The 144,179-nt window shown below is 40.0% G+C and overlaps 1 protein-coding gene across 7 annotated transcripts; it reads right to left on the bottom strand.

Moving 5' to 3' along the window:
• Window positions 1-32,480: 32,480 nt before the first annotated feature.
• Window positions 32,481-111,601, bottom strand: YDJC (YdjC chitooligosaccharide deacetylase homolog). 7 transcript variants are annotated; one of them, XM_053701951.1, is made up of 6 exons: window positions 111,511-111,601; window positions 70,915-71,096; window positions 69,449-69,608; window positions 57,589-57,691; window positions 33,855-34,032; window positions 32,481-32,969 (listed from the first exon to the last, which is right to left on the bottom strand). In XM_053701951.1, the coding sequence occupies exons 2-6, from the start codon at window positions 71,079-71,081 to the stop codon at window positions 32,633-32,635; spliced, it is 945 nt and encodes a 314-aa protein (XP_053557926.1). In that variant the 5' UTR covers window positions 71,082-71,096; window positions 111,511-111,601; the 3' UTR covers window positions 32,481-32,632. The 7 variants fall into 7 exon arrangements, with proteins under 7 accessions (XP_053557926.1, XP_053557920.1, XP_053557921.1 ...); XM_053701945.1 differs by lacking the exon at window positions 111,511-111,601 and adding an exon at window positions 82,402-82,516; XM_053701946.1 differs by lacking the exon at window positions 111,511-111,601 and adding an exon at window positions 82,402-82,516 and having other exon boundaries at window positions 57,589-57,688.
• Window positions 111,602-144,179: the final 32,578 nt, after the last annotated feature.

The raw sequence follows: 144,179 nt of genomic DNA, 5'->3' as shown, positions 1-144,179 counted from the left end.
AGGGGAGAGAGAGAGACTGAGGGGAGAGAGAGACAGAGGGGAGAGAGAGACAGAGGGGAGAGAGAGAGAGAGAGACAGAGGGGAGAGAGAGACACTGAGGGGAGAGAGAGAGAGACAGAGGGGAGAGAGAGAGACAGGGGGAGAGAGAGAGACAGAGGGGAGAGAGAGAGAGACAGAGGGGAGAGAGAGAGACAGGGGGAGAGAGAGAGACAGAGGGAAGAGAGAGAGACAGAGGTGAGAGGGAGAGACAGAGGGGAGAGGGAGAGAGACAGAGGGGAGAGAGACAGAGGGGAGAGAGAGACAGAGGGGAGAGAGAGAGAGACAGAGGGGAGAGACAGAGAGACAGAGGGGGGGGAGAGAGAGAGAGAGAGAGAGAGAGAGACAGAGGGGAGAGAGAGAGACAGAGGGGAGAGAGAGAGACAGAGGGAAGAGAGAGAGGGGAGAGAGAGAGAGAGAGACAGAGGGGAGAGAGAAAGACAGACAGAGGGGAGAGAGAGAGACAGACAGAGAGGAGAGAGACAGACAGAGGGGAGAGAGACAGACAGAGGGGAGAGAGACAGACAGAGGGGAGAGAGACATACAGAGGGGAGAGAGAGAGACAGAGGGGAGAGAGAGAGACAGAGGGGAGAGAGAGACAGAGGGGAGAGAGACAGGGGAGGGGGAAAGAGACAGGGGAGGGGGGGAGAGACAGGGGAGGGGGAGAGAGAGACAGGGGAGGGGGGGAGAGACAGGGGAAGAGAGGAGAGAGAGACAGGGGAGGGTGGAGAGACACAAGGGAGGGGGGAGAGACAGAGGGGAGAGAGACACAGGGGAGGGGGGAGAGAGTCACAGGGGAGGGGAGGAGTGAGACAAGGGAGGGGGGGAGAGACAGAGGGGAGACACAGGGGAGGGGGAGAGAGACACAGGGGAGGGGGGGAGAGAGACACAGGGGGGAGAGAGACACAGGGGAGGGGGGGAGAGACACAGGGGAGAGGGTGGGAGAGACACAGGAGAGGGGGGAGAGACACAGGGGAGGGGGGGAGAGACACAGGGGAGGGGGGGGGAGAGACACAGGGGAGGGGGGAGAGACACGGGAGGGGGGGAGAGACATAGGGGAGGGGGAGAGAGAGACAGGAGGGAGAGACACAGGGGAGGGGGGGTGGGGAGAGACACAGGGGTGGAGGGTGGGGGGAGACACAGGGGAGGGGGGGGACACAGGGGAGTGGGGGTGGGGGGGAGACACAGGGGAGGGGGGGGACACAGGGGAGTGGGGGTGGGAGGGAGACACAGGGGAGGAAGGGAGAGAGATACAGGGGATGAACTGGAAGGCAGGTTCTGAAGTCAGCAGTGGTACCATTACCAAGCAAATTGAGCACATACCTTTAATCTGCAGCTCTGCTAGCCATGGTGACACTGTCTGACTGAACACTTCACACTACGGCACCGGGTAACTGCATTACACACAGGCAGCTTCTTTCCCTCTCAGCCTCAGCAGGAAATGACAGTTTGAAATCAGAGCATTGCCCCAGGTTACCATGGCAATGCTCTAATTTAAACTGTCATGACTAGGAGACAGCGTCACAGGCAGATGAAGGAGGGTTGTACCGGTGTGGGGGGGGGGGTGAGGGGGGCCGCGGGGGGGGGGGGGGCTAGGGGGGGTGCAAGAAAAAAAAAAAGTTGAGAAAAAAAATTACACCAGTACCATAGTATGTGTCACTCACCACCACCACCTATACAATAAACAGTGACAGTCTGAGTCTCTCTCTACCGTTACCTACCTCAGCTCAGTCAGTCCTCTCCTTAGACATCACAGCACGCACTGCCACCAGTCTGTCACAGCCGCAGGTGATGCTCTGAGTCTGCGCCTTCCTCACATATTTCCCACCCAGCAAGTCAGCCCGCCCCAGACCAGAGAGGACATGCTCCTGTATCTGATTGGCAGTGCTCCAGAGGCTTCAAGAGAAAAGCCTCCGGTGGGAGCTGTATGGGCTGCAAAGAGAGTGAGCGCTTAGTCACTGGGTGGAACTGTGGCACTCTCTAGCAGCCCATACTATACACATTCATATTGCGCAATGGAAGGCTAGCTGGCCTCTACTTCCTTGCACAATATGAATGTGATGTGACCGGTACTGTAAACTTTAAAAAAAACTTAGTAAACACAACACAGGAGGGGGTGGGGGGTAGGGGGGGTCAGTTTGATGAACCCAAAAAACATTTTGGGAAAAAAAATTGAACTTTTTTTTAATTATTATTATTAATAAAAAATAGTGTATTACCCACATTGGCCAGGGGAGGCACTGCCTCCCCTGCCTCCTATGAATGCACGTCACTGACAAGGAGGTGGTGTCGGTATTTTACTTTCCTCTCGTTGCACCTTCCAACAAATACAGCCCTTCTCTTCACTCACATTTTCTTCATTTGAAGCACACATGATTCGGTTATTCTCTCCCCTGTCTATACGTGTTGCAGTCATATACCGCCCCCCTGGCTCCCCAACTCAATTTTTAGATCACTTTGCTGCCTGGCTTCCTTATTTCCTTTCCTCAGACACCCCTGCCCTCATTCTTGGCGACTTTAACATCCCTCTTGACAATCCCAATGCCTCCTCTGCAATACAACTTCTTCAACTGACTTCCTCTTTCGGCCTGTCACAATGGACTGACTCTCCCACTCACAAAGATGGTCATTCCCTTGATCTGATTTTCACCTATCGATGCACTCTTTCAAATTTAACAAACTCCCCTTTTCCTCTCTCTGACCATCATCTCCTAACTTGCAACATCACTTCCCTACCTACAACTCCCCCTCCCTCTACCCCTCACACCAAACTTCACAGAAGCACTAAGTCACTAGATCTGCATCAGCTCGCTAGCTCCCTCAAACCTCTCCTCTCATCCATCACCTCCTTTTTCTGCCCTGACCAATCTATCTGCCAGTATAATTCCACCCTTACATCGGTCATTGACACTCTGGCCCCTCCAACCTTAGCTCAGAAACCACACTCTCATCCTCAGCCCTGGCATACTCCTCTGACACGATACCTACGCAGATGCTCCCGTACTGCTGAGCGACATTGGAGGAAATCTCGGAGCTCAGCTGACTTTCTTCACTACAAGTTCATCCTGAACTCCTACTATTCTGCCCTTAATCTTTATAAGCAACAATATTTTTCTAATCTCATCTCTACTCTTTCCTCTAACCCTAAACGTCTGTTCAACACATTCAACACTCTTCTCCGCCCACCCCCACCTCCTAACACAACCTCTCTCTCAGCTCAAGATTTTGCAAGCCACTTCAACAACAAAATTGACTCCATCAGAAGTGAAATCAGCTCTCAACATACTTCCATTCTCCCACCCCCTCAAAAGCTCAAGATCACCCAAAACCTAAATATCCAAAAATGCAGCTCTTTTGCCCCTGTTAATGAGGATGAAGTTTCTGCCCTTATACTGTCCCCTCGACCCCATCCCCTCACAGCTACTCCCCTCCCTCTTTTCTACCCTCACCCCCATACTCACACACATTTTCAACCTCTCCCTCAGCACTGGTATATTTCCCTCATCTCTAAAACATGCACTGGTTACACCTATCCTCAAAAAACCTTCCCTTGATCCAACCTCCCCTTCAAATTACCGCCCTATTTCCCTACTCCCTCTTGCCTCAAAGCTCCTCGAAAAGCTAGTTTACGCACGTCTATCGCATTTCCTAACACTAAACTCTCTTCTTGACCCACTGCAATCTGGATTTCGTTCCCATCACTCTACAGAGACAGCAATTGTCAAGGTTACCAATGACCTACTTGCAGCAAAATCCAAAGGCCACTTCTCTCTGCTTATCCTCCTTGACCTGTCTGCAGCCTTTGACACTGTTGACCACCGTCTTCTGCTCCAAACCCTCCAATCCTTTGGCATCTGTGACACAGCTCTCTTGTGGTTCTCTTCCTATCTGACTAACCGTACATTTAGTGTACCCTTTTCCGGAGCATCCTCTGCCCCGTTACCACTTTCTGTTGGGGTACCTCAAGGCTCTGTCCTTGGTCCCCTTCTCTTCTCAATCTACACGTCGTCACTAGGTTCCTTAATAAAGTCCCATGGGTTTCAATACCATTTGTATGCCGATGACACCCAAATCTACCTCTCTGCACCAGACCTACCTCCTTCCTTACTAACCCGTGTCACTAACTGTCTTTCTCACATCTCATCTTGAATGTCCTCTCACTACCTTAAGCTAAATCTCTCCAAAACTGAACTCCTTATTTTTCCCCCTTCTTCCAATGTCTCCACCCCCAAAATTTCTATAACTGTTGATAATTCCACCATTACCCCTACCCCGCTCGTCCGATGTCTTGGGGTCACACTTGACTCAGATCTTTCCTTCACCCAGTCCTTTATCCAGTCCTTGGCTAAAGCCTGCCGCTTCCACCTTAAAAACATTGCTAAAATTAGACATTTCCTTACACAAGATACAACCAAGATTTTAATCCACTCTCTCATCCTTTCCCGCCTCGACTACTGCAATTCCGTCCTCTCTGGTCTACCTAGCTGCCGCACAGCTCCTTTACAATCCATTTTGAATGCCTCTGCCAGACTCATCTTCCTTACTCGTCGCTCTTCATCTGCTGCACCTCTCTGCCATTCCCTTCACTGGCTTCCTCTTGCCTCTAGGATTAAACATAAAATCCTCACCCTGACATATAAAGCTCTCAACTGCACTGCTCCCCCCTACATCTCAGAACTTGTCTCTAGATACTCTCCCTCCCGTCCCCTCCGATCAGCTCAGGATCTCCTCCTCCTTGTTACTTCCTCACATTCACATTTACAGGACTTCTCCAGACTGGCCCCCATCTTGTGGAATTCCCTGCCTCGCTCCATAAGACTCTCCCCTAGTTTTAACAGCTTCAAGCACTCCCTAAAAACTTTACTATTCAGGGATGCATACAACCAACACTAACCTTTCCTAACGCCATTGCTTTCCCCTTGAACCCTTTAGATTGTAAGCCTATGGGCCCAGCTGTTTACAGATCGCTTCATAAGAGCCGACTACAACAGTGATACTCTCGGCAGGGCCCTCTACCCACTTGACCCCTACAAAAGTTATCCTGTACACGACTATGTTTACAGCGCTGCGGAATCTGTTGGCGCTCTACAAATACCTGATAATAATAATAATAATTTTAAAATCTGCCTTTCTAAAAAGGTAAAGACGTTGATATTTTAATATAAAATGCTTATTTATGTGTAGTATAAACAACTATGCAATATAATTTCACTATGTGTGTTATATTTGCATGTGTATGTTGCCTGGAGTAAGGAACTGCATACTGTGTGCTATATCTACATAAGTTGACTGTCTGCTACTACTACTTGTCTTCACAGCAAACGTTAAATCCTAAGTAAGGAACTGCATGCTGTGTGCTATATCTACATAAGTTGACTGTCTGCTATTACTACTTGGCTTCACAGCAAACGTTAAATCCTAATAATACCGTCAAGATCCGTACCGTAAACTAAAAGTCAGTAGTTATGGCTTTTATGTTACAAAGCCGTAACATAAAACTCATAACTAAAAGGGAGGCGGAGCGAGCGGCCGACCATGATGGCCACAATACACTGAAGCTCTCAAAGACACACTGGGCTTATATAGCATTTACTCTGACCCATTCAGCCCAGCCTCTAGTTATGAAGCGGATTTGACCTCGGGATAAGGATCGGAACCTGAAGTTACCGAAGGAGAGGTGCCTGAGGTATGCGCACCGAGAGGTTAATTGCTGGAGCCAAATCTGAGGCCTGATGACAATTGCGCATAGGGAACATAACAGCGGGCATACTGACAACCGCTCACCCAAGCTGATTCATACCTGAAGAGGGGAACAGACCTGCTGTTGATCAGGGAGGAGGTGTAGGAGAGCCGGCATCTGGTCTGTGTCCTGTAAGATCCGTGACGCCTGTCTCTGCCTCGGAGGGTCGGGGCTCCGCTCCGAGGTGCTTCTAACACAGAGAGACACTACATTACAGATCCAGTAAGCCTAGCGTTTACATCCCTGCCACCAACACTGATGAACTGTGTAAGCCCCATAAGATATAGTATTAACATGGCGCCATAAAACTGCTGCGCAGTTATTAATCTAAAGGAAAGTGAACAACCTCTTCAGTCAGAGACTCATGTATTGGAAGCTGGAAAGGCATGAATTGTTCTATTGATATTGAGGGGCCACACTATATTATGATATAACATTTTCATGGATTGTTACATGCATATCTAAACCCTTTTGTTTTTTTTGTTTTTTCTTATCTGCTGACTCCTTATTTACATGATCAGACAGACAGGGCCTACACTGAGGAGGAGAGTGACGCAGCATATGTGTTACTTGCTCTTATTTCTGTATCAGCAGTATAATGAGAGAACCCTATTATTACTACCCTTTCCCACTGCACTTAGTGGCAGTGGGTCATACCCACCTCCCCTTTTCCGTGATCGCTCTGTGGGAGCACAAGCCCTGGGGAGTGGGGACTATAAAGCTGAAGTGAAGCTGTCTTAAATAATTTGATAACAGCAGGGAAAATTAAGATGTCGCAGAGGAAGGCGACAAAATCCGACAAAATGCACAAAACGCCACAAAAATCCCAGGAGGGGGTCAATACCTTCTTTAAGCAGACGGAAAAGAATAAATATAAAATAAGTGTCACACCCCCGCAATCTAATACCACTACAGATAAGAATGATAGTCCAGATAACTCCAGAAGCTCATCTCCAGAGACAAATGATATAGAAGAAGAACCTCCAATAACTTATAGAGCTATGGAAGCCTTAATTGATCAGGTCAAGTCATGCATCAAGAAGGAGTGTGCAGATCTGAAGAAGGACATTACAGACTTAGGTCGCAGAGTTGACTCCTTAGAAGAGCATGAATTTGTCTTTTCCCAAAAAATGTCAGACATGTCCTCTAGGGTGTCCCATCAGCAACAACACTTCATCGAACTTGAGGACAAGATAGACGACCTTGAAAATCACACTAGACGCAATAACTTGCGATTTCGAGGAATACCAGAAACCGTTCAGAACAACGAGATACAGGACTTCTTACAAGGCTTATTTTCTGAAATGGCTAATGATGGTGACATGGAGTTAGATAATGTTGTATTGGACAGGGCCCACAGAGCTCTGCGCCCAAGACCGGATGAGGACTCTCCACCCTGAGATATTATAGTCCGATTCTAATCCTATCTGCAGAGAGAAGAAATATACAATCTGGCCAGGAAGCAGCAAAATGTGATGTACCAAGGTAATCGAATTCAGGTCTTTCAAGATCTATCCGCAAGAACTTTGCAAAAACGGAAAGACTTTCTGATCCTAACTCTTCATTTACGTCAATTAAAGATCCCTTACAGATGGGGATTTCCCACCTCAGTAATATCTGTAAAAAATGGAAGCCGATGTGAATGCAAATCTCTTAATGACATTGAGAAATTTTGTAACCTACTGGGAATCTCCACTCCAAGCAAGGAACCTGCACAACCACCGCAAAATCATCCTAAGAGCAAGGCGGCTACAAGGCCACTGAAGACACCCAGATCAGAAAAGGTGATCAACCAGCTCAAACGAAAGCAGCCTGGTCTACTAGATCCAGTCATGACGCACCCAGGCTGATCAAGTTGGCACCTTTTTTTATTACCATTTCTACTTCCTTGAAACAGACATTTTCTTTAAGGCTTGAATTTGTCGAGCCATCTTGGGACAGATTTGGACAACATGTTGTGACATTGGTGCTTGCCAGAATCCCGCAGGACTTGCAAGGTCGTGTGGCAAGTATATACAATGATACTGAGATATTAAGAATGTGTGAATCTAATGTTAGTTACGTTCAGTTACTTCAAACTGTTATTTTCAGGTCTAGTGTAGAAGTCATTTATAGTGTGTTATGCAGATTCAATTATGTGAATTCTTATGTCATCCCCATGTACATGCTCTCTCTAACTGGACTCCTGGGTCCCCACGGCGTACGGTCCTCTGCTACTAGATCCAGCCCATGTGTTACTTTGGCTGTTCATCAGAGGTGGGCCGTGTGGGGGGGGGGGGGGCGACGACACAGGATCCAGAGACCCCTGTCTGCTGGGGTAGATCTACAAGTTTTATTAGATATTTGAAATTTAGGTTCCTTTTCTCATTTTCCCCCTTTTTTGTTTTTATATGTGGCCTCCGAACATGGGAGACTTAGTACAAAAGGTTATGTATTAATAGTTTAAGGTTTAAGGTTATGTACTGGATAACTATGAATTGTTACAGGGCGATCCTACTGCAAGCTATCAGAGAGAGCTGTTGCACCTCCTGGACAAAGGTGGGGACTTGGGGATCTTGGACAGTAATACCTATGTTGAGCATCCCAGAATGCCTATATTCCATCATCTGCCCAAGGTCCACAAGTCACTAACTGCCCATAGTTAGTGGGATCGGTTCTCTCTCTAATAAGTTATCTATGTGGCTAGATGAGGTCTTGCAACCACTGGTTAAAAACTTACCCAGCTACCTCCGCGACACTAAACATGTCTTGAGGATGATGGGGGATGTCAAATGGGAAGCCAACAATAGTTGGCTTACCATTGATGTCAGCTCATTATATTCCTCAATCAGACATAGTTTGGGACTGAAAGCATTGGAATTTTTTCTCTGTAATTACACAGATTATTCATCTAGCTTTCAGGAATATGTCTTGGAGGTTGCGAGTTTCCTGTTAACGCATAACTTTTTTAGTTTTGATGGGAAGGTGTATCTGCAGAGATGTGGGACAGCCATGGGGGCTAAATTTGCCCCCTCCTATGCTAACATCTTCATAGGATGGTGGGAGCTGTCCCACATCTTTGCAGATTCAAATCCATTTAGGGAGCATATTAGTGTGTATAAACGCTATATCGACGATCTGCTCCTGGTCTGGCAGGGAGACGAATTATCTGCTCTTCTGTTTGGGGATTGGCTAAATAATAATGAGATAGGCCTCCAGTTCACACATGAATACCATCAAAATACCATTAACTTCCTCGATCTAAGACTGAGAGGACTACCAGATGGGACTATTGAGACAAGTGTGTACAGGAAGCCTATTTCTGGTAATTCTTTATTGAGTGCCAAAAGTTGTCACCCTTCAAATGTGCCACATGCGGTGGTGAAGGGACAATTTATTCGCACTAAAAGGAATTGCTCTAACAATGCTCTTTATGAAAGAGAGGCAGATTTGCTTTGTCATCGTTTGAGAGATAGGGGATATAAGAAACATGTGGTACAGAGAGCTAGACAGGAGGTTAAGGATTTGGATAGGGGCCTCCTGTTGGAGGATAAGGTTGGTTTATCTAAAACCACATTTGATGGAGTCACTTTCATCACCAACTATAGTGCACACTATAACCAAGTGTGCAATATAGTGCGCAAACATTTTAGGATGTTAACTGCAGATGATCGATTGGTCTCGGTAGTGGACAAAGGCATGAGGTGTGCATATAGAAAGGCAAGATCGATAGGGAACTTTGTGGCACCCTCTGAAGTAATCAAACAAAAACCCAAGGTTTCTTCCTGGTTACAACACAAGGGCATGTTCAAATTTGGTAAATCCAGGTGTAAACCGGGTGAACATGCACTTGTGGGTACACAGTTCAGATCTGCAGTGATAGGAGAAACCTTTGATATACGTAATTGCCTCAATTGCACAAATAATTTTGTGGTTTATCTGATCACTTGTACAGTTTGTTCCCTACACGACTAGGGACGTGAACTCCCGTATTAGGGAACACTTCTCAACCATTCATATTGGTAAAGCAAAAACACCCCTGGTACAGTATTTTCTTTATTATCACAACAAGAGCATTGAAACTTTTGCTTGGAACATCATAGAGAGAATACCACTAGTGGGCAGGGGTGGAGACCGTACCAAAAGACTTGAACGTCAGGAAATGTTTTGGATTTTTAGGCTAAAAACTAGATTGCCTTTAGGACTCAATTCTGAGTTCGATTTGATTAATTTTTGGCAATAATAAGTCCATTATTGACTGTTTATTTATTTAGTCTACTTACTAATATCTATGGGTATGTTATAGGTCCACACATAGACATTCTCCCTCTATCTCATCCTTTATTTATTTATCTGTCTATTGATTTCTGATATTAGTGTTACATTAAACACTGACATTATACATGTACATATTCTGTTCGGTTCTGACGATACACATCTATTGACATTATAGTGTGAGTCATTTGCACCCAAGCTAACAGATTATTGGTGCCTTTTTAAAACAGGTTATGAATTCTTATATACCTCCTATTTTGTACATCATATGTTTTTTATATGGATTCATATATTTCCTGCATTTGCTTATACTGCATTATATATTTTATATATCATTATGTTTTTGTTTTGGTTTAAGAGAATAATAGACTCAGTATCATTCTTTGTTATTTGGATACTGGCTTACCAAGTACTGTTTAAGTGTTAACACTTTTCAAAGGTGTGTTTATGCAAATTTTGCTTCATTTGCTATTAACCAATCAGTGCACGTTTTAAGGGTTTAAAAAGGTGCAGTGTATCAGGTTGTTTAGGCCAGTGTTTTTCAACCAGTGTGCCATGGCACACTAGTGTGCCGTGAGAGATCCTCAGGTGTGCCACGGCAGACTGACAACAGTGTGACATATTTTTTAAACTTTGCTTGTTTTTTACTCCCAGTGCAGGGGTAGTTTGTAGGAGGCATGGCATAACAGCACAATACATACAGTATGTGTGTGTATGTGTATATATATATATATATATATATATATATATATATATATATATATATGCTGTATTAGGCTACAATGTGTAATTTTTTAAAAATTTTGGGATGGTGGTGTGCCACAGGATTTTTTAATGTAAAAAAAAGTGTGCCACAGCAAAAAAAAGGTTAAAAATCACTGGTTTAGGCTAGGACTACGGCTCACGCCGAAACGCGTAAGCCAATCTGATACACATCACCTTTGGATATGGACTATGGCTCTGAGGTTTTTACACCTTTGCTTTGAATAAAAGTTGCGTTTTATCTTATCACCATCCGGACTGATCGCTTCTTTTTTTCAAGACTTCATTAAGGTTATGTATGTCATCTGGGAGACTCAACCATGGAAAATGCTGAAGATTTATGTATTTAAATGTTTATTTTATGTTCTTCATATGGATAGTAACTACATGCTCATGAAAATATGAGATATTGTTCCCACCGTTAAATACTAATACCTTAGACTGAGTCGTCTGGAGGACATTTGCACTATTTGGACTAAGCTAAATATCTTTCAATAGATGTAGGCAAAATCTGGGTATATCACCCCCTAATAGAAGAACGGACATGCAATACCCCAGATAGTAAGTTTTGATGAGGTGGTAAGATTAGAGTCCCCACGACGAGACTTGGTTGAATGTTTATTAACGGCATACAGTAAAAGCCTGGTGTGTTATTATGCCTCACTAGTTGTAAGTTTATTGCTTTACTTTAATATTGAATTTTTGTACTGTTTCCTGCTACCTTGTTGGGTAGTTAGGATTTTTATGAGATACTATATATTGCTTAGTAACAAATAGCCTATTATACTCTTTTCTCCTACTTTCTCTCTTCCCACTTTCCTTTTAACATTACAACTTTCTATTGACAATCCGGAGCCTCTTGACGTTCGAGTCATACTACGGACTTTCATAAGTTATAATCTGACTCTCGTTAACTGACACTATAATTAGGGATGGGTACACTTACATTAGCCACTCAGAATGTTAAAGGGTTTCTGTCAGCCGAAAAGCGCTCTATCGCGTACTGTGACTTCCAAAAAAAACCCCATAGATATAGTGATGCTACAGGAGACCCATTTTAAAAAATGTCACGAACCTCAAATAGCCACACGATATTTTGACAAACATTATCTTAGTTCAGGCACAGGCAGGAAAAATGGTGTCTGCATTTCAATTAGATGAAATGTCCCTTTTGAGCTCCTCCAGAAATATAGAGACAAAGAGGGCAGACTTCTGATTGTCGTTGGGTTATATTATGGCTCACCGATCACTCTGGCCAACGTCTATGCCCCAAACAGGCCAACAGCTATCTTTTTTTAAGTCAGTTGTAAATGCTATACTAGATATATCCAAGGGTCCTATCATTTTGGGAGGTGATCTTAACTTTACTATGCACCCTTCACTAGACAACTCGACAGGGAAAACATATATTAATAACAAAACACTAAAAGCTAATTGTGCGGTCTTAGACACTCTAACCCTATTTGATACTTGGAGAATAGCACACCCTACACAGAAAGATTTTACATTTTTCTCGCATCCACAACGTTCCTATTGTCGGCTGGATTATGTTATGTGTAGCCAAGTACTCTTAACTCAATTGAAACAGTCTAAAATAACTCATACCCCATGGTCAGATCATAGCATGGTATCGACGGTTTTTAATTGGCCTACTAGACCCAAAAATACACTGAATTGGAGACTTGATGAGTCCATTTTGACTAACCAGGCAACATTAGGACTGATTAAAGCATCTAATGAGTTTTTCTTGCTGAATAAGCCAGAAGACACTTCAGCTGTAAATAACTGGGAGGCGTATAAGTGCTTTATTAGGGGCCACTTGATACAACACACCGCAGCACTTAGAAAGATGGTAGCGACTACACTCTTATCCTTGACTGATAGTTTAAATAGTGCAGATAGGAGACATAAAGTGCACCCAACTTCAGAGCAGGCACTTGCGGATCTAACCTTAGCGAGGGAATGCCTGAATAACTATCTGACCCAGAAAGCACACTTGAGAGCTCTCACCACTAAGGCAAATTTTTTTGCTGAGGGCAACAAAGCAGGGAAGCTATTGGCTAGGCTGCTTAAAAAACAAAAATATACTTCCTTTATCAAGTCCATTATGCACCCCTCGGGTAAACAAGTCAGTACACATGAGGATATAGCAGACACCTTCGTCTCCTACTATTCCAAACTCTATAATCTTCACCCTGACATATCCCAGGAGAAAGTCACTAATATAGCGAATTATCTCTCTACAGTTCAAACCCCGAGAATTTCGGAAGACGATAGGCACAAATTAGACTCCCCAATAACACTACAAGAAATCCAGAATACGATTAAAGAACTCCCCAGTGGCAAATCACCCGGACCAGATGGTCTAACAGCCAAATTCTACCAACTACTACAGCCTCAATTGAGTACACCATTGCATAAGTTATTCACTTCGATAGATGAGGGTGGGAGCTTTTCTAGCTCCTTATTAGAGGCTGTTATTACAGTAATACCTAAGGCTGATAAATCAGGCACTCTGGCGGGTAACTATAGACCTATTTCGCTCCTAAATCTAGATGTGAAAATATATGCTAAAATATTATCTAATCGTTTAAACACCATTTTGCCTAAAATTATACACCCAGATCAGGTGGGGTTTGTCAAAGGACAGGAAGCGAAGGATAATACAATTAGAGTCCTTCATTCTCTACAAGCAGCGCATAATAATAAGACACCTCTAACGCTCTTGTCAACTGACGCAGAGAAGGCTTTTGACAGGGTCAACTGGCATTTTATGTGGGAGACTCTGTCGAAATTTGGCTTCCCCACTACGTTCATATCCAAAATTCAGGCACTATACTCGAACCCGCAAGCTAGGGTCCGGGTAAATGGGACTATCTCACATCCGTTCCATATAATTAACGGTACCCGCCAGGGTTGCCCGTTGTCGCCACTCTTATTTGCCATCACTATTGAGATTCTTGCTACTAAAATTAGGGATAACATAGACATAACAGGTTTACAATATAATCATATCACCCAAAAATGCTTGCTGTTTGCAGACTATATCATCTTCACGCTGCAATCACCCTCCTCTACTATCCCTGCACGAATACAGACTTTGGACGGGTACGGACAGGTTTCCGACTTTTCTGTTAATATGGAGAAATCAGGATTACTACTGGTAAACACGCCTCAACATGATATTGACTATATAAGATCACACACAAAATTTCGAATTACGGATAGGCTTAAATATCTAGGTTTGATAATCCCATGCAATTATCTGGAACTATTTAAAGCTAACTATATTAGTCTTCAAGGCTCGGTGAAAAATCTTCTAGAGGGTTGGCATAGACAAGGCCATTTATCTTGGAGAGGGAGGATAAACACAGTTAAAAGGATGCCGATACCTAAGTATTTGTTTCTGTTCCAGACGCTACCAAAGGCTGTGCCTAACTCCTACTTAAGAGTTCAACAAAGAATGATTAATTCATTCATCTGGTCGTATAAGAGACCCAGGGTCTCTCAGAGCACTCTACTTGCGGAGGGAGGATGGAGGACTGGGTACTCCAGATATTATGAACTACTACAGAGCTGTTCATATGACTAGAGTGATCTCCTGGTCTCATGCTTGTCAATCGGCTTTATGGGTACAAATTGAAAGTTCGATGCTCCAGACTGACTACATGAGAGATCTTGCTTGGCTGCCTAAAAATCATAGACCAATACTTGCTTACCAAAATAGCTATGTTAAGGCCACATTGGATGTGTGGGACCATGTGATCACACATTTTTCAGGAATTTCCTCTCCGGTCTCACCTTTGACCCCATTATTGGGCAATCAGATTTTTTTTTAAGACGCGGCTTTGGATCACACTAATGACAAAGAGCATTTAGGTAATATACCCGTATACCTAGTGTTGGAGTCGGGTGAGATCAAAGATAGATCAGTATTGTGTGAGGAGCTAGGAACTCCCTTTCAGAAATGGTACGCGTACTTTCAAATAAGGCACGCACTTTACAAAAGTACGCATAGAAATAGTGTGTCAAGACAACTGACGGCATTTGAACGACTATGTGTAAACCCAGAAATTGAAAAAGCACATCTTTCAATATCTTACAAATTACTTAGAGGCTCCTTCCCAGGCAAACGACCCGCTTTTGTAGAGAGGTAGACTTCGGCGTTACCAGAGACTATTACTGACGATGACTGGAAGCTTTGCTTCAAGATGACACACTCAGCTTCTCCATCTTTGTCCCTGTCCGAACTGAACTATAAAATCCTTGCACGTTGGTACCTGACACCTCACCGTCTTAGGTGCATCTTCCCCTCTGCATGTTGGAGGCGGTGCGGTGGGACGGGTACTATACTACACGTATGGTGGGAATGCCCCCTTTTGACTACTTACTGGACACAAATAGAACACAGTATTTATAAGATTATAGGCCTCCACATAGTTCTTAGCCCCGAACTTATTTTACTAAATATCACACTGCCTATACTTTGCTCCTACCGCAAGAAACTGCTTCAATTAATGCTTACATGCGCGAAGAGACTAATCCCAAGGCTTTGGAAGACACAAAAGATCCCCAGTCATGCAGAATGGATCGCTGACATTAAACACATTTTAACCCTAAAAAGGCAACATTACTGCTACTTAGGCAAACAGGATTATTTTGCAGACTTACTCTTTATCTGGGAGCAAGGTCTTATTCATCTCGAATAAATGGACTTGACTATATGGTTAGGGCCTACGACCTACTCTATATATTCTCCTCTTTTTCTTCTTTTTCCTCCCCCTCCTTTTCTTCCCTTCTTTACTTCCTTTTTCTCTTCTTTTCAAACTTTTATTGAAAACCACTGGGCAATATATTAGGGAATTGGTTATTAGTTTAAAATTAAAAAATGTTTGGGATCACTTGAAATATTCATATAATTATACTGTCTTTTTTTTATTGTATTTCTGTTAATGATTATTTTACTGTTATATCTTGCAATTGAAACCCAATAAAAATTATTGAATAAAAAAAAAAAAAAAAAACTCATAACTAAAGTGCTAAAAAGTACACTTCACCCATAAACTACCTATTAACCCCTAAACTGAGGCCCTCCCGCATCACAAACACTAAAATAAAATAATAAACCCCTAATCTGCCGCTCCCGACATCGCTGCCACTATAATAAACATATTAACCCCTAAACCACTGCACTCCTGCATCGCAAACACTAGTTAAATATTATTAACCCCTAATCTGCTGTCCCCAAAATAGCTGCCACTATACTAAAGTTATTAACCCCTAAACCTAACCCCCACTAACTTTAACATAATTTAAATAAATCTAAATAAAAAATATAGCTGCAAGCAGCGATAGAGATGGCCACGCGCATCGCCTTTGCAATGGCATACAAGCTGCTAAGTCACAATATATAGCTATACAGCAAATTTCACAGCTTTAACATAAGCGGTTGCAAAGAAATCATATTTTCGAAATTGTCGCGTATACCAATATGGCGTTTTTGAACAATTCAAAATGGCTGCAAACCACATGAACTATCAACTTCTCTTGAACAAATCTGAATGTTAGTCATAAGATAACTCTGTAAACAAAATTTCAAGTCTGTCCCATAAGCGGTTTCGGAGAAGATTTTTGTAGTTTTTAAAAACAGTGCATACAAAACAAAATATCCACCAAGCTATGCAATGTATGGCTTTTAAATTGCACATACTAATGCTCACTACAGACCTCTACAATTTTCAGAAGTTTCATGAAAATTTGCAAATGTTTCATTTCATGAAGGCGACTGCGCAGTGCGAATTTTAACTGCAATATTGTCTTTGAGGGTTATGACTATGTGTAATCATGTGTCTATTACACTGTAATATTGTGAAATATTGTAAAACTAATGCATAAAGTGCAAATTTACGCAATTAAATGTCGATAAAAAGGTTAATGTCTCACAGCAGCCATGTTGATTATAGAAAAATCGCAGTTTGAACAAACTTGGTAGAGGACCTTGCAAGGAGTATATGTGCAAAATTCTGTTTATTGCACTAAGCGGTTTAAGAGAAGATGTTTAAAGGTTTTCGCAAAATGCAAGATGGCTGCTACATCATGTGACAAAGGCACTTCTGTTGAACAATGGCAAATGTAGGTCATAGCAGCACTGAGCACAGCAAGTTTCAAAACTGCAACATAAGCAGTTTCAGAGCTGAAGATTTTTAAGCGTTTCTCAATTTGTCGCAAAAAACAAAATGGCTGCCTAACCATATGACCTATGAGTTCAATGTTGCATGAGATGTAGCATTGCAATAGGCTGTACCAGCATACCTGATTTCAAGAGTTTAGCATAAGTAATTTGTGTTTTTTGAGCAATTGAATCAAAAAAGTCAGTATTAAATTATAAATAATTACGATAAAAATAAAACTAATATTGCTGCCACATCATGTGACTGATTCTCTCCTAATGAGCAATTATGAATCTAGGTCACAATATAAGATTATACAGCAAATGTCCTAGTTCTAACACAAGCGGTTTCAGAGAAAATTGACTTTCGTTATTTTTGCGTAAACCAAGATGGCTGCCTGATCATAAGATATACAGCCTCCATATTACGCACAATAGTGCTCACCATAGATGTCAATAAACATGGCAAAAATACGCATTTTTGTAAAACGGTTTTTGTTTTATTATTAATTTTAAAATATCGTTAAGCGTTTTTGAACAATTCAAAATGGCTGCCAAACCCCATTACCTATCTTCTCTTGAACAAATATGAATGTTAGTCATAAGATAACTCTGTAAACAAAATTTAAAGTCTGTGCCATAAGCGGTTTCGGAGAAGAAGATTTTTGTAGTTTTTAAAAACAGCGCATACAAAGCAAAATGGCCGCCAAGCTATGCATTGTGTGGCTTTCAAATTGCACATACTAATGCTCACTATAGACCTCTACAATTTGCAGAAGTTTTATGAAAATTTGCAAATGTTTTATTTCACGAAGGCGACTGCACAGTGCGAATTTTTACTGCAATATTGCCTTTAGGGGTCATGACTATGTGTACTCATGTGTCTGCTACACTGTTATATAGTTAAATAGTGTAAACATAATGCATAAAGTGCAAATTTACGCAATTAAACAGCAATAAAAAGGCAAATGGCTCATAGCAGCCATGTTGATTATGGAAAATTCGCAGTTTGAACAAACTTGGTAGAGGAGCACATGTGCAAAATTGGACTTCATTGCACTTAGCGGTTGCAGAAAAGATGTTTAAAGATTTTCGCACATTTCAAAATGGCAGCTAGATCATGTGACTAAATCACTTCTCTTGAACAAACTTTATTCTAGGTCAGTACAGCAGTACACACAGCAAGTTTCACAGCTGTAACATAAGCGATTCTGGAGATTTTCAAGCGGTTGTCGAAATTTGTGGCAAAAAGCAATATGGCTGCTAGATCACATGACCTATAAGATTTATGTTGCACAGGATTATGCACAGCACAGTTTCATGAGTTTTTGAGTTATGCTGTTTTTATAAGCACTTGAAAAGGTGGCATCATAATAATAAAAAAATAAAAAAAATAATAATAACCCTGACAATAACAATAGGTTGTCCTGCAACTTCGTTGCATGGCCACCTAATTACAATTAATACCTAAATAATTCCTATTTAAAAATAAATACCTGTAAAATAAACCCTAAGCTAGCTACAATATAACTAATAGTTACATTGTATCTATCTTAGGTTTTATTTTTATTTTACAGGTAAGTTTGTATTTATTTTAACTAGGTAGAATAGTTACTAAATAGTTATTAACTATTTACTAGCTACCTAGTTAAAATAAATACAAATTTACCTGTAAAATAAAACCTATCTTGTTTTACACTAACACCTAACATTACACTACAATTAAATCAATTACATTAATTAAATACAATTAACTAAACTACAAAAAAATACACTAAATTACACAAAATAAAAAAGAAATTATCAAATATTTAAAATAATTACACCTAATCTAATAGCCCTATCAAAATAAAAAAGCCCCCCCAAAATAAAAAAAAACCCTAGCCTAAACTAAACTGCCAATAGCCCTTAAAAGGGCCTTTTGCAGGGCATTGCCCCAAAGAAATCATCTCTTTTACCTTTAAAAAAAAAATAACAAACAACCCCCCAACAGTAAAACCCACCACCCACACAACCAAACCCCCCCAAAAAAATCCTATCTAAAAAAACCTAAGCTCCCCATTGCCCTGAAAAGGGCATTTGGATGGGCATTGCCCTGAAAAGGGCATTTAGCTCTTTTTCAGCCCAAACCCTAAGCTAAAAATAAAACCCACCCAATAAACCCTTAAAAAAACTTAACACTAACCCCCGAAGATCCACTTACAATTTTTGAAGACCGGACATCCATCCTCAACGAAGCCGGGAGAAGTCTTCATCCAAGCGGCAAGAAGTGGTCCTCCAGACGGGCAGAAGTCTTCATCCAGATGGCATCTTCTATCTTCATCCTTCCAACGCGGAGCGTCTCCATCTTCAAGACATCTGGCGCGGAGCATCCTCTTCTTCCGATGGCTCTTCAAGAATGAAGGTTCCTTTAAGGGACGTCATCCAAGATGGTGTCCCTTGAATTCCAATTGGCTGATAGAATTCTATCAGCCAATCGGAATTAAAGGTGAAAAATTCCTATTGGCTGATGCAATCAGCCAATAGGATTGAGCTTGCATTCTATTGGTTGATTGGATCAGCCAATAAGGTGGAAGCTCAATCCTATTGGCTAATTGCATCAGCCAATAGGAATTTTTCACCTTTAATTCCGATTGGCTGATAGAATTCTATCAGCCAATCGGAATTCAAGGGGGATTGTTTGTAAAAAAAATGTTTCAGGTAAAAGAGGTTTCTTTGGGGCAATGCCCTGCAAAAGGACCTTTTAAGGGCTATTGGCAGTTTAGTTTAAGCTAGGTTTTTTATTTTTTTTTATTTTGATAGGGCTATTAGATTAGGTGTAATTAGTTTAAATATTTGATAATTTCTTTTTTATTTTGTGTAATTTAGTTAATTGTATTTAATTAATGTAATTTATTTAATTTTAGTGTAAGGTTAGGTGTTAGTGTAACTCAGGTTAGGTTTTATTTTACAGGTAAATTTGTATTTATTTTAACTAGGTAGCTAGTAATAATTATTTACTAACTAGTCTACCTAGTTAAAATAAATACAAACTTAGCTGTGAAATAAAAATAAAACCTAAGATAGCTACAATGTAACTATTAGTTATATTGTAGCTAGCTTAGGGTTTATTTTATAGGTAAGTATTTAGTTTTAAATGGGAATTATTTAGCTATTAATTTTATTTTTTATTTAGATTCATTTTAATTATGTTAAAATTAGGTGGTGTTAGGGTTAGGTTTAGGGGTTAATAACTTTAGTATAGCGGTGGCGACGTTGGGGGCGGCAGATTAGGGGTTAATAAGTGTAATGTAGGTGGGGCGGCAGATTAGGGGTTAATAAGTGTATTGTAGGTGGCGACGAAATTGGGGGCGGCAGATTAGGGGTTAATAACTAATGTAGGTGTCGGGGATGTCGGGGGCGGCAGATTAGCTGTGTTTAGACTCGGGGTTTATGTTAGGGTGTTCGGTTTAAACATAACTTTTCTTTCCCCATAGGAATCAATGGGGCTGCGTTACGGAGCTTTACACTCCTTTATTGCAGGTGTTATTTTTTTTTTTAGCAGGCTCTCCCCATTGATGTCTATGGGGAAATCGTGCACAAGCACATAAAACTAGCTCAAAGCAGCGCTGGTATTTGTGTGCGGCATGGAGCTCACTTTTGCTCAACGCTGCAATATTGCCTGCTAACGCCAGGTTTATGAAAACCTGTAATAGCAGCGCTATAGGGAGGTGAGCGGTGGAAATAACTTGCAAGTTAGCACCGAACCACTCATAATGCAAAACTCGTAATCTAGCTTTAAATGTTGGGGTTTGGAGAGATTAAGATCTGGTATCAGAGGGGGAGATAGTGTATGCGTATTGCTTCAAAAAGAAACAGTGGATTTTCAGATTGAATTCTGTCATGCCTAATGGCATGAATTAATTCAATAACTATTGAGTGGTCCTTTAAAAATGAGTGACATTCTGAAGGGAATGTAAACGATTGTACTAATATATGATTTGCAATGTTATCGGCGGATAATTCCCATTTAGGAATTTTGTAACGAATGTGGAAGTTTACTTAACATGGTTTGTTATTTAAAAGATGCTAATAGCATAATCCTTGATTGTGGATATGGAATGATATTAAAGGCTCGATTTATCAAGCCTCTTCGGCTGCAAGTTCTCTCAAGAACTTGCTCGCCGAGATTTATCAAGCAGCGGTCACCAGACCGCTGCTTCCCTAACATCTTCGCCACCTCTATTGTGGCGAAATTCAATCTTCTCGGTCGAATCCGACCGAGGAGATTGACAGCTCCTGCCCGTGAGCGCAAAATTGTGCTCGTGTGCAATGTTAATTACCTGCGGGTAATTTCGCCCCGCCACAGGCGAGCTGAGGCGTACAGGGGCGCGTATAAGCGCCCCTGCACGCCTCAGCGTTGATAAATCTAGCCATAAGTGTGGATTGTGTATAACTATGACAGGCTTATATGTATGTGCCAAGTAGAGTTAAGAGAATGATAGCAGGGAATTGACTATAGAGGTATACAGGAGTTGAAATGAGACCGCTAGCGAGGATAAAGGAATTTATGCAGCAAATATACCGTACTCTGCCAATTAAAATAATCTATAGGATATAATTCTATATAACATATGGCTTTCAAATGTGATGTCTTGTGTAATACTTACTTTGATATTTAGCTAACTCCCAAACACAAACATATTAACCCCTTAAGGACCGGACATTTCAGGCAAAAACTTCCCCAAAAGACCAGAGCATTTTTAGCATATTTGCCATCACTAAATTTAAACAAAGAGCCTTTTTATATATATATATATTTACCTGTCAAAACTATATATATTTTTTTTAGTAGACAACCCAAAGTATTGATCTAGGCCCATTTTAGTATATTTTACCGCCAAATGCGATAAAAAAAACTAACTTTTTCACAATTTTAGGTTTCTCACTTAAATTATTTACAAACAGTTTGTGCAATTATGGCACAAATGGTTGTAAATGCTTCTCTGGGACCCCCTTTGTTCAGAAATAGCAGACATATGGCTTTGGCATTGCTTTTTAGTAATTAGAAGGCCGCTAAATGCCGCTGCGCACCACACTTGTATTATGCCCAGAAGTGAAGGGGTTAATTAGGTAGCTTGTAGGGTTAATTTTAGCTTTAGTGTAGAGATCAGCCTCCCACCTTACATATCCCACCCCCTGATCCCCTTCAGTCCTTTTCCCTCCCCCACCTTACAATTGTCACCGCCATCTTAAGTACTGGCAGATAGTCTGCCAGTATGAAAATAAGCCTATATATATATATATTTTTTTTTTTAAATATACTTGCTGCAGTGTAGGTTCCCCCCCACCCTCCCTGATCCCCACCCAAAAGTTCTCTAACCCTCCCTATTTGCCACCATCTTAGGTACTGACAGCTGTCTGCCAGTACCAAGTTTGCTGCAAATGTGGCTATTAATAAATATAAATATATATAAAAAAAACACAATTATTTTCTGTACTGTAGCTGCCCCCCTCAATACCCTACCATCCTCCCAGATCCCTTTATGGCGACGATCCCACTATGGATCCCCCTCATTGCCCCTCCTTCCCTTTCAGTCACACCATCTTTATTTATTTTTGTATTATTGTAGCATGGCTGAGCAGTCCCGCCTCCTCCAGGGTACAACACTGGTCCTTAAGGGGTTAATGACAGAAGTTAACACCCATTGAGCTGACACTTCTGAATGCACCAATGACTGCACGCCCATAACCACACGCCCTTAGTCAGAATAACCAGTGAAAATGATTGGTTAACAGGAGGGTGCATCAGGATTGGTGAATGAACGTTATCTGAAAGGTATATAAAGGACCACCTAATAAGGCTTTAGTTTGTCAAATATAACATTGAAAAAGACCTGTACGAAGGCCGAAATGTGTCTGCAGTTAACCGTGTCCCTCACCCCTGCACCTGAAGCCGACATATCTGGTTATCGGCCAGGAAACAGTGAGGTGATACACGGTTTTTATTGTTGGGTTTTTGGTGGTGGTAATTTGTGTTCAGGGTGGTTCCGTTTTATCCCATGATTTAATAGTTAATGTTTTAACTTATATTACCTTTCATTAAAGTGAAAGTCAATCCTAGCGTTGTACAAATGCTAGGATTGACTATTGAAACAAAGGGGACTTTCATTCATGAAGTATAAGATACTTCATGTAGAAAGCTCCTTTATTTGTTTCAACTGATCGCCATTCTCAGGCTCCAAGCAGGATTTACCGCATGGCTATTGGCTAAGAGGTGAAAACGTCACCTCTTAGCAAAAAATGTTTTTAGCCGTGGGCTGCTGTAGCAGCTAAGAACGGTGATCAGTTGAAACAAATAAAGGAGCTTTCTACATGAAGTATCTTATACTTCAGAAATGAAAGTCCCCTTTGTTTCAATAGTCAATCCTAGCATTTGTATAACACTAGGAATGACTTTCACTTTAAGGAAGAAGTGCTATTAACTTTCTCTATTCTAATTAATTTAAAGTGGTAGCACCGGACACATTTGGTTCTTTTCCTTAAATTAAGTTTCACAGTGCCAGTATTTCTTTATTAGAAACATTGAGGAAGCCATGAGATCTATCTCCAACATTCCCCACAATCTTACTGAATACTTCTGGATGAAGAGACCATTCCCCTGGATGGTCTGAGGACTGAGAAATTCTGCTTCCCAATTGTCCACTCTTGGAACATGAACTGCAGATATGACAATGATGGATCTCTGCCCAATCCAGAATTTTCTGAACTACCTTCATTGCCAGGGAACTTCTGGTTCCCTCCTGGTGACTGATATATGCCACAGCTGTGACATCGTCTGACTGAAGCTGAAGGAAGGATTCTATCCTTAACTGGGGCCAAAATAGAAGATACCTATAAAATGCTCTGAGTTGCAAAATATTATTACACAACTTTACCTCCCAAGATGTCCAAACTCCTTGAGCAAGGCAAGAACCCCATATTGTACCCCAGCCGGACAGACTTGCATCTGTCAAAATAACAGTTCACAGACGACGAGCAAAGCTTGCTCCCTGACAAATGCACTGTGTGGGGAACTAACCACCATGAGATAGACTGCATTGCTAGGGGATTCAGAGAAATTATTTGTGAAAACTGAGATAGATCCCTGTTCCATTGATTCAGCACACAAAGATGAAGGGGCCTCCTATGCAGCCGGGCATAAGGTATTGCCACCATATAACCTATACAGGAAGCTACTGAGGGAAAAAGACTGAGCATGAAGATTCAGACAAGTAAACATTCATTTTGACATCCTTGTCTCTGTTAAAGGGTCAGTCAATACCAGAATTTGTGTTGTTTAAAAAGATAGATAATCCCTTTATTACCCATTCCCCAGTTATAATAATACACGTTTTACCTCTGTTCTTACCTTGTATCTAAGCCTCTGCAGACTGCCCCCTTATTTCAGTTCGTTTGACAGACTTGCATTTTAGCCAATCAGTGCTTACTCCTCGGTAAATTCACGTGCATGAGCTCAATGTTGTCTATGTGAAACACATGAACTAATGACCTCTAGTGGTGAAAAACTGTCAAAATGCTTTCAGATTAGAGGCGGCCTTCAAGGTCTAATAAATTATCATATGAACCTCCAAGGTTTAGCTTTTAACTAAGAATACCAAGAGAACAAAGTAAAATTAGTGATAAAAGTAAATTGGAAAGTTGTTTAAAATTACATGCCCTATTTAAATCATGAAAAAAAAATTTGGACTTGACTGTCCTTTTAAAGACAAGCTCATGGAGACTGAATCTATTTGAAATTCCAGAAAAGTTACCTTTATCTGAAGAATCAAAAAAACTCTTTGGCAAATTTACTTTCCAACCATGGGGCTGAAGAAATGACAACAGTAGGATGTCATGACATTCGCTGAAAGGTTGGTCATTATGCATACATTTTTTAAGACAAGCATTACACACATTGAGTAGGAGGGAGAACCTCAGCTTGTTTACATAAAACACATTTATAAAATGATTGAAAAAGCCTTATCTGATAAGGCTTCTAAATCTGGATTAGGCCCAGCTTGCAAGACATCAGCATGATCCATGATTTAGAGCTCAAAGGAGAGAGGAACCCACACCAACCACCCAGCAGCCCAACTGTAACTAAAGTAAGCGACTGCAGCATCCAGGACACCATTATAACAAAAAAAGGGTGGTAAACGATCACTTGTACACGCACCAGCGAGCACACAAACACACAAAAAATAAACAAATCATCAAGCACCAAAAGCAACATTTTCCATAATATTAATTGCCGTTAAATAAAAAATATATATCTATCTGAGCACAAAGAATGTATGTGCTAACAAACTAGCACTACTAAGCTGGCCAAGGCATTCATAATGGATTCCACCATGAGATACAAATGCCCCCAACATTTACCTCTAAAAGCTTTTGACCTAGTACTGAGAATGTGATCAGTAGAAGGTTTTTTAAAGCATGTCCTGGAGTAAAGGCCAGGAATATTCCTGCACTTAATGTCCAAATAAATAAATATTTTTATCCCCTTTAAATAAAAGGATAAAAATAAGCTTAAATGGACAGTAAAGTCATAATTAGACATTCATGAAAGATAGAAAGAGCATACGATTTTAAACAACTTATCAATTTACTTCTATAATTAAATTTGCTACCCTCTATTGTTATCCTTTGCTGAAAGGTTTAGATAGGAAAGCTCAGGAGCAGCAAAGAACCTAGGTTCTAGCTGCTGATTGGTGGCTGCATATATATGTCTATTGTTATCGGCTCACCCATGTGTTCAGTTAGAAACCAGTAGTGCATTGCTGCTCCTTCAACAAATGAAACCAAGAGAATGAAACAAATTTGATAAAAGTAAACTGGAAAGTTGTTTAAAATGTTATGTTCTGCCTAAATCATGAAAGAAAAACTGTGTTTCTTGTCCCTTTAATGCCTAATACTCCATTTAGACTCATGACAAAATCAGTACTGAAGAGGGAAACTCCATGGTTCTAGCCAAGAAACCCTAAAAACATAAATTATGCTTACCTGATAATTTTCTTTCCATCTGTATGAGAGTCCACGGCTTCATTCCTTACTTGTGGGAATACAGAACCTGGCCACCAGGAGGAGGCAAAGACTTAAATACCTCCCCCAGTCATTCTGCCGAGGGAACAAGGAACAGTAGGAGAAATATCAGGGTATAAATGGTGCCAGAAAAACAAAAAAATCTGGTCCGCCCAACGGAGAAAAGGGGCGGGGGCCGTGGACCCTCCTCATACAGATGGAAAGGAAATTATCAGGTAAGCATAATTTATGTTTTCCATCTTAATATGAGGATAGTCCACGACTATATTCCTTACTTGTGGGAAACATATACCCAAGCTCTAGAGGACACTGAATGAAAACGGGAGTGAAAAAAAAGAGAGGCGGACCCTGTTCGGAGGGCACCACTGCCTGCCAAACCCCTTTCTCCTAAAAGCTGCTTCTGCCGAAGCAAAAATGACAAATATGTAAAATCTTGAAAAACAAAAATATGTCAGGAAGACCAGGTAGTCGCTCTACAATCTAATCCATGGAGGACTCATTCTCAAAAGACCCAACAGGAAAACACAGCTCTAGCCGAAAGAGCCCTAAACCTCTAAAGGAGGCTTGTGTCCCGGTGACTCATTAGCTTAAGCAAACAATGCTCCTCACCCAGAAAACAAAGAAGTGGACGAGGCTTCCTGCCCCTTACGCTTCTCAGAATAAACACAAACAAGGAAGAAGTCTAACAAAACACCCTTGTAGCCTGAAGATAGAACTTCAAGGACCGAACCACATCCAAGTTATGAAATAACTGTTCCTTCGAAGAAAAGAATTAGGCCATAAGGAAGGAACCACAATCTCCTGATTGATGTTGCAATCTAGAACAAGCATAGGAAGAAAATCTAACCCAGTATGAAGAACAGCCTTAGCCGTAAGAACAACTAGGTAAGGAAACTCACAATGCAAGGCAGCCATCTCAGAAACTCTGCACGCCGAAGCAATAGTCAGTAGAAAAAGAGCCTTCCCAGACAGAACATTTTAATGTCAACACCATGCCTAAGCCCAAACGGAACCTTCTGCAAAAACTTCTGTTCTGCAAGAACAAGATGTAAACTCCAAAGAGGAGCACTAGATCTTTTTTTTTTTAAATTTATTTGTCACCATCGATGCATACGAACAACTTAAATTACACATCATTGTGCCACGCAGGGCCAAATATCAAATATTACAAAAAGTTAAATCATTAGGCATATAGTAATATTAAAGGGACACTCAGTCAAAATTAAACTTTCATTATTCAGATAGAGCATAACATTTAAAACAACTTTCCAATTTACTTCAATTAACTAAATGTGCAGAGTCTTTTTATAATTAAACTTTTTGAGTCACCAGCTCCTACTGAGAATAAGTGTGTATGCATTTGTGATTGGCTGATGGCTGTCACATGGTACACTGGGAGTGGAAAAAGACATAACTTTTAAAATTGTCTGAAAAAAAAAATCTGCTACTCGTTTGAAGTTCAGACTAAGTGCTATTGCATTGTCTTGTTATCTTGCATTTGTTGATTATGCAAATCTACTGTGTTGACTGGTCCTTTAATCCATAGTTACCAAGAATACGCCTCCATAATATAACTGTACACATCGGTGGGCTTTTTCTATATTTTAAACCGGACCCCAAAAACATACCACACAAACAACAACCACCACAACAGAGAAGAAAAAATAAATAAATTATATATATATATATATATATATATATATATATATATATATATATATATATATATATATATATATATATATATATATATATATATACACACACACACATATATATATACATATATACATATACATACATACACATTCGCAGAATTGTTTCTGCCCGGTTTCAAACCAGGGACCTTTTGTGTGTTTGGCGAAAGTGATAACCACTACACTATAGAAACTGGTCTTAGCAGGGAAAGATTGTAGGGGACATCCGATCCTTAAGAGTACGCTCATAGAGAGGGTCGCTGGCAAGGAGCCGAAGGTCTCCGCCCAATATCAAATACAAGACCCCCCAATTAGTAGGAGGAATTCTCCTTCTCCAAGAGAAGATGTCCTCACCGAGAGGTCCCGACTGGTATGAAACTAGAAGACCAAATCCTCCAAGGAGAATGCTCGCTGAGGAACGAAAGGAATACTTGGAAGGAAACTCCCAACTCCCTGACCTCACTAGGACACTCTCTCTCCATGGACAAGGAAGCGAAAAAGTCCAAATCGCCCCGGAGGAGCTTAAGAGAAAAAAAAAAAATCAAGACAGGGAGATATGAACGGAACACTGGGATTGATTTCCTCACCCGGAATTCCATGTAAGTCTGTAAAGACAGCTACACCAACTGCATGCCAAAGTTTCGGCCTCGGCTGTGTATATCACTCTTGAGTCTCCACCCTCGTGTCAACGAAGACCTGAAAGGGGACTGGAGGGCATAACCCGAAGGGTAAATTTCACAAGATCTCAGGAAAAATTCTGGTCCAAAAGACAAAACAGCATCCAAGATCCACCCTGGTGTCTACACCAGCAACTCCGGTTTAGATCCATCTCTGAGGATAATAAAGACACAAGAAAAACCCAAAAGGTCTATTAGCAGGCGAAGGTAAGAAACCCATAAAAGCCAAGACCCAGGAACTACTGTAAACTCTGTAAGCAGGATACTGCCACTTTAACCCCCAGATCCCAAGAAGGAAACCTAGGATAAGAATGATTACTGTAAGATACAGTTCCTAAGAACCGGATTAGCTCAAAAAGGATGAACCAGGAAATACATCCTTCTTTCTAACAAAAGGAAGGGAGAACCTTACATTCTCCAACGAAAAGAAGAACTAATAAGCTTAAAAATCATAGAAACCAATTAGGACAGGAAGACCATCCCCCAATTAAGGCATGCACCAACAGTGGAGGAAAATATTCCCACAGTGCGATAGATACCGAGACAATGACTCTAAAGGTCACTTGAAAAACTTCCCTTTCTCTGAGAAGACAATTGCCCAGAAGAAGCCTAGTTCCGTCCTCTAGGACTAGATCCATATTATCCAGTATCAAGTACCCCCCTCAGATAATACCTAAACAGGTCCAGCCTGTTAACTAGGATAGATGGGCCTGCTTTACCTGGACCGGAAATATAGAAAAAAACTCCTCTTGTATAAAAAGAGGAAGCAAATCCAACTAGTATCCACAACAGGCCCTGCCTGTCATCTAGGATACAACGTATCTGCCAGAACATTCAAGGCGAAAACGAAACGTCTTAAGTTCCAGCAAGACTAGAACAATTGAATAATCAAAATAAAGATATTAAGGTCCAAGGATTAAAATCTTTCTTGAAATCATTGGGGAACTATCACCCAAATAGAAATCTATAAGCTTCCACTGGAAGTCTCCAACAATCTCGACCATCAAGTCGATAGAACCAAAAATCCCATGTGACGAAACGTCTTTCTAAGAAGAGTTTCTATAACAACCCAGAGCTCTCAAAAACAAAAAACTATCCGGACCGGAATAGTAAAGTAAAAGAAAACAGGCAAATGCCCTGAAAAAAAGACACAATCCCCCATAGAGCTCGGAACTGGGATTCTAAATAACAAAAAACAAAAAGTAAAGACGACAAGGAATAGGATCTCATCCTCTCGTCTAGTTAAAAGGAACACTAAATAAATGCTAGATAGAATGATGCATTCAAATAAAAGATTAGATTGAGAATAACATGTAGATTTATTTTTTTAAAGTTTCATTAGTTGTATAAATATTGACAAAATAAGTTTTAATGTCTATAAAACAATGGGAGCTGCTATGTTGTAATTTAGGTTACCTTCTCTGCTGTGGCCAGTTAGGGTCAGTTATAAATAGGTCACTAGACTGTGCAGCCAATGGCTGTGTGGAACATAACAGTGTTGTGCACTTTCATTTCTAACAGGAACTGAAAAGCTCACAATTTCAGAATGTAATTACAGGAAACAGGGACAAAAAAAAAATAATGAAAGTATATTCCAGAGTTTTTTTTTATATGTATTTATTTTATATAACTATCTCAAAGTGTTTAATGTCCCTTTAAGATCGTTATTAGATTTAGAGGATTGAGATTCAACTGACGGATCAGTACTGGGAACCTCTAGCATCGCTAAAACCTCTCTCAGGAGTAAACGCAGGCATGCCAATCTAAACGCTAAGCCCTCCGCAGTCGGAGGACCCAAGTCAGCAGACTCCGACCCTGGAGGTTCTCCCTCTGAGGGAACCACATACCCAGAGGACTGATCGGACATAATTGTTATTTTACATGAATGTCCAGGGGCAGGAGAACTTGAATTACCTCTTCGCTTACGCGTAGCAGGAATAGGTAACATTGCTAAGGCCGCAGATATGGCCATGCGGAACTGCGTAGTAACCTCTGGGGGAAACAAACCCCTTACAGGTGAAGGAGGATCGGAACTCGGGAAAACTGCATATGTAGGAACAGAATCTAGGGAACACACCTCACTGGACGAAGAATCCTCAGAGGCAGATGGCTCAGTGGTCTCTAACATCTCAACATTGGTTGATGAGAACACCCTATTTTGGCATACGGAACATAATTGAGAGGGCTGGATTACCTGGGCCTCCTCACAATATACACAGGTATCAAATTCTGTATCGGAGGGATCCCCCTCTAAAATAACAGAATCCTCCATAACTCGAATATATCGAATTATAGAAACAGGAAAAACAACTGGCACCTTATACCCCCAATGGCTGGAGCACTCACCACCTCCTATGACCCAGACAGATAAAGATGCTCCTCTCCGCAGACACCTGGTCAGGATTCGGAAACGGGGAAAAAAAACGTGACCACTCCCGGTCACATGGTGCTCATGCAGGACCTGGCCCTGCTAAGGAAAAAGTGCGCCATATTAATCTAAAGAAACTGTGCAGCTTCCAAAATGAAAATAACCTGTACGTTCCGTATCGTCCTAAGAGCCTAAACGGAATCTATGCCGTGGAACAGTGACACGGTCCTTCAAGTTTGACAGATTGTAGCAGCGCCTCTGACATGGACTTGAGTGAAGAAAGCAGGCAGCAAAACTCGTCAACGCTGATAGCTTAAGGAGCTGTTAATATGAGTCTGGATGGAGTCGCAGAAAGACTCTCCCTGCATCTCCAGACTCTAACTTTCATCAATGCTCTCACTGAGAGGCTGACAAGACTACTTAAAACTCCAGTCCCATTTTGAAGAGTACTACCCTCCATAAAGAACTACTCCATATCTTCTGACACTTCTCTGCCAACCTCCTGTGACGAAAGGCAAAGAATGACTGGGGGATGAGCGAAGTGGGGGAGGTATTTAAGCCTTTGGCTGGGATGTCTTTGCCTCCTCCAGGTGGCCAGGTTCTGTATTACCACAAGGAATGAAGCCGTGGGGACTCTTCATATTAAAAAGGAAATCAAATTAACAATCTTGCACAACTTCATTCTTCACCTACCTCCAGCGGAGGCAAAGACAAGACTGATTACCATAGAGGCGGTAGGGCTCTAAAGATTGGGAATCTTTGCCTCTCAAATCTGATGTCATCAGTGGGCTGAGCTTGGCAGCCATTTCAAACTGTCCAGAAACAATTTTCATTTTAAAATAACTTCTTTTTTTTTTACTGTTCCTGCTGCATGATATAGAAAGGGGTACACGGGGCTATTTGCAGCTTAATCTAAGGTAAGACTTTAAGATGACTAAGGTGTAGACGTCCCTTTAAATAAAGTCCACCCAGTAGTAAAAGGAATAAGAGGAAAAAGCAAAGTTTATATGGTAAGCAAACTTTGCTAAGAAAATGTAAAGGAAAAAAAAAAAGCAGAGGAGAGGGGAAGGACAGAGGTGGGTAGGATTAATGGTTTATAGCTCAATAGTTTATTTAATATTTCTGCCTATTAATCAAACAGCCTAGCATCGTCATCTGCTGCATAACCTGTATTAAATATGAAAAAACAAGTTTTATTCAATTAGCTATACTTGGTAATACTTCTGCCTCTGTGTTTTTTCCCCTCTTTATTTCTAAACAGATACATTAGATCAGTGTCTCTCAACACTAACAGGCCATATTTCCAATAGTACCTTGGGTGAAAACAGGTTAAATGGTTACTGATCAGCTGTTCATTTCAACTGTGCTCCAGTTCAGTTATCTTGAACATCTGACCTGCTAGTGTACCCTGAGGACTGGAATTAAACACTGAATTCGATAACAGGCACATGAGAACAAATACAGCATAAAGAGGAGAAACAAAAAAAGTGCTGTAAAGCACAAAAAACGAGAGAATAAGAGAGTAGGTAAAAAGAAAATAAATAAAGCACACATACTGCAAAAAAGGAAGGAAAAGAGAAAATGTTTTTACAAAGTGTTCTGGAAACAAAAAAAAAACGTTCCTACTCCCACTGGCTTAATCTTCTGAACTGCTTTTGAATTGTGAAAGTTCTAAAAGTAAAAAATAAAAATGTTAAACTTTATGAGTCACACACAAATTATATTAATTTTTATTAATTAAAAAGCACTCTGACCATAATAAAACCCTCTGCAAAGGCACATCCTGTTGTATCTGTGACCTAGTACAGTCCAGGATAGAGTTAAGCCTGCACATGTCTTTCACAATGCCCGATGAGTTAAATTTGTTTAAAGCTCTTTAAAGGAACACAACTGCACCCCATGCTCTTTGTAATAATCCTGCAATACTGGGTCTTTTAGCACTTTCATCTCATGCAGTCGTTCTTCTGACTGAGAGAAATCATCAGGACCCTCTCCACAGCCGCCTACTGGAGGTATACTAGGATACCCAGGATGTGTCATCAGTTCAATGCTCAAAGTATGGCGGGAATTCAATGTTGGATGGTGAAGATAGTTACTAGATTTCCAAAGAAGAGACTGGATACTGTATTCAATAGCCCGTTGGATATTGCTTATAGACATGTTACCCCCCATTGTGCTGAGACCAATATATAGATCCGGCCATCTGCAAACAAAAGAAAACTAGTTAGTATATTCACCACTAAAACTGAAAATCCTATGTTATCTGCATGAGCCTGGGATCTGCCACCATTTGTTGTTTGATTAACATACTCTGCTCTTGCGCAATTGCTTACACAAGAGCAGAGGGCCACACTGCACAAGAGCTCTTGTGCAATAGTACATTTTGCCCAGTGATATTGCATAGCAAGTGGTGACTGCAGGCGGACAGGTAATCTACTTAAAAATGCGCCCTGCAATCTTCATAATTTTTTCTGTATTATGTTTTATTTAGGAGTAACATTGTACATTTAAGAGAGGGGAGTGTGACTAGTAGTGCCCCAGGATTCAGCAATTGGGTCCGTCTATATATTCTTTAAAAGGGACATAATTAAAAACAAAAATATTTATAACATTAAAGACAAGATGTAATCTAAGGAGGTACCTTCAAGTAGTATGTTTGAAATGGTTGTTAGCCTCTAAAGACGGAAAAAAAAAAAAAATATTAAAGGGACATTAAACCCAAAAAATTTCTTTCATGATTTAGAAAGAGCAGGCAATTTTAAACAACTTTCTAATTTACTTCTATTATCTAATTTGCACCATTCTCTTGGTATCCTTTGTTGAAAAGCATATCTAGATAGGCTCAGTATACTGTTTATTGGTGGCTGCGCTTAGATGCCTCCTGTGATTGGCTCACCCATGTACATTGCTATTTTTTCAACAAAGGATATGTAAAAAATGAAGCAAATTAGATAATAGAAGTAAATTGGAATGTTTTTTAAAATTGTATTCTCTACCTGTATCATGAAAGAAAAAAAATTGGGTTTAGTGTCCCTTTAACTTGTTTCACATGGAACAAAACCACATCCACTATGCCACTATGTTTTACCGAATTCCATGGCTTCTGAACACCTCCACAGTATTTATAGAGTCTTCCTTAACTCCCTGGTAAAACGTCATCAAGTCCTCCTTGATCCAGTCACACTTGCGCAGTCCGAGTTCCACTGGAATCCTTGTGAAACAGATCTCATTCTCTTGCAGTACCTGTGCAAACACCTCATTGATTCCTGATTACAACAAAAAAGACACAAGTGTTAAAGATTTCTTGCTCATGTATTCATAACATACAAAACAAATTATATAAACCAACATACATAAATAGATGCTTAAGTCATATGGTCATAGTATATACAGGCACTTGCAAGAGGTCTCCCCTAAAAAGTAATGGAGCTCAGTGGAAAGGGTAACTTCACTGGGGAGATTTGCAGGCAATACAAATTACTCTGCATTTAGTATCTTACAATTGACTATTCTTGTATACATTTGTTTGTCTTTTAAGGTAATGGGTGTTAGAAGGAAAAAACAAACAAAGGCGTTTATAGAATATACTGGACCTGGAGGAGAAATTTCAAGCCCACACAATGCCCCTGCCCAGCCCGCTAGCAGAGGCGAGGACAATAATTTTACTATAAGGAAAATAACCTTATTATTATAAAAATTTATTTTAGAGGGGGGCGTGTCCGTGCAGCGTACTGGATAGGACGCACATTCTGAATGCTCCAGCGAAATCTTTAATAATCCGCCGATTATTAATTCTCAGCAGCAATATTAAGTATACATTTTACAAAGGTGTCACGGTCCTGCTAATTGTGACCCCATTTTTTATTTTCTTAGCTGTTGTATGTTACTGGGGCCTCAGATCAGAACATTAAGGGCTAGGCAGCGGCCTACTTCTAGGTATCCACCTCCCCCCGGGAAGAGCCGGGTCATCAGTGCTGTCAGGAAAACCGACTTACTGAACCTCTTCAAAACCTATCACTAAGAAGTCCTTAAGCTAACCTACTGATCTCTACTACCAAGCAGCATTAAGATTCTTGCAGCGAGGAATATAGAACTTTACTTAGCGAAACATGACAGGCATGGCGGAAGAGAGCTGCCTGACGCAACATGAAGATCTTTTCGCAAAATTTGACATCATCATGCACAGGCTAATTGAGAGAGCTCCGTATGATTACTTGCTAAAGCGTTTAAACTTTGAGAATGAAACCACAGCACTCACGACGGACTCACTGGAAGTAAAGCCCTGCAGGGAGCATACTGGTATTGACTACAAGCCCATACTAAGGGAGCCGCGTGGCACACTGTGTAATCAACCACCCTCCAATACATACAGAAGCACTCGCAGCACAGAGCTGCAAACGAGGTCTCAAAAGCACTGGCCGCCTGTAGTGGGGAAGCATGCGGAGCTGTCAGAAATTACTATAAATAGCCAAGGGAGAACCTAGCATGCTGAGCGCAAAACCAAGGAACCGTACACTAGCATATAACCGGACCAATCAGCAGAAGAGGAGGAAAATACCGGGACAAGCTGTCTTAATACAAAGGTTTGGGGGGGCCCACCCGAAAAAGCAACACCAAATGCCAGACAAGCCTCTTACCTTCAAATATAATCGTGATGAATCCTGCAGATGCGGCGACAAGCTGACTACAACACAAGTTATCTCATGGCAAGACATCATACACCTTCATAGGGAGGGACATATCCCGAAGACAGGAGAGGGGTAATCTAAAGACGCCCTTCTCAGACAACATACTGCTGAAGCGCCGATAAATGGAACTCTGATAATACTATCATATGCTTTACAGTAGCGGCAACGATAATGTTGGGACATGTTTCAATGTGGCGTTAGTTCTATGTTCTATAGTTTAAATAGCGATCATTTTTGCTCAAATCTTTCTCATCAGACTTTGCCTACAGGAAAAAAACCAGGGGACTGAGTATAGTTAAATTCTCCGCTATTTATGTATGGTAAATATCAGTAATCTGAGGATAGCAATGTTTAATTGTGTTTTGTAATGTTTTCAGTTTCTTATCATTCACATGCTCAGCAAGTTACTATTAATGAGTGTATGTGCTCCTCAGGGCGTACGTAACATTGCTGAAGGAGGCTACTGCTTCCGGTAAACTATACCTATGTTATATTTATAATATCTTATTGTGTTGTGGGGCACTGAGGGGTATACCATGCCTTTAAATAATACATCTTTGGTTCACAGCACCTTAGAAAGCAAATAAGGCACAGAAGTCTAACTTACATATGTTCCCTGATATGTGACCCACGGCCGGTAGAATAGATTATGCAAACATCGAAAGTGACATAATAAAACAAACACTTCTTAGAACCAGCTTACCCATACTCAATCCCCTAACTTATGTTACTATAAGCTTTCTGTTACTCAATTCAACCAGCCATCAAGAAAAAGTGATAGCATCACATAGCATTGACTATGATATAACTGATAGGAGCATAATAACTTTGTTTTTACCTTATCAGATTAGATACAACACTCCATTTTCAGGTTTAGACGTTTATACTTTTCCACGCCCATAAGATAGCAATGACGCCTTTTCACAGAATGCAGAGTATTGATGGCTTGCCGGAGGTATGTGCAGACTACTTTAATCTCATATCCATAAATAAAACATCTTATTCCCATGCTCGTGTGCTCACACTTTTATAGCTTCCAAAGTCTACCGTTAATTTATTTGCAATAAATGTGAGGTGCTGGTCACACGGGCAACAGAAATATTATTATTGAGTTCAATTTGGACTTAGAACCTATAACATCTAGAAAATATAACCCTTTACTCCCCTTTCCCCTTAAATCTTACTCATACACATCCCCAATGTAGCATAGTTAACCCTCCATATTAAAGGGCTTATACCAAATTGATTATATCTTTGTTATACTATATGTTCCCACTTAGAACTCACATAAGTTTATTCAATTGATGGGACTGTACAAGCGCTGATTCTTCTTTATGTTACTGTTATGTTTACTATGGTTATTAATAATCCCTAATCATGGACATATACAATACCACAGGTCCAAGAGTGACCCCCCAAATTAGAAGGGATGAAAAAAAAAAAAAAAAGAAAAAAAAGGAGGACTATCACTATTTCTACTACAAACCACCAAGTATGATGCGAATATTTGATGTGTATGACAATTATGTTGTTATGCTTTCTTATACTGTCCTCAATAAAAAAATTTTTTATTTTAGAACATTTTTTGCATGTGCAGTGTAGTTTTAATCACAATTTCTCCTGTGCACCTTAAAGGGACATGAAACCCAATTTTTCTCTCTCATGATTTAGAAAGAGCGTGCAATGTTCAATAACTTTCTTATTTACTTCTATTATCTAATGTGCTTCATTCTCTTGATATCCTTTGCTGAAGAGCATATCTAGATAGGCTCAGTAGCTTCCGATTGGTGGCTGCACATAGATATTTTATGTGATTGACTCACCCATTTGCAGTTATTTCTTCAACAAAGGATAACTAAACAATGAAGCAAATTAGATAATAGAAGTAAATTGGAATGTTTTTTAAAATTGCATTCGCTACCTGAATCATGAAAGAAATATTTTGGGTTTAGTGTCCCTTTTGCGCAAGCGTAATCGTGTTTATAGGAGCAATTTTCATTGCGCTGATATTACAAGTGTGCTAGCGCAATAGTAATTTACGGTTCAATCCTTACCGTGATCTCAGAGCTGTGGTGATTTCTATGGGGGAATATATACACGCAGAAAATTAAGGGGTTTTTTTCACACTATTCGAGTTAACGCTAGCACAAAATAAGTTTTTTGTTTTTTTTTAAACTTGTAATACAAACGCAACCCGACTAGCACTAAAAGCTTAACTCAAGCAAAGTTTGCTAGCTCCACACTCCTAAGCCTATCTAGATATTCTATTCAACAACGGATACCAAGAGAATTAAGCAAATTAGATAACAGAAGTAAATTGGAAAGTTGTTTTAAATTGCATGTTCTATCCAAATCATGAAAGAAAGAAAAAAAGTTGGGTTTCATGTCCCTTTAAAAGCAGGGAACACTCCTTTGTGAGACACACTGTTCTCAAGGTAAAAACTGACTTTAGAGAATTGCAACAGGGGCTTCATATTACTAAAGAAATTTCTTAAAGAATCTCACAAACCCAGGGAGCTTTTTAGAATCGGGCCCTTAGAGAGGCTGACACTTCCAGTATTAAATAATGCTGTTGCTGGTGACTGTGGAACATCAACCAATATGTTACATATACAGAAAGCTCGATTTCACACGGTAAACCACTTTGGACACAACCACCACATATAGAGATCCGACCCAACGCCACCACAGTCCCTCCAGAATAGGGATGCACATGTCTCAAATATTTGTGGCAACCTGAGTGGAATGAGGTTGTAGTTTTGGAGAGTTTGGAGACTTCAGGTAGATCTAAAGAGCTTATTAAATGATGGTTTGAACGCAGGACATATAGATCACGATACCTTCAACTTTCTTTATATACAAATGCACTTACACAGATCTTTCACATTTAAAGGGACAGTCTACACCAGAATTTTTATTGTTTTAAAAGATAGATAATCCCTTTATTACCCATTTCCCAGTTTTGCATAACTAACACATTAATAATAATATACTTTTAACCTCTGTGATTATCTTGTATCTAAGCCTCTGCAAACTGCCCCTTTTTTCAGTTCTTTTGACAGACTTGCAGTCTAGCCAATCAGTGCCTGCTCCCAGATAACTTCTCGTGCACGAGCACAGTTATCTATATGAAATACGTGAACTAACACCCTCTAGTGGTGAAAAACTGTTAAAATGCAATCTGAAAGAGGGGCTTCAAGGTCTAAGAAATTAGCATATGAACCTCCTAGGTTAAGCTTTCAACTAAGAATACCAAGAGAACAAAGCAAAATTGGTGATAAAAGTAAATTGGAAAATTGTTTAAAATTACATGCTCTATCTGAATCATGAAAGTTTATTTTGGCCTAGACTGTCCCTTTAATCGTACACAAATCCTTGACAGAGGTTAAAGAGAGGCCCATATTGTCAAGCATAGGTTCCCTTTGTGAACCATTATTTTAATGGGTAGACAGCATTTTGCAACTTATTGTGATACACTTGAGTAGTTAACTGCGTGACAAAGCATCTATTGGAACAAATGAGTGACTTTAATTTGGAGACAGGTAATACTGATGGTTGATGCGACATCACTATGCTTTTCTTTCCTCACAGATTTTGGATTAAATGCTTAGAGATATTTTTTATTTTAGTAAATAATGATTATATAGTTAGGGTAGTTAAATGTTTGCTTACACAAAACTTTTTTCAGTTTGAGGATGTGCACTAAATTTGCCTCATCTTACAACAACCTTTTTATGGGTTGGTGAGAAGCAACCCACACATCTTTGGAGAAGGAAATGTCTTCAAAGATTTATTTTGTTTAGCAAAAGATATATATTGATTTTATTTATTTGGAGAGTGGATTTGAAGCATGAATAATGAAAACCAAACTCAGGCTATTCATCTTCTTGATGTAACACCAATAAGTAATTCTGACCTCAATAGGGCGACAACCACACTGTGTAGAAACATCTCAGGAAATACTGCCCTTAATGCAAGAACTTGCCACCCTAAGTATGTTCCTTATGTGATGTGGTGAAAGGCCACTTTATTAGAGCAACAACAACAAAAAAGTTCAGGAGTCAGCAGATTATAAAGCTAAGAGAGAATTATTCACCCAATGGTTAAAATCGATTGAGGTTACTTTAGATTTGAAATAGAAAGCTATAAGGAAGTTGATTAAATTGATTGAGATAGTTTGATCAAGGAGATAGATAGAATGAAACCAAGGCAAACAAACATTTGAGGGTGTCCCATTTGTGACCGAATATTTCCTGCTATATTCACAAATCTTTTAAAATTATAATTAAAAAACATTTCCATATTTTTGTAATAGATGGTTGTTTGCAGATGGTTGATGAACAGGGATGTTGGTTTTCCTATAAGAGAGGACTAAAGTTAGGAAATATCCATCCACCTAGAGAGTTGAGGAAAATCTCAAATATCAAGAATTATGACATTTGTACATACAACCTTTGTAGTTTAACTTATATGGTAGATATGAAACAGTTGGATTTGCCTTCAGTTTTATCAATTTAAATTAAAGTACAATAAAACATTTTGAGTTATGTGCATATTATAAAAGGGTTAACTGAGGTAAAACAGTATGTGAAAAAAGTGTAAAATATTGTCCCCAAAAATATCTGCCAAATTACTTACACTTTAGTGTTGCTATGTGTAGCCTGCCCCACCCCCCTTATCAGTGTCTTTCTCCAAACCTTGTAGTGTCAAGTAACAAAGTGTGCACATAAGGATAATTACTTATGCCAGTAAGGGGGTTTGAGGAAGGACAGCAGTTACTGCTATTGTTTGTTACCAAGGGGGTAGTTTGTTTCCATGGGGATAATGTCACATGCTTTGTGAAAGCTTCAGCATTATACTGTGTACTGCTTTAGTCAGGTGTCATATGACTGTGCCCCCTACCGTGCATGTACATAAGTGCATTCTGCTGAAGCTATGGCCTGGATAGCAACTTCCATATATGGACATGCCCAGGGGGAAGGTTGCTGCAAACAAAACTATGCCTGAATTAAAGGGTTTAATGGGGGTTGAAACAGAAACCGTTTTGCAGGTAAACTTTGGCTGTATTATATATTAAGAAACTTATGTTAGATCATACTGTTTTATGTCCCTTTAAATTAAATCTTGCTAAACCCTATTTTATGATATTTTTTTTTTTTTTTTTTTGGGGGGGGGGGGGGGGGGGGACTTTGTTATCATCATAGTTTGGCATTTAGAAAGATTACAGAGCCACTGGCTGCTCTTCTATTGGTCCATGTATTAAATAGCATAATTAATCTTTAAGTGTGTTTAATCACAAATTACAGATATACATATCTGCTGTTTGGGTATGATTTTGTTTTTTTCTCTTTTTTGGTCCATGATTGTGTATTCTAAAACAAACATTCTAGATGCGTTTAGGCCTTAATCAATGTTGTGATCAATAATATATCAATTTCACTCTGACAATCAGACTTGACTAGGGTGCTACAATAGTCCTGTGCAGAGATTTGCCGTTCAAAGGTTTGAGGCATGTACATTCCTAATGCTGGAGGAACTGCAATGGTGTTGTATCAGACCTCCATGTGCGGTGTTTGTCCCTAAAACGGTCTGCAGTGTGGAATCATGCTTTCTATTTATTTAGAGTATTGGTGTTGATGTTCCTAAGACGCCAGTGACTGCATTATTGAAATACTGGAAGTGGTGACCTCTATAAGAGCCAAATTCTAAAAAGCGCTCACCAGTTCTATAAAGCCTCTGTCCTAATTCTATAAAGGCACTTTTTGCCTTGGGAACAGTGTGGCTCACAAAGTGGTGTTCCTTGCTTTTAAGTATATGAAGGCTTTGGATAAAATACCATAGGGCTCACAAAAATTGTAATTTAAAAAAAAATCTGTATAAAACAAATATGAAACAGTAAAAAACATAATTTATGTAATAACTTACCTGATAAATTCATTTCTTTCATATTGGCAAGAGTCCATGAGCTAGTGACGTATGGGATATACAATCCTACCAGGAGGGGCAAAGTTTCCCAAACCTCAAAATTCCTATAAATACACGCCTCACCACAACCACAATTCAGTTTAACGAATAGCCAAGTAGTGGAGTGATAAAATAAGGAGTAAAAAAAGCATACAAAAAGTGGAACTGGAAATATAATTGTGCTTTTATACAAAAATCATAACGACCAAATAAAAAGGGTGGGCCTCATGGACTCTTGCCAATATGAAAGAAATTAATTTATCAGGTAAGTTCTTACATAAATGATGCTGTTTTCTTTCATGTAATTGGCAAGAGTCCATGAGCTAGTGACGTATGGGATAGAAATACCCAAGATGTGGAAGACCACAGAAGAGTCACTAGAAAGGGAGGGATAAAATAAAAAAAAAAGCCATTTCCGCTGAAAAAATTAAATCCACAAAAATAATAAGTCTCTCATAAATTACACGGAAAAAACTTAAATCATAAGCAGAAGAATCAAACTGAGACAGCTGCCTGAAGAACTTTTCTACCAAAGACTGCTTCTGAAGAAGCAAATGCATAAAAATTGTAAAATTTTGTAAATGTATGCAAAGAAGAGCAAGTTGCTGCTTTGCAAATCTGATCAACTGAAGCTTCATTCTTAAAAGCCCAAGAAGTGGAGACTGATCTAGTAGAATGAGCTGTAATTCTGAGGCGGAGGCGGTCCCACCTCCAAATAAGCCTTGTGAATCAAAAGCTTTAACCAAGATGCCAAAGAAATGGCAGAGGCTTTCTGACCTTTGCTGGAACCAGAAAAAACAACAAATAGACAAAGTCTTTCTGATATCCTTAGTAGCTTCAATATAGTATTTCAAAGCTCTTACAACATCTAAAAGAATGTAAAGACACAAAGAGGGAACAACAATTTCCCTACTAATGTTGTTCAAATTTACAACCTTAGGAAGAAATTTAAACAAAATCTGCAAAACAGGTTTATCCTGATGGAAAATCAGGAGAGACTCGCAAGAGAGCAGACAATTCAGAAACTCTTCTAGCAGAAGAGATAGCCAAAAGGAACAACACTTTTCAAGAAAGTAATTTAATATCCAAAGAATGCATAGGCTCAAAAGGAGGAGCCTGCAAAGCCTTCAAAACCAAATTAAGACTCCAAGGAGGAGAGATTGATTTAATGACAGGCTTGATACGAACCTAAGCCTGAACAAAACAGTGAATATCAGGAAGTTTAGCAATCTTTCTATGAAATAAAACAGAAAGAGCAGAGATTTGTCCCTTCAAAGTACTTGCAGACAAACCTTTATCCAAACCATCCTGAAGAAACTGTAAAATTCTAGGAATTCTAAAAGAATGTCAAGAGAATTTATGAGAAAAACACGAGCCTGTAGCATAGTATTAATCACTGAGTCAGAGAAACCTCTATGACTAAGCGTTCAATTTCCATACCTTCAAATTTAGCGAATTTGAGATCCTGATGGAAAAATGGCCCTTGAGACAGAAGATCTGCCCTTAAAGGAAGTGGCCAAGGTTGGCAACTGGACATCCGGACAAGATCTGCATACCAAAACCTGTGAGGCCATGCTGGTACTATCAGAAAAAACATGCAATTGTTCCATTGTGATCTTGGAGATCACCCTTGGAAGAATAACTAGAGGCGGAAAAATGTAAGCAGATTGTAAAACCAAGGAACTGCTAACGCATCCACCATCTCTGCCTGAGGATCCCTGGACCTGGAAAGGTACCTGGGAAGCTTCTTGTTTCGATAGGAAGCCATCAGATCTATTTCGGGAAGACCCCACATCTGAACAATCTGACAAAATACATCTGAATGGAGAGACCACTCCCCTGGATGTAAAGACTGATGGCTGAGATAATCCGCTTACCAATTGTCTACACCTGGGATATGTATTGCAGAAATTAGACAGGAGTTAGATTCCGCCCAAGAAAGTATCCAAGATACTTCTTTCATCGCTAAAGGACTGCGAGTCCCACCCTGATGATTGACATATGCCACAGTTGTTATATTGTCTGTCTGAAAACAAATGAATGATTCTCTCTTTAATAGAGGCCAAGTCTGAAGAGCCCTGAAAATAGCACAGAGTTCTAAAATATTGATTGGTAACCTCACCTCTTGAGGATTCCAAACTCCTTGTGCTGTCAGAGACCCCCAAACAGTTCCCAACCTGTGAAACTTGCATCTGTTGAAATCACAGTCCAGGAAGGACGAATAAAAGAGGCCCCTTGAATAATCCGATGATGGTCTAACCACCAAGTCAGAGAAAGTTGAGTGTTGGGATTTAAGAATATCAATTGTGATATCCGAGTATAATCCCTGCACCACTGATTCAGTATGCAAAGCTGCAGAGGTCTCATATGAAAACGAGCAAAGGGAATCGCGTCCGATGCTGCAGTCATGCACTTCCATGCACATAGCCACTGAAGGGAATGATCGAGACTGAAGGTTTAGACAGGTTGAAACCAACTTCAAATGTCTCTTGTCTGTTAAGGACAGAGTCATGGACACTGAATCCATCTGGAAAAAGGTGACCCTTGTCTGAGGAACCAAGAAACTATTTGGTAAATTGATCCTCCAACCATGTCTTTGAAGAAACAACACAAGTTGATTCGTGTGAGATTCTGCTAAATGAAAAGATTGAGCCAGTACCAAGAGATCGTCCAAATAAGGAAATACCGCAATACCCTGCTCTCTGATTACAGATAGAAGGGCACCGAGAACCTTCAAAAAGATTCTTGGAGCTGTTGCTAGGCCAAATGGAAGAGCAACAAATTGGTAATGCTTGTCTAGAAAAGAGAATCTCAGAAACTGATAGTGGTCTGGATGAATCGGAATGTGAAGATATGCATCCTTTAAGTCTATTGAGGACATGTAATGACCTTGCTGAACAAAAGGCAGAATAGTCCTTATAGTCATCATCTTGAAAGTTGGGACCCTTACAAATTGATTTAAAAACTTTGGATCCAGAACTGGTCTGAATGAATTTTCCTTCTTCGGGATAATGAATAGATTTGAATAAAAACCCAGACCCTGTTCCAGAAGTGGAACTGGTACAATTACACCTGAAAGCTCTAGATCTGAAACATACTTCAGAAAGGCCTAAAATTTCACAGGATTTGTTGGAACGTGAGAGAGAAAAAAAAATCTTCTCACAGGAGGTCTTATTCTGAAACCTATTTGATACCCCTGAGAAACAATATTCTGAATCCAATGATTCTGAACGGAACCTGCCCAAACGTCTTGAAATAATTTCAATCTGCCCCCCACCAGTAGAACTGGATTGAGGCCCGCACCTTCTTGCAGTCTTGGGGGCTGGCTTTGGTTTCTTATAAGGCTTGGATTTATTCCAACTCGAAGATGGCTTCCAATTGGAGCCCGAGTCCTTAGAGGAAGGGAGTGGTTTTCTGTACTCTATTCTGACGAAAGGAAAGAAACCGATTATAAGCTTTAGATTTACCTTTAGACTTTATCTTGGGGCAAAAAAACTCCCTTCCCTCCAGTAATAGTGGAAATAAAAGAATCCAATTGGGAACCAATTAAATTATTACCCTGGAATGATAGAGATAGCAACCTAGATTTAGATACCATGTCAGCATTCCATGATTTGAGCCATAAAGCTCTTCTATCTAAAATAGCCAAAGACATAGATTTAACATCAATCTTGATGATATCAAAAATAGCATCACAGATAAAATGGATTAGCATGTTGAAGCAAACGAACAATGCTATGCAAATCAGAATTTTTTTCCCGTTGTGCTAAGCTATCCAACCAAAAAGTTGATGCAGCCGCAACATCAGCCATAGAAATGGCAGGTCTGAGAATATAGCCAGAATGTAAATAAGCTTTCCATAAATAAGATTCAATTTTCATATCTAAAGGATCCTTAAAAGAAGTACTATCTTCCATAGGAATAGTAGTACGTTTAGCAAGAGTAGAAATAGCCCATCAACCTTAGGGACTTTTTACCAAAACTCCAATTTAGCCACTGGCAAAGGATACAAATAAACCTTGAAGAAGGAACAAAAGAAGTACCAAGCTTAGACCATTCCTTAGCAATCACATCAGAAATAGCATCAGGAACAGGAAAAACCTGTCACAGGAGGTTTAGAGACAGAATTTAAACGTTTACTGGATTTATTATCAAGAGGACCAGGCTCCTCAATATCCAAAGTTATCAACACTTCTTTTAACAAGGAACAAATATACTCAATCTTAAAAAGATAAGATGATTTATCAGTGTCAACGTCTGAAGTAGGATATTCTGAATCAGAGAGATCCTCATCAGCGGTGGATATATCAGTATGTTGTCGGCCATTACAAATTTCATCAGTAGTATGAAGAAATCATAAAAATGAAGCACAAAAAAAAATACATAAAAATCAAGCACAAACTTACTTCACCAACCCCACAGGAGGCAAAGTTTGTAAAACTGAATTGTGAGTGTGGTGAGGGGTGTATTTCTAGGCATTTTGAGGTTTGGGAAACTTCGCCCCTCCTGGTAGGATTGTATGTCCCATACGTCACTAGCTCATGGACTCTTGCCAATTACATGAAAGATATAGTAACTTTTACTAGAAGCATTTTTGTTAAAGAAAGTATACTGAAAAAATGCTTCTAGTAAAAGTTATTACTGTTTTTAATTGGCATACACACATATGCTTCGAGGGCCCGTGGACCAGTATTCAAACACCACACCTTCTCAAAGAGTTAGAAGTGGCTTGTATGCAACACATTTTAAGTCTTCACAAGCACAATACAGCTCTCTAAGCTTGAAGGCTGGTGCACGGGCCCCTTTACAGCATATATTCGTATGCAGCTAAATACAGTAATAATTCTTACTAGAAGTATTTTTGCCAACGCCTAGATTTAGAGTTCTGCATTAGCCGTCAAAAGCAGCGTTAAGGGGTCATAATGCTGCTTTTGTCCGCCCGCTGGTATTTAGAGTCAGGCAGGAAAGGGCCTAACGCTCACTTTCAAGCCACGACTTTTCTATACCACAGATCCCCTTACGCCAATTGCGTATCCTATCTTTTCAATGGGATCTTCCTAACGCTGGTATTTAGAGTCTTGGCTGAAGTGAGCGGTAGACCCTCTACCGACAAGACTCCTAACGCCCATGGAAAGGCTATAGTTAAGAGCTTTATGGGCTAACGCCGGTATATAAAGCTCTTAACTACAGTGCTCTAAAGTACACTAAAACCCATAAACTACCTATGTACTCCTAAACCGAGGTCCCCCCACATCGCCGCCACTATAATAAATATTTTTAACCCCTAATCTGCCGACCGCACATCGCCACCACCTACATTATCCCTATGAACCCCTAATCTGCTGCCCCTAACATCGCCGACACCTACATAATATTTATTAACCCCTAATCTGCCCCCCCCCCAACATCGCCGCTACCTTACCTACACTTATTAACCCCTAATCTGTCGACCGGACCTCGCTGCCACTATAATAAATGTATTAACCCCTAAACCGCCGCACTCCCGCCTCGCAAACACTATAATAAATAGTATTAACCCCTAATCTGACCTTCAGTGACGTGCGGTGAGGTCAGAGGCTGGTGAGGCACTATATATGATACGCCAGAGAAGCACATAAACCGCGGGCCGCAAGTACACCCAACAGGGCAGGTTTAAATTATAGCTAAACCAGTGCATAGATGAAATAATCAGCTGATGGGTGAGAGCAAGTTAGTAACCATGGTGTTACTGATCAGCTGATCATTTTACCTGTGCACTGGTTCAGCTATAATGAGAGCAAAGAATGTTTTCAAACTAGTACATCATAAATGTACATTTTAGGGTAACTATGGTTAAAGGGACATGGAACCCATATTTTTTTTCTTTCATGATTCAGATAGAGTATACAGTTTTAAACAACTTTCCAATTTACTTATATTGTCTAATTTGCATCATTATCTTGGTATATTTTGTTGAAGAAGCAGCAATGCACTACTAGGAGTTAGCTGAATGCATTCAGGAGCTAATAACACCAGAAAAACATGTGCAGCCACCAATCAGCAGCTCCTGAGCCTACTTAGGTATCCTTTTAAAACAAAGGATCTCTAGGGAACAAAACAAAATTGATAATAGAAGTAAATTGGAAAGTTGTTTAAAATCACAAGCTCTATCTGAATCATGAAAAAAATGGGTTTGTGTGCTTCACAGAAATACCAAAATAGATATATCTCACTAAATCACAAAATGTCTTTAAAACAAATAAATATTACTGCACACCAAAGTATGTTGCTTGATTAATCATAAAAGAAAAAAGATTAAAAAAAAAAAAAAAAAAAAAAAAAAACTGATTAAAGAATAACTATCCACGAAAAAAAAAAAGTTGTCATCAAATGGATTGTTGGTGTAAATGAATACATTTGTGCAATTGGTCTCCCAAAATATCTTATTCTAAAATGGAATTAATTTAGTAGTGGGGTAAGGATGAGGAGAGGCACCTAACAGAATTAAAACAGATGCAGTACCACTTGCACAGATAGAAAACAAAACTGGCGGCAAGCATGTTGTAAACTTAGCTGCAAACTAAATATGTGAAGAGCACTATATTTTAAGTGAGCATAATAAAGGACAACATGCCCACAAATTATCACTCAAGGATTAAAGAAATGATCAGGACTCATTTACTCCCCCATAGTAAATAAATTGCATCTCACAAGTCAGGTATCCAATCTGTTAACAAGACTATTCATTTTTGCCTGTCCCTGTCAGGGTGACAATAATGCTGGGACATTTTCACATTCCCAGTTTTTAATCAGAATTAAAAAGTTAATATATGATTAAAATATATCTAGTGGATGTATGGTAATAAAAAACTAAAAACAATAGATATGCAGACTAGAGAGCCCATAATTTAATAAAGGAAGCGAAGAGACTAGGAGAGATGTACTCACAGCAAACAAACAAACTTAATGTATATATTATACCTTACAGTCCTTTAATGAAATTATTAATATTATTTACACAATAGTGATTTAAAATAAGGTATACATTTGACACCACTATTAAATAAAGTTAAAGGGACACTGTACCCAAATTTTTTCTTTCGTGATTCAGATAGAGCATGGCATTTTAAGCAACTTTCTAATTTACTCCTATTATCACATTTTCTTCACTCTCTTGGTATCTTTATTTGAAATGCAAGAAAGTATGTTTAGATGCCGGCCCATTTTTGGTGATCAACCTGGGTTGTTCTTGCGGATTGATTGATAAACTCATCCACCAATAAAAAAAAGTGCTGTCCAGAGTTCTGAATAAAAACAAAAGCTTAGATGTCTTCTTTTTAAAATAAAGATAGCAAGAGAACGAAGAAAAATTGATATGAATAAATTAGAAAGTGGTTTAAATTGCATGCTCTATCTGAATCATGAAAGAAAAAATTTGGGTTCAGTATCCCTTTAATATTCTACATGTGAAATTGAAGTGCTTTGTAATTTGGCAGAGCACTCTTTAAAGTGTGTGTGTGTGTGTGTGGGGGGGGTTTGAAGTCCTGATTTACTCATGTTTTCCAGACTTTCCAAACCTTGAAATACAGTTTTAGAACTAAACAGGCCATTAATGGCAATGTATACGTCACTTTTAAAATCCTCTAAATGGCTATAGGAAACAAGCTCCATATAATAGGAAATTGGCAAACTTGAACTTCCTCGTTACTTCCTATGGCCTAATACTTGCTGTGCTGTGTGTGGCTTTGCAGGGTTGCATGCACATTCAGTTAAATAGTATATAGTACAGTGCTTGTTTGGCCTATTGGAACCAGCTACAGCAAGATTAGTTCTTATTGAAACTGGGGACCTCTCAAATGAGATCTATTAAAATCTCAGTGCAAATTCACCCAATAACCAAACCTGTGCTCCTTTATGATGTGGCTTGTAATAGTGAATAAGGGTATTTTTTTACTAAAACTGCCTTTTCATGCCATGTCCATGCTCTTGGCAAGTTCAATTAAATCTGTTTGTTTAGGGTATGGTCTTGCTGTTGTTTTGGTTTAACAAAATATTATAGGGCTATAGACAGAAAAAAATTGCCCTCATCAGATCAGATGGCCAAATGCAGTATGTTTAAGGTCACGGTGTTCATCTGGTGACGGTGTTGTGTTTAATTAAACTTAAGTTTCAGAATGGGCCTCATTCTGAAACTTAAGCTTAATTAAACACAACACTATCACCAGGTGAACACCGTGACCTGAAACATAATGCATCTGGGTCTGGCCATCTTATCTGATCATCTGCATGGCATATGCATTAAAAGGCAGTGGCATGTGGTGCTACTGAGGCACATACCTAACTCTAGTAGCATCAGTGAGTGTCATCAGCTTCAACACATTACACAACACTGACTAAGTTATGTCTTATGGTTACGGTGTAACAGCTCAGCTGCTCACTCACAGTCACTGCTTCACTCCTCTAGCTGAGTTCCGGACTAGTCCACTGATTAATCTCCACTAAAGTTCTAAAGTCATGACCACAAAGTCCGCAACTGTCTGGCGCCGGATGGTCCCTCTCTCTCACTCAGCACTGACAAGTGACAGGACGACGGACACAGTTACTCACTAGCCACTACTGACAGTCACAGTGACACGCGCAGGACAGACTCGCTCGGCAGACACTTGCAGCAGCTCCCTCAGGCTTCACTACTGTACTGTTCCCGCCAATGACGCCAGTAACTCAGATGTCAGTCAACCAAGCCCGGCTGGCACGCCCCCAGGCAGCGCTGATGCCGATTGGCTGGTGAATCAGTTCCATCATAGAGGCGGTTTTGAGAACCGCCTCTATTGGAATGTGGTATAGGCCCGGTGAGACACCACTGGGTGGCGCTAAGCTAAGAACAGTATCAGAAACCATGTTGCGCAATCAATGGAGGGCGGCAGAACGGCTCACTGCCTCCTAATTGCGCAACATGGATGATTAATTTTAGGGATGGTGTGTTGCGATGGGATCGCATCTGGTGGTGCCGGCAAGGGGGGGGGGGGTATTATACCTTGGGGGGGGCGTGGACACAAAATTTAAAACCAAAGAAACACAACTTTTGTTTTTATTATTAATCATAATTAAAAACTTTTTTCCTGCCTCCTATTACTGTACGTCACTGCTGCCCTCCCTAACATCGCCGCCACCTAACTTCAAGTATTAACCCCAATCTGCCGACCGGACCTCGCCGGTACTATAATAAATGTATTAACCCCTAAAGCTAAGTCTAACCCTAACACCCCCCTAAATTAAATATAATTTTAATCTAACAAAATAAATTAAATCTTATTAACTAAAGTCTTCCTATTTAAATCTAAATACTTACCTGCAAAATAAACCCTAATATAGTTACAATATAACGAATAATTATATTGTAGCCATTTTAGGATTTATATTTATTTAACAGGCAACTTTGTATTTATTTTAACTAGGTACGATAGCTATTAAATAGTTATTTACTATTTAATAGCTACCTAGTTAAAATAATTACCTGTAAAATAAATCCTAACCTAAGTTACAATTAAACCTAACACTACACTATCAATAAATTAAATAAATTAACTACAATTACATACAATTAAATAAACTAAACTAAATTTAAAAAACAAACAAACACTAAATTACAAAATATAAAAAAAGATTACAAGAATATTAAGCTAATTACACCTACTCTAAGCCCCCTAATAAAATAAAAAAGCCCTCCAAAATAATAAAGGTCCCTACCCTATTCTAAATTAAAAAGTAATCAGCTCTTTTACCAGCCCTTAAAAGGGCTTTTTGCGGGGCATGCCCCAAAGTAATCAGCTCTTTTGCCTGTTAAAAAAAAATTACAACCCCACCAACATTAAAACCCACCACCCACATACCCCTACTCTAACCCAAACCCCCCTTAAATAAACCTAACACTACCCCCCTGAAGATCTACCTACCTTGAGTCGTCTTCACCCAGCCGGGCCGAAGTCTTCATCCTATCCGGGCAGAAGAGGACATCCAGACCGGCAGACATCTTCATCCAAGCGGCATCTTCTACCTTCATCCATCCGGAGCGGAGCCATCTTCTTTCCAGCCGACTGGGATCCATCCTCTTCAACCGACGCCTACTTGCCGAATGAAGGTTCCTTTAAATGACGTCATCCAAGATGGCGTTCCTCGAATTCTGATTGGCTGATAGGATTCTATCAGCCAATCGGAATTAAGGTAGGAAAAATCTGATTGACTGATTGAATCAGCCAATAAGATTCAAGTTCAATCCGATTGGCTGATCCAATCAGCCAATCAGATTGAGCTCGCATTCTATTGGCTGATCGGAACAGCCAATAGAATGCAAGCTCAATCTGATTGGATCAGCCAATCGGATGGAACTTGAATCTGATTGGCTGATACAATCAGCCAATCAGATTTTTCCTACCTTAATTCCGATTGGCTGATAGAATCCTATCAGCCAATCGGAATTCGAGGGACGCCATCTTGGATGACGTCATTTAAAGGAACCTTCATTCGGCGAGTAGGCGTCGGTTGAAGAGGATGGATCCGCGTCGGCTGGATGAAGATAGAAGATGCCGCTTGGATGAAGATGTCTGCCGGTCTGGATGTCCTCTTCTGCCCCATCGGATGAAGACTTCGGCCCGGCTGGGTGAAGACGACTCAAGGTAGGGAGATCTTCAGGGGGGTAGTGTTAGGTTTATTTAAGGGGGATTTGGGTTAGAGTAGGGGTATGTGGGTGGTGGGTTTTAATGTTGGGGGGGTTGTATTTTTTTTTTTTTTTTAACAGGCAAAAGAGCTGATTACTTTGGAGCATGCCCCGCAAAAAGCCCTTTTAAGGGCTGGTAAAAGAGCTGATTACTTTTTCATTTAGAATAGGGTAGGAACCTTTATTATTTTGGGGGGCTTTTTTATTTTATTAGGGGGCTTAGAGGAGGTGTAATTAGCCTAATATTCTTGTAATCTTTTTTTATTTTTTGTAATTTAGTGTTTGTTTTTTAAATTTAGTTTAGTTTATTTAATTGTATGTAATTGTAGTTAATTTATTGATAGTGTAGTGTTAGGTTTAATTGTAACTTAGGTTAGGATTTATTTTACAGGTAATTTTGAAAAAATTTTTTTTTTTTTTTTTTTTTTTTATTGAGGTTATGAAACAAAACAAGTTACAGTCAAAATTTCCAAAGTGAATATGTTCATACAACCAGTAATGTTTACATTCAGTACTATACTGGTTTTACAAAACAGACCTTGAGTTTTCAATTATGATAATGCTAGGATATCCCCTTTAAAGTTAATCAAGTTTACGCTAGAATGATATCCCCTAGTGATAAGCGGGGGCCACTCTTGGACCCCAGAATACAGTAATGACCTATATGGGGAATAACTGGGGAAAGAGGATTAATTGGGGCACTCTTGGACCCACTGTATTATAAAGAACAGCAGTTAATTAACCACAATAACTAAAACTTATAAAAGAACATTGTGGGCTAGTCTAAAAGAAAATAAGAGTACAAGTGTATAACGCTATCCAGCACCTTTGTCTGTGATACTACTGAAAATGGGGCATACAGAAATGTTCACATGTGGGAGCATATAGCAAACATTGTTCACACCAAACACCAAAAAATATGTACATAACTTAGATATTTCCAGGTCAAGGAGATATATAAAAAACAAAAACATTTATCCATGTTTTAGGTAAAGTACTGCCCCTAAGCAAAGAGTTGTATGGATTTTTGACTTTAGGTCTTCTATAGTGATGGACTCATGGGCTATTTGCTCTGGAAGGCATATGCATGTATGTATTAAGTGTACAGTTGGGATTACACACCTAGAGCCTTGTTCTAAAGCATTAGTGATGAACTGGTAATGACAGATAATAGGCTTATGGGTCATAGGGCGCTCCTTTAATTTTGTAATGATCTCCCAGCGGCCATGAGGACCTGTAAATTGTAAGGATTGACAGCCCATCGAGAATATCTATAGAGGTAACACATATACAAACATCACTGCCCCAAACAAACCTAACAGTGGACAGAGATAAATAGGCAGTTGTGAATAGACAGTGTGCTAATACAGCTAGTGTAACTACATAAAACTGACACAATAATATATCAGGTATAGTTAACTGTGGTTACATGTTTGTCATAGAGCTGCCTGGAAAAAACATACTAAAATATATAAAACCCGCGGGACTGTGCTGAAACCTGTCGGCCCCCTGTATATGTTAATACTTTCCCAGGAATACTGAAACGGGTTGAATTGAGGCCTGATTTAACTCCAAGTGCAGGATAGAGAGTAATAGACTTTATGTAGTGTGAATAGTTGTGGATTCACAGACCGCATCGATAAATTCCAGGTCTTATGCTTTAATAAGGTTGTGTCTCTAATACAATCTAACTAGCAGGGCAGTTCTAAGTGCTTAGTAATACTGTCGGTATACAGAACAGTGTCCCAGGCTAGAAGATCAGTTCGGTAAGGAAAGGCTCTATCCTACCCCTGTTTTCAGTATTCGGCCAGCTGGAAGATATTGGTGTAGCCAAAACCAGGACCATCGCTTATGAGGAGCGCAACTATCACAGCTCCCTATCTTATCTGATGTGAGTACCTCATATAGCTGATCAGAGGTTTGCTGTCGATCCTGTAAGTCACAGGGTTGAGCAGAGCGTTGCAGCGGCTTTTTTTGTTGTCTACTCACGGCACTTCCAGGGATCTCTAGGCCCGTCTGTTTCAGCCCTGGAACACCGCGCCTCCTCTCAGGAGACCCTGAGCAGGTTACAGGACTGTATGCTTCGCCCAATATAAGCCACTCTACCGGAGGCTGTCGCCGGACGCCAGAGGCATCACTCTGATCAGACTCAGTGGTAGCTCCGTTATCTTTTGCAGCCACGGGACCCGGCACCAGGGATGTTGAGTAGTCTCCATCCACAGGGTCAGCTATGGTTGCGGGAGAATTATCCTGCCTGGGTGTTAGGGCAAGGTGTGTTAAAGGCCGCTCAGTAGATTGTCGCTCCGGTGGAGTTGTTGCATGCATCCGGTTCTCTCTAACGGCTGTACACATCTGTGATAGTGCCCCAAAGCTGTCCACAATGAGATCCGACAGGTTCCGGTAATGCATATCAAATAGTTCAGCGATTGAGTCCTCAAAGTGCTGCCACTTAAGTGTCATATTGCTGTTGGCGAGGCAAAGAATAAAAGATATAAAGCTATATACCCAAAAGTTTATGTGCTGTTAGGTAAAGAAAGGAAAGGACAGCTTTCAAAGCTGCTATACCCGGATAACCGGGGGGCATTTTAGATCAAACTGTGTAGCATAAGTTACTATACTAGAATAAATGTGTTTCAATCCTAGATGGAGCCATAGCTAAGCGATATGCAGTGGATAGATATGCTCAACTCTTCAGCTGCTGAAATAAGCGACCGTCATGGCCGCCGCCCGGAAGCATCCCCCAATTTTGAAATTATTTTAACTAGGTAGCTATTAAATAGTAAATAACTATTTAATAGCTATTGTACCTAGTTAAAATAAATACAAAGTTGCCTGTAAAATAAATATAAATCCTAAAATAGCTACAATATAATTATTCGTTATATTGTAGCTATATTAGGGTTTATTTTACAGGTAAGTATTTAGATTTAAATAGGAAGACTTTAGTTATTAAGATTTAATTTATTTTGTTAGATTAAAATTATATTTAATTTAGGGGGGTTTTAGGGTTAGACTTAGCTTTAGGGGTTAATACATTTATTATAGTAGCGGAGAGGTCCGGTCGGCAGATTAGGGGTTAATACTTGAAGTTAGGTGGCGGCGATGTTAGGGAGGGCAGATTAGGGGTTAATACTATTATAGTGTTTGCGAGGCGGGAGTGCAGCGGTTTAGGGGTTAATACATTTATTATAGTGGCGGCGAGGTCCGGTCGGCAGATTAGGGGTTAATAAGTGTAGGTAAGGTAGCAGCGACGTGGGGGGGCAGATTAGGGGTTAATAAATATAATATAGGGGTCGGCGGTGTTAGGGGCAGCAGATTAGGGGTTCATAGGGATAATGTAGGTGGCGGCGGTGTCCGGAGTGGAAGATTAGGGGTTAATAATAAAACGCAGGGGTCAGCGATAGCAGGGGCGGCAGATTGGGGTTAATAAGTGTAAGGTTAGGGGTGTTTAGACTCGGGGTTCATGTTAGGTGCAGACTTAGAAAGTGTTTCCCCATTGGAAACAATGAGGCTGCGTTAGGAGCTGAACACTGCTTTTTTGCAGGTGTTAGGTTTTTTTTTCAGTTAGCTCAGCCCAATTGTTTCCTATGGGGATATCGTGCACGAGCATGTTTTCCCAGCTTACCGCTACCGTAAGCAACGCTGGTATTGAGAGTTGAAGTGGAGCTAAGTTAGGCTCAACGCACCCTTTTTTGAGCCTAATGCAGCCCCTCAGACAACTCTAAATACTAGCGTTGTTGGAAAGGTGCGTTGGGAAAAAAAGCAGCGTTAGATAATTATTGAAGTAGATTGCAAAAATACTAAAATAATATTTATATTTTAAATGCACCCATGCACATTATCCCTTTAAAACTGTGCAGGAAAGAAACTATTTAGGTTCACAGAAAAAAATTTGTAAAAACTACATTGAACATGCATGGAAAACCACATCTGACTGAGTTTTTAGAATTGTGCTCTAAGATTCAAAAATGTTTATAATAAATAGCTTTTCTTTTCAGCTGTGAAAATATGTGAGGGAATGGACAAAGCTGGGTCCCCATTCTATACAGCTGTCCATAACAATAGTTATTATTATCAGTTATTTGTAGAGCGCCAACAGATTCCGCAGAGCTATAAACAGTTAATAGTTAAATATATAACCAAAATGGAAAGGGGTATTTACCAATCACAAAACAGAATGGAGGTGTACTGGGATGTTTGGATTAGATGGGTTGAGGCTGATCTAGATTTAATGAAAGAAACAATTTTTTTCCCCTCTCCATCTTCTTTTCTCTTTTTCCCCCCAATCTCACTCCATGGCCCACATAGGTGGGTATAGAATGTTAAGAGCATCTTTTTGGTAATTACCAATAAGGTAACAACTATTGGCATCTAATATGTTCTACTGTTGATTTCAGTTAAATAGTAACTAAATTTACTTATTTAATCTAAAAATTGTACGTTACGGTTAGAACTGCTAATAGAGCATTTCTGACCTTAACATGCCAAGCATGGACATTTTTGAATGAATGAATATTATGGGTTTCCTTGCTTTTTCTTTATATAATATTCCTATTGTATGCAATTGCTGAATGTGCATTTGTGTACCTGGTTGAAACAAACAATAAAATAAAAGGTTTAAAATAAAAATAGTTTTTAGTTGAAAGCACACAATAGCAGACATTGACACGTTTACTGTTAAGTGGACTCCCCCACCCCTCACACACACTTTCTTGAGTATGACTTTCTCTTCCGAAACAGAAGTCAAGCAGTTCCTATAATTATGTAATTTCTGGTTATCCTAGCTCACCCTAGTAGCATTAATCAAGAAATTTAGGAAGTCAATAATCATGCTTAAAAAGCATTAGGAACTCATTGGAGGCAGCATACTATATTATTAATGTATAGTGATATAACAGCCACTTGATATGACCATATCTATTTATCTATTTATGTATATCATGCAATATGACCAGTAATTAGAATGGCTGCAATGTATTTTCATAGCAGAGATAAAACTTTGTTCAGATGGGTATCTCATAATGTACCAATATTTGTGTGTGTTAGTTCATGTCTTTTTTTTTAATACAAAAATAAGCAAATCCACCATCCCATCCTAAACATTAGTCTTATACATTAATTGGATTGTGCTGTCCTCGGGTCTGTTTTAGAAATTAGGCTAAGCCTAGTAAATTTAAATTCTGCTGTAGTTACATTTGTATTCTTAGATATAGATATATTTTTCTCCTTCACTTGCAAAAACGGAAATAACTAAAAAGTGTAGGGACTGCTAAGCAGTAAGAATTAACATGGTCAAATGTAATGAGAACTACAAAATTAATAGCTTTATATTTTGTGACATTCATTTTCTCAGTAACAATGGTAGAAAGTGGATGGCACATTTTTGTAACCCCCCCCCCCTACAGACAGACATACAAACTAACATTTTATATAACTTGTATTTTTACACTGGGACAACATTGACTCCTGTTTCTTACTTGGTAATACGTGTATATGCTGATGTCCATCCATATGCTGGGGATTATGTCCAGTCATTTCACGAAACAAGAGTATTTGTGCACTTAACTCTTGTCTAACCTGCTGGGCAAGCATAAAGTCAAAAAAAAGATAGAGATAGCTTTCTAAAAAACGGCTCTAACCCTCAAAAAAAGCATTAGTTGCACTGTATGTTTTACATAAATTAATTTATAAGACAGATGTGAGCCTGTGCTGAATCTGATCTCAAGACAATAGAAAGATGTATATACAATACAGAAAGTATGCATCTAACCAGATAAGAGATTAAAGAAACCTACAAATAAGCTATCACATATCAGCAGAATATGTTTTCCTCACTAACCACCCCTCTAAATTCAATGCAGATTTATGATGATGCTATTAATGCAAGGAAAAAAAACAAACAAAACAACTTTCCCAATGACGTGTGTCTGCTGCAGATATGTATCAAGCACAGGGATAAAGCTGTGTGACTAGCTGCTGCTGCTGACAGGTTGCTACATGTGTATATGAGGCAGGGCGGGTAGGGTCTTGTGCTCACACACCATTAAAAGGCACGAGAGTAGATACCAGACCGAATTTAATTGACAAGAGGGAAGCAGCTTTTCTTAAATGTTACACAGGGCAAATATATTTTAAAGTTGAAAGGATCAGTAAGAATAAAACTGCAATGTATGTTAAACATTGCAGCACAAACATACACTACAGGTGTCTTGATCACAAATAAAAACACCCAACATAGTGAAGGCAAATGGAGTTGAGTAGATGCCCTCTCAGTGTATTTTGATGTGATGATAAGAGCAGGTTACTAGCCATAGACAAGCAGTCCTGAAATTTGCTAATCTTCTAATTCAAAACAAAAAGTAGTGCTCTCAGCACTCTACTATAGTCTTTTCATGCAGGCTAAGTTTACTGAAATAGAGGCTATGAAATATTCCCCCCAGTGAGGTGCTAAAATAATGTTTTAAAAGCACTAAGCAAGGCCCTTGTACGTGTGGACTGCAATGTTTAACATATGTTGCAGGCATTACGCCTTTAAAAACATAGGACTTTTAAAAGACATACTTGTGTTCCATTAAAAATAAGGAATAGATAAGACAAGGCTTAAGACCCAAACATACAGACAAACATAACTGGTCAAGTGAGTCAGCTTGTCATTTCTGAAAACTATGTAATTCTAATGCTAAAATATAAAAACAAATTATGCTTACCAGATAATTTCATTTCCTTCTGTATAAGGAGTCCACAGCATCATTCCTTACTGTTGGGAAATACTGAACCTGGCCCACTTACCCCATCCCACAGTCATTCTGCCGAGAGAACAAGGAAAAGTAGGAGAAATATCAGGATATAAAAAGGTGCCAGAAGAAACATAATTTAGTGGGCCGCCCATCAGATAACATGGGCAGGGGCCGTGGACTCTCCTTATACAGAAGGAAATGAAATTATCTGGTAAGCATAATTTATGTTTTCCTTCTTAAAGGGACACTGAACCCAATTTTTTTTCTTTTGTGATTCAGACAGAGTAGGCAATTTTAAGCAACTTTTTAATTTACTCCTATTATCATTATTTTTCTTTGTTCTTTTGTTATCTTTATTTGAAAAAGATGGCATCTAAGCTATTTTTTTGGTTCAGAACTCTGGACAGCACTTTTATTGGTGGATGAATTTATCCACCAATCAGCCAGGACAACCCAGGTTGTTCACAAAAATGGGCCGGCATCTAAACTTACATTCTTGCATTTCAAATAAAGATACCAAGAGAATAAAGTAAATTTAATAGGAGTAAATTAGAAAGTTGCTTAAAATGTCATGCTCTATCTGAAACACGAAAGAAAAAATTTGGGTTCAGTGTCCCTTTAATATAAGGAGAGTCCACTGCTTCATTCCTTATTGTTGGGAAACTTATAACCAAGCTCTAGAGGACACTGAATGATAACGGGAGGGACAAAAAAAAAAAAAGAAGAAGAGGCGGACCCTAATCTGAGGGCACCACAGCCTGCAAAACCCTTTCTCCCTAAGGCTGCTTCAGCTGAAGCATAAACAAACTTGTAGTATTTAGAAGAAGAAAAAAAGTGTGTAAGGGGGACCAGCTAGCCGCCTTACAAATCTGATCCAGAGGCCTCATTCTTAAAGGCCCAAGAGGAAGCCACTGCTATAGTAGAATGAGCCATAATTCTCTGAGGAGGTCTATGTCCTGCTGTCTCATAAGCTAAGCGGATAAGACTCCTCAACCAAAAAGATAAGGAAGTCGAAGAGACCTTGTGACCCCTACGCTTCCCAGAATATGCCACAAACAAGGAAGAAGTTTGTCTAAAATCCTTAGTTGACTGAAGATAAAACTTCAAGGCACGAACCACGTCAAAATTATGAAGTAAACGTTTCTTAGAAGAAGGATTATGGACACAAAGAAGGGACCACAATCTCTTGATTGATGCTGAGGTCTGACACGACTTTAGGGAGAAATGCTAACTTAGTACGCAGGACAGCCTTATCCGAATGGAATACCAGATAAGGAGGCTCACATTGCAAGGCGGCAATCTCAGATACTCTGCGTGCCGAAGCAATGGCCAGTGGAAAAATAACCTTCCAGGACAACAACTTAATGTCAATTTCATGCATAGGCTCAAAGGGAGCCTGTTGCAAAACTATGGCCTAGATTTGGAGTTCGGCGGTAGAAGGGCTGTTAACGCTCCGCGGGCTTTTTTCTGGCCGCACCATAAATTTAACTCTGGTATCGAGAGTTCAAACAAATGCTGCGTTAGGCTCCAAAAAAGGAGCGTAGAGCATTTTTACCGCAAATGCAACTCTCGATACCAGAGTTGCTTACGGACGCGGCCAGCCTCAAAAACGTGCTCGTGCACGATATCCCCATAGGAAACAATGGGGCTGTTTGAGCTGAAAAAAAACCTAACACCTGCAAAAAAGCAGCGTTCAGCTCCTAACGCAGCCCCATTGTTTCCTATGGGGAAACACTTCCTACGTCTGCACCTAACACTCTAACATGTACCCCGAGTCTAAACACCCCTAACCTTACACTTATTAACCCCTAATCTGCCGCCCCCCGCTATCGCTAACCCCTGCATATTATTATTAACCCCTAATCTGCCGCTCCGTAAACCGCCGCAACCTACGTTATCCCTATGTACCCCTAATCTGCTGCCCTAACATCGCCGACCCCTATATTATATTTATTAACCCCTAATCTGCCCCCCACAACGTCGCCGACACCTGCCTACACTTATTATCCCCTAATCTGCCGAGCAGACCTGAGCGCTACTATAATAAAGTTATTAACCCCTAATCCGCCTCACTAACCCTATCATAAATAGTATTAACCCCTAATCTGCCCTCCCTAACATCGCCGACACCTAACTTCAATTATTAACCCCTAATCTGACGACCGGAGCTCACCGCTACTATAATAAATGGATTAACCCCTAAAGCTAAGTCTAACCCTAACACTAACACCCCCCTAAGTTAAATATAATTTAAATCTAACGAAATAAATTAACTCTTATTAAATAAATTATTCCTATTTAAAGCTAAATACTTACCTGTAAAATACATCCTAATATAGCTACAATATAAATTATAATTATATTATAGCTATTTTAGGATTTATATTTATTTTACAGGCAACTTGGTAATTATTTTAACCAGGTACAATAGCTATTTAATAGTTACCTAGTTAAAATAATAACAAATTTACCTGTAAAATAAATCCTAACCTAAGATATAATTAAACCTAACACTACCCTATCAATAAATTAATTAAATAAACTACCTACAATTACCTATAATTAACCTAACACTACACTATCAATAAATTAATTAAACACAATTCCTACAAATAAATACAATTAAATAAACTAGCTAAAGTACAAAAAATAAAAAAGAACTAAGTTACAGAAAATAAAAAAATATTTACAAACATAAGAAAAATATTACAACAATTTTAAACTAATTACACCTACTCTAAGCCCCCTAATAAAATAACAAAGCCCCCCAAAATAAAAAATTCCCTACCCTATTCTAAATTAAAAAAGGTAAAAGCTCTTTTACCTTACCAGCCCTGAACAGGGCCCTTTGCGGGGCATGCCCCAAGAATTTCAGCTCTTTTGCCTGTAAAAAAAAACATACAATACCCCCCCCCCCAACATTACAACCCACCACCCACATACCCCTAATCTAACCCAAACCCCACTTAAATAAACCTAACACTAAGCCCCTGAAGATCTTCCTACCTTGTCTTCACCATCCAGGTTCACCGATCCGTCCTGAAGAGCTCCTCCGATGTCCTGATCCAAGCCCAAGCGGGGGGCTGAAGAGGTCCATGATCCGGTCAAAGTCTTCATCCAAGCGGGGCAGAAGAGGATCTTCCATCCGATTGAAGTCTTCATCCAAGCAGCATCCATCCGGAGCGAAGCGGCAGGATCCTGAAGACCTCCAGCGCGGAACATCCATCCGGCCCGACGACTGAACGACGAATGACTGTTCCTTTAAGGGACGTCATCCAAGATGGCGTCCCTCGAATTCCGATTGGCTGATAGGATTCTATCAGCCAATCGGAATTAAGGTAGGAATTTTCTGATTGGCTGATGGAATCAGCCAATCAGAATCAAGTTCAATCCGATTGGCTGATCCAATCAGCCAATCAGATTGAGCTCGCATTCTATTGGCTGATCGGAACAGCCAATAGAATGCGAGCTCAATCTGATTGGCTGATTGGATCAGCCAATCGGATTGAACTTGATTCTGATTGGCTGATTCCATCAGCCAATCAGAAAATTCCTACCTTAATTCCGATTGGCTGATAGAATCCTATCAGCCAATCGGAATTCGAGGGACGCCATCTTGGATGACGTCCCTTAAAGGAACAGTCATTCGTCGTTCAGTCGTCGGGCCGGATGGATGCTGCTTGGATGAAGACTTCAATCGGATGGAAGATCCTCTTCTGCCCCGCTTGGATGAAGACTTTGACCGGATCATGGACCTCTTCAGCCCCCCGCTTGGGCTTGGATCAGGACATCGGAGGAGCTCTTCAGGACGGATCGGTGAACCTGGATGGTGAAGACAAGGTAGGAAGATCTTCAGGGGCTTAGTGTTAGGTTTATTTAAGGGGGGTTTGGGTTAGATTAGGGGTATGTGGGTGGTGGGTTGTAATGTTGGGGGGGGGGGTATTGTATGTTTTTTTTTTACAGGCAAAAGAGCTGAAATTCTTGGGGCATGCCCCGCAAAGGGCCCTGTTCAGGGCTGGTAAGGTAAAAGAGCTTTTACCTTTTTTAATTTAGAATAGGGTAGGGAATTTTTTATTTTGGGGGGCTTTGTTATTTTATTAGGGGGCTTAGAGTAGGTGTAATTAGTTTAAAATTGTTGTAATATTTTTCTTATGTTTGTAAATATTTTTTTATTTTTTGTAACTTCGTTCTTTTTTATTTTTTGTACTTTAGCTAGTTTATTTAATTGTATTTATTTGTAGGAATTGTGTTTAATTAATTTATTGATAGTGTAGTGTTAGGTTAATTGTAGGTAATTGTAGGTAGTTTAATTAATTTATTGATAGGGTAGTGTTAGGTTTAATTATATCTTAGGTTAGGATTTATTTTACAGGTAAATTTGTTATTATTTTAACTAGGTAACTATTAAATAGCTATTGTACCTGGTTAAAATAATTACCAAGTTGCCTGTAAAATAAATATAAATCCTAAAATAGCTATAATATAATTATAATTTATATTGTAGCTATATTAGGATGTATTTTACAGGTAAGTATTTAGCTTTAAATAGGAATAATTTATTTAATAAGAGTTAATTTATTTCGTTAGATTTAAAATTATATTTAACTTAGGGGGGTGTTAGAGTTAGGGTTAGACTTAGCTTTAGGGGTTAATCCATTTATTATAGTAGCGGTGAGCTCCGGTCGTCAGATTAGGGGTTAATAATTGAAGTTAGGTGTCGACGATGTTAGGGAGGGCAGATTAGGGGTTAATACTATTTATTATAGGGTTAGTGAGGCGGATTAGGGGTTAATACATTTATTATAGTAGCGCTCAGGTCCGCTCGGCAGATTAGGGGTTAATAAGTGTAGGCAGGTGTCGGCGACGTTGAGGGGGGCAGATTAGGGGTTAATAAATATAATATAGGGGTCGGCGGTGTTAGGGGCAGCAGATTAGGGGTACATAGGGATAACGTAGGTGGCGGCGCTTTGCGGTCGGAAGATTAGGGGTTAATTATTTTAAGTAGCTGGCGGCGACGTTGTGGGGGGCAGGTTAGGGGTTAATAAATGTAATACAGGGGTCGGCGGGGTTAGGGGCAGCAGATTAGGGGTACATAAGTATAACGTAGGTGGCGGTCGGCAGATTAGGGGTTAAAAAATTTTAATCGAGTGGCGGCGATGTGGGGGGAGCTCGGTTTAGGGGTACATAGGTAGTTTATGGGTGTTAGTGTACTTTAGAGCACAGTAGTTAAGAGCTTTATAAACCAGCGTTAGCCCAGAAAGCTCTTAACTACTGCTATTTTCCTGCGGCTGGAGTTTTGTCGTTAGAGCTCTAACGCTCACTTCAGAAACGACTCTAAATACCGGCGTTAGAAAGATCCCATTGAAAAGATAGGGTACGCAATTGACGTAAGGGGATCTGCGGTATGGAAAAGTCGCGGCTGAAAAGTGAGCGTTAGACCCTTTAATCACTGACTCCAAATACCAGCGGGCGGCCAAAACCAGCGTTAGGAGCCTCTAACGCTGGTTTTCACGGCTAACGCCAAACTCCAAATCTAGGCCTATAAGAACCAGATTCAGACTCCAAGGGGGAGCCGAAGATCTGAACACAGGTCTGATCTTAATCAGAGCCTTAACAAAAGACTGAACATCTGGAAGCTCAGAGAGCCTCTTGTGCAGTAAAACTGACAAGGCCGAAATCTGTCCCCTCAAGGAACTGGCCAAAAGACCCTTATCCAGTCCATCCTGGAGAAAAAATATAGACTCCTTGGCAACCTTAACTTTATGCCAGGGAAATCCATGCGCTTCACACTAGAATAAGTAGGTTCTCCACACCTTTTTATAGATGCGACGAGTAACCGGCTTACAAGCTTGAATGAGAGCATCAATAACTCTTTTAGAAAACCCTCTCTTGGCAAGGACTAAGCATTCAATCTCCACAGTCAGCTTCAGAGAATCTAGATTTTGATTAACAAAAGTACTTTGTTCCAGCAGATCCCTGCGACAAGGCAACGTCCGTGGAGATGACATTCTCACTAGATCCGCAAACCACGTCCTTCGCAGCCACGATGGAGCAGTATTACTGACGCCTGCTCCTGCTTGATGCGGGCCACTACCCGAGGAAGGAGTAGCAACAGCGGAAAAAGGTAGGCTTAGACTGAACCTCCGAGGCACTGCTAATGCATCTATTAGCTCCACCTGAGGATCCCTGGACCTCGACCCACATCTGGGTAGCTTGGTATTGAGATGAGACGCCATGAGTTCTATCTCCGGCGTCCCCCACATATTGCATATCTCCGCAAACACCTCGGGATGGAGAGACCATTCCCCCAGGTGAAAGGATTGTCTGCTGAGAAAATCCGCTTTCCAGTTGTCCACACCCGTAACTGTGGATTGCCGACAGCAAATAGCTGTGGGACTCCACCTACTCCAGAATCCGAGATACTTTCCTCACATTGCTAGGGAGCTTCTCGTTCCCCCCTGATAGTTGATGTAAGCCACGAGGTTATATTGTCTGATTGGAATCTGATAAACCGGGACAAACCCAGAAGAGGCTAAGCCTTCAGAGCATTGTAGATTGCTCGAAGTTCCAGAATGTTGATCGGGAGGGAGCGTTTCTCCTGAGACCACAGGTCCTGTGCCTTCTTGGCACCCCAAACAGCTCCCCATCCTGAGAGACTCACGTCCGTAGTCAAAATCTCCCAGGATGGTCTTAGAAAGGATGTCGCTCAGGACAGAGCCACCAAGAGAGCAATTCTCTCGACCGGCTGTCCAGGGAAATCTGTTGAGACAGATCCGAATGATCGCCATTCCACTGTCTCAGCATGCACAGTTGTAATGGTCGGAACCTGTCAAAAGGAATTATGTCCATGCTGGACACCATGAGACCAATTACCTCCATACACTGAGCCACAGATGGCCTAAAGGAGGTCCGGAGGGCAAGACATGCCGAAGCTAGCTTGCAACGTCTCTGGTCGGTTAGAAATATCCTCATGGATATTGAGTCTATTGTAGTACCCAGGAATTCTACCCTGTTGCTTGGAATAAGAGAACTCTTCTCTAAGTTTATCTTTCATCCATGTGATCGAAGAAGGGAGAGGATACCGAATAGTCCTCCGCCAGACGAAAAGATGGTGCTTGAACCAGAATGTCAGCCAAGTAGGGAGCTACTGCTATACCTTGGGTTCTGGCGACGGCCAGGAGAGCCCCTAGAACTTTTGTAAAGATTCTTGGAGCAGTAGCTAGACTAAAAGGAAGTGCAATGAACTGGAAGTGCTGACCCAGGACGCAAACCTTAGGAACTGGAAGTGGTCCCTGTGGATTGGAATTTGAAGGTAGGCATCCTTCAGATCTATAGTGGTCATGAACTGTCCTTCCTGAACTAGAGGAAGGATTGACTTTGTCTCCATCTTGAACGAGGGGACATTTAGAAACTTGTTTAAGCACTTTAGGTCCAGAATTGGGCGGAAAGTTCCCTCCTTCTTTGGGACCACAAACAGGTTTGAGTAGTATCCCAAATCTCTTTCTGCGATAGGTACCGGGACAATGACCCCTAAGGAGGACAGATCCCGCACGCACCCCAGAAAAGGTTCTCTCTTTTCTGGTTTTGAAGACAGGCTTGAGAGGAGAAATCTGCCCTTGGGTGGATGAGATTTGAAACCTCTCTTGTATCTCTGAGCTACGACCTCCAGGACCCACGGATTCTGCACGTCCCTGGACCAAGCATCTGAAAACAGTGACAGTCTGCCCTCTACACAATCCAGCGCCGGATCGGGGGCCGTCCATTCATGCCGACTTGTTCTCGGCAGGCTTCTTGTTCTGCTTGGATTTATTCCCGGACTGAGCTGGCTTACAAGGGCTCTTGGTTTGCTCTGGCTTAGAGGAGGCCTGCTGACGTTGATACTTTTCAGAACGAAAATTAGAACCCTGTCCCTTAGATTTGTTATTTTTCCTGAGAAAAGTTTCCATCTTCTTATCCATCGACTCTCTGAAAGACTAACTATCCTCAAGAGGGATAGTAGTACGCTTAGCTAATGCGGAGATAGCGCCATATACCTTAGGGACAGAACCCCGCAACTCCAGCTGAGAGTCCGGGAATAATTTTTTAAAGGCAGATGAAGGGGAAAAGGAAGATACAATTCTATCAACACTTGTTTTTAATAATGTTTGCCATTTTTACAGGTACAGGGAAAAAAAAAAAAAGTCAGCGGTCTAATTTAGGGATCAAAGGTTCATCAGGCAATTTGGCCTCTGGAACCTCTAATATTGACAGAACCTCCTTTAGAAGAAAATGTAAGTGTTCAATTTTAAATCTAAAGGCTGGCTCCTCCAGCTGGAGGCCTAGAGGTAGCAGACTCCGATCCAGAAATTTCACTCTCTGAAGACTCAGAGTGTGACCCATCCTGGGATACTTGAAAGGCAGACAAATCTAATAAATCACTGGATGTCCCCTGGACCGGAGAGCTATATTTAACCTTTCGCTTGCGCTTGGCAGGGCGAGGTAAAGCACTAAGAGCCTCAGACACTGCAGTTTTTATCTGCGTGTAAAGTCCGATGGTAAAAGGCTCCCTCCAGACGGAAGATCAGGCGTGCTACGGGAAGCTGCATGTGACAATGGAGATGACTGATGGGTATGCACCTCACGGGACGGCAAGTCCTCAGAGGTGGACGGCTCAGTAGTACTAAAGGGGTTAACATTCTTAGACATAATAACCTTGTTGATGCATATGGAACATATTTGAGAGGGCAGGCACACCAAGGCCTCCTCACAATATAGACAGGTATTACTATTAGGAATAGAGGGAGTACCCTGAAGCATATCCGAATCCTCCATAGCTTACGCTAACAACAGTAGAATACAGAATAAATGAACTTTTTATTTCTCCCAAAACGGCATCTTTATACTCCAAATGACTGGGGCACTCACCACCTCCTAGACCCAGGCAACCAAAGAAGGAAGCGACCTCTCCGACAGCTAGCTCGGTCAGGAAAGAGAAAACAAAAGTGTGACCACACCCAGTCACGTGGTGCGCAAGGCAGGACTGCCCCTGCTATGAAAAAAGTGCGCCAAGCTACAAGCTGCGCAGCGTTCAAAGTGAAAGTAAAAACCTGTATGTTCCGTTACCGCATAACAGTCAATGAGCCCAAAAAAATAATTCTCAAACATAAAGCAGCATAAAATCAAAGTAACACATTTGATTAATCCCCACTGTTGCTCTCTGCACTTTCCTGGAACAGACCGCGGCTTCTTGCCGTCGTCTAGGTCTTCCATGGCGCTTTTTGCAATGCTGGTTTGTTTGAACTTGAAAGACCATATGCAGTTTGCATGAGATGAGTCACAGAAGTTTTGAATGGAAAAGAGTTATCCTGGACTATAACAAGAAGCATTGCAAAAAGCGCCATGGAACACCTAGAGGACGGCAAGAAGCGAAGGCTGCAAACAAGGTAGGACACAATATATTCTATCTCTGCGAAAGCGGTCAGACTGAGAAGCGCCTACAAGCCAAGTTGTGGAAGGTAACAACGGATATTCTTTGTTGCAAACACTTATTAACAGCTAAACACTAACAACTGCTAACCTGCATCTGCTTTAACAATACGCTAATCTGCTTCTGCTGAAATATAAGCTATATGCGTGCAAAGTATCTGTGACTAAGTTGAGATATGAACTGACAACTATCTGCATAAATTAACAAAAACTTGCTCCTGTTTAATACTAACTGGATACGCTGTGAATCACGTCTTTTCTTTTTAACAGTGTACCAGCGCTGACCACTACCAATTTGAAAAAGATCTGTTTCTTTTTTGTGCGCACACATTTTTTGGTCCTGGACTTTATAGTTATAATAAGGAGACATAAATGCTCTAACTGTATATGGTTGGTTTTGAATCTATAAATGGGTAATAACCTTTACCGCACCTGCAATATTCTTTTGGTTTCAGTCCTTGATTTTAGAACTGCATGAATAAATAGGTGTTTTTTTTTTAATTAAACAAGAGTACCGTTTTCCCTGTCATTTAAAGGTATCTCTAGACTTTGAGATCCTAATCTCTATCTGGTATTTTTTGGTTTAACTGTTATATTAATATACTTTTTACCTCTGTGATTACCTAGTATCTAATCCTCTGCAAACTGCCCCCCTTATTTCAGTTGTTTTGACAGACATGCATTTTAGCTAATTAGTGCTGACTCCTGCATAACTCCACGAGAGTGAGCACAATGCTATCTATATGGCACACAAACTAGCACTGTCTAACACTGCAAAACTGTAATATTCACTGAGATAAGAAGCAGCCTTCAAGGGCTTAGAAATCAGCCTATGGGCCTACCTAGGTATAGCTTTTAACAACGAATACCAATGGAAAAAAGCAAAAATGTCATGATAAAAGTAAATTTGAAAGTTGCTTAAAATTGCATGGCCTATCTGAATCATAAAAGTTTAATTTTAAACATAACTATCCCTTAAAAAAAAAAAAAAAAAAAAAAAACAAACGTCCCTAAACAATGGTTGCATCATAAGTATTCACTATTCTTTCTTTGTTAGCCTACACATGCTCTATAAGAATTCATACTGAAGTCTTCACAATACATAAACTGGTTAAATTAAAAATACAAATCTTACCTCCGACATATTGAGCAGCCCCTGTGCCAGTTTTTTACGAATTCCCATTTTCCCATGGAAGACACCCTTACTATTTACAAGTGAGGAGTTGTGACGAAGCTCAGTGCATACTGGAAATCCCTCAGAGAGGTTGGCATGAAGACCAATGGGGATGTTACACCTAAAATGAAAGGAAACATATGCATGGTCTGAATATTCACTCTATATGGTTATTAGTCCCTTTTAAACCATTCCTTGCTTCAAAATTTCCCTTAATGCTCTTAGGACGTTCTATGCTGTCCGTCCTAAATGCAATGGGCTTAAACGCCTTAGAATAATATGGAACGTTCTAACTATTCCGGCGTTCTGCTCCACTCCACAACTAAACAGCACTGGATCAGAATAAGGGAAGTGCCTAGAAATGCAGGCAGTCCTCCTGGAGCCAATCAACACTTTTGAGTTTCTTGGCGTTCACCCTGAAGGGGTTAAGAAGAAAAAATAAATGATAATATTTTTATATATCATATTAGTGTAAATACAACTTTTATATACACTGGGGGGAAAAAAATGAGTGCGACTCACTTTATTGATATATTCGCTTTATTGCTGTGGTCTGGAACTGAACCCGAAATATCTCTCTGAGGTTAGCGTATGTATGTATGCATACATACATACATATATACACACACACAGACATATTAGGGCTGCACGATTAATCACATATGCCATTTAAAACCTAAATTAAAAAACCATGAGTATGCGATTAAAAAAAAACCTCTCTGTTCGGCATGAAAACGGAGGCGGAGAGGGAGGGTGAGAGGCGGACCAGTGTGCGGCCATGAGAATGCCTGCGAAACGGCAATTATTGCAGAGTGTGTGGGAGCAACAGGTTTTCACCTGGGAGTGGTATGGCGGTGGTCAAGCGGTGACACATCCCCCATGTTTTCCTGGACAGTCAGTCAGCTAAATGACTAACACATGAAGCAGTGTGCATTGTACTACCTTTACTGCTGGACAGTCATGCTGCTGGGCAGTCAGCACTTTTCAGGTTTCTCCATGCACTCTGCTTCATATATGTTACTCATACCACAGCTAGACTGACTGCCCAAGAAAACATATACAATGTGGTAAGAAAATTGCAAAAATTTTGAGATTTTGCATATCCAATTTGCATATCTTATCCTCTTGTGCATTGGTTAGAGTTTTATTGGGGAACAGCAAGCGGGGATATTTGCCTAGATGTGCTAATTTCCTATGCAAAAATGTTTTATTGATAGATATTATACACACACACACACACACACACACCATTAGCTATGCTTTGGAAGGGGTACTCCCACAGACTTTACCCTGGGGCCCAGGGAGTTCTAGTTACACCTTTGCTTGTATAAACAGGATTTGAGCTCTCCAAAAGGCATTAGAAAGAAAGTAAATTATTCTTATATGCATTAAAAAAGGCAAAGTCTATTTTCATATACATTTCTTACCTTTGCGCCAGTTCTGCGGCACATGCTGCTGAGCTACCGTTCACTAGAAGAGAACAATTAGATATGGCCCCAGCTTTAAAACATTCTACAATGCCCTGATCTCTGAGAGGACAGTAGCCAAAGTCATCTCCAGTCACCACCAGCTTGACTGTGAAGTCCAACGGCATTCTATGGGGGATGATCTGCAACAGAGATGTACAAGTTACACACAGGCCCTTTGCCAGTGAAATGGTTAATGTAGCATTCTAACAAGATAGATTAGGGATTATTTGTTCTCATATATTCGGACACGCTGACTATTTAAAATCCACTATAAACTGTGCCTTTGCCATTTTGACATTGGCAGCGAGGTGCTTATGGTAAAAAGTAACACTGTTTTGAGGTCCCAAGTTGGTATCTTGCATAACTACCATAAAAAAAAGTTTAATTTGGTTTAGTGTTTTCAATATGAAATATTTCAGTCTTAGCTTATAACTGCAGTGTTCTCCACAGAAAATGTTGCCAGCCAGGTGGCATCATGAAGAAGCCGGGTGGGGCCAGTGTAATACTTTGCAATATTAATGGAAGTTTTTGCAAGTGTATAAATATTACTTAATGTGATGCTAAACTTTACATTTTTAAAATCAGGTACGGAATCCAAGCGATATTTTAGATGGACTTTAATTGATTACTTCTAATAAAGATGCGCTGTAATTTACTTTTTAATCTAGCCGTGTAATTGTAATACCCCGTGCTCCAGACGCCCACTTCAAAACTTCTTTTTTGTGAACTAACTGTTCTCCAATCAGCGCTTTAGCTACAAAAAAAGTGCACCTAGAGTGCAGATTGGAGAACAGTTCAAACAGTTGGCTCACAAAAAAATATATAGTGGTAGTTCGGAGTACGAGGTATAAAAATGGCACCGTTAGATTAAAAAGTAAGCTACAGCACATCTTCTCTAGATGTGATCAATTAAAAGGGACAGTCTAGTCAAAAATAAACTTTCATGATTCAGATAGGGAATGTCATTTTAAACAACTTTCCAATTTACTGTTATCAAATTTGCATTGTTCTCTTGGTCTTAGCTGAAAGATAAACCTAGGTAGGCTCAGATGCTAATTTCTAAGCTCTTGAAGGCCGCCTCTTATCTGAATGCATTTGACAGTTTTTCACAGCTAGAGGGCGTTAGTTCATGTGTGTCATATAGATAACATTGTGCTCACGTCTGTGAACTTACTTATGAGAGGGCACTGATTGGCTTAAAAGGGACATGGTACCCAAATGTTTAAACACTTGAAAGTGATTCAGCATAGCTGTAAAAAAAAAATGACTAGAAAATATTACCTGAACCTCTCTATGTATTAACACCCCATTGTAAAGGACTTTAAGAAGCAAATCAGTATGCCTGTCCCGGGTCAGGCAAGGGAGTGAGCTTCATGCACACTTATGTTATTTCCCTATTCAGTTTAAGGAAGTTTACTATGAAATCTCATGACAAGTGAAATCTCATGAGATCACAGTAAAAGAGTTCATGACCTCAGCACTGTTGATGCAGATTGGCTGCAGTTTATTTCTTCATTTTTTTTTTTACCTGCAGCTGAAGTATAACTTATTACACAGGACTTACTCTGCTGAGCTGAGGAGATTCTGAGGTAAAATATCTTCCTTTTTTACATAGAGATGCTCAGGTGATATTTTTCTGTCAGCTCTTTACAGTTATGCTGCATCACTTTCAAGTGTCTTAGCATATGAGTATTATGTCCCTTTAAATACAAGTCTGTCAAAAGAACTGAAATAAGGGGGGCAGTCTGCAGAGGCTTTGATACAAGGTAATCACAGAGGTAAAAAGTGTATTAATATAACAGTGTTGGTTATGCAAAACTGGTTAATTGGTAATAAAGGGATTATCTATCTTTTTAAACAATAACAATTCTGGGAGCAGACTGTCCCTTTAAATTCCCTGTAACATATCAATTTACCATCACTAAGTTTTTCAAAGCACAAATTATTTGCAAAATTTAAAAAATTGATTTAATGATAATTTGTGCAACAAACATTGAAAACATTTAATATTAGCTCATTTTAGATTAATATTGAATTAAATTTTAGCCAGGTGCTCAATAAAATTAGCTTAAAGGGTGGTGCACCCTTTAAATAGGTCCTGAACAGTCTTGTGACAGCTATTCATAAACTAAAAAGAAGTACACAAATGTTTCATACATTATTGCAAAATACAATCGTTATTCTACTTTCCTTTGCTGCAAAATACATCTGACATTTTTACTTGTTCCGCTTTCTCCCAGGGAGGATTAGGTTACTACTTTTCGATCATTCAGATAATCAGTTTTGCATCAACAATCATGATTAAAAAAAATCAAAAAAAAAAATCACTATTTGCAAAAAAGCAGGCATACTAGTTATTTTAGGTGTGAATATTACTGTGTACATATAAATATATATTTAGCCATTAGATGGAGATTAAAATGAATACATTTCTGTCTAAATGCCTGTACAATAAATTATTACTAAGTAACTAAGCTGAATCAGTGCTAAATCATCTTTAGGAAAGATAAGAGGGCAGGTGTTCTGTAATATTTGCCTACTGTGTTACGTTTTCTTACCCACTTAGCGCGAATGGCCAGATAGAGAACTTTCATATCAGCCATTTTTGTTTCAAACGGAGGCTGATGTGAAAATATTGATCGGATGATTATATATGGCTGTTTAGCGTGTAGGTCTCGCTCAAACATAAAACATGGAAACATAAATTAAAAAAAATATTATGTTTGTTATTAGCTTGTGACAATAGCATTACTTTTATAAATGTAGTTTTTCAGGGTACAGATATGTTGTTTTGATTATTTTTTGTTACATAGCCTGAAAAATACATTTATAAAATTAACGCTATCGTTACAAGCTAATACCATACACAATATTTTGTCTTTATGTTTTAATTATTTATGTTTCAGCGAGATCTTCACTGAAAATAGCCAAATATAACAAGTTCGAAAAATTATACAGAATCCGATCACTATTTTAACATCAGCCTCCTTTTGAAGAAAAAAAAAAAAAGGTAGATGTGAAAGTTCTCTATCTAAATGTAGGCTTGGTCGTACGCGTTACGTAGGTAGGACAACGTAACAGGGTAGGGAAATATTACAGAACACAGGCTACCCCAGGCTCTCTTTCATTCTACATTTAGCCACCAATCAAGCAAGTGCTACCTAGGTGCTGAAATAAAAATGGGCCGGCTCCTAAGCCTTAAATCTTGCTTTTACAAATAAAGATACCAAGAAAACAAAGAAAAATTGATAACAGGAATAAATTAGAAAGTTAATTGAAATTGCATACTCCATCTGAATCATGAAAGTTTTATTTTGACTAGACTATCCCTTTAATAAAATATAAAGTGTTTTGCTACCAGGAAAACACAATTTAAAAAGCCTCAAATTTGGTTATCTTATATTTTTTGCTATGTCATGTATGGACCAGATAAAAACTGACTGTAACACTGATCACAAAGTAACATATTGCAGGATCAGATATACATCTGTGTCCTACTTCCTACGATAAGAGGGGCATTAATGGGCTATTAACCAAAAAATGCCAAAATATTATTAGAGAGGAGAATCAAGCAAGAATGTGTATACGGAGTGACAGCTGCAATGTGAGCAGAGGGGACGAGCAGGAGTGTATAAAATAAGCAGAGGGGGAAGTACCGCTGAAGACCACCTTCTCCAGAGCTTGTGAAGGGCTGTGCTATACAGTCCATGGAAGGGCCCCACACAGAAGAGTGAAGCTTGGAGCATTCAGAGTTAAAAATATCATTTGATGTTAGAGGGAACATTTTACTGGGTCATATTCTAGCAAATAGATTTAGAGACCCCCAAGTTATTATGAAGAACAAAGTTACACATATAAAAAGAGAAACATGATTAATTATTTAAATCTTTAAAGGGATAGTCTAGTCAAAAATAAACGCCCATGATTCAGACAGAGCATGCAGTTTTAAGCAACTTTCTAATTTACTCCTATTATCAATTTTTCTTTGTTCTCTTGGTATCTTTATTTAAAATAGCTGGAAAGTAAGTCTAGGAGCCAGCCCATTTTTGGTTCAGCACCTGGATAGCGCTTGCTGATTGGATGGCTACATTTAGACACTAATCAGCAAGCGCTATCCAGATGCTGAACCAAAAATGGGCTGGCTTCTAAGCTTACATTCCAGCTTTTTAAAATAAAGATATCCAGAGAACGAAGAAAAATTGATATTAGGAGTAAATTAGAAAATTGCATCCTCTATCTGAATCATAAAAGTTTAATTTTGACTATACTATCCCTTTAATAAGGAATTTGGGAAGAGTAGACATATGGAGATTGATAGAAAGGTACCAACAGTTGGGTGTCAAATATACTGCGCTGCATATAACTACAGACCAGTTAAGAAACCGGTATAGAAGATTCCCCTGTGAGATGATAAGTGTAAAGACACAAACAATCTCTGTGCCGGGGCGCTAACAAAATAAATGGAATAGGATAAAAGCGTAATGAAAAAGCAGAATAAAACATGAATTCATTTATTACAATATAATGCAGGAAATGTCAAACATAAAAACAATAAAATTTCTTAAAAAATCAGGTCAAATCACAGATGCATATGTGCTGCCGTACATAGAGCCTCAACACATGAGCCAAACAAAGTGTAGATCCACTACATAAATGGATATCATCACGTTAAGTTCATAGATAAAACATAGAAGCGTGGCAAATAAGGTATACAAATTAAATCCGGGATCCAAGAATTAGAGCAAATAGCAATAATGAAGATGCAGGAGAGAATCCATGATTTTTGTAGTGAGACAGGAAATCCTTGTCACAAGTAGGGCTGGGCGATATGGGCAAAAATGAAAATCGCGATTTTGGACCCCAAAAAAAATAGTGATTTTAATTGCGATTTTCTTATAAATGACTAACACCTTAATTTTTCAATAAATTTTTTATTTAACACTACAGAATCTTAATGTACATGTTTCTCAATGTCCAATACACTCTTGGAGCATAAAAATGCAAACCACAAAACAGTTAAAATAAAATTAGCTGCCTGCGCTGTGGTTACATAGTAGCCACTAGCCAGTTCTTAGGTCTTCTGACACAACATTGTCATGTTCTCTTGGGCAGTCATTCTAACTGTGGTATGATTAACATATGAACTTCCTATACATCAGAAAAAAATGAAGCCTCTTCTTTAAAAGAAAGTCTTGTTGAAGGGTTTAAAACCATTTCAGAATGTGCACCATGGATAATAGATCAGACAGTAGAGTAAAAGTGCACTTGTACTTCACTGTCTGAGCTATTTTCTGTGGTGCACTTTCTGAACTGTTTGCGTCAATAAATACTTTCTTTAAAAGAAGAAGCTTCATTTGTTTCTATGTAACCAGGCTTTATTTTACCTGTGTAGGCAGCTGTGGACTGCTGCCCTCAGAGCTAAGGCGAACCGGCAAATTCCTCCATAGAGCAGCTACTGCATAGCCTCTCTACGCCCCCAACCCCCTCCTTTCCCTAGAGAAGCCCACACGCAATGAACAGTTACAGCCAACCCTCCTGTACGTCATAGGTGATGTCATAGGGGGCGAGCTAAAAATTGCATACTCTCACAGTTTTTAAACTGCGGCGATTAATCACGGTTCTAAGTTGCATATGCGATTAATTGTGCAGCCCTAGTCCCAAGTATGAAAGAAGTTTAAAAAAAAAAAAACAGGTGTTATTAGTTGCTTACACCATGGATTTCAAAAGATGTCTTCCCTCAGCGATTCCCTTTTAGGGTAGCGGTCTCCGGGTGTGCAGCAAACCTCTTTCGGCTAGTCCCTCTCTTAGGACTCCTTTTTGGTAAGATGGAAACTTTCACTCTGAATTTCGAATGTCTGGAATGGTCACGGGGATCGGATACACTACGGATGCCCTGGTTGGGTAAATTTAGAGCAACGCGTTTCGGCTGATGGGATTTCTCAAGCTCTGTTCCCTACTGGTGGCAGATGGTGCTTTTTAAAGCTCAGATTTGATTATTTAATTGCAGTGTAAATTGATTGATTTGATATTGTCCATATGATGTTTGTTACATTTTCATTACTAGGATTTTGATGTTTTATACACAAACAGATACAAAGTTTATACCATAGTGCGTATCGGAATATTGATATTGATAAAATTGATAATAGGAGTAAATTAGAAAGTTGCTTAAAGGTGCATGCTCTATCTGAATCATGAAAGAAAAAAAATGGATTTAGTATCCATTTAATAGCAATTTTAACAATAGTACAATTAAATAAAAGAGGGAAAACATGGTAATGATTTTTATCAACAGATAGAATTCTAAAAAAAAATATTTTTCAAATATATACTCTATGAATGACATTAACGACAAGAAAAAGTAAGGGACCTTGAACACGATACAAGTGCCACAAATACCAAAGCAACAGAAATGATACAATCCCCAGTTGTAGAGGATTAAAAAAAGAGAATTAAAAAGGTTATTAAAGAACTGGCTTTGCATAAAGCTCCAGGCTTAGATAGGTTACCAGGTAAATTTTATAAAATTCTTAAAGAGCAAATAATCCCAAATCTAGTTAAAATTATATTCAAGTTATCTTCTAGAAAATATTAAATTATCTAAATAGCTTGTTAAAGGACCAGTAAATACAGTATATTTGGATAATCAACATATGCATGATAAAAAGACAATGCAATAGCTTCAAATGAGTAGTAGATTTTATCCTGACAATTGTAATTTATGTTGATTTCCACTCCTGTATCATGTGAAAGCCATCAGCCAATAACAAATGCATATACACATATATTCTGTGAATTCTTGCACATGCTCAGTAGGAGCTGGTGACTCAAAAAGTGTTGTTAATGGGAGTATATTTAAAAAGTTGTTTAAAATTGCATGCTGCTTAGATAATGTCCGTTTTACCCAGGGATGGATGGATGGATGTATATATATATATATATATATATATATATATATATATATATATATATATATATATATATACACACATACACACACATACACATACATATATATATATATATATATATATACACACACACACATATATATACATACATACACACACATTTCAACATTCATTAAATACATAAATCAATCAACAAGCTAGGAATTACACAGTGCATTTTTAGAATACTCTCTGATAGACGTTTGATAAAATGAATGAAATGCACTGGGAAAAAAAATGTTTGGCTGTACGCCTGTGCTTAGAGGTGCATCACTACTGCCTCTGAATTAGACACCAAGCAACAGATAGTGATGATGGTGTCTTGATGGAGAAATGTGCTGCCACTGCTCTGCACAGCTGCTTCCATTCAGAGATCTAAAAGAAGACAGGTCTGAAAATGATGATATACAAAGTTGTATTATTCTGAATGTCATTAGAGAATCTTACCTCTGCTTGCCGTGTATAAAACACAATTAACCTTCATACAACTTCAGTAATAAAAAGCAGCATCGGCAAAGTGCTGATAAGGAACAGGAAGAATTCAGCAAAACAAGTTTTCATATGTTCCAGGATGTGTCACACACCCTATCAAAGTACTTAAACATGACCCTGCCCCTTAGAAGTAACAGCTGGTTATAAACCACTTTATTCCCACAAATACGTGTCTCATCTGGCATAACAGGCACAGTATTTGGTGTCAGATAATCTTTTTATTAAATAGGAGAGTGCTAGCCTTCCTCAATTCCAGTCTAATAACTACAGTAATGTTCTCCCCAGGACCTAGTGAGCACACCACCAAGCTGATTTTACAGACTAATATTATATTTTCAATATGTTTCTCAAATTATCATTAAAGGGACAGTATACACTCATTTTCATATAACTGCATGTAACAGACACTACTATAAAGAATAAGATGCACAGATACTGATATAAAAATCCAGAATAAAATGGTTTAAAAACGTACTTAGAAGCTTTCAGTTTAGCTCTGTTGAAAAGGCTGTTGGAAAGCCCACTGCAAGTGGGAAATAAGACACTCCCCCCCCCCTCTTCTTTTGCATATGAAAAGACCCTTTACTCAAACAGGAGCAAGCTGGAGAAGGTAGCTGACGGTATTCAAATAAAACTTTGGGGCTTGGTTAGGAGTCTGAAAATCAGAGCAATGTTCTTTAAAAATAAGCAAAATTATACATTTAAAAAAAAAAAAAAAAACTTTATGGGCTTTATAAATAGATCATCTACAAAACATTTATGCAAGGAAAATATGAGTGTATAATGGCCCTTTAAATAAATGTATGTTAAAAGGGACATAAACACTGAGTTTTGTATATGAAATGTTTAGTTATGCATAACAAACAAAAAATTAAATAAAACGTTCAATGTTTATTTTGCTCCCTTTTCGTGTAATTTAGCTCTGAAAATTGAGCAATTTCTTATTCTCCGAACTTAAGCTGCACCCTGCTATATATATTTCCCTATTTGGCTTTAAGTGAGAACAACTAAAAAATATTGAACTCTATACTAGCATTATAGTCAGGTATAGCCTTGTTGTCTAAAGACTAAATCCCAGATTGGCTCCTCCAAATAAGGCAAATGGTGGATGAAGATTGGCTATTGATAAATAATTGCAGTAAAAATTATGTTAAAGTGTTTTAAAAATGTTAAGACTTAGCTTATATGTTATTCGATAGTAACACAACAGATATGTCATGTAATTGCAAAGCGTTTACTATCCCCTAAAATTATGCAACAAATTTGTGCTTCGGGTTGCTTAAAGGGTTAGAAGGTATTAGAGAATTAAACTCACTAATTTTTTTAAACTAAGTTTGCATATATTAAATAATTATATTTTCATTTTGGCTGAAAATGTCACCAACGACCACCCCAAAATAAACGATGTACTCACTCATTTATGCCGTTGCATTGGCCAATAGCGTGGCAGCACAAGTTAGCACAATTTGCTTAGTAAGGATTTACACATATTCACGATGTCATCCATCCTCGCACGCGCATTAGTAACGGTGGGCATTCACATGCCCAATAGACAGTAATGGCACAGTCTACATCTTCAAATGTTTGCTCCCACGCCTCTTGGTCTGCATCTGATGCACGGTTCATGACGTGCCTGCATACTCATAAGCCAGACAATCAGTTTTGCGAATGCGTGGGTTCAGGACAAGGCATACTGTGTATGCGGGCCGCCATTATTGTTCTACTTAGGTAGAACACTCCAATTTGATCTGCATATTGACGATCTGGGGGGGGGGGGTTGGCAGAATACATAGTTTCTAAGTAAAATTACAGGTAAACAAAAAAATGTGCTTAACGATGTTATTTGTTAACTATAAGTAATAGTTTGAGATGTTTTTAAATCTGAAAACTTTTTTTTGGGGGGGGGGTTTCCTATCCCTTTAAGTAACATTTATATATAACAGAAAATGTTACAATATTAAAAAAGGATTACACTGCCCCCACCAGGCTACTTCATAATTCCAACCATCTAGCAAAATTTTCTGTGGAGAACACTGTACAGTCAGGTGTTTCAAAGCTCCTCCCATCCAGATGTTATATATAGGAGCAATGAGCCCTGCATGCAGAAATACTGTATCAGCCAAGGGCAGGAAAAGTAATGTGCTGAAGGTCAGGGAAAACGAATAGAGGACTAAATATTCTATAAAAAATGTCAGGCTTTGTGTTTCAAAGGAGAAACATTGAGATTAAGACACATACCATTCAAGAGGGATGGAAAACTAACAATGCAAATATTGGAAGATAAAAATAGTGCAACTTAGAGAATGAGACCCACCTGAAATTGAAAAAGTTTCTAACTTCAAGTTGGTGAGAATGGGTTGGTGCCACCACAGAATGGAAGACACACCTCATGCCAAAAAAAATCGTAAGGACTTGTGAAAGTCAAGATCACTTGATAAGCCAACATGCTACACCCACTAAGAAAATATATTCAGTTTTACCAGTTCCTATTTTACTATCATAAGCTGATTTCTAAGACATTGAAGGCTGCCTCTTATCTCAGTGCATTTTGACAGTTTTTCACAGTTAAACAGCATTAGTTCATTTGTGCCATATAGATCAACATTGTGCTCACTCCTGTGGAGTTATTTAGGAGTCAGCACTGATTGGCTAAAATGCTGTCAAAATAACTGAAATAAGGGGCAGTCTGCAGAGACTTAGATACAAGGTAATCACAGAGGTAAAAAGTATATTAATAAAATTGTGTTGGTTATGCAAAACTGGGAAATGGATAATAAAGGGATTATCTTTTTAAACAGTAAAAATTCTGGAGTAGACTGTCCCTTTAAACGACTGCTTCATAAATGCCAGATCAAATGAGCGTGCCTAAAACAGATTGAGGCAATCGCCGTGTAAAATAATCCCCATAGCTTCTCCTCCGTTACCAGTTTCTATGCCAATCTATACAGCTGAAACACTAAAGAAGAGAGGGAACTTTAATGAATCCTGTGTACAAGATCAAATAGAAACTCATGAAGCTGGAAATCATTTAGTTAAAGGGACACTGAACCCAAATTCTTTCTTTCGTGATTCAGATAGAGCATGCAGTTTTAAGCAACTTTCTATTTTACTACTATTATCAATTTTTCTTCGTTCTCTTGATATCTTTATTTGAAAAATAATGCATCTAAGCTGTTTTTTGGTTCAGAACTCTGGACAGCACTTTTTATTGATAGATTAATTTATCCACCAATCAGCAAGAACAACCCAGGTTGTTCACCCAAAATGGGCCAGCATCGAAACTTACATTATTGCATTTCAAATAAAGATACCAAGAGAATGAAGAAAATTTGATAATAGGAGTAAATTAGAAAGTTGCTTAAAATGTCATGCTCTATCTGAATCACGAAAGAAAAGAAAAAAATGTGGGTTCAGTGTGCCTTTAATTTTCCCCACTAAGCTAGTACAAAGAGAGGCAGGAGAGAAGAGGACAGTGTCACAGAGGGGTGCAGAAATGCAGTCTATCATTGGACAGATTATATCAAGTCAGCTGTGAGAACGACAGTGTAAACGTCAAAAAGTGACAATGACTTGAGTTTACAAGTATGCTATGGAGTTCCATTCCTAATCGAGAGGTATGAGAGGTCTAGTGAGTCCATCACATAAATACCAGACACACTGCATATGCTGTCAATCTATCCCACAGTCATAGCTAAGAGGGGCGCAGGAGTAGAGCGAAAGAAAAGAAGATAAAAGGCGTGAACGTGGAAAGAAAAAGTAGGGTCAAAACAAATGAGTGGGGAGATGAGTGGAAAAAGTAAAACATACTATAGAAACACGAAGTACGTGAGGCATCACTGAATGAATGCAGTAAAGTGGGCGGGTAGCCAAACAGACAGGAAACCGAAATGAAAATGTAAAGGAAAAACTAGCGCATTAATACACAGAATCATCCGGCCAGAGCGCCACACTCGCCTGCTCCCCGTCTGGTTCCTTGGTTTGGTACTCTGCCCTCTTCGCTTACATCTCCGGTGACTCCATGCCCCAGACGCTTTAATCCCAGCACTTTCATCTCCTGCAGCATCAAGCGGGATAGCGGCCTCTAGTGTGTCAGTGATCCCCGCGCACACGTGACTCTGCTCCCGCCCCCTTTGTGCCCCCAAGTGTGTGTGGTTGAGAGTTTTCAGGCCCATTGCCAAGAATCCCAACGTCACTACCAGTGCTGTGACAGTCATTAGCAAATGCTTGTGTCTCACAGTTGTCAGCTTCATTCATTTGTGCGTCTTATTACTTATTTTATTTATGCATGCATTTTATGCCTTTGCCTAAATACGTTGATATTGGGCCAATTTCACCACTTTTGTGCTTTACGTATTTTTCACAACCATATGCATGCTGTTATCTACAACCTGTTTTCTGTGATACTGCTAGAATCTTTCAGGTCACCACACAATTTCCGCTTGGAACCAGAAGTGCTATCAGTGTTCCAAGTTGTATATTGTGATCCCTCAATAGTGCAAGCCCATAGTCTTAGTATTACATGCTCTTAAAGGGACAGTATACTATAAAATTAAATTTCCCTTAATATGTTTCTTTACTTTTTACCAGCTGCAGAGTATAAAATGTATGAGATTTGCTTTTTTAAGGCTTATTTGTGTGTATGAATTTGCTGATTTTGTGTTTTGAAGCCACAACCTAAGAACATAGGTTGAGCTTGTATGTATAATTAGATCTCATTACTTTATCACATTGTGTACATATACCTGCTTCTTTATCTTATATCTGTTCATAAACCAATTACCAGTACTTGGAGAGAACAATGGAAAACTAACAATTTATTACCTTATCTCTTCTATAACCCACTGGGAGTGTCATTTCTTCTACTGGCTGTGTTAACACAGCTTGGCCTTGAGGCCAAAAGCTTTCAGGATGGGTGGGGATATCACAGGCTAAATAAACTATTTCAAATGCCAATATAAGGGTTATGAAATACTTGTTAATAATTTAATACACTCATTCAGGTAAAGTGGATCATTGGGAACAAAAGGGGAGAACATTTTTGAGTAAACGGTCCCTTTAACAAATTAGAGTGTCATGAGATGCAGGACACAGCATAGAAGGTACAACGCTATTTTATTGCAGAGCATAGAAGTAAACAGCTTGTACAAAACATCTAACTTGGTAACTGCGACATAGACAATAACGGCCCTAAACCACGCCCCCATCCGGTGACGTCACTTCCCACTCTCATCACATCTTCCCCCTTTTCAAAGGACAAAGCATACTTTTTTTTTTCTTTGAATACATCAAATAACAAGGTATACAAGAAGCATACAGAAATAGTTTTGTTTACAACAAATAACAAGTTAAAGAGAATATACATAAACAACATGAAATACAATCCTGACTTGAACATCGGGGTAGACTACCCTAGTCCACAGTGACCATGGGATTATTCTACCCATACTTCCGGTCACTGCTCTAACTAGTGCTAATCCCAATATCGGGCTGGAAGTTTCACCACCCTTCCACTTGATGTCTTTTTATATGAACTGCCCTCTGATACAGAAGAAGGTGATTGAGAGTCTGCTGGAAGCAAAGAAATATCCCCGCTGTGGGGGGCGGAGCTAACTCTTGAAGAGACAGGACGCATAACTTTGGAGCTCCTGCAAAATTAATGTATATTCAGCCTTAGAGAGAGTATAATATATACTTTTAACCTAAATTCTTAATCTATACTCTTGAAGGAGTGGAACAGCCTGTTTACAGTCTAATTTAACGCAGCATACATATCTACTGTGGCATCTGCTTAGCCCGATATCAGCTGTGCAACACACGAGACTGCAGTATCTTTTTTCCTTTTTACCCTACAGCCTAATGTATCCAGAACCCTCCACTAACCAACTCACTATGGAGGATCTCTATAGGCAGATCGAAGCCCTACTGGACAAATTAGAGGAGAAAATGGATCAAAATTTTACTGATCTAATGCTCATATTCAGGGATCAGCAGGTTACGGAGAACAGCCTTACACCCAAGATGGCGACTACTATAGACCCTGATGAGTGCGGTAAGTCCTCCCTGATTAATGCAAAAGGGTTACTATCTGAGTTGGACACCCACTACCAGAATCGGACACCGGTAAAACCCAAAGCACTATCCCTGCAACGATTCTTGCCAGCTAAGACAGCTGATGAGCCTATCCCTTCAGAGCGGAAAAAGAATGCATTACAGATCCGCATGACATCTCACCCACATGGTACATCTAGATTTGTGGCGGCGAGGGCTACAGCACTGCGGATCGCTGTTTTGCCATATGAATATTATGCAGAGCTACTCCCCAGAAACATCTTACAGCTCCTTCATAAACAGTTACCACAGCCCAGTGGTCCGCATCTGCCGGTGGAGGGATGGAACATGGGCCCAGGTCCAGTGTCACATGCTGTGGAGTCGGCTGTTCATGATATCGGAGCGGCGGGTCCTGCCAGCTGCTATGAGAGACCTGACCCTCTACCGCGTAAAGAACAGTCCCCAGGAGCCCTTCGCAGAACACAGAGAGACATGGTAAATTCTAACCTGGCTGACAGTATCCAGACTGATCCGGTTGGAGTTGGTTAGGCAGAGACTGCTGTCCACTGCGGCTATCTGGCCTCTCTTGATCCTAAAGCTACATTAGCCCCTGAAGTAAAGAGACAGTTATAACACTTGGTGTCTTAGGGCACATTGTTCTGTGTTCTTCACGAGGTTTAAAAAAAAAAAAAGTTGAATTTTTCTGCACCTGTTTTATGTTTGCATATCACTATATCTGCTTTTAATATGGTCCTTAAGTATGCACAAACTGTTTGTTCTCAACGCTGCCCTACAAATGTTCCTCCATATGATGCCTGCTGTTTTGCCAGTATGTATAGCAATGAGCCTTAATATGTCCTCCTATCCTTAGCCACTCAGCAAATTTTCAATGTAATTTAGAGTCTTAGTCTATTACACGATATATGTTACAAGTTCTTTAAGTTCATTGTTAGTTCTATTAAAAACTCCATCCACATAGGCTGAAATCATATAACTTAGATATATCTGCAGTTTGTCTGCACACTTAAGCTTATTATTTTTCTCCCTGGTTTGTCTGATGCCTGGTAGTGAAAGTGTTAGGGGCTAGCTTATATCAATTTTCATTAAGTTCAAGGTTAGCTGCACATAAAGCTTCATACTAATAGGCAGAAATCATTCAACATGGATACCTATATAGATAAGCTATTCATTTAAGTTTAACTTTGCTTATCTATTACGCTATAGCATAGCCTTATTAGCCCACACTGTTCTCAGTTTATATATTTACTATGTGATCCTTGAGAGTGAATGTTAGCCTATGTTAACCCTTATGTGTACACAGACCTTACAGTGTTACAGGGTCTTTCTATATGCCTTTCCCCAGAGTTGATGAACTGCCTCATAGTACATATAGCGCTTTCATAGTTATCCTAATGAGGTCTGTAAAGTTGATCCTGGGACGCACACTACTGTTTATATTTTATATACACTATATATTCATTGTTCAACGCTAGTTATTACATATGTTGAGTTGCTGAGGTATTTGTTGATTTACATGGCCCTTTATCCTCTTATATATTAGCGCAGCAGGGTACTTATTGACTTGCATGTGAAGCTCTCTATATTAACTATTCTCATGGTGGCCGTCTCATTTTTCAACTGTCTTACTCATTGCTGCTGTTTTATTACTCTGTGTATATCTATGATCATATAACTGTTGCACTCTGTGAAAGCCTTTACAATACTAGCTTCCTACACTCCCCTCCCGGTATACCATATAGCAACTTATATACTATTGATAGGCAGCTAATTGACACAAATATTTGGGACATATATTAAAATTACTAACACACGGTACAATTAGCTTGGACATCTTTAGGGGAGTTATTTCTACTGCCAGCAACATACTAGTTCATGAATCACTAACAGTAACTGGGTAACAAGTTCAAAACCTGTTCTATATTGTGTTTAATAGTTATTGTTGTTTATAGTGGTGTATATGACCTCTCTCTGCTTAAATGCTGTGTTATATTCATATTTTTTGTTATTGGCTATCATTCTCTGTGACTGTATGATTGTCATCCCTAATTGATCTATGCTCTTGCTCACATTACTAGCTGATAATAGTTGTCTAGATTGAGCCTCTCTCCTCCCTTTCCCGCCGGTACTTAATGCCTGCGGGTCATATCCCTTCTCCTTTTTCCCACATCGCCTATAGGTGGCACTCCCCTAGGAGAGGGGCTCACCCAGAGATACCCCAGGTCCAGCTTTTCTAACGTCCCCCCCTCCTCTTGATAATATATTATATCTTCTCAGGCTCCCACTATTGGAGTCCAAAGGTGTTGATGAGTGTGGTTTTGTTTATATTAAGTAATTATACTCTAGTCCCACCTAAATTTGCTTCTGGTGAGGACATACTAGCTGGCTCCGCCCCCCCCACTTCCCCCCCCACCTCCCTTCCTATTATATTTTGAGTGGCTCTTGCCCGCTGCATCTCCCTTCCCCATATAATTATAGAGTCACCCCCTCACTAGTCTTACCCTTATCTGAATAGATACCTTACGTTTCTTTGCATACAGCTAGGAGAGGACCATTTTTTGCTTATATTACATTTGTTATACTCTAAAACAAAACTGAAGTCTCTTTAAGTGATAGCCCACATTTTATGGAAATGTTTGAGATATTAGAATATATTGTCTCCTAATTATGCTTTGTATACATTGTCTTGTGAATGTTTTGAGACATACCCTATACTTTGTATTGATCTATGACTTCAATAAAAAAAGAAAAAAAAAAATATATATCCCCACTGTGATCTTGCTGAGGGGAAGGCACCCCTCTTAAAACAGGGGATCCCACCGGCAGTGGTACTGAGGCATCCAGTCCCAAACTCTCAGGTAGAGGCTAAAGATCTTTTTGATTTCGACGTGTGACTGTACCTCCATCAGTAAGGACTACATAAGACCTTGGTTCTGGAGAGCATCCAATTACCGTAGCAGGCGTCTTCCATTTCTTCTCATCATCCAGTTTAACTCTGACACTTTGCCCCACATTCAGCTCCTGCAAGGGCCTCACAGAGTGTTTCCTGTCGTAGAAGAAACAATAGCCCCTTTTAGCCTCTTCATCCCTCCTAAGGACCTCGTCCCGAGGAACAGAGCTAGTTGGCTGGAAGACACCCACAGAGGGTAAAGTGGTGCAAATCTGACGTCATAGCATCAGCTGTGCCAGGCTAAAACCCGTGGCTTGAATGGGAGTCGCTCTATAGGCCAAGAGGGCTAGGTACGGCTCGGATTGCTTCAAAATTAACTTTGTTGTTTGAACTGCCCTTTCAGCCATTCCATTGGCCTGCGGGTAATGTGGACTCGACGTAGAATGGACAAAATTATATTCACTGCTGAAAGAACTGAACTCCGTGGAAGCAAACTGCATTCCGTTATCACTTACTAACTCCATTGGTATGTCCCACCGGGCGAATAAGCTCTTGAGATGAGTGATAACAGCTTGACTTGTGATCTCATTCAAGGGTGCAATCTCCAAATACCTGGAATAGTAGTCAATCACGGATAAGTACTTTTTACCGTGCAGTTCGCACAAATCAGCAGCTATTTTCTGCCATGGGTCTGCAGGCAGCGGAGTAGAAATCAAGGGCTCCCTTCTCTGAGTAGGCCGGTGTTCCCGGCAAAAGGCCCATTTTGACACATGGCTTGCGATGTCGGAACTGATCCTAGGTCACCATACTGCCGTTGCTGCCCTTTCTCTGCACTTTGTAATGCCCAAGTGGCCATCATGAATCCTGCTTAACATCCCCTGCCGCATGCTAACAGGAATAACAATGCAGTCCTGGAACAGCACCAACCCATCCAGCTCTGTGAGCTGTGACCTTTCTGACTGGTAAGAACTTAAAGACATCTAGGCTGTCCGGCTCTCGGACCAACCTTCTTTTATGTACTTAATAACTTCTTGAAGGTCAGTATCTAAATATGTCTCCTTTCTTATTTGCTCTAGCTTACCTGACAAAATGGATTTGGATGCCAGAACTGAATCTACATACACTTTCACATCTGATTCCGTTGAAGATTCTTCAGCAGCAGCCAGCGGGAGCCTGGAAAGTGTATCTGCCACTACCAGTTGTTTCCCCGGCACATGCACTGCCTGAACGTTGAACCTGAGCAGCCTCATCAGAAGTCTCTGGCATCTTAGGGGTGTTTTGTCAATATCATAGGAGTTGATTAGAGGGACTAGTGGTTTATGGTCAGTCTCCAGACTAAATTTCTCTAAACCCACTAGGTAACACTGGAAGCGCTCACAGGCCCAAACTGCAGCCAGGCACTCTTTCTCAATTTCAGCGTATTTCGACTTAGCAGCCATCAGTGTACGGGAACAGTAGGCGATGGGCTTTCTTTAGCAACTCTGTGAAAGGGTGTAGTATTGTGGATAAATCTGGAAGGAACCTGCCCACATAATTCACAAGGCCCAATATTTGTCTCAGCTCATGTACAACAGAAGGACTTTTCATCTGTTCAATAACAAGGATTTTATCAGTGTCCAGCTTGATGCTATCCCCATTGATAATATGCCCAAAGTAACATAACTCAGCCTTCCTAAAATGGCGTTTCTCCTTATTTAATTTCAGCCCGGACTCTCTAATGGTCTGCAGCACACAACTCAATCGCTGATCATGTTCTTCCAATGTAGAACCAAACACCAAAATGTCGTCCACGACGACTGCCGTGCCCTCGTGGTCCCTTAGGAGAGAACTCATCTCTCTTTGAAAGATTTCAGGAGCAGAGGATATCTCGAAGGGGAGTCTGCAGAAGCAAAACCGACCTACCGGTATAATGAAGGTAGTCAGTTTGCGGCACTTTGGATCTAGAGGTATCTGCCAGAAGCCGCTGGAAGCATCCAGTGTAGAGAAGAACTTCGCCCAAGCCAATTTCGGAGCTATGTCTTCAAGTGTCGGCAGCACATATTTCTCTCTCTTTACCGCCTCATTCAGCCTTTCCAAGTCTACGCAGATGCGTACCTTCCCGTTTTTCTTCGCAACAGGCACAATGGGGGCACACCAGTCAGTTGCTTCAACAACCTCTTCAATAACTCCCATATTCTTCATATGCAGAAGTTCCTTCTCCACTTGAGGTATGAGCAGGAACGGAATTCTACGAGGAGTGGTAATGCTGTATGGGACTGCGTCACCTTTAAGTGATATTCGGACTGGGTTGCAATTCAGTAGGCCCAATTCACCAAACATGTCTTCTGAAATCTCATTCACTCTGGAAACCAGGCCCAAACCACAGGCTGCTTTTCTGCTCAATTGGTTGTTAACACACTGACCTCTAATCACATGTACCCACATGGTGAATTTCCTCTGCTTGTACTCGCAGCTGGCAAGAAATTTCCCCGCACAACCGATGCGGGCACCAGGACTATGACCTTTTGTTGCAACTTTTGCCAGCTGAGGCTGTCGAGGCAGATTTATGAATGCTGCAAGGGACATAACAGTGATATCTGCTCCTGTGTCAATCTTAAAGGCAACTTTGGCTCCCATTACAGTAAGAGTAACCCACCAATCTTCATCTGAACCAGACCATTGAACAACAGACCCAACAAAGGACACTTCTTGACCCTCCTGGTCACTATCCACCTGCATCTCTTTAATGTATTCATTTTTACATGCCACTTCAAAATGGCCCATTCGGTTACATTTTCTACATCTTTTGTCTTTAGCAGGGCATACGACAATCTGCATAAATAAAAAGAGAGAAGCGCTCAACTTGAGAACGAACAATAGCATAATAGCTTGTTCTATGGCTAGTTACCACCCAAGACACTCTGATCATGGGTACGGTTACACCGCTTGCCGCGAGCATGCTGCGCCCATCTGCTTCTGGGCCTATCTGTTGCCCTTGTTCTACCACTCACACTGTGCTTTTCACTAGCAGCTCTCCTGAACTGCTGCACTTCATCCACAATACTCTCAGACCTCAGATCAGCACTTTGCTTTTTCACCAGTTCACTCTCGCGGGCCATCCTAATAGCCCCATCCAATGTTAAATCAGCCTCCAACTGTAGCTTCAGTGAGACTTCAGCATCTGCAATTCCTATGACTTCTGTCTCTGATTTTCTCCTCTTTAGCAACACCAAACTCTCAGAATTCAGCTAGTTCATACAGGCTGCACACAAATGACTCCACAGATTCTCCCACACGCTGAGCACGTTTGTGAAAACAGACCCTCTCATGAATCACATTTCTTTTGGGCACAAAGTGAGCACTGAGTTTGTTCATAACTATTTCAAAGTCAAATTCTTCCCCTTCTTGGAAAGTAAAGGCATTGAACACTGGCTCCACATCTTTCCCCATAGAGTATAAAAGAGAATTAACTTGTACTTCACCACTCTCCTTGTCCAGCTTGGAAGCAATCCTGAAGCGTTGAAACCGCTGACGCCATGTGGGCCAAGCTGCAGGCTGAGAGAAATCAAAAGGCTCAGGTGGGGTAAACTTCGACATCGTCATTAATCAGGAAACAGAAGCGCAGGCAAGTACTTCTGACACCATGTCATGAGATGCAGGGCACAGCATAGAAGGTACAATGCTATTTTATTGCAGAGCATGGAAGTAAACAGCTTGTACAACACATCTAACTTGGTAACTGCAACATAGACAATAACGGCCCTAAACCACGCCCCCATCCGGTGACATCACTTCCTACTCTCATCACATAGAGCATGTCATTTTCAACCATTATCGCCCTTTAAATATACCAAGACAGTCAGATATGTATAAAGACAAATCACAACCCTACGCAATTTATAAAGGGACCCAAACCACCTTGTAATTGCAAGACCTTTGTGTCATCTTGTTAAAGAATAACATCAGCCAAGTCTTGATATTTTTAAAACAAATTATCAACTTAGCCGCAAATGCTTTTCAATAGTCAAAGTTCACACACCACTTGCCGTATTTGGAGAAGCCAATCAGGGCTTGAGTCTGCAGATAACAAGGCTAGCCACAGTCATTATGATAGTATAAAGTTAATTGTTTTGCAGTTATCTGCTGAAGCAAATTAATCAAAGATATGTAATAGGGCTAGCCTTCAGAAATAGGCAGTGTGCAAATTCAGCTGAGAATTAGAAAATCCCTAAATTTTAAGAGGTAAATTACACAAGGCACTAGCGAGAACATGACAACATTATCTGATTGGTTGTGCATCCTGTCCCTCACGGAGACACAGACCAATCATATTATGCACTAACGAGGGCAGATACGCTCCAGAGAGCTCTGTTCTAATCAGAGCCTCGGGCGCCGCAACCACCTCTGTGAACCTAACCATGGGTCCCACCCCCCACTACGTGCTTTTGCAGGTTCTCGGACAGAATGCGTGTGCAATTGATAATAATCTGACAGACAAATGTCAGTCAGATAACAGTCCAGTCTGTCCGAGAACCTTTAAAAGCACGTTGTGGGTGGTGGGACCCATGGTTAGGTTCCTAGAGGCATTTGCGGCGCCCGAGGCTCTGATTAGAACAGAGTGCTCTGGAGCATAGCTGCCCTCGGCAGTTATTGCATAATCTGATTGGTTAGTGTGTCCGTGACGCACCGGATGCACAACCAATTGGATAATGTTGTCATGTTCTCGCTAGCGCCTAGTTAAATTACATGTAAACAGGGCAAAATAAATAATGTAAGTATATTGCAAAGTTGTTGTACTATGCATAACTAAGCAATTTATATAAAAATCTCAAAGTGTTTACTCTCCCTTTAAAGGACTACTCCGCAATGTCTGATATCCCTAAAATTATATAGAAGAAAAACTGAACTGGTATGCACTTACCGCCACCTTGAAAAGAGTACTTTTTGATGTTTTAAACATTTTACCTTGTCCCCTTTGTCATATGTCTTACATTTATCTATTACAGACTGGAATACGTCTACCAATCTGTGAATAGGTGCTCATGCATTGATACCGGTGATGTCATTTATGAGAATACGCTTGTGCTGTGAGGAAAAGTGCACATAAGCGTCAGCGTGCACAATTTCCTTCAGAGCAAGCATCCACCTGAGATGTCTTCCCCTAAGCTACTTTAGCCTGCATAAGATTGGGAACACAGGTACATTCTACAGCATATATATTGTATGTGTTTACTGTTATCTAAATATTAATAAAATGAAGAATGCTTAATTATTAATATGTATTATTTTAACTATTACTGCACATGATCATGTCTTGGTTTCCTGTTTAAGGAGACTATATATATATATATACCTGTATATATATATATATATATATATATATATATATATATATATATATATATATACACACACATACAAGGATTGAAAAATCTCGTCCCCCTGGGCGAGTACGAAATTTCTCTGGACAAGTTGAAAAAGTTGCTAATCCATATTTATATTTTAAAACCTAGTTTGCAGTTTTATTTAATATCATAATGTTGCTGTGTTTTTTAACACAAAAGGGTTTCTGCAAGAGGTGGGCGGAGAAGGGCAGTGATGCAGGCTCTAGGAGATGGATCAATGTTGAAGCTTTCTCCTCAGGGACGGAACTACCGGGGATGAAGAGGTTGCGACTGTGACCGGGCCCCAGAGGTCCAAGCTTCAGACGGGACCAGCTGCATTCAACACAAACTTTTTTGTTTTTATTTTTTTTATTCTTTTTTTTTGTTTTCACCTGCCTGATATTCATATTGTGTTTTTCACATGATTGCTACCTAGTGGGGGTCACATAGAGTCTCAGTCTGTCGTAGCTCTTTAGGTCTTTTCCATTGAGCCCGAAGATCTTCCCATTGGCGGCATTGGCGTGCACATTGGCTCCTGACTGCACGTGTAGTCTCCTCAATTGGCTTGTGACTGCACGTTTAGTCAGTGAGTGTGACAGGCAGTGAGTCTGCAGCGTCGCAGTCGCAGAGCTGAGGGCGGCTGCCTGGTGCTGAACTGAAGCTCAATGGTGAGTCGTGGGTGAGTAGTGACGTTGAGCAAAGGACCGTAGTGACCAGTTCTGACGGTCAGTAAGCGGGTTTGTTTGTAGACTTGTTGTGGTTTACTTTAGTTGAATAATTTGATATGGTGCTGCTGACCGGCACAACACAGCCTATGATGTATCTGCAATTTCCTCCCACGCAAGAAAGGTATGTGTTCTGTTACTTTCCCTACTACTATTATTGCTTCTGCATGTTTATTTGACCTTTGTCCTGCTGCTGCTTATTTAGAAGGTTTGAATTCATAATACTGGGCAATATTATCCCCCTCACTCTGCTGTTTTGGCCAACCTCTCGCTAAGCACACTTTTTTTTTAAACTATCTGCCAGAAGGAATTCCAGTCTGCATTAAAAGTATAAATATTTAGTAAACATACTGAAAAAAATGAATACAAATTCTATAAATCCTATTTTAAGAAAAATAAATTCATAGAGACATTCACACTCCAAAGCTCAGTCTGAGTGTATTTCTCTTTTGTACAAAGTCACTCTGTAATACACAAGTAGATAAATCTTTTAGTAGTCTGATGTGTGTTACTGTGTTTCAAGGTGTGTCTGTGTATGTTTGTGTTTTTTATAGGTTTCTGTATCTGTGTATGTTTGCACTAGTTTATGTACGTGAGTTGATAGGTTTCTATCTGTATTAAACTTGAGAGAGACCAATGGCACTACTCATATTTTGTTTTGACTCCTTATAACTTCTATATATTAAACCCCATAAATGGGATTATATTTATTTATTCTGAGTAATTGTGCTGTGTATTGAGACTTAATTCAAAGACATATAGGGTAACAGGCCCTCTTTGTAGAATACACATATAGGGCGCGATCCGATATACGGCATAGTTTTCGGTGCAAGCGAGGGAACCCGCGCCGCCCGTAATTTCACCTCGCACATTGGGGTATTACATATACCCCGCCAGCAGCTCCTAAAGTGCCGTAAGTCTGATAAACTAGCGATGTCCAGAAATAAGTGTAAGTACAAATTTCTGGAGTCGCTAGTGACTTACAGCACTTTAGAAACTGCCGGCGCCTAAGAAAACGAACTAAAATTTCAAATCTCCTGTAACTGTCTAACACGCCTCCCAAAAATAAGCCCGACACGTATACCCCTATATACGCAATCCCCCCTCTCACTCCTAATAATAAATGTATTAACCCCTAAACCACCATAGCCCACACCGCAAGTAATAACTAAATTATTAACCCCTAAACCGCCATAGCCCACACCGCAATAAATCTATTCTATTATTAACCTCTAAACCGCCATAGCCCACATAGACTATTAAATCTATTAACCCCTAATCTGCTGCCGCCACTATAATAAAGTGATTAACCCCTAAACCTAAGTCTAACCCTAACACCCCCCCTAACTTAATTATTATTTAAATAAATATAAATAATAATATTATTATTATTATTATTAACTAAAGTATTCCTATTTAAAACTAAATACTTACCTATAAAATAAACCCTAAGATAGCTACAATATAATTATTAATTACATTGTAGCTATTTTAGGATTTATTTTTATTTTACAGGCAACTTTGTATTTATTTTAACTAGGTACAATAGCTATTAAATAGTTAATAACTATTTAATAGCTACCTAGTTAAAATAATTAAAAAATTACCTGTAAAATAAATCCTAACCTAAGTTACAAATACACCTAACACTACACTATCATTAAATAAATTAAATTAATTAACTACAATTAGCTAAAATTAAATACAATTAACTAAAATAAAAAAAATTACAAGAAGTTTAAACTAATTACACCTAATCTAAGCCCCCTAATAAAATAAAAAAGCCCCCCAAAATAATAAAATGCCCTACCCTATACTAAATTACAAATAGCCCTTAAAAGGGCCTTTTGCGGGGCATTGCCCCAAAGTAATCAGCTCTTTTACCTGAAAAAAATTACAACCCCCCCCAACATTACAACCCACCACCCACACACCCCTACTCTAAAACCCACCCAATCCCCCCTTAAAAAAACCTAACACTACCCCATTGAAGATCACCCGACCTTGAGCCGTCTTCACCCAGCCGGGCACAAGTGGTCATCCGATCCAGCCAGAAGTCTTCATCCGATGGGACAGAAGTGGACATCCAGACCGGCAGAAGTCTTCATCCTATCCGGGCAGAAGAGGACATTCGGACCGGCAGACGTCTTCATTCAATAGAATTGACCTCGCATTCTACCTCGCATTCTATTGGCTGATCCAATCAGCCATGGGACAGGTTAACTACACTGTCTGTAGTATAACTACAGACAGGTAATTGGCCACAGCTGCGCTATTTATAACAAATAGCCTAATGTGTGCAGTATCTTGTAAGGAAAGGAGAATTATATATATTTAAAATTAAATAAAAATAGGTTTTTAAAAAACTTTATAACACAAAAATCATACAATTAAGCAATGCATTGCAAAAATAAGAAATAAATAAAATATACACAGTCGATACAAATCAAAAATATACACAATTAATATACATCACAGTTAATATAACACAATTAATCTAAAATAATACCATATAGCTTCAAGTGAATATCACAATAAGACAGTCTCTTATAGCAGCTTGAAAGTCTGTTATGGCTGATAGAGTCTTTTTTAACAAGTCAGACGTCGTCAAGCAAGCTTTTGGTAAATTTCCAGCAAGCAGAGTGCTTAATTGTATGATTTTTGTGTTATAAAGTTTTTTAAAAACCTATTTTTATTTAATTTTAAATATATATAATTCTCCTTTCCTTACAAGATTCTGCACACATTAGGCTATTTGTTATAAATAGCGCAGCTGTGGCCAATTACCTGTCTGTAGTTATACTACAGACAGTGTAGTTAACCTGTCCCATTACTAGATCATAAGGAGTGAGGGATTCCTTATATATACACTGCTGCTTTGTGTTTTTAATTCCAGCGCTGAGGTTCACTATCTTTTTTGCTGATCCAATCAGCCAATCAGATTGAACTTCAATCCGATTGGCTGATTAAATCAGCCAAACGGATTTTTCCTACCTTAATTCCGTTTGGCTGATAGAATCCTATCAGCCAATCGGAATTCGAGGGACGCCATCTTGGATGACATCATTTAAAGGAACCGTCATTCGTCGTTAGTCCGTCGGCCAGGAAAGATGCTCCACGCTGGATGTCTTCAAGATGGAGCCGCTCCTTGTCGGATGGATGAAGATAGAAGAAGCTGCTTGGATGAAGACGTCTGCCGGTCCGGATGTCCTCTTCTGCCCGGATAGGATGAAGACTTCTGCCGGTCTGGATGTCCTCTTCTGCCCCATCGGATGAAGACTTCGGCCCGGCTGGGTGAAGACGGCTCAAGGTAGGGTGATCTTCAATGGGGTAGTGTTAGGTTTTTTTAAGGGGGAATCGGGGTGGGTTTTAGAGTAGGGGTGTGTGGGTGGTGGGTTGTAATGTTGGGGGGGATTGTTCTTTTTTTTACAGGTAAAAGAGCTGATTACTTTGGGGCAATGCCCCGCAAAAGGCCCTTTTAAGGGCTATTTGTAATTTAGTACAGGTGGCCCTCGTTTTACAACGGTTCAATTTACACTGATTCAGAATAACAACCTTTTTTTCCAGTCATGTGACTGCTATTGAAAAGCATTGAGAAGCAGTGCATTTATTAAAATAGCCATTAGGTGGAGCTATCCGCTTGTGTTGCAGCAAAGCCAAGCAAGCTGAAATTAATCAGTTTAACCAGACCTGAGCTATTGAGCAGATTTCAAAGGAACAAGATCTTCCTGTCTATAAATCAGTCCAGATTGGAATGCATAGATAGAACTGTTTGCAGAAAAATGCAAGTGAAGTCTGTGTTGTGTGATTATTTTATTAGGTTTATAATGCTGTTTAGCAAATGTTTTTGTTCATTTAACTTAGTTTAATTATATATTCTGTGTTGTGTGATTAATTTATTAGGTTTATAATGCTATTTAGCATTTAAAGTCTTCATTTCAAAGCTTTAAAAATAATGCATTAGGTGTTACTTATGACAATTTTGAGAGGGGCCTGGAACCTATCTCCCTCACTTCCCATTGACTTACATTATAAACTGGGTTTCAATTTACAATGGTTTTGATTTACAACCATTCCTTCTGGAACCTAACTCTGGCGTAAACTGAGGGCTACCTGTATAGGGTAGGGCATTTTATTATTTTGGGGGGCTTTTTTATTTTATTAGGGGGCTTAGATTAGGTGTAATTAGTTTAAACTTCTTGTAATTTTTTTTATTTTTTGTAATTTAGTGTTGTTGTTTTTTGTACTATAGTTTAGTTTATTTAATTGTATTTTTAGATAATTGTAGTTAATTTATTTAATTAATTGAATGATAGTGTAGTGTTAGGTGTATTTGTAACTTAGGTTAGGATTTATTTTACAGGTAATTTTGTAATTATTTTAACTAGGTAGCTATTAAATAGTTAAATAACTATTTAATAGCTATTGTACCTAGTTAAAATAAATACAAAGTTGCCTGTAAAATAAAAATAAATCCTAAAATAGCTACAATGTAATTATGAATTATATTGTAGCTATCTTAGGGTTTATTTTATAGGTAAGTATTTAGTTTTAAATAGGAATAATTAAGTTAATAATAGTTATATTATTTAGATTTATTTAAATAATAATTAAGTTAGGGGGGTGTTAGGGTTAGACTTAGGTTTAGGGGTTAATAAATTTAATATAGTGGCGGCGACGTTGGGGGCGGGAGATTAGGGGTTAATAAATTTAATGTTGGTGGCGGCGGTTTAGGGGTTAAACACTTTATTTAGGTGCAGCGGGGTCCAGGAGCGGCGGTTTAGGGGTTAATACATATAATGTAGGTAGCGGTGGGCTCCGGGAGCGGTGGTTTAGGGGTTAATACACTTTATTCGTTATTTCAGTGGGGGATTGCGGTTGACAGGTAGATAGATATTGCCCATGCGTTAGGTGTTAGGTTTTTTTTTGGAAGGCATTTTAGGGAGTTACGGTGCTCCCATACTCAGCGCAAGGCCTGCTACGGCTGCATTTTATGGCGAGGTGAAAATGGAGTAAGATTTCTCCATTTTCGCCACGTAAGGCCTTGCGCTGGATATTGGATACCGATTTACAACGTGGTCCCATGTTAGCCTATGGGAGTAAGAATTGCGGGCGACGGGTGAAATATACGGGCGTAAGTTGTATGCCGTATATGTGATACCAAACCCGCACAAAAACGGGTGACGCTGTAATTATATGTTGTTATGTTAATTACATAAAGTAAGATCATGCATATATATACATAAATAAAATACAACATAAGAACAATAGAAAATAAAAATAATAATAATAAAAATCAAAAATATAAATAAGGCAAGATAGACAAAATCAAATAAATATAACAATAAATACAAAATAATTAAAGAATAAACAGTAATGAAAACAATAAATAAATATAAACATATTAAAAACTAAATATAAATGATAAATTATTAATTATTGAGTACATAATCATAATTAAAGATTATGATTAAATATATATATATATATATATATATATACACAGTATATATATATATATACACAGTATATATATATATATATATATATATATATATATATACTGATCAGTGTTTGTATCTGAGTGTATGTATGTGTATTTTGTGTGTATATACTGTATGTGCATGTTCAAGTGTATATATTTGTGTTGATGGGTGTTTGTATCTGTATAGGTATTTTGTGTGTGTTTGTGCATGAGTAGAGATGTATGTGTTTATTGGTGCCTGTAATCATGTGTTATGTATGCATGGATTGAAAGGCGTCTTGTGGTTTGTACTGCATGTATATATACCAAAGCATTTCCCCAAACCATGGCACCAAAGTTTAGATGCAACCTTCCCCAAAGGCACCTTTTGATCTCAACACATAATGCTCAGCACTAACAGAAAACTTGTCTATAGTTCTCAATATAAAGCAGGTTTAATGCTGATTCTCCTGCTGCTGCCTGAGTTATTGGTTACTGAGCAGCTTTCAGGCTATCTTATAGTAAGCTTATGAAGTAATTCCTTCAGACCTTTTTGTGTTTAAGTTTTAAAGGGACAGTCAACACCAGAATGGTTGTTGTTTAAAAAGAAAGATAATCCCTTTACTACCCATTCCCCAGTTTTGCATAACCATCACTGTTATAGAAATACACTTTTTACCTCTGTGATTACCTTGTATCTAAGCCTCTGCAAACTGCCCCCTTGTTTCAGTTCTTTTGACAGACTTGTATTTTAGCCAATCAATGCTCACTCCAGGGTAACTTCACGTGCATGAGCTTAATGTTATCTATATGAAACACATGAACTAATGCCCTCTAGTGGTCAAAATGCATTCCGATTAGAGGTAGTCTTCAAGGTCTAATAAATTAGCATATAAACCTCCTAGGTTTAGTTTTCAACTAAGAATGCCAAGAGAACAAAGCAAAATTGGTGATAAAAGTAAATTGTAAAGTTATTTAAAATTACATCCCCTATTTAAATGATGAAAGTTTTTTTTGGACTTGACTGTCCCTTTAATGTCTGAGTATAAGGGGATGTCTGTAGATGTTTGTATGTTCATGAACATGTCTGATGGTGCTTGCGTTCATGTCATTAAGGATTAGCTTAAAGGAGGGCCCATAAATCTAGCTTGTAGGGGGGCCTTGAAAAAAATGGTTCCGCTTCTGTGCGAGCAGTAAATGGTAACAGTCTGCAGGCATGCTTTTACAGAGCGAGGTGGTGAAATGGGGCGGCCTCACGGCACGTGACTGACTGAATGTGAAAATGGTGGGCATTTTAAGAATATGTGATGGACCTGCTTGCTTGGCATTGTGTCAGTCATGGTGATTCTGTAAAATCTCATTGTTGATGCTTTTGAGTGAGTTGATTAAAATAAGGAATTGCAGTTGCAAGCCTGGTTACTTTTTCCAAGGTTGTTTGAATCTCTGATATTTAGCAGCTTTCACACGGTGTGCTACTTCAAGCTAATTTCTCCTGTCATGTCAGACCTGTGGTTCAGTACAAGGAGCAGACATTTTACCTGTATTCTCAAGCTGTAAGGTAACAAACTTTTTCTTTTCATTGTAGCTAAATCTCTTGCGCCTAGATTTAGAGTTCTGCGTTAGCCGTCAAAACCAGCGTTAGGGGCTCCTAACGCTGGTTTTGGGCTACCGCTGGTATTTAGAGTTGTGTAGGTAAAGGTCTAACGCTCACTTTGCAGCCGCAACTTTTCCATACCGCAGATCCCCCTACGCCATTTGCGTATCCTATCTTTTCAATGGGATCTTTCTAACGCCGGTATTTAGAGTCTTGGCTGAAGTGAGCGTTAGAAATCTAACGACAAAACTCCAGCCGCAGAGAAAAGCCAGGAGTTAAGAGCTTTCTGGGCTAACGCCGGTTCATAAACTACTGTGCTCTAAAGTACACTAACACCCATAAACTACCTATGTACCACTAAACCGAGGCCCCCCCACATCGCCACCACTCTAATACATTTTTTTAACCCCTAATCTGCCGACCGCACACCGCTGCAACCTACATTATCCCTATGTACCCCTAATCTGCTGCCCCTAACACCGCCGACCCCTATATTATATTTATTAACCCCTAATCTGCCGCCCCCAACGTCGCCGCCACCTATCTAACGAAATAAATTAGTTCTTTTTTTATTTTTTGTACTTTAGTTAGTTTATTTAATTGTATTTATTTGTAGGTATTTGTATGTAATTAGTTTATTGATAGTGTAGTGTTAGGTTTAATTGTAACTTAGGTTAGGATTTATTTTACAGGTAATTTTGTAATTATTTTAACTAGGTAGCTATTAAATAGTTATTAACTATTTAATAGCTATTGTACCTGGTTAAAATAAATACAAAGTTGCCTGTAAAATAAATATTAATCCTAAAATAGCTACAATATAATTATTATTTATATTGTAGCTATATTAGGGTTTATTTTACAGGTAAGTATTTAGCTTTAAATAGGATTAATTTATTTAATAAGAATTATTTTATTTCGTTAGATAAAAATTATATTTAACTTAGGGGGGTGTTAGGGTTAGGGTTAGACTTAGCTTTAGGGGTTAATACATTTATTAGAGTAGCGGCGAGGTCCGGTCAGCAGATTAGGGGTTAATACTTGAAGTTAGGTGTCGGTGATGTTAGGGAGGGCAGATTAGGGGATAATAATATTTATTATAGGGTTTTTGAGGCGGGAGTGAGGCGGATTAGGGGTTAATAACTTTATTATAGTAGCGGCGAGGTCCGGTCGGCAGATTAGGGGTTAATAATTGTAGGTAGGTTGCGTCGACGTTGGGGGCGGCAGATTAGGGGTTAATAAATATAATATAGGGGTCGGCGGTGTTAGGGGCAGCAGATTAGGGGTACATAGGGATAACGTAGGTTGCGGCGGTGTACGGAGCGGTAGATTAGGGGTTAATAATAAAATGCAGGGGTCAGCGATAGCGGGAGCGGCAGATTAGGGGTTAATAAGTGTAAGGTTAGGGGTGTTTAGACTCGAGTACATGTTAGGGTGTTAGGTGCAGACTTAGGAAGTGTTTCCCCATAGGAAACAATGGGGCTGCGTTAGGAGCTGAACACTGCTTTCTGTTTTTTTTCAGCTCAAACGGCCCCATTGTTTCCTATGGGGGAATCGTGCACGAGCACGTTTTTTAAGCTGGCCGCGTCTGTAAGCACCGCTGGTATTTAGAGTTGCAGTGGCGGTAAATTATGCTATATGCTCCCTTTTTGGAGCCTAGCGCAGCCCTTCTGTGAACTCTAAATACCAGCAGTATTTAAAAGGTGCGGGGGGAAAAAAGCATGCGTAGCTAACGCACCCCTTTGGCCGCAGAACTCTAAATCTAGGTGTTGGTTTTCTTGAGTTATCTCAAATATTTATATCTGTAGTGTATTCTTTTTTTTTTGGTGTGGGTGGGGCCCTTTATGGATTCTTGCACCGGGGCCCTGAGGTCCCTAGTTACGCCGCTGACAGTCTCTCCATGCTTATTTATTTACACGCATGGCTTTCGTCTGGGCCCCTTTACGACCTGGGCTATATGTTTAGTACAGCATTAAAAAATGTTATAGCCTGTTTGAGACTCATTTCCTGATTAATATTGTGCAATTTATGTTTGCCCTCCCTTCTCTTGTTATACCCATTATGTAGATATATTTTATTTTTCTTTAATTACTATCAGCAAGGTTTCCATAGGGTCAGTTTCAGACTAATATTTCCAGCGATAAAGATTTTTTTATGGCTTATTATCTAGAGTCTGCTTAAAAAAATAAGTCCAACACTTGTAAGGCAAAATTGTATTACATGTTAGTTATATATTTTACACTTTTTAATAGTTAAGAAAAATAATGTTCTGTATGTGTGTTTGTACCTGCATTTGTATGTGTGCATGCGTTGTCTGTATGAATCTGTTTTTCCCTGTGTGTCTGTCTCTTTGCATGTGTGCCTGTAGCCATATTTATATGTATTTGAGTTTGTGTATTTGTGTGTCTGGCCCTGATGTGGTGTGTGTATAAGATTGTGTATATCACACACACACAACATCAGGGCCAGACACACAAATACACAAACTTACATACATATAAATAGGCCCACAGGCACACATGCAAAGAAACACACACACACAGTTACAGCCCTGGCACTCTCAGCAAACATGCTATTTGCAAAAATGCTCCTGTACTGCTGAGCGTGTCTGGAGGAAACCTCACTCTGAACCTGATTTCATCCACTATAAATTTATTCTTCTTTCATACACTTCTGCCCTTCACTTAGCCAAGCAAACCTACTTCTCTTCTCTCATATCTACTCTTTCCTCAAACTCTAAACAACTCTTCTCCACCTTTAACTCTCTCCTCTACCCACCTGCTCATTACTATCTTCCTCATGCCTTACCACAAGCCTGCTCGACCCTATCCCTTCCCATCTAATACCCTCCCTGTCTTCCACCCTCACTCCTGCTCTTACTCATATCTTCAACCTATCTCTCTCTACCGGTTCATTCCCATCTTCTTTCAAACATGCAAAGGTCACTCCCATATTCAAAAAACCCTCCCTTGACCCTAATTCTCCTGAGAACTACCACCCCATATCACTGCTTCCTCTAACATCAAAACTCCTCAAAAAACTAGTTTACAATCGCCTAACCCACTTCCTGTCCACCAACTCCTTGCTTGACCCCCTGCAATCTGGATTCCGCCCAAACACTCAACTGAGACTGTCCTTACCAACGATCTTATTTCTTCTGAAAGAAATGGCCCCTACTCTATACTCATCTTACTTGACCTCTCTGCTGCCTTTGACACAGTTGACCACCCCCTCCTCCTACAGACCCCTAGCTCTTTTAGTGGTGACACTGCTCTTTCTTGGATTCACTCTTATCTTTCTCATAGGTCTTTTTCTGTGTCATTTGCCCCTTACTCCTTTCCAATACCTCTGTCTGTTGGAGTACCTCAAGGATCTGTTCTGGGTCCTCTACTCTTCTCCATTTATACTTCTTCACTGGGTAAACGTATAAACAGTTACGGCTTCAAATATCACCTCTATGCTGATGACACCCAGATCTATTTCTCCACCCCTGCTCTCTCTCCCTCTGTCCTTTCTCATGTCAGCGACTGCTTATCTGGTATTTATTCCTGGATAGCCTCCCACCACCTAAAGATTAACATGTCCAAGACTGAGCTCCTTTTAATCCCCCCCTCAAGTTCTACGCCGACTACTGACTTTTCTATCCCTGTCGATGGCATCACCATCTGCACAAGTCCGTTGCCACAGAGTTATACTTGACTCAAATCTATCCTTCGTCCCCCACATCCAATCGCTTTCTTCATCCTGCCACAACCACCTATGCAATATTTCCAAGATTCGCCCTTTTCTGAGCGCTAACACCACAAAGCAAATAATCCACTCCCTTGTTATTTCCCGACTTGACTACTGCAATAACCTACTTACTGGCCTTCCTCTTTCACGCCTTTCCCCCCTTCAATCCATCCTAAATGTGTCTGCATGTCTCTGCAAGTTCCTTTATTGGCTCCCTATTAACAGCAGAATTAAATTCAAAATCCTCACCCTTACATACAAAGTTCTCACCAACGCCGCTCCCCACTACCTATCCTCTCTAATAAACAAGTATACTCCGGCCCGCCCACTAAAATCCAACAATGACCTGCCCCTTGCATCTTCGACTATCACCTCCTCCCATGCTAGACTGCAGGACTCCTGTTGTGAAGCACCTACCCTCTGGAATACTATCCCTCATGCTGTTAGGCTTTGCCCTAATCTTTCTTCCTTTAAATGTTCCCTGAAGACTTTTTTGTTCAGAGAAGCCTACCAACCAACTCGGTAATAAATTAATTTAAATTACCTAACATTTCCCTCATCTAACTCTGCATTAACATTTTTCTCACTCTTGCAGTCCTCACCTCCAGTTTCTCAACCTCCTACCCTTCTAGATTGTAAGTTCCCTCTGAAATAGGGCCCTCAATTCCTCCTGTATGTGTTTGTAAAATGTTGTCTTGTCTCTTACAAGTTTGATCTCATTGTTTTATTTAAATGAATTGTACCCATGGACAGCGCTGCAGAATAGGTTGGCACTTCATAAATAAAGTATAATAATAATAATAATAATAATAATATGTGTTTGTGTGTGTGCCTTACATACCATACAATAGATCCCCTTTCACATTCTCTATGCACTGGTACCTTTTTTGAAGTTTTGTATTTGACAAGCATTGAGTGGTCATTTGAAGGGACATGAAATACTTTAAGATTTGTAATATAAAACAATTATGCAGTAAAACACATTTGCAGTATACATTCATTATTTCTTTTCCCTGGTATTGCTGTACAATTCTTGCTTTTGTGAAAATATTGTGTGACCAGATAGGCTGATAAGCAAATTGCGTAACATGTTTCTTTCAAATTCTAACAATTGTCTAGACCTGCTATAAACTATCCTATCATATAGCTACCCCTAGTTGGTAAGGAGATATACATACTTACCATTTTTATGCTATGCAAAACTAAACAAGTGTTCTCTCCAGCCCCTCCAGTTTAGCATTATTGTATAAAGCTGATTTTGTAAAGGAGAGATTTTTGTTTTATTAATGTAGAATTATGAGGTCCTTCAAATAATTTTAGAAAGGCAAATTATAGAGTGGGGGCTGGTTATCTCACTATACAAAGTTCTGGATGTGGACGACACATACATTACAAAATAATGCTAAAAAATACATTTTGGGACCTATTTATTATGTGTCTGTCCGACATGATCCGATCAGCGGATCATGTCCGACAGACATCGCTGAATGCGGAGAGCAATACGCTCTCCGCATTCAGCATTGCACCAGCTGCTCTTGTGAACTGCTGGTGCAACGCCGCCCCCTGCAGATTCGTGGCCAATCGGGCGCTAGCAGGGGGTGTCAATCAACCCAATTGTATTCGATCAGGTTGAATTGCGGCGATGACTGTCCGCCTCCTCAGAGCAGACGGACAGGTTATGGAGCAGCGGTCTTTAGACCGCTGCTTCATAACTGGGGCGCGATCTGATATACGGCGTAGTTTTCAGCACAAGCGAAGGAACCCGCGCCGCCCGTAATTTCACCTCGCACATCGAGCTATCCAATATACGGCTCCTTCAAATGCTAAAGTGGCATCAGTAGGACAAACTGGCATTGTTCCGAAAAGTGCGCAAATACACATTTTAGTCATCGCAAGTACGCCAGTGTTTTGTTCACGTAAAGTCTCAATAAAGTGTAGTTTTATGCAAATTTGGCTAAGACTCGTAAAAATTACCCAATACTCCATCTAAAACTGCGCAACGTAATTACGCTATTCAAAAGTCATATATAAACCCATGCACAGCCGCCATTTTCTTCAGTGTGTTTGGATGGTTCGTTGAGCTACAGCACACTACAGTGAGTTTAGGATTAGTAAGAGTAGTGAGAGAGGCGCAGCATAATAGTTAGTTAAGTCGGATTTTTGTTTGGGTAAGCTTGTACATTTACTTACACTTATTTTTACATATTGCACACATATTGCATACATACATATACAAAATACACAACACTTTTTTTTCTAACACCTCACACATTTTATTTCAATTTTACAGTGTGATAGGCTGAGTGTTTGGTTGTGATTGTGTGTGATTGAACTGGGAGTGAGTGTGAGTGTGTGAGTGTGTGTAGTTTGAGGATGGCAGGGAGAGGTAGGGCGGAGGGGAGGAGGGGAGCGGAGTTGCAGGGAGAGGAGCAGCGGGGTCCCCATCAGGGAGTTAGTGGAGTGGGGAGAAGGAGAGTTAGAAGGGATGATGGGAGGGGAGATGCCCAGAGACCAGGCACACTTAGAAGAGGGACAGAGGGTGCACATGGGGACAGAAGGGGGGAGGAGGGAGAGGATAGGGAGGAACCCACACCAGGGACATCCCAGGGAGGAAGCCAGGTGGCCACAGAGGAGGAGCGCATGAGATGCCCAAACTTCTCATTTGATGAGAATGTTGCGCTAGCCCAGGCCATCATGGACAACCACAGTGCCCTCTTTGGCCAGGAGAATGGCAAAGGCGTTGCCCGAACGCATATGGCAGCATGGTTGGCAGTAGAGGATGCTGTAAACAGTGTGGCCCCGCAGAGGAGGACTGTCGAGGGACTTAAAAAAAGGTGGAACGATTGCAAGAGGCGGGTGAAAGAGAAGATGGGCAGGAAGCCATGCACCAGAGGGGAACAGACGGTGGTCCACCCTTGGAAGCAGAATACAACGTCTGGCAGGAGATGATACAGGAGTATCACAGCAGTCCGTGGACTTCCAGGGGCTCGTGACTCAGGGATTGCAACCACAGCACCTCATGCTGGTGAGTAACATCCCACACACTAGTATCATATGTATTTGAGATATAACATCCTTTAATGTCACACTTCATTTACACAATGAGGAGCATGGTATTTGGCCTACTAACAAAAACATCTACAATTATATTTGACATTAATGCTACTTAACACAATGCAATTCATGATATGAGGTGGAATAGTGCAATACTAACATGTCTCAGAGTAACACAGGCCACAAGCCACATGTAGAGTTTTCAGTAAATGGACACTATAGCCATCACAATACTTTTAGCTCAGAAAGCAGGTTATGTGCCTACATCAGGCTAAAGTAAATTGTGTGACCATAGTGTCACTTAAAGAACACATTTTCTCCATCACTGACATGTACACATAACTATTGTATGAAACACATACCTGTATGCTGTGCAGATTAAAATCCCTCATATCACAAATCACATTGTGCACATGCATGTTATACAGTTTGACATGAGAATGAGTATTGTCCCTAGCATGTATCAATGTATATTGTATGCCCACATGGACATATATATGATTGTACTAATCCCTATCATCATTTGACTCCTCCTCAGAACCTCCTGTCACCAGGCTGCAAACAGGCATGCTGCCACCTCCACCACCACCACCAGTCACAGGCATGCAGCCACCTCCACCACCAGTCACAGCCATGCAGCCACCTCCACCACCAGTCTTCAGGCAGCAACATGGACAGTATGCTCCCAGGCATCAGCAGGGTTGGATTGCCTCCGTTGAGGACCCAGAAGTGATGCCACCACCATTGGCATACGACCCCTGGAAAGATACCTGGCCTGAGGAATATCCTTTTGGCTTTGAGGGGGAGCCAAGTCAGCCACAAAGGGTCGATGTCTTTATCCCCCCAACACAAAATCAGGCCAGTCATGGCTTTTCCACACAGGGGATGTCGCAAGATATGCAAACTAGACAGGCTGAGTGGTCACACACTAGTCGTCAATGGGACTACCAATCCAGCCTGAGAGCTCCACCATCCGCTTCCCTTGGGAGATCTCCACCATCCGCTTCCCTTGGGAGAGCTCCACCATCCTCAGATGAGCATATAGCTGATGTTGTCCCTGAAGCACCAGCAGCTGAAGTTGTCCCTGAAGCACCAGCAGCTGAAGTTATCCATGAAGCAGATGCAGCTGAAGTTGTCCATGAAGCAGATGCAGCTGAAGTTCTCCATGATGCACCAGCAGCTGAAGTTGTCCCTGAAGCACCAGCAGATAGAGCAGAACCTGCACCTAGAATCACTGCTGCTCAAGAGCCTGTAGATCCACTGTATTCTCCCCTGGGCGAGGAATACATTTCACTCCAGAGGAGGCTCATAACAAGCTGCGAGAGCATTCAAAGAGGCCAACAGAGGTTTCATAGGAGCCAAGAGAGGTTACTCAATCGTAGCATCAAGCTGCAGAGGGACATTGCAGCCTCATTAAATGGAATTGTTCAAAATCGGTCTCAGATGATGAGAATCCAGTCTGATATGCAGATGCAGATGGACAATAGATGGCGGGAACAAAACCAACTCTTGGGTGTGTTGGTTGAGCACTTCACACACCAGCAGGACACTGCCTCCAGCCTTTCATCTGTGGCCAGCACTCCAGCAGAATCATCTGAAGCATCCCAAACCAGGAGAACCAGGAAATCCACTCCAGTCACCTCTGCCCCCTCATCCAAGAAGCCGGAAAAAAAAATTCTTATAGTTCACCATAAATCTTGTCCTCTGTTATTTACCATATAATTGTCATCCATATCCATGTGAGGGGTGTTTTAGTACACTAATATTGTTAAAACATATAATAAGGCCTGTGTGGAAATGGCCCAAAAAAGGTAATATTATCCTGTTTCTGACATATTCTTGTACTATAACTCCCATCCACAATAGTTGTTTCTGAAGGGTACATATAGTAATATTCACTTCTAAGATGTAAATCAATGTATCTCACATCCAATATAAATTGACCCATTGGTATATATAGTAGTGATGTTACTGATAGGGTGGGCATTATCAGGTGTTTTAAGTCTGCAGGTGAGAGGTTGTGGTGTGTGTGATTGGTTTAACACAATTGCAAAGAGGCAGCCTTCAAGAAGGTGTTAGAAATGATCATATGAGCCATCCTAGGTTTTGCTTTCAACTAAGAATACCAAGAGAACAAAGCAAGTGTTCTAATTAAATCTGAAAGTAGTTTGAAATAACATGCCCTATTTAAAAGAAGAAGGTTTTCTTTGGACTTGACTGTCCCTTTATATATTTTGGCATCAGTGCCAAGCTGTGTTAGCATTAGAATAAATTACACTCCAGTGGGTTCTAAAGAGATGAAGGTAATCCAATTGAAAGTAAATAAGCAAGTATATGTCCACAATGTGATAAAGTACCTACAAGCTCAATCCATTTGATTATGTTGTGGCTTCAAACTATTTCAAATACACAAATAAAACTTAAAAAAGCAATATCATAGTATACTGTCCCTTTAACCTTGAGATGCTGCTTAAATGTATGTGTTTGTTAAGGCTTCCAGGGAGTTACGTTGGTTTTTTAGTCAGTGCAAGGGCTCCTGCGCCTGCAATTTGTGGCGAGATGAGAATGGAGTAGATTTTCTGAAATCTGCGCGCGTAAGTACTTACGCTGTATATTGGATACCAAACTGCGCGTGTTTTGTATGTCAGTCTATGGGTAAAAATAATACGGGCGAAGGCAGAAATATACGCGCGTAAGTTGTATGCTACGCCGTATATGTGATACCAAACCCGTGCATATCGGATCGGGCCCCTGGTGTTTCTGGCGAGCCTGAAGGCTGGCCAGAAACACGTAGCTTGATAAATAGGCCCCTTTATGTGGCTTCTCTCAATGCCAGTAAGCTTTTGATCAGTAGACACATAGGGCTAGATTACAAGTGGCGCAGTATTTTTTTTTCGCAATTGCGAAAACTCAGCTAGAGTTAGGCTTTTTGCACTAGTCGGCTTGCGTTCGTATTACAAGTTTTAAAAAAAAAACGTATTTTACACTAGCAGTAACCCGAATAGCACGAAAAACCTAAATTACGTTTTTTAAAACCTAACACCCATAGCGCAAACAACATAGCATATTCGCATTAGCAAATCTGAAATATTTACAGTAAATACATAGTTAAATATGAATATTGCATAAATCTGTTTTATCATGTTTTCAGCTACTTAATGGCAAAGGGCTCTAATGCACTTTTATAATATATATATACATATTTTAATATATATGTTTATACAACATATATATATATATTAATGTTTTTATATGTGTATATATGCCTGTAAATACATATATAGACATATTTATATATATATATATATATATATATATATATATGTATATTAATTTCCCAGAAAAGATAAGCACAGTCTTAAAATGTCACAGCCGCCAGGGTGCACTTCCTGTTAGTGTAGACAATGTTCTGTAAACTTGACATTTGACAAAGGTGTTGATAAAACACCGAAACGTTATGTCTTTTACGAGATGTTTCTGAATATGAATTAAATTTTGGATACTGTGCTAAAGTCCAGTGAGTGCCTTTTTTTCTATGGGAATTATATATATATATATATATATATATATATATATATATATATATATATATATATATATATATATATATATATATATATACATACAAATACATCTTTACAATTGTATCTGCCATTTGGCTGCCTTTTTTTTCTACCACCATCTTGAGATATGAGCCCTTATAACTTTTTTTTGTGCAATATTTTTTTTTTTAAATATTTTTTATTAGACAGTGTTAATATAAGTGTAACTGTACTTTGTAATGTATTTTTGAAGTGTTCTGTGCAACTTTTTTGTTTCGGAAAGGGTTGAAGCTCCACTTGCAAAATCAGCGCAATGAAAATGGCTAGCAAAAAAAAAAACAATTACACTAGCGCAAAACGGTTTGCGCCTCATGTGTAATGTAGCCCATAATGGGGATACAGGTTACTCACACTTTTACATGCATTATTACATCCAAATATTTTCAACAGTTAACAGAATGCATTTACAATGTCTATATTCTCAAAGCTATCACTATGTAATTTATATCATTTATTTTATTTGCAGTCGCCTTTTCAACTGTTTTCATAAAGTTGCGCAAGAAATTTTTATTTGTGCACAGAGCTTGTAAAAAGTTACAGGGAACGTTGACCACTCACAAACGAACAACAACTAACTACTGGATCATATGACACATTCACACTAACACACATATAGACTTACACTCTTTTGGAAGACAATGAACAGATATAAACTTCACTACTTCTTTGCTTGCCTCTTCCCCTTTAGCTTTTACTTCATTTGATACAGCCACTTTCTGCTCTGGTAATATTGACTTAGCAGGTGAAGGCAGGGCTTTGATTGGGAAAATGAACCTTATACTTTGCCCAGCAATTTGAAAACATGTCAGTAGCATCAGAATATAAATACACAGAGTGATATATTTTCTTCTTTCCCTTGTTCTTTTTAGTAATATGTATTATAAATAAAAATACACTTAAAGGGACATAAAACCCATAAGGGTAAAACTTTCTAGCTCTTACCTGCTATGTGGAAAAACACTCTTAATCCAAATAACCCAATAAACACACGGACACCAGTTATGGGAGAAAAAACCCCTTCCCCGTCCGGGGAGAGGGGTCGCATTTATTAAACAAATAACTTAATAATTAAATAACTTAATAACAAATAACTTAACGTTGGCCGGCAAGAAAAAAGGCACCCCTGTCCTACAACTCCAAAGCAAGGGGTGCGACCGCCCTAAAGGAATGGGGGACGCCCCTCATTCTGACAGCCTAGGGTTTTTTTTAGGAGGGATCGTGCAGGGAGCCACCGAGCGTCGGCCCTTGCGGCTGGCGTTGAATGTGCTCGCCTGTCCCCCCCCTCTTTTCACCCCCCAGGCTGTCCCTACCGGATGTTTGTCGCACCCCTTCTGCAGCCGCAACAGGAACATGACGCCATGTTCCTAACCAACTAGAGTTGAGTGACCCCCGAACTCCTAAGACAACGGTTCCTCAGCCAAAAAACTGTTAGTTCCGAAGGGGGGTCCCTAGAACGAAAGTTAAGGCACTTTGGGCTTACCAAGGTCCGAGTGACTATTCAGCCCCCAGCAAAAGTGATACTATTGCCAGCATCGCCCGCTCACCGTCAACTGGAACACACCAACCATAACTGGAACAGAGCATCTGTAGCTTGGGAGGGAAGGGAGGGAAGACAAAAAACAGGTTAGTGACCCTACTTCCTTCCTGCAGCCCTTAAAGGGCCACTGTAAGTAAATATTTTCTATGCCTGTTACTAACTAACTACCCCAAATACGCTTTTTATCAATGGAATTTCATTAACATATCTCTACCGTATATCAGAAATCTTGTCTGCAAATTTAATTGTTTTCCAAACCCACTCTGTGGGTATCCTTTGCTCTGTACCAATCCGTTTACAATACCTAGGTTTCAAAATGGCGCTTTAAACACAAAGTTATTGGTTTAAGTATTTTGAACACTCAGTGCTGAAAATAGTGGGCAGGATAACGTGACATCATCGGCGAATAAAAGATATAACTTTTAGAACGTTATGAAACTTCGTTTTGGAGAAAATATAGGTCAGTAGGTTTTAATTAATGTTTATTAACTTTAATATGTTAGTTGTTTAGCTTAAAAATTATAACAGAAAGTAATCCTTTAATATAGGCTCTGCAACATCTCCCTCTAGCTGTCAGACCAGCTAGCACACATAGGAACTAATACACCTAGCAACTAAGTCAAAAGTTAACCCTTAAGTTGCTGCGTGCTTAATCAGCTCTCCACTTTCCTAAGGGTAAAACTTTCTAGCTCTTACCTGCTATGTGGAAAAACACTCTTAATCCCAATAACCCAATAAACACACGGACACCAGTTATGGGAGAAAAAACCCATTCCCCGTCCGGGGAGAGGGGTCGCATTTATTAAACAAATAACTTAATAATTAAATAACTTAATAACAAATAACTTAACGTTGGCCGGCAAGAAAAAAGGCACCCCTGTCCTACAACTCCAAAGCAAGGGGTGCGACCGCCCTAAAGGAATGGGGGACGTCCCCCATTCCGACAGCCTAGGGTTTTTTTTAGGAGGGATCATGCAGGGAGCCACCGAGCGTCGGCCCTTGCGGCTGGCGTTGAAAGTGCTCGCCTGTCCCCCCCTCTTTTCACCCCCCAGGCTGTCCCTACCGGATGTTTGTCGCACCCCTTCTGCCGCCACCCAAAGAGGACACGGAACTCTTGCCGCCACTACAAACAGAGGGAAGCCAGAGAACGTCTAATATTACCCAAAAACAGATCGTTACCAATATCAGAAAGGTGTACTTCGTCCCTGCGGAAAAGCCCAGGGGTATCAATCCGAATGTTATCGTGAGTGATGACCTTACCCCCAGCTGCTAACACTGCCTTGCTTATGTCCCTATTGAGCTTCCTCTTCGCCCTAAAACTTGCTTTTCGAGAGCTCATATACCTCCAAACGTTCCTGGAAATAATCTGCGACCACACAATACTGACCTCAGGAAACTGGGTCGCCAACCACTTAATGTCCGCAATCATAACACTCGCCAGATCGCCCATGGGCATGGTCCCAACGTCATTGCCCCCCAGGTGCAAAACAATCACATGAAGGCGCCCCCCACCGCCTTCTGGCCTCTGCCACTTGTGTCGGCAACTCCGACCACATCATTCCTCGCTTGCCAAGCCACCGAATGCCCATGCTTCTTGACGGCAACCCCAACTGTAAACCTCCCTCGCTTGCAGCTGCACGCAAGGCAGCCCAATGGACATACGAATGTCCCACAATCCACACTCTCTTGCACGGCAGCCCCTCACCTGAAATAATAAAGAAATAAAACAAACCTGGCTTCCCCTGAACCTAACCAACAACAACAAACAGAACTTATCTGAACACTTTAATGAACAATATTATGCTTCAGTGGCCTTATATACTTCTTAAATTTAGCTGAAGCCCACCGACCCAAGAATTTGATTTCCCTCTCTGAGGACCCCGCCATGTCCGCATCTGTGGCGGCCCCGATCCTAAACGAATGCGGGGCTACCACAGAGGGATCCCATCCTAAACACAAAACCACCTTTTTCAAAACCACCCGAAACTGAAATTCTGATAAAAAAGAACCATTGCTGTGAACCAGAAACACCCCATCCACGTTTGGTCTGATATCCATGTACCTTCTACAGCATTTAACAGGGCAAATTAATGGCTCCACCTGCGAGAGCAAATTGAGCCATCTCCCTTTCCCTGTCTGATCTGTCTTGGAACGTGCCACAAATACCAGGATAACCTCCCCCTCAAATCTAACGTGATCCTTGAGCAGCGCTGACCCAATCGCAACTTTGGATGGAGCTACTAATTCACTGATATGCAGCGCAGCGAAGTATGCCAGAGAGAATGCAGCTGCAAAGAGGACGACTTCATACTCCGAGCTGCAAACAGTCGGGAGGACCCGCATCATGCTACTTAACCTATCTCTAGTGATTGGTTCTCTGATGTCTTTTTGAACCCCTGTCACCCTATGCGCCCCTTTTATGGCTGCCCTTGCTAGAAAAGATTTAGATACATATGGGATTCCATATAACTTGGAAAAGAACGAAACGACCGCTGCCCTGCTGCCAATGGCGCCAGGCGCCAGGCCTTTCTCGTGCAAACATGCAACCCACTGCAAAAAGCTGTGCACACCTGGAGCTTTCCAGGACAATCCCTGTATGGACAAAAATTCCTCCCATTCAGCCCAATACTTTCGGTACAAATGCCATGTTCTCGCCACCAGCGACCCTTGCAGCAACCTTAACGCAGTTCCCCAGAACTCACCACCTGCCAGAGATAAGCAGGACAAACGTCACCCTGCGCCTCAGCCGCAGGCGCTACCTCCCTAAACCTATCCCACTGACCCCTGGACAGAGCATCCGCGATGACGTTGCGGACCCCAGGAACATGCCTCGCAGTAAACGAAATGTTATGTTGTAGACAAAGCAAGACTAATTGGCGCAATACATTAACCACTGGAGGAGAAGAAGCCGACAGCCGATTGATAGCGTGCACTACGCTCAGGTAATCGCACCAGAAAGTAACCGCCCGGTTCTGTAACCGCCTGTACCATAGCTCAACAGCCACTAAAATGGGGAAGAGTTCCAGCAGTGTTAGGTTTTTCAACCACCCCGTGCCACCCCATGCGGCCGGCCAAGCAGCTGCGCACCACGATCCCTCAAAATAGGCACCTAACCCATGACCCCCAGCGGTGTCAGTGTACAAGTGCAGCTGTTGGCTGCTGACCGGTTTGGGTAACCAGATCCTGACGCCATTGAAATCGCGCAGGAACAAGAACCAAGCTGCAAGGTCTTTCAGGATATCTAAAGAAATCCTCACCGGGGCCCTAGGTAACCTAAGTCCCCTGGTTGCCGCTTCCATCCTGCGATTAAAAATCCTACCCTTCGGAATCACCCTGGACGCGAAATTTAAGAGGCCGAGTAGAGACTGAAAGTCACGCAATGTGGACCTCCCAGCCTCCCTGATAGCCTGAATGGCTGCCAATGCAGAGTCAACTTTTGCCTGAGGCAACCTGCATTCACCCTCTACGGTGTCAATTTCCATACCCAGGAAGACAATACGTGTACATGGGCCTTCAGTCTTTTCAGCTGCCAGAGGAACTCCTAGCTGCGAGGACAGCTGAATCATACTATCAAGCAGCCTAGCGCAATTCCCAGATCCCGTCCTACCCATCAGCAAGAAATCATCTAAATAATGGGCCACGTGCTCCAGCCCAGACTTGCAAACCACTGCCCAATGCAAAAATGAACTAAATAATTCAAAGTACGCGCACGATATGGCGCAACCCATTGTCAAGCAGCGGTCCACATAGTACCGATCCTGAAACCTGCACCCCATCAAATAGAAACTCCACGGATGGATAGGAAGGAGGCGAAAAGCAGATTCTATGTCCACCTTCGTCATCTCAGTCCCACGCCCAAGTCCTTGAATGACCGCCAGGGTGGATTTGAAGGACTGGTAAGACACTGACGTGTCCCCCTCGTCAAGCGTGTCGTTCACGGATGCGCCCTAAGGGTGAGACAAATGCTGTATCAGCCTGAACTTCCCGGGCTCTTTTTTCGGCACTATGCCGAGAGGAGAGACAACTAGATTATCTAAAGGGGCACGCGAATAAGGGCCAGCCATGCGCCCCAACTCCACCTCCTTAGCTATCTTATCCGCTACGGCCTGGGGATGTTGATCAACTGACTTAAGATTGCGAACTACAGGGGAGGAAAAAACTGGGCGTTTAACTGGGATGCGAAAACCAAACGATAAACCTGATCTAAGGAAGCCAGCCGCTACCTGATCAGGGTAGGCCCTAAGCAGGCTACAAATTTCCCCTAGCCTCAGGGGTGTATGTGCCCTTTCCCGCAGCAGGCGGTCTAAATGGAGCCCTCCCCCCGTCTGACTCACGACGCCTGGGGCAATCAGCACCCGCGTGGGAGCCACCGCAATAGATGCAGATGTGACGAAAAAGACATTGCATTCCCTTATCACACTGCTTCTCTTGAAACTTCCAACACTCTCTCCCTCCCCGCCTTCTAAACTGCCTATTTGGCATATTTGGCAACGCCGGCCTCGTGGGAGCAAGGACTGCGCTATCTGACAACTCCAGACCAGAGAACAAATCCATCTCCTTCATTCCAAAATGAAGAATGGGATTGGATTCCAACCTGCGCCTGAACTCGGCATCGTATTGACGCCACGCTGTCCCCTTTCCTCTAGTATGGATGTCATCAATGACTTCCATATACTTGAGGATATTAAGGTTATGTTGAGGATTAGCCTCCAAATAACAGGAAGCTAATACGCGGAAGCACCACATCCACTCCTCATAAGTCTCAGGTCTCTTGGCCTTCTTATCTCCTGATCCCTCTTCAACCCTCTCTTTCAAATCCTGAGCCAACTTAGACAGTTCAAAAATCTTAACATACCTCCCTTCTTTAATACGTCTAGCTATGCGCGGCTTGAGATGCGAATGCAGAGAGTGCACTATGCAAGGATAGGTATCCGACGTGCTAGCCACTAGCAACTTGGAGGAGCTAGCTTGACTGCCAGGCAGGGAACCCGAGACTGAAATTCCCTGGGATCCTGCCGTCCCGCCTAAACTAACAGATCCTAGAGCACTAGCCCCCTTCGCATCTGCTATTTTCCTAATATACCTAAATAGCTTGCGCTGACCCTTGTCCTTAAAACCTGATGAACTATCAGAATCCCCTGTAGAGTAACCATCCTCCCCCCTACAGTGTGGTGCAAGCAGGGTCTCACCAGTTCCAGCGACCGCCTCAGCTCCAGATGATGCAGGAACAGCCACTAAAGGCACAGGTCGTGGGGTCTGCCTCCCCGCTGGGATCACTGCTGGTGCTGAAGTCCCATCTTGAATTGGGATTAATTCTAATGATTGCTGCCCCTTTCTAACTGCCCCCCTACTAGTTCGTGTGGCCTTTTTAACCCCTGAATCCTTTTTTAGTGGGCCTTTCCCTTTTCTACCGCCACCCTGCCCCTTCCTATAAGGTACCTCCTCCCCCATGCCCGCATTGCCAGATCCGGATACCCCACTTACCTTAGTAGGGATCCGTGTACTAGCTGGCTTCTTACTCCCTCATGGGTGCACAACCTCCGGTCTCTGCGCACAGGCTCTCTCTGAGCAAGATGGCGCCGAGACACGGAGGGCGCGTGACGTCACCGGGGGCGGAGTCGATGACGTCACGCTCACTCGAGGAGACAGGGGAGAAAACCGCATGGCTCCTAAGCCATGCGGTACAGAAGGCCCCGGATCCGCCTCTCCACCACTGACTATCCTCTGACCGGCAGTCAGAGGAGGAGAGTCGGATTCATCCGACAGCGCGGTATCGCTCAGAAGAAGGGGGGACATGGGCTCCTTCACCTGCCCCTGATGGACAAGAACAGGGAGGGCTGCAGGGCCAGGCCCTATATGTAATATGGAGGAAGTGGCAAAAAACGGCAAGCTGCTTGGAGTGCTGGTGGGAAGAGGGGGGTGAGCAAGGGGGAGGTAATTACTCCTAGGAGGAGCAGGAAAAAGGGCAGGGGTAGAGGAAAAAATGGGAACAGATAAAGAGGAGGAAAAAGAAACAACAGGGACAGAAGAAGGGGAAGAAAAAATGACAGAGGAAGGAGCTGAAGCAGAAGGGAGAGATATAGAATAGGCAGGGAGAAAGGAAGGGGGGGGGGGGCAGAAGCAGAGGCCAAGAGAGAATAAGTAGCATGAGGGAAAGGCATAGCAGAGGGGACAGAGGGAGAGGGGGGTATAATATCACCCATTGTATAGGCTATAGTTCTTCTTCTCTTTTTAGATGACTCCTGTTCTTCACAAAGAGGCCTTGGAGGCCTGGAGGAGCGACGAGGCTTCACCATACTTCCACCTGCAAGACAAAAATCAGGTTAGTGACCCTACTTCCTTCCTGCAGCCCTTAATATAGGCTCTGCAACATCTCCCTCTAGCTGTCAGACCAGCTAGCACACATAGGAACTAATACACCTAGCAACTAAGTCAAAAGTTAACCCTTAAGTTGCTGTGCGCTTAATCAGCTCTGCACTTTCCAAATGTTTCTATCATTTACTTCTATTAACAAATTTGCTTTGTTCACATGTTATGCTTTGTTGAAGAGATACCTAGCTAGGTAGCGTGCACATGTCTGGAGCACTGCATGGCAGACAAAAGCGGTACTATATAGTGCTCTTGCTAATGTATAACATTCTAGCAAAACTGCTGCCACATAGTGTTTCAGACACGTGCACCCTCCTAAACATACCTCCTTGCTATTCAACAAAGAACATTTGATAATAGAAGTAAATTAAATTGGAACGCTGTATAGAATTGTATTCTCTGTCTAAATCATGAAAGGAACATTTGGGGTTTTATTTGTCCCTTTAAAGAAAAATCTTCTCTTGTTTATGCCAGTAGGGTAGCCCATCTTCCATTTTAGTGTTTATTAAAGTGACATGGAACTCAATTTTTTCTTTCATGATTTAGACAGAGCATGCAGTTTTAAACAGCTTTCCAGTTTACTTATATTATCTAATTTGCTTCATTCTCTTGATATCATTTGTTGAAAAGCATATCTAAATATGCTCGGAAGCTGCTGATTGGTGGCTGCACATAGATGCCCCATGTGATTGTCTCACCCATGTGCTTTGCTATTTCTTAAACAAAGGATATCTAATGAATGAAGCAAATTAGATAATATAAGTAAATTGAAATGTTGTTTAATGTTCCTTTAATTTCGACTAGTCTGTCCCTTTAAAGGGATATTAAACACTAAGGGCTAGATTATAAGTGGAGGGCAAAATATTGCTTCCGCGAGGGCAATATTTGCACTCTACTTAGTAATACCAGCACACACAAATGCAAGTTAGGTGCAATGCGAACGCGACCTTGCGTTCTTATTGCACGGAAGCATTACGCTCACAAGAGCGCACTTCTATAAGCTCTAGTGCAGCAAAGGGGGTAAGTCGTGCATCAATGTGCAGCAGATTTAAATATTTATGTATATGAATACATACATATTTATGTGTTTATATGTGTATATAAGCATATACATATATATTTACAGGGATAACACAGTCCCCATAGACCGCAATGTAAAGGCACTTTTCTAACACCCGCCAACTTTAACCCATAAAAACTGCTTATATGCTAATATTTTTTATGTTTATTAAAGCCCTACACACTGAATTTGGGGGACAATTGGGGGGACATTTTAAAAATTAACCGCAAGCTTGCAGTAACAATAACCAGCCACTTGTAATAGCTGGTTATTTATCGTGCTCCCATAAACGGGCGAATTTGCATGTTTACGGGCACGCAATAAATTAGCGTGCCACTTGTAATCTAGCCCTAAATAAATGCTAGATAGAATGATGCATTCAAAGAAAAGATTAGTCTGTAAATATTATGTAGATTAATTATTTTAACGTTTCATTAGCTGTTTAAATATTGACAAATAATTGTAAAGTTTTAGTGTCTATAAAACAATGGGAGCTGCCATGTTGTAACTTAGGTTACCTTCTCTGCTGTGTCCAATTAGGGAAATGTTATAAATAGATCACTAGAGTGTGCAGCCAATGGCTGTGTGGCATATAACAGTGTTCTGCATTTCCATTTCTAACAGGAACTGAAAAGCTCACAATTTCAGAATGGAATTACAGGAAAAAGGAACATGTAGATATTTATTAGTATTCCATTAAAAAGTAGGCAGACCCCATTATGGTGAAAAAGGTGAGCAATAAAAAAACAAAGCCTGACTGGTTTCGGTCAATTAGACCGTAGTCTTAGACATAAAATACAGATAACAGGTGCATGCTATTTAAAGCTGCATCTCAACTGTGATTGGTGTTTACTAAATAGTGCTCACAATGTTTTAACCCTAGAGGTGCCAATCATACACTTATGTTAAGGGCTCTATCACTGGATAAGATACTAATGAGATGGAGGATTAGGAAAATAAAATAAAAGTACAAATACAGTACATATATTGAATATAAAGATATATCTAAGAAGTGTAAATATGTACTATGTGAATATAAAAATTGTTAAAGATAGAAATTATAGAAATATCTATAGTGGAAAAAAGACACACTTATCTAGCTGATGTAATTATATACACTCAAGAGCTGGACAAAGTTAATAGAATCCAATATTGAAATACATGCTTATGATTAAATGCATATAGTTTAATACATATGGATTGGTACATTGTTGTGTGACCTGACAAACAATTAGGTAGTGTAACAGGTAACACAATATTCCTACATTTAAAGTCTGGAGATTACTTAATAGGGGCCTCTAGAAATACCCAGTATACTCCTATTAGCACTTATATTGACATATGTGGAAAACTAAGGAAAAATTTAGCCCTCCAATAAAGAAAGGAACTAAACATATGATATTGCACAAAACTAAACTCCCCACATGTATATATATACTTAGGCATATTGGGCCAACCCATCAACATGAATCTAGTTAAAATGTGTATGTTTGGGGGAAATAATCCCATCACTTCATATAGTAAGGCAAAGAATAAACCTTACCTATGCCAATAATTAATTATGTCAAACTCTGAATTGAATCCTCTAGGTAGCAGGCTACCAAGCTTATAAATCCAGTAAATTTCTTGTCTGGATAAAATGTGGAATTTATCTCCTCCTCATGGAGGGCTCACAATGTGCTCGATAGCCTGCCACCTAAAGGATCGCAAGTCTCCATCATGTTCTTCCAAAAAGTGCTTCGATAGAGCTGAGACAGCTCGATCGTTAGTTACATAAGAAAGATGCTCCTTAACGCATGTCCCTACCTCCCTCGTTGTTCTCCCTACGTATTGTCGGGAGCATATTGTGCACTCTATGAGGTACACCACATATTTGTTTCCGCACTTAACACACCCTTTAGTTGCGAATACTTCTGCTGTGGTTGCTGAAGTGAAGGTAGTAGATATATTAATGTGGTCACAAGATCTGCATGATTTTTTTACCACATTTAAATGTACCACTAAAGTGAAGCCACAAGCTTCTACTTTTTTTTTTTTTTTTGAGCATACTAGGAGATAATAAGTTGCCCAAAGTCAAATTTCGTTTATGAACAAAGTTACATCCATCATTAATGACATCGCTCAACTTTGTATCTCCTCTTAGAATGGGTAGATTCTTTCTGATCACCTTGCATACCTGGTAATACTGGTTAGAGTTTGTGGTTACCATAGTTGGTTTAGTTGTAGTACCTGTACCTCTAGTGGTGGTCTTGTTCTTACATTGATATAATTGGGTTCTATCCATTTTGCTAACCTCTACATAAGCTCTCTTAACCAGTTTCTGGGGATATTGTCTAGTTCTAAGTCTCTTGCTAAGATCCTCACTCTCTTTCTAAAAATCTTCATCCTGGGTGCAATTACGCCTAACCCTCATGAACTGGCATTTTGTAATCCCCTTGAACAAATGCCCAGGATGACTACTACGGGCATGTAAAAGGGTGTTTCCTGAAATTGGTTTTCTGAAAAGAGTGTATTTTCTTGGACTGGTGATCAGATGTTAGTGTGACATCCAAATAGTTAATAGATGTTTTGTTCCACTCAGATGTAAATTTTAGACCTACTTCATTGGTATTAAGGTAATCTACAAATACCAGGGCCTGTTGATGGTCCGAGGACCAGATGATTAACAAATCATCAATAAAGCGCATATATTTTACGATGGAAGAAGAGAAGATGTTGCTATCTCCATAGACGTGGAACCGCTCCCACCACCCCATAAAGAGGTTAGCATAGGAGGGGGCAAATTTTGCCCCCATTGCGGTTCAACGTCTCTGGAGGTAGCAATCATCCTGAAACATAAAGAAATTGTGTTGCAATAAAAACTCAATTGCACGAATAACAAAATTCCTATGGTCTTGAGATAGTGTAATATAGTGAGTCAGAAAAAAGGAAACAGCCTCAATACCAAATTTGTGGGGTATGGTAGAGTATAGGGAGACCACATCAATGGTCAACCAACTATACCCTGGTTCCCATTTTATGTTATCCAGTTTAGATAGTGTGTGTGGTAGAGTATAGGGAGACCACATCAATGGTCAACCAACTATACCCTGGTTATATATATATATATATATATATATATATATATATATATATATATATATATATATATATATGCAATGTATCATTTTAAACTGTTTAATGTCCCTTTAAGTAATGTTCAGAAGGTAAGTTTAGTTAAGCAATTGTCAACTGGTTTTGTTTAGCAGAGACAGATGTCACAGTCAGGTTATGAGAATGATAACTAGAGGTTAGGCTTAGATTGGTCAGGTTTAGCACAATAATACTCAGTGGGTTGGATGCAGGTCAGGGGAAAGACAAGGAGATTAAGTAATACCTACTAAACAAATTATCAAGTGTCTAGATAGCTTTTTTTTTTTTTTTTAATGATGAATTAAATAGTTTCAAAACTCACTAGTTTGTTTTATTTCTAATAGTCATGTTAGATCTTAAACAGAAAGTGGTTAAAGGAACAGTGTACTGTAAATCCTTCCTTTTAATGTATTCCCAATGGTCCATTTTACCTATGAAGTATATTAAACTGTTTACAAATAGCTAATTTAACTTTATTTTGTCATTTTAAACTGTTTTTGTCTGTTGAAACCCAGGCTATACTGAAAATATGCATACTGCTGTATTCTCTAAAAAAAAAAGGAATTACAGTATAGTATAACTTTTATTGATGGCCTATAATAATGTGCCTGCGGGCACTAGTGTGCAATTATAATTTATTGCTCATGAACTAAATCCCTTTACTTATTTATGGAACACACCCACAGTCAATTAAAACTGAATATGATATATATTCTTCTTTAACCCTTTGAGTGCTAAGCACTTTCCCACCTGGGTGCTAAGCTGATTTAATTTATTTTTTTATTTTGTGAAAAAAAATGTTTTAACTCTGAGCCATCATTAGCACCAGAGTGTTGAACTCTGTGACGGTTTAGAGCCGTCATTAGCACTCAAAGGGTTAAACTTTCATGATTCCGATAGGTCATGCAAAAAAGATCCTTCTCTAGTTCTGAAATAATACCTCCTTAATTTACACATTACAATGCAAAGTTCTTTTCAAATGTTACTAGATTAGTATTCTTTAAGAGTCAGAGAGACCGATAATAACATAAGATTATTTCATATTTACTTGTTATGTAAATATGAACCCCTGGGGATTCTAAATGTGGTTTGAGGGGGTATTGCCTGTGGAAAGACTTGACCAACTGGGGTGAATGAACAGATGAATGAATGAGCCAGGAGTTATCTTCTGGGCCGTAACCTTTCCATTTAATGAGATATTCCAATTTATGTCTATTTATCATAGAGTCAAGTATGGATTCTACCTCAAATTCCTCCTGGTTATCCACCATTACAGGAGGTGGGGGTGAGTCAGAAGTGCGAACTTTGACAGGATATGGTTTCAACAAAGAGATATGAAAAGATGGATGAATTTTATAATCTGTAGGCAATTTAAGTTTTACCACATTGGAATTGATTACTTGTTCGATTGGGAAAGGACCCAAAAACTGATTAGCAAGTTTTTTGCTGGGAACATGAAGTTTGAGATTCCTAGTTGAAAGGAGTACTAAGTCCCCAATCTTGTAATCAGGGCCTTGTCCATGAGTTAGATCATAATATATTTTTTGATAGTTTTTTGCTTCCTTCAGATGTAACTTCAGGACATTTAGTCTTTCTTGGAGATTGGATGTAAATTCTGTAGCTACAGGGGAATTTACTGCTTTACAAGAAAGAGATATAGTGTTAGGGTGAAAACCATATGTCGCATGAAAGGGGGAGGTTTTGATAGAAGCGCTTAAAGAATTGTTATATGTAAATTCAGCCATGGGGAGATAATCTGACCAGTCATCTTGGAGATGTGATATATAACAACGTAAGAATTGCTCTATGGTCTGATTCAGTCTCTCTGTTAGTCCATTTGTCTGTGGATGGAAAGCAGTCGTATATCGATGGTCAATCTTTAACAGTTTACATAGAGATCTCCAGAAAGAGGATGTAAACTGGGTTCCCCTGTCTGTAACTATGTTGGTCGGTAGTCCATGTAATCTAACTACTTGGTCAAGAAAAACTCTAGCAGTTGTTATAGCTGTGGGTAATCCCTTGAGAGGGATGAAATGTGCTAGTCTGGTTAAATGATCCACTATTACCATGATCGTGTTATTATGTTGTGAAAGAGGTAATTCAACAATGAAATCCATTGCTATGGTACTCCATGGTTTATCCGGAATAGGCAGAGGTGTAAGTAAACCAATTGGTCTTTTGTGAACTAATTTGTTTCGGGCACAGTTCTCACACCCGGATACATATTCATAGATGTATTTATTCATGCCTGGCCACCAGAAATTACGTCTGGTGAGGTCAATGTTTTTTTGGATTCCCGGATGTCCAGAAATGATATCATCATGGGTATGTGAGAGGATTGATGATCTGATACTCTCGGGTACATATAGTTGATTGTTATGATAGTATAAGCCGGTTTGAGGGTCTTTGGAACAATACTGGTGAGGTATTGTATCTTCTTTTAAGGCATTATGTACTTCTTGTTCTATAGGTGTGAGGACACCAATGAACTTTTCAGGTGAGATAGTATAATTAGGTGGATCATGGGGTGAAGTTTCTGATATTCTAGATAGAGCATCAGCTTTCGTATTTTGAGTTCCTGGTTTGTAGGTGATGATGAAGTTAAAGCGGTCTAAGAATAAAGACCATCTAGCTTGTCTGGCTGTCAAAGTTTTGTTCTTCTTCAAGTATTCAAGGTTATTATGGTCAGTAAATATTATGAAGGGGAGTTTTGATCCTTCTAAGAGGTGTCTCCATTGTTCTAGAGCACTCTTTATAGCCAGAAGTTCCTTATCACCCACACTATAGTTAACTTCAGCACTAGTTAATGTTCTGGAAAAGAAAGCGATTGGGTGAATTTCACCATCATCACCTTGCTTTTGAGAGAGTACTGCTCCTATGCCAGTGTTCGAGGCATCCACTTCGAGTTGGAATTGAGCTTCAAAATTGGGGAGCGAAAGTATTGGAGCAGTAGTGAATAGTTCTTTAAGGGTATCAAAGGTTTCTTGTGCTTTGTCAGACCACTTGAATTTTTGATTAACACTGGTTAATTGGGTTAGTGGTCTGACTATTGAAGAATTTTTTTTAATAAACTTTCGGTAAAAATTGGCGAAACCAATGAAGCGTTGTAGTGATTTTACAGTGGTGGGATTAGGCCAATAAATAATAGCAGAAATCTTTTCAGGATCCATTTGTATTTTATTAGGAGTGAGTATATAACCTAAGAACTTTATCTTAGAAACATGGAATACGCATTTTTCTAACTTGGCGTATAATTTGTGTTCCTTAAGACGAGTAAGTACCCATCTTACGTGTTTTTCGTGTTCAGAGGGAGTTTTGGAATATATCAAGATGTCATCTAAGTATATGATAACACAAATGTCCATGAGATCATGGAATATTTCATTAATAAAATGCTGAAATGTTGCGGGAGCATTGCTCAGACCAAACGGCATCACATTATATTTTAAAAGCCCATAGCGGGTTCTAAAGGCGGTTTTCCATTCATAACCTTCTTTCATACGTATGAGGTTATAAGCCCCCTTAAGGTCAAGTTTGGAATAGATAGTTGCTTCATTCAATCGTTCTAATAATTCAGGTATAAGTGGTAGAGGGTATCTGTTTTTAATAGTTATTTCATTTAAAGCTCTATAATCAATGATAGGTCTTATAGTACCGTCTTTATTACGTACCAGAAACATTCCAGCTGATGCTGGTGATGTTGAATGTGATATAAAACCTTTTCGGAGGTTGTCGTCGAGATAAGAGCGTAAATAAGTTAACTCTTCTTGTGATAATGGGTATATTTTACCGTGAGGTATTTGAGACCCTGGTATTATATCAATAGGGCAGTCAAACTCCCTATGAGGAGGGAGATTTTCTGCTTCTTTTAAGTCAAACACCTCTGCCAGATCCTGATAAATTTCTGGTAGTTCTTTTTCTATGGTAGAGATTAGCTGAAAAGGATAACAGGTATTTAAACAGTATGGTGATTCTAAAGTTAGCTGTGTGCTTGACCAGTCAATGCTGGGATTATGTTTGTTTAGCCAAGAAAATCCTAGAATAAGAGTATGCATATGGATAGTGATTAAATCAAAGGACAAATATTCAGTATGGCCTTTATCAGTAGTCACTAAAAGTGGTATTGTTTGATGTGTAATGGGACCATTTTGTATGTGTGTGCCGTCAATGAGTTTAACAGATACTGGTTGTGCCTTGCAAACAATAGGGATTTTATTTAATTTAACAAAAGATATATCAATATAATTTCCAGCTGCCCCAGAATCGATCAACGCTTTAGATCGTATGTTTTTCTGATCCCACTGTAAAGAAAGATCAACAGTCAGTTGAGGGTTTTGAGCAAGGAGTAAAATATTATGTTTTATAAGCATCTTACCCTTTTTTTGTCTTAGAAGATTTGGGCAGTTTGAGACGGAATGTTCCTTTTGCCCACAATATAAACAAAGGTTTTCAGATTTACGCCTGGCCTTTTCTTCGGGTGTAAGGGGTCCCCTTATAGCTCCAATTTCCTTTGGAGTTTGATTGGATGTACCCTTTTCCTGGGTTGGAGTGTAATGATATGAACGTCGCTGTGTTACATCAAAAGAAGCCCTTTCAGCCTTCCTTTCACGTAGTCTACGATCCAGCGTTGTGCTCAATTTTATGAGACCGTTTAAAGATTCAGGCATCTCCAAGCGGGACAACTCATCTTTTAAAGATTCAGAAAGTCCCAATCTGAATTGGTTCTTTAAACTTATTTCATTCCATTTAGAATCATCAATCCACATTTGGAACTCAGTGATGTATTCTTCTACGTTCCTTTTTCCTTGTTTCAAAGATCTTAGTTTTGTTTCTGCAGTGATCTGAGTATGAGAGTCCTCATACAAGGATGTCATTGCTAGAAAAAATTCTTCCAAAGAATCAAGTATTGGATGATTATTCTCAAAAAATCTATTTGCCCATGAGCGGGGCTCCCCCTGGAGGAAAGAGATAGTGGTGCATACTTTGATTCTTTCAGAATGATAAGTCTTAGGCCTAAGTGAGAAAAGTAAATTACAAGCATTTTTAAAATCTCTATATACACTTTGTTTACCAGTGAAGGTTTGTGGGTAATTAATATGTGGTTCAGGTGTTTCTAAACTTTTCACAGGTAAACATTCATTTATTAGTGTTTTAAGTGCCTTGTTTTCTGTTTGTAATTCAGTTAAAGCCCTTGCTAAGTATTCCAATTTTTGATTGATATTAGTGATTTCATTCTTTATTTCACTGGGATCCATATTATATTTAGTGGTATGTCCTATATTTTATAGGCCTGAAAATTCTGTGATATTCACAATCACTTTAAATGGTGAATACAAATTTATGACAAAAAATAAAGGTTTTGTTGCTCTTTTCTTATAATAAGCAAGAAGAAATTACTTGTTCAACTTGTTATATAAGGTGAGGCTTTAGTTTAGTAATTGATTTAATATATATGAAATTATATCTTGCAATAACACATAAGGAAATGTGGATAGTTTCTGATATAAGAATGATATAACAAGGAGAACCACAGGAAAAATGAGAGTGATAAATGGTTTAAATCACTCAAACGGCAGTTCAATAATATCCAGGGTAAAGTTGTTGCTTTATGTATAAGCAAGGTTTTCACGCACTCACACAAACACACAATAACATATGTACAGTCCAAACACACTCTCATATATCCCAAATACGTATCAAAAGTACTTTTCCAGATGACAGGTTAATATGCAAAAAAGGCAATCGTATATTGGTTTGATACAAACATCATAAGGTAAGTATTTGTGCGTGGAGAGCGGTACTTAGCTTGTAACCAGAGCGGTTGAGGCAGCGTGGGTATGAGAGAGCTGAAAGGGGCTGACAGGCAGGTAGATGGAGCTCCGGTAACCGCTCAGTGTGAGCGCGACTTCGGCGTCTGTAGTATGAAGTTCCGGTAAGCGTAGTAATCTGGCAGGCTGGTTCCGGTAGGGAGTAAAGGTAGTAACAGAATATGCAGCGCATATAGTAAGAATTGAGCTTAAAGACCTGAAAGACTAGTAAAGTCTAAGAGCAAAGTTATTTCACAGGAGACAAAGTGAACTGTGAAGGAACAACTTCAATTTTCAGGCCCAGAATGAGGCTAGAATGTGTCCTTAAATAGGAAGGAAGTACTTGAGAGGTGCAGATTTAAAGGTATATCACACTAGGATACTGGAAGAAAAAAGAAATAGGACATTCTACTATTGAAGCTACCTGTAACAATTGAATCAGGATGTGGCCTCCGACCTCTAATACACAGAGGGGAGTCAGGTGACGAACAACCGCCACCGGAGCCTGTAAACTAACTGCCCGATAAGGAGGAACAGAAGTAAACAGCTTACAGAAGTTCCCACAGGAGTATTCGTATTAAAGGTATCAGCACAAGATTTATACCCTCCCTCTGGACGTGGACAGGATAAAGGTACTCTTTTCATTATCCCTCTGGACGCGGTATACCCGCTGAGGGGATTGTGTACTTTCTTATTCTCTATAAGGGGATTACAGATTAAACCTAATATTTCACACGCATAAAGGCACATCATTCTTCGTATTATCCCTCTGGACGCGGTAAACCCGCCGAGGGGATTGTGAACATTTCTATTCTCCGAAATAAAGGAACTGTTGATCAACAGAGGTTGATAATTAATTGTTTTTATATATGTACATTAAGCCTGATTTGAATAATCTAAACTGACACTACCTAAATAGGTTCTTTGGTGTCATATTTAATAGTGCTTCTGTTTATTTATCTGGTGGAATTTTATTGCATTGCAACATTTTAATTATAAAGTTTCTATATTTGTTTGTAGCACTGTGGAAATAATTTGGTGGATACTCACTGCACTGCAAATGTTCCAACTATAAAGTTACTATATTTGTTTGCAACATTGTGCAAATAAGCTGCAAAGTATTTTCACATTTGCTGAATTGTCCATTGTGATCCTATTTTAGATCAGAAGATGTCCCTATTTTTATTAAGAATTTTAAAGTTGTACTGTATAACTTTCATATATTTCATAAACACATTAAACTGGGTAAAACACCTCTTTTTAATATATTTCAGTATATCCGTGCTTCTTTTAGCGCTGCTAATTCTTTTCTGCACATTATTTAATTTAGTTTGAGGGTTAAACTACATTAGCAGCAGGATACCCATATAGTCCTTAAGCGCTCCTATCACCCACAACTCCACATGCAATTTTAAACAACTTTCCAATTAATTTTATCCTCAAATTTACTTTGTTCCCTTAGTATTCTTTGTTGAAAGCTAAACCTACTGTAGGTAGGCTGATATGCTAATTTCTAAGCCCTTGAAGGCCGCCTCTTATCTCAACGCATTTTGACAGTTTTTCACAGCAAGACAGTGCTGATTCATGTGTGACATATAGATAACATATTACTCACTCCCGTGGAGCACTGACTGACTAAAATGCATGCCTGTCAAAAGAACTGAGTTGGTTTTGCAAAACTGGGGAATGGGTAATAAAGGGATTATATATCTTTATAAACAATAAACATTTTCAAGTAGAGTGTCCCTTTAACTGATGGCCATGCTCAGCAATGCCTGCTCTCCTCGTCATGTCTTCTATATTCATATTGATTAACTACTATAGTCTTGCCTTGTTGATTCTACCTGTGTCAGTCCTGCTGTACATTCTCAGCCTGTTCAAGATCTGCAGGTTTTATCAGTAATTCACTTACTTACTTTGCATGTTTCATCTCATTGCCCAGACTTCTGTCCTTTCTCTTGATTAGACCTATTCACATCCATCTCTTCTACTGCTTATTTCCTGCCTCCAACCTCACCTGCTTCTCTGTATGTCCAGCCTACAGCCAATAATCCATCTAATAGCTTACGTAACTCGTCTAAAAATAGCGTTGTTGGTCACAGTTGATGAATACCTAAGTTAGCTTGCATATATGCTAATAGTCCTGTAATAAAATGTATAAATTTATATTCTTTAGAAAAATGTATCATTTTTTTTACTACAAAACTCACCATTAAAGTTTATAAAGTACTATATAAGCTTTATTACAGATTTAGGGGGCGATTTATTAAGCTGAGGTGGACAGAGGCACATATACGCGCCCCTGTCTGCCGCAGCTCGCCTCTGGTGGTCTGAATTTTCCTGAAGGAATTCAGCATTGCACACGAGCGCAAAATAGCTATTTTGCGCTCGTGTTTCCCGCCCCCTGCCGCACACAGCCAATCACGCGCGGGCAGGAGCTGTCAATCTCCCTGGTCGGAAAATACCAGGGAGATTGAATTTCACCAAACAAGAGGTGGCGAAGAGGTTAGCAAAGCAGCGGTCTCATGACCGCTGCTTGTTAAATATGGCGTGCAAGTTCTCGTTTGAGAAATTGCAGCCGTAGTGACTCAAAGGCTGGCGAAAGCCTTTGATAAATCGACCCCTTAGAATGTACCCAATTGTGAACTTTCTATTCATTCCTGGCTACCTGTCATCAAACTCTAAGATATCCAACCCTTGACAAGCATCCTATAAGCCCACCGTAGCCACTATTCCAGTAACAGTAGGGCTTATAATGTTGGGAGGTATCTGTTCATTCACCAGTATGAAACAAACACATAAAGAATTTTTATTTTATTTATTTAAGTATGTATTCATTTATTTATTATTCCTTAAAGGAGTCATGTTAAACAAATTTAAAAAAAAAATCATACAAAATCTTCTTCTGTTGAATAATTATTTTCTGGTAATGTTTTCATAGAGAGAAGGTAATTCCCCTGAATATAAAGCTGGATGGTTTATATGATTCTCTACACACTTGGCATCTGAGAGTTCACTTTTCTGTTGAAAAATTAAAAAAAATCAGTATGAGATCGAAAATATATTATAGCGATTTTTCTTGAAATTTTTGGTAATATTTTGCTGTCAACACTGATCCTATTATAGTTCTAAACAGCATATTAATTAACAAAAAGTTTTAATCCATGCACATCATATTCTTGCTACAATGGTCTACAATTTAGGATATAATCTCAGGAATTGAAAATAATAAAAAATATTACTTGCCAAAAAAACAGAAAAGTTATGTAGCTTGGCTCATATATAAAAGTGAGTCTGACAAGCACGTGGAGTGCAGATTATAGAATGTATGAGAAATTGCAGTTTCAGGTTTGTGTATATGAATTTGCTGGTTTTGTGCTTTGAAACGACATCCTATTGAAATGGGTTGAGCTTGCAGGTAAAATGAGATCTTATTATGTTATCACCTTGTGTACACAGTCACACACTTGCTTCCTTATATTGTGTCTGTTTGTAAACCAAAGCTCAATACATAGAGAAAACAATGGAAAATTATCATTTTATTAGTTATCTCTACTAATTTCTTCTGCTGGCTGTGTTTATATTTCCTGTCAATACATTTTCAGTATAGCTGGGGAAACCACAGGCTAAATCAGCTAAGTCAAATGCCAAAATAAGGGTAAAGGAGCTCGTTTTGGGGTAAACTGTCCCTTTAAATTTGCACAAGAGGTTTCTGTTCAACCAATGGTGAAATAGCATGGCATGCCAATCACCCTGAACAAGCTAGTAACAGTGTGATTGATCTTGCCACCTCTGATGTGGTAGATAGGCAAAAGAAGCAGTTTCTGGTTCTTAAAGAGACCGTATGTACCAATTTTCATTTAACTGCATGTAATAGACACTACTATAAAGAATGATATGCACAGATACTGATATAAAAATTCCGTGTAAAACCTTTTAAAAACTTACTTAGAAGCTCCCAATTTAACACTGTTAATGAGATAAGCCTGGGACACCAACTGAAAGGGGCTGATAGCAGAACCTCCCCCCACCCCTGCATATGTAAAGAGCCATTATACAAACAGAAGCAGTCTGAAGTCTATACATCAGTATACATCTAAAACTTTAGGGCTTGGTTAGGAGTCTGAAAATCAGCACAATGTTATTTTAAAATAAGCAAAACTATACATTTTTACAAAAACACCCAGATGGGCTATATAAACAGATCATCTACAAAACATTTATGCAAAGAAAAAACATAATTTATGCTTACCTGATAAATTCCTTTCTTCTGTAGTGTGATCAGTCCACGGGTCATCATTACTTGTGGGATATTAACTGCTCCCCTACAGGAAGTGCAAGAGGATTCACCCAGCAGAGTTGCTATATAGCTCCTCCCCTCTACGTCACCTCCAGTCATTCGACCAAGGACCAACGAGAAAGGAGAAGCCAAGGGTGTAGTGGTGACTGGAGTATAATTTAAAAAATATTTACCTGCCTTAAAAAACAGGGCGGGCCGTGGACTGATCACACTACAGAAGAAAGGAATTTATCAGGTAAGCATAAATTATGTTTTCTTCTGTTAAGTGTGATCAGTCCACGGGTCATCATTACTTGTGGGATACCAATACCAAAGCAAAAGTACACGGATGACGGGAGGGATAGGCAGGCTCTTTATACAGAAGGAACCACTGCCTGAAGAACCTTTCTCCCAAAAATAGCCTCCGAGGAAGCAAAAGTGTCAAATTTGTAAAATTTGGAAAAAGTATGAAGCGAAGACCAAGTTGCAGCCTTGCAAATCTGTTCAACAGAGGCCTCATTCTTAAAGGCCCAAGTGGAAGCCACAGCTCTAGTGGAATGAGCTGTAATTCTTTCAGGAGGCTGCTGTCCAGCAGTCTCATAAGCTAAACGAATTATGCTACGAAGCCAAAAAGAGAGAGAGGTAGCAGAAGCTTTTTGACCTCTCCTCTGACCAGAGTAAACGACAAACAGGGAAGACGTTTGTCGAAAATCTTTAGTTGCCTGTAAATAAAATTTAAGGGCACGAACTACATCCAGATTGTGCAAAAGACGTTCCTTCCTCGAAGAAGGATTTGGGCACAAGGATGGAACAACAATCTCCTGATTGATATTCCTGTTAGTGACTACCTTAGGTAAGAACCCAGGCTTAGTACGCAGAACTACCTTATCCGAGTGAAAAATCAAATAAGGAGAATCACAATGTAAGGCTGATAACTCAGAGACTCTTCGAGCCGAGGAAATAGCCATTAAAAATAGAACTTTCCAAGATAACAACTTTATATCAATGGAATGAAGGGGTTCAAACGGAACACCCTGTAAAACGTTAAGAACAAGGTTTAAACTCCATGGTGGAGCCACAGCTTTAAACACAGGTTTAATCCTGGCCAAAGCCTGACAAAAAGCCTGAACGTCTGGAACTTCTGACAGACGCTTGTGTAACAGAATGGACAGAGCTGAGATCTGTCCCTTTAAGGAACTAGCGGATAACCCCTTTTCTAAACCTTCTTGTAGAAAAGACAATATCCTAGGAATCCTAACCTTACTCCAAGAGTAACCTTTGGATTCGCACCAATATAGGTATTTACGCCATATTTTATGATAAATCTTTCTGGTGACAGGCTTCCTAGCCTGTATTAAGGTATCAATAACTGACTCAGAAAAACCAAGCAGTCAGCTTCAGAGAAGTTAGATTTTGATGTTTGAAAGGACCCTGAATCAGAAGGTCCTGTTTCAGAGGTAACGACCAAGGTGGACAGAATGACATGTCCACCAGATCTGTATACCAAGTCCTGCGTGGCCATGCAGGCGCTATTAGAATCACTGATGCTTTCTCCTGTTTGATTCTGGCAATCAATCGAGGAAGCATCGGGAAAGGTGGAAACACATAAGCCATCCTGAAGGTCCATGGTGCTGTCAAGGCATCTATCAGGACCGCTCCCGGATCCCTGGATCTGGACCCGTAGCGCGGAAGCTTGGCGTTCTGTCGAGACGCCATGAGATCTATCTCTGGTTTGCCCCAACGTGGAAGTATTTGGGCAAAGACCTCTGGATGAAGTTCCCACTCCCCCGGATGAAAAGTCTGACGACTTAAGAAATCCGCCTCCCAGTTCTCCACTCCCGGGATGTGGATTGCAGACAGGTGGCAAGAGTGAGACTCTGCCCAGCGAATTATCTTCGATACTTCCATCATTGCTAGGGAGCTTCTTGTCCCTCCCTGATGGTTGATATAAGCTACAGTCGTGATGTTGTCCGACTGGAACCTGATGAACCCCCGAGTTGCTAACTGGGGCCAAGCCAGAAGAGCATTGAGGACTGCTCTCAATTCCAGAATGTTTATTGGAAGAAGACTCTCCTCCTGATTCCATAGTCCCTGAGCCTTCAGAGAATTCCAGACAGCGCCCCAACCTAGTAGGCTGGCGTCTGTTGTTACAATTGACCAGTCTGGCCTGTTGAATGGCATTCCCCTGGACAGATGTGGCCGATAAAGCCACCATAGAAGAGAATTTCTGGTCTCTTGAATGGAATGAAGGACACGGCATGCATTTTGAAGTTTTGTTAACCTGTCCTCTGTCAGGTAAATCTTCATTTCTACAGAATCTATCAGAGTCCCCAGGAAGGGAACTCTTGTGAGTGGAAAGAGAGAACTTTTCTCTTCGTTCACTTTCCATCCATGCGACCTTAGAAATGCCAGTACTATCTCTGTATGAGATTTGGCAGTTTGAAAGCTTGAAGCTTGTATCAGTATGTCGTCTAAGTACGGAGCTACTGAAATTCCTCGCGGTCTTAGTACCGCCAGAAGAGTGCCCAGAACCTTTGTGAAGATTCTTGGAGCCGTAGCCAGTCCGAATGGAAGAGCTACAAACTGGTAATGCCTGTCTAAAAAGGCAAACCTTAGATACCGGTAATGACTTCTGTGAATCGGTATGTGAAGGTAAGCATCCTTTAAATCCACTGTGGTCAAGTACTGACCCTCTTGGATCATGGGCAAAATTGTTCGAATAGTTTCCTTCTTGAACGATGGAACTCTTAGGAATTTGTTTAGGATCTTTAAATCCAAGATTGGCCTGAAGGTTCCCTCTTTTTGGGAACTACAAACAGATTTGAGTAAAACCCTTGTCCTTGTTCCAACCGCGGAACTGGATGGATCACTCCCATTAATAAAAGATCTTGTACGCAGCGTAGAAACGCTTCCTTCTTTGTTAGGTTTGTTGACAACCTTGACAGATGAAATCTCCCTCTTGGGGGAGAGGATTTGAAGTCCAGAAGGTATCCCTGAGATATGATCTCTAACGCCCAGGGATCCTGAACATCTCTTGCCCAAGCCTGGGCGAAGAGGGAAAGTCTGCCCCCCACTAGATCCGGTCCCGGATCGGGGGCCCTCAATTCATGCTGTCTTAGGGGCAGCAGCAGGTTTTCTGGCCTGTTTGCCCCTGTTCCAGGACTGGTTAGGTTTCCAGCCTTGTCTGTAGCGAGCAACAGCTCCTTCCTGTTTTGGTGCAGAGGAAGTTGATGCTGCTTCTGCTTTGAAATTACGAAAGGAACGAAAATTGGACTGTCTAGCCTTGGCTTTGGCCTTGTCCTGAGGCAGGGCATGACCTTTACCTCCTGTAATGTCATCAATAATCTCTTTCAAGCCGGGCCCGAATAAGGTCTGCCCTTTGAAAGGAATATTAAGCAATTTAGATTTAGACGTAACATCAGCTGACCAGGATTTTAGCCACAGAGCTCTGCGTGCCTGAATGGCGAATCCTGAATTTTTAGCCGCAAGTTTAGTTAAATGTACTACGGCATCTGAAATAAATGAATTAGCTAACTTAAGGAATTTAAGTTTGTGTGTGATGTCATCTAGTGTGGATGATTGAAGTGTCTCTTCCAGAGACTCAAACCAAAATGCTGCTGCAGCCGTGACAGGCGCAATACATGCAAGAGGTTGCAATATAAACCCTTGTTGAACAAACATTTTCTTAAGGTAACCCTCTAATTTTTTATCCATTGGATCTGAAAAAGCACAGCTATCCTCCACTGGGATAGTGGTACGCTTAGCTAAAGTAGAAACTGCTCCCTCCACCTTAGGGACCATTTGCCATAAGTCCCGTGTGGCGGCGTCTATTGGAAACATTTTTCTGAATATAGGAGGGGGTGAGAAAGGCACACCGGGTCTATCCCACTCCTTAGTAACAATGTCAGTAAGTCTCTTAGGTATAGGAAAAACGTCAGTACTCGTCGGTACCGCAAAATATTTATCCAACCTACACATTTTTTCTGGGATTGCAACTGTGTTACAATCATTCAGAGCCGCTAATACCTCCCCTAGTAACACACGGAGGTTCTCAAGCTTAAATTTAAAATTTGAAATGTCTGAGTCCAGTTTATTTGGATCAGAACCGTCACCCACAGAATGAAGCTCTCCGTCTTCACGTTCTGCAAACTGTGACGCAGTATCAGACATGGCCCTTGCATTATCAGCGCACTCTGTTCTCATCCCAGAGTGATCACGTTTACCTCTTAGTTCTGGTAGTTTAGCCAAAACTTCAGTCATAACAGTAGCCATATCTTGTAATGTGATTTGTAATGGCCGCCCAGATGCACTCGGCGCTACAATATCACGCACCTCCTGAGCGGGAGATGCAGGTACTGACACATGAGGCGAGTTAGTCGGCATAACTCTCCCCTCGTTGTTTGGTGAAATATGTTCAATTTGTACAGATTGACTATTTTTAAAGTAGCATCAATACATTTAGTACATAAATGTCTATTGGGCTCCACTTTGGCATTAACACATATAGCACAGAGATATTCCTCTGAATCAGACATGTTTAACACACTAGCAAATAAACAGCAACTTGGAAATACTTTTCAAAGTAATTTACAAATAATATGAAAACGAACTGTGCCTTTAAGAAGCACAGAAAATATTATAACAGATAAAATAATTAAGTTATAGCATCAATCTTTGTCAGAATATACAGTTTTAGCAAAGGATTGTTCCCCTCAGCAAATGATAACTAACCCAGGCAGCAGAAAAAAATACACAAATAAACGTTTTTTATATCACAGTCAATACAATCAGCACAGCTCTGCTGTGAATGATTACTTCCCTCAAAAAAGACTCTTGAGATCCCTGAACTCTGTAGAGATGAACCGGATCATGCAGGAAGAAAATGAACCTCTGACTGAGTTTTTCTGATGCATAGTGAAAGCACCAAAATGGCCCCTCCCCCACACACATAACAGTGAGAGGGATCAGTGAACTGCTCTAATTTAAATCAAAACTATTGCCAAGTGGAAAAAAAGTGCCCAAAACATTTTTTCACCTAGTACCTCAGAGAAAAAAACGTTTTTACATGCCAGCAAAAAAACGTTTTACCTCAATAATTAATTGTCATTTAAAACCTATTGCAAGTCCCTGCAAAATAGGTTAAGTCTATGTATACAGTTTAAAAGCCAGAGAAGTACCATTTCCCAGAAAACTGAAGTGTAAAATATACATACATGACAGCCTGATATCAGCTACATCTACTGCATTCAAGGCTGAGTTTACATTATAACGGTATGGCAGGATTTTCTCATCAATTCCATGTCAGAAAATAATAAACTGCTACATACCTCTTTGCAGATTAATCTGCCTGCTGTCCCCTGATCTGAAGTTTACCTCTCCTCAGATGGCCGAGAAACAGCAATATGATCTTAACTACTCCGGCTAAAATCATAGAAAAACTCAGGTAGATTCTTCTTCAAATTCTACCAGAGAAGGAATAACACACTCCGGTGCTATTATAAAATAACAAACTTTTGATTGAAGATATAAAAACTAAATATATCACCATAGTCCTCTCACACATCCTATCTAGTCGTTGGGTGCAAGAGAATGACTGGAGGTGACGTAGAGGGGAGGAGCTATATAGCAACTCTGCTGGGTGAATCCTCTTGCACTTCCTGTAGGGGAGCAGTTAATATCCCACAAGTAATGATGACCCGTGGACTGATCACACTTAACAGAAGAAATCTAGTGTATAATGTCCCTTTAAAAATGTGGCTGAAGGCTCACACTAGAGATGTGCATTTGTTGCTTTCATGTTGCAACAAATGCCAAAAACGGGTACCGGCAGCAGCATTTGGCTCTTTTCGAGCTGGATTTCTTCTTGTGAAAGTGCAACACACAAAAGTCTGGATTTTCATAGACCTTTGTGTGCTGCACTTTCACTTGCTGCTGCAGGTGGCCATATTCGGCAATCGTCGCAACATAAATGCAACAAATGCACATCCCTAAAATGTACCCCTATATATGACTGTTAAATGTAATTGAATAACAATAAAGTAATTGTTTATGTGTGAAAAAGAGAAAGAAACAGTGGGTATTAGTTTCACAATGTGCTTTAAAGGGACAGTCTAGTCAAAATTAAACTTTCAGGATTCTGATGGGGTATGCAGTTTTAAACAACTTTCCAATTTACTTTTATCATCGAATAAGCTTTGTTCACTTGATATTCTTAGTTTAAAGATAAACCTAGGAAGGCTCATATGCTAATTTCTAAGCCCTTGAAGGCCACCTCTTATCTGAATGCATTTTACAGTTTTTCACAGCTAGAGGGCATTATTTCATGTGTGCCATATTGATAACATTCAGGTAGATTACAAGTTATGCGCACTATAGGGAATTTAATGAACGCAACAAAAATTGCGTTATTTCACCCCCTATAGCGCAGCCATTACAAGTTTTAAAACAGCCGCCTTGTGCATGCGATATGGTTGCGTTGAGCTCCATACCGCACACAATACAAGCGCAGTTTTGACGTGCTCGTGCACGCTTTCCCCATAGACATCAATGGGGAGAGCGGGTCAGAAAAAAACCTGCGATCGTGGAAAGAAAATCTACTTAACGCACATTTATGTCTATGGGGAAAAAAAAGTAACGTTTAAACCTAACACCCTAACATAAACCCCACGTCTAAACACCCCTAATCTGCCGTCCCCGACATCGCCGACACCTACATAATGTTATTAACCCCTAATCTGCCGCTCCCGATATCGCAGACACCTAAATAAATTTATTAACTCCTAATCTGCCACTCCCGATATCACTACCACTATACTTAAGTTATTAACCCCTATTCCCCTGCACCCCAACATCGCCCACACTATAATAAAATCTATTAACCCCTATTCCGCCGCTCCCCAAAATCGCTGCAACTAAATAAAGCTATTAACCCCTAAACCTCTGGCCTCCCACATCACTACCACTAAATAAACCTATTAACCCCTAAACCGCCAGCCCCCCACATTGCAACAACCTAAATTAAACTATATTAACCCCTAAACCTAACCCTAACATAACCCTAACACCCCCTAACTTTAACATAATTAAAATAGAGCTAAAATAAAGTTACAATTATTAACTTAATAATACCTTTAAAACTAAAAACAAACTTACCTTAGTTTATATAACTGCTAGCTTAGGTTTTACATTTATTTCACAGGTAAATTTGTATTTATTTTAACTAGGTAGACTAGTTAGTAAATAATGATTAACTATTTACTAACTACCTAATTAAAATAAATACAAACTTACCTGTGAAATAAAACCTAAGCTGCCTTACACTAAAACCTAACATTACAAAAAATAAAAAAAATAAAAAATTTCAACAACAAAAAAAACTACCATTACAGAAAATAACAAACGAAATTATCCAAAACAATAAAAATTATTCCTATTCTAATACACTTAAAAAAAAAAAAAAACAAAAAAAAAAACCTCCCCAAAATAAAAAACCCTAATCTATAATAAACTACCAAGGGCCCTTAAAAAGGCCTTAAAGTTAACAGCTCTTTTGCTAAAAAAGAAAATCAAACACCCCCTAACAGTATACAAACCCCCACCCCCCAAACAAACAAAATAAAAATAAAGTAAATTCTAATCTACCCATTGCCCTGAAAAGGGCATTTGTATGGGCATTGCCCTTAAAAGGGCATTCAGCCCAGGGGGGGGGGGGGTCCGGGCAGCCATGAAAGACGGAAAACATAGAAGCTCCAAGAGTTCTTAAGATAATCCGCCTATTATCAGTGGAATTTTCTATAATCAAATCAAGATAACCCTTAAATCAGTTAAAGATGGACTATACTACACTAACTCCTCTGGAGATTGATTGCGGTCGCACAACGGAGGCTCAGAAGGTCAAGGCTCATCCTATTCCCCAATCTACAGAGAGAACACATATCTCATCTGAAATGGAGGACATCTCTCTCTTTGCCCAGGTGAAAGCAGTCAACCCTAGCTTGCTCAGCACGCGGCAAGTGGAATCCAGCTACAGGGAGCTTCCGCAAACCCCAAATGATGATATTCACACATACCGCTATCAATGAGCTCCAACTGTTTGCGGGAGCCGACGCTGATAGACAGAAGAGATGGAGGACATTCCCGCATGGTTGCAAATACTTTCCCACACATCTTCCCCAGGAGGGGGACAAGCGGACTGCCGACACATATCATCCTGCGAGCAGGAGTAGGCTAGAGACTAAATGTTGCTGACATATGTGAAGCATCGTAGTTAACTTTAACCAGTCTATAGTTGCCATAGTTAACTGTTTGTAATGTTTATTGGTTCGTTTAAATGGCTATGTAATTTAAATTATTTCACCTGGTGACACTATTCCTATATGTTAACTTTAGTTGTACACACAAGACTGCCACTAACAGAGAAGACTAACTAAATTAAATATGGGGGCATATTCCTTATTAGAGTACTTAAAGGGGATAGCCTATACCTGCTCGCCTCGATCATTAGAATTAGCTAACTCCTGAAGATGTACCTCTGTAGATTCAGTAACATGGTCTCACTTGTGTGGATGATTTCATGCCTTTTCATGTGATATGTCATTTGGCTGGCCCAGGTATGTGTAGTATCTGGTATCGTAATAGTGAGGGCTTCCCACTAAGATTAACTTATATTGCCATATATCCTAAGTGGTCTTACCTTCTCTTCTCTACAATTATTCATATCTTAGTAAGATATGGTGAGGCAGAGCTACACCATTTAAGACACATACTACAGTTAGTCACTGCTTATTTTTTATCATAGAGCCTACTCTCTAGGCATAACATAAAGATACCTCAACTAGTTCCCTGACAATCCAAGCCTCAGTATAGTATTTATATTTCGCTTAACTGTGCTAAAGCATCACATATTGACAGTATGCTGTCTGCGGCCGAGGCAGCATATTAGGTACACATCGCAAAAGCGCAGCCATACCTACTATTTATTAATTCATTGGTAGGCATTATAGGTATCAGCAGGTATACACATATTATGGAATTTTCATAATTTTTCACTGATATTTGAATATCATAGTGTTATAACTTTCCTATTTTGCCTATTGTGACTAGCTAAATCTTTACTTGGTTTCCTTCAGTTACTGCAGTCTTCTCATTTTTACATAAACACTGAATAGGCTACCGCAAACGATTCCGTTAGTTATTACTCATCAGTTCTCCTAAAATATTTTTCCCTATGAATAAATGACTTCCAGGCTATTTTGCATCGTAAGGTTCAAGAGCGACTTTTTGAAACTATAAGCTTAAGTGTCAAGAGTCAAAATAACCTATTATTATTATTATTATTATCAGGTATTTGTAGAGCGCCAACAGATTCCGCAGCGCTGTAAACATAGTCAATAAGTCATAGTCAAGTGGGTAGAGGGCCCTGCCGAGAGTTTCACTGTTGTAGTCGGCTCTTATGAAGCGATCTGTAAACAGCTGGGCTCATAGGCTTACATTCTAAGGGGTTCAAGGAGAAAGCAATGGAGTTAGGAAAGGTTAGTGTTGGTTGTATGCATCCCTGAATAGCAAAGTTTTTAGGGAGCGCTTGAAGCTGTTAAAACTAGGGGAGAGTCTTGTGGAGCAAGGCAGGGAGTTCCACAAGATGGGGGCCAGTCTGGAGAAGTCCTGTAGACAGGAATGTGAGGAAGTAACAAGAGAGGAGGAGATCCTGAGCTGATCAAAGGGGACGGGAGGGAGAGTATCTGGAGACAAGGTCTGAAATGTAGGGGGGAGCAGTGCAGTTGAGAGCTTTGTATGTCAGAGTGAGGATGTTGTGTTCCTAGAGGCAAGAGGAAGCCAGTGAAAGGATTGGCAGAGAGGTGCAGCAGATGAAAAGCGACGAGTAAGGAAGATGACCCTTTAGGTAACCCTATCCCTATCTGCTAAGGTTTATTTATTTAATTTCAGATGCTAGTTAATCTTATTAATTGTCTTCTCAGAGATATATGTTCCCTGATAAATCTAGTATATTCTATTATGTAAGAATCCCTATATCCTTTATTTTACCATGCCCAAGAGGGGCTATATTTTACAGGTAGCCCTCAGTTTACGCCGGGGTTAGGTTCGAGAAGGAATGGTTGTAAATCGAAACTATTGTAAATTGAAACCCAGTTTATAATGTAAGTCAATGGGAAGTGAGGGAGATAGGTTCCAGGCCCCTCTCAAAATTGGCATAAGTAACACCTAATACATTATTTTTAAAGCTTTGAAATGAAGACTTTAAATGCTAAACAGCATTATTAACCTAATAAAATAATCACACAACACAGAATATATAATTAAACTAAGTTAAATGAACAAAAACATTTGCTAAACAGCATTATAAACCTAATAAAATAATCACACAACACAGACTTCACTTGCATTTTTCTGCAAACAGTTCTTTCTATGCATTCCAATCTGGACTGATTTATAGACAGGAAGATCTTGTTCCTTTGAAATCTGCTCGATAGCTCAGGTCTGGTTAAACTAATTAATTTCAGCATGCTTGGCTTTGCTGCAACACAAGCGGACAGCTCCCCCTACTGGCTATTTAAATAAATGCACTGCTTCTCAATGCTTTTTAATAGCAGTCACATGACTGGAAAAAAGGTTGTTATTCTGAAACGGTGTAAATTGAACCGTTGTAAAACGAGGGCCACCTGTATATACTTAGGTCCAAGAATCTGTGTTTTTCAGTTATATTTTTAATACCTTTATCTGCATATAATATGTTTATTTATATGTTAATTCACCATGCCCAAGAGTGTCTCTATATCATTCTAGTTTACCTCCAGTGACCCAAACCATTACGTATAGGTCCAAGAGTGGCCTATAGACAATTTGGGAAGTCTATAAAATAAAAAATTAGGTTTCATTGATATTTGATTAGTTTGACATGCAGCTAAATTTGTCATTTTTCCTTTTATTTCCATTGACACTAAATACATGTATATATCTAGCAGATAGGCATTCATCTCTTGCAGTCTCAAAGGTTTGTAACTTTTTTTTTTTATATTCCTGAGACATAATGCCTACTAATGATATACTCACAGTTACTATTTGGACTGATGGCTAACACCTGCTTATCTAT

This window comes from Bombina bombina, chromosome 2 (assembly GCF_027579735.1).
Source record: "Bombina bombina isolate aBomBom1 chromosome 2, aBomBom1.pri, whole genome shotgun sequence".
Classification (NCBI taxonomy): Eukaryota; Metazoa; Chordata; class Amphibia; order Anura; family Bombinatoridae; genus Bombina; species Bombina bombina.
Note: the sequence above shows the minus strand (reverse complement) of the source record. Positions and strands in the feature narration are given on the sequence as shown.

Coding starts and splice junctions, on each gene's coding strand:
- YDJC (XM_053701945.1), bottom strand. CDS start 82,461: ATGCTGCAGGAGATGAAAGTGCTGGGATTAAAGCGTCTGGGGCATGGA. Junction 71,097..82,401: donor GGCATGGAGTCACCGGAGAT/GTAAGCGAAGAG, acceptor TCTCTGTTGCAG/ATCATCCCCCATAGAATGCC. Junction 34,033..57,588: donor GCATATACACGTATTACCAA/GTAAGAAACAGG, acceptor TGTTGTAATCAG/GAATCAATGAGGTGTTTGCA.